Source organism: Mustela lutreola, chromosome 1 (genome assembly GCF_030435805.1).
Source record: "Mustela lutreola isolate mMusLut2 chromosome 1, mMusLut2.pri, whole genome shotgun sequence".
Lineage (NCBI taxonomy): Eukaryota > Metazoa > Chordata > Mammalia > Carnivora > Mustelidae > Mustela > Mustela lutreola.
Window position 1 is genome coordinate 68,284,312 of NC_081290.1, and position 140,797 is coordinate 68,425,108.

The 140,797-nt window shown below is 52.7% G+C and overlaps 4 protein-coding genes and 2 long non-coding RNA genes across 12 annotated transcripts in view; 3 read left to right on the forward strand and 3 right to left on the reverse strand.

Moving 5' to 3' along the window:
- The first annotated feature begins 7,072 nt into the window (after positions 1 to 7,072).
- On the forward strand, positions 7,073 to 10,543 carry NKX1-1 (NK1 homeobox 1). The gene is made up of 2 exons (XM_059154478.1): positions 7,073 to 7,556; positions 9,672 to 10,543. Exons 1-2 carry the CDS (start codon positions 7,073 to 7,075, stop codon positions 10,541 to 10,543), a joined length of 1,356 nt encoding a protein of 451 aa, XP_059010461.1.
- A 10,197-nt stretch (positions 10,544 to 20,740) lies between these two features.
- Positions 20,741 to 50,847, reverse strand: UVSSA (UV stimulated scaffold protein A). 3 transcript variants are annotated; one of them, XM_059167308.1, is made up of 14 exons: positions 50,776 to 50,847; positions 49,087 to 49,186; positions 47,828 to 48,158; positions 47,075 to 47,195; positions 45,817 to 46,212; positions 44,800 to 44,912; positions 44,413 to 44,541; positions 36,339 to 36,450; positions 30,302 to 30,440; positions 29,773 to 29,892; positions 28,972 to 29,155; positions 28,516 to 28,624; positions 25,825 to 25,999; positions 20,741 to 24,641 (listed from the first exon to the last, which is right to left on the reverse strand). In XM_059167308.1, exons 2-14 carry the CDS (start codon positions 49,182 to 49,184, stop codon positions 24,548 to 24,550), a joined length of 2,121 nt encoding a protein of 706 aa, XP_059023291.1. In that variant the 5' UTR covers positions 49,185 to 49,186; positions 50,776 to 50,847; the 3' UTR covers positions 20,741 to 24,547. The 3 variants fall into 3 exon arrangements, with proteins under 3 accessions (XP_059023291.1, XP_059023273.1, XP_059023282.1); XM_059167290.1 differs by having other exon boundaries at positions 49,087 to 49,327; positions 50,776 to 50,813; XM_059167299.1 differs by having other exon boundaries at positions 49,087 to 49,323; positions 50,776 to 50,792.
- Positions 50,848 to 51,070: 223 nt separating this feature from the next.
- LOC131827220 (uncharacterized) lies at positions 51,071 to 54,423 on the forward strand. The gene is made up of 2 exons (XR_009351949.1): positions 51,071 to 51,847; positions 51,927 to 54,423. It is a non-coding gene; the product is annotated as an uncharacterized LOC131827220 (long non-coding RNA).
- A 4,640-nt stretch (positions 54,424 to 59,063) lies between these two features.
- MAEA (macrophage erythroblast attacher, E3 ubiquitin ligase) lies at positions 59,064 to 91,383 on the reverse strand. Of its 2 annotated transcripts, XM_059167324.1 has the most exons (10): positions 91,233 to 91,383; positions 72,791 to 72,973; positions 70,666 to 70,869; positions 68,127 to 68,249; positions 67,340 to 67,453; positions 64,609 to 64,685; positions 63,782 to 63,890; positions 61,135 to 61,268; positions 60,164 to 60,359; positions 59,064 to 59,812 (listed from the first exon to the last, which is right to left on the reverse strand). In XM_059167324.1, the coding sequence occupies exons 1-10, from the start codon at positions 91,299 to 91,301 to the stop codon at positions 59,717 to 59,719; spliced, it is 1,305 nt and encodes a 434-aa protein (XP_059023307.1). In that variant the 5' UTR covers positions 91,302 to 91,383; the 3' UTR covers positions 59,064 to 59,716. The 2 variants fall into 2 exon arrangements, with proteins under 2 accessions (XP_059023307.1, XP_059023317.1); XM_059167334.1 differs by lacking the exon at positions 67,340 to 67,453.
- Positions 61,755 to 63,771, reverse strand: LOC131827216 (uncharacterized). The gene is made up of 2 exons (XR_009351948.1): positions 62,397 to 63,771; positions 61,755 to 62,290 (listed from the first exon to the last, which is right to left on the reverse strand). It is a non-coding gene; the product is annotated as an uncharacterized LOC131827216 (long non-coding RNA).
- Positions 91,384 to 133,391: 42,008 nt separating the features above from the next.
- CTBP1 (C-terminal binding protein 1) overlaps positions 133,392 to 140,797 on the forward strand; it is a 24,931-nt gene continuing 17,525 nt past the window's right edge. For 2 of the 4 annotated variants that reach the window (XM_059167365.1, XM_059167375.1), the window contains exon 1: positions 133,392 to 133,809. In XM_059167365.1, the coding sequence (XP_059023348.1) occupies positions 133,407 to 133,809 (403 nt within the window). In that variant the 5' untranslated portion in view covers positions 133,392 to 133,406. Of the gene's footprint in view, positions 133,810 to 134,026; positions 134,076 to 140,797 lie in introns of those variants that run through there. The other 2 variants (XM_059167391.1, XM_059167383.1) reach the window with 2 other exon arrangements.

A 140,797-nucleotide genomic window follows, 5' to 3' on the forward strand; every position in this document is an offset into this window, starting at 1 on the left:
TCCACATGTCCGCAGACACATCGTCACTTCCGAATCAAGCTGTGCACAGAGACACATAGCATGCAGGGCTAATTAAGTCCTCCCTTGGGCAGGGACCTCCTGTGTCTGTCTCCACCCCATCCCATCCTGTCACCCCTGCTGAGACCCAAGCAGAGTAAGAGGCACAGATTTGGGCCCCTGGGACTTACTGAGGGAGGAGAAATCCAGGAGGCAGTGCAGGAGAGGCAGGGGGAGGACAGAGCCAGGTTGCCTTCGGCTGAAGTCCTCTTGGCCTGATCTTCGGGGAGTTCTAGAGTAAAAATCCTGACAGCTGTCCATTCGTGGAGGGCTGGGGTCCCCCCAGGTGTCTCTGGGAATGGGTCTCCTCTCAACTAAAGACAGTTCTCCTGAGTAGTTCCTGGGTGTGAGCTTGAGCCCCTCCACTCTTAGCAGCAGCAGCTGGGGTATAGACAAGGATCTGGGAGGGGGTCTTGGAAAGGATCCAAGCAGGGATCTGAGTGGGGATCTGGGAAGGGTTCTGGGTGGGACACCATCTGACTCCACTACACCAAGGAGAAAATTGATCAGTGCCAGACCCCCTGTTGGTGAGAGACAGAGCCAAGGTGGCCAAAGTCCTTACTCCCCAGCAAGAGCCATTTCCCTATTTAGAGGGGCCAGAGATCTAGAGCAGGAAGTCAGACCATTACTGGGGTGACTGAGAGTGAGTGGGCGAAATGTTTGCCCTACCCCTCAGCACTTGGTCTTCCAATTTCCCCTGTCAGTGTAAACATGGGTGTTTTTTTTTGTTTGTTTGTTTGTTTTTTTTTTTTTTTTGCATTTTACATTCTGCCCTTACTCTGCTGGGGAACACAGAGCTAAGTGAGACACACACAACACCCAGGAGCCCACATTCTGAAGACGGAGCCACAAGTGAACAGATAAGTGTCCCATGATGTGCTAAAACAGGACAGAGTGAAGCTCAGGGTTTGGAGGGACACTCAGGATGGCACCTCCCTTTTCACTGGGAAAATCAGATGTCTTCCAGGTGGTTTTGCCTCTAAAGTAAGAAGAAATGATGCATGTGGATGAGTGGCTAAGGACACGGTTGAATGAGGAAACAGGTGCAGGCACATGGCAGGTTGACCAATGGGCTCAGAAGCCCTGGGTACAGGGTGCAGGTTTAGGGACTATGTAGGACAGCCTACAGGATCCAGTCAGGAAGTCCTTGATGCCAGGCTGCAGAGCCCAGCTTCAGCCCTGGATCATGGCAACCTTCAGATGTTTCTGGAAGAGGAGTGTGATCTGATTTGTGCTTTCGAATGATGGAGGATGGACCAGAGGGCTAGGCTGTGGCAAGGGCAGCGAGAAGAGGAGGAGACCATCAGCAGAAACCTGACACCCTATGCTCCAGGCATCCCCAGATGCCCCACTCACAAGGAGTCTTTGAGCCATTCACTTCCAAACAGAGGGCATTCCACTGGGTAAAAAAATCCATAGAAAGCCCAGACTACTATGGTGATTACTGATGGTGAGAATGACTGCCCTTGAAACCCTGGGGACTTTGGGGGGACAGGGACGGAAGGTGGCTATCCTGGACATGACGGAACCTGGACATCCTTGCTGTCCCATAAGATGGACCAGTGGCAGGCAAAGCAGCTGGAAAGACCAAGGGCAACAAGGGACATCCTGAAGAGAGAGAGCCTGCAGCAGCCAGGACCCCTCTGGACACCCCACCTGGACTGCCTTCCCTTTGGCACCTGGTTGTTGATAATCTGTCACTTTGCACATTAAGGATGTTGGCATCAGGGGTGCCTGAGTGGCTCAGTGGGTTAAGCCTCTGTCTTCGGCTCAGATCATGATCTTAGGGTCCTGAGATCAAGCCCCGCATCGGGCTCTCTGCTCAGCAGGGAGCCTGCTTCCCCCTCTCCTTCTGCCTGCCTCTCTGCCTACTTGTGATTTCTGTCAAATAAATAAATAAATAAATAAATCTTAAAAAAAAAAAAAAAGAATGCTGGTCAGTAGGATCCAGCATTCACATACTGTTCTATCACATACTGGCTGGATGACCTTGAGCATGTGATCAATCCTCTTCACCCTCAGTTCACCCATCTGTGAGATGGTCATCCTCACCCTGCCCTACGCTCTGGTCAGAAAACCTTTTGGAACTAGGATGTCCTCTGAGGCCAAGAGAGGAAGCTGGCCACCACCTCACAGTGCTGAGTTGGGTGTCCTACCCTCCACACACAGCCCGAGAGCCACTCCCTGTTTTGATGATCTGCAATTTTGTTTTTGCCTTAAATTTAAAGGGTTTAAACCTCACCTTTGCACTCGACTGACCCCTTGCTATGAACTGGCCCAGGGCTATGTGCTCTTCATCTTTGAACTCACACAGCTTACAAAGAGAACCATTCAAACCCAGGCAGTGAAAACCTTGTAAAAATCCCTGGCGCTTTGGTTAGTTCTGGCTTAGCCATGGTGACTGAGCTGGGCGCAGCATATGCGGTGCCAGGACGCCACACCATACACACCCTGCCGCCCTTTCCCTTTTCCGGAGGTAGGGGAGAGAGCCAAGGGCGGGGCGCAGAAGTCAGCGGGTTGATGAACCGGGAGAGCAAAGACGCCTGTAAGTTGTTTGCGCTGTCCGCGGTACTGACCGCGGGAGCAGGCTCAGTCCTGGGCGGAACAGGGCGGGGGCGCTGTCGATGGTACTGACGTGCAACGGCGCTGTCCATGGATCCGAAGGTGCCCGTGGTGCTGAGGTTGTGCAGTCGGCAAACGCAGCCCGCTGCCCATATTTCCTCTCTTCTCTGGTGTTCTGAGGGTGGGATATCCTTGCTCGAGAAGTCAGGAGACCTCAGGAGAGGCATATTTTAAAAAATGAATAAAAAAGCCAAAAATCGGAAAGTTCCCCTCTTGTTTTCCAAACTCTGGATGAGCAAAAGGGTTCACCATGGAGTGGAGCTGCTGGAGAGGCAGAAGGAAGGAGAGTAGAAGCCTTCTGTTCTCCATCTCCGCCTCTACCTCCTGCATCCTTCCCAAAGGTGGGCAGGAGGATGGCCCAGGCAGAGAAAGCACCATGTCATCAGCAGGACCCAGTAAGAACTCAAGGAGTCAGAACACTAACTTGTAGATGGGGGTAATAATCTCTTCCCTGCATATCTCATGGCGATATTGGGGGGTGCTGGACCGTCTGGGATGGGGTGTGCTTTGCATGAAGCCAACATTATACAAAGTGGAGGTTATCCATCCATATGCCCTGTAGACCCCAGAACATTGCTGCCCCTCCATTCTGTCCAATAAAGCTCTCCAGGTGCAAGAGAAGGGAAGCCCCTACCCCTATGTACAATTAAGGCTGTGATAGTGTTGTCATTCAACTCACAAGGGGAAGGTATAGGGACCTTAAAGATCACATAGAATCCGACCTCCATAATTGACAGAAGAAGACATGGAAGAGGGAGTTCATAAACACATGACAAGTTAGTGGCAGTAGGGGAATGCCTCTCCCGCTCTTGTACACCCCAAACTTGCAAAAACCCCGATGTGGGGAGAGGAAATGGCCATGGATTGAAAGGGCTGGATGCTCCACTCTCCCCAGCCCCTCTCCCTCAAAAACCTCCCCTTCCTCTTCCTTCCCTTCCTCTTCTGCATAATCTCAGCCCTCACCCACTACTTTTCCCTGGGTCACTTCACCACCAGTCCCTCTCCCAGATTTCTTCACTTGTTCCATGTTGCTTCCTGCTTTGGTGCAGCCCCTCCCCCAGCTTCCCAGTGACCCCATCTGGTCCTCCTGATGTGCAGGGGGTGGAGGCTTAGCAATGAAGTGGTGTCTCCTGTCCACCATGTAGGCAGAGGCATCCCTATCTCAGGCACTGATTTCACCTGTCAGTGCCCACCTGGGGCCCCGCAAGTGAAGCTCGTGGCTTGGAGATAACCCGATATGGCAGATGGGCAAAGATTGCACAAATGAGGGTCTAATTGACAATCAATTGTGATTAGGAGCGAAAGGACGTCTTTATAGCCCTGGAAGCTCTGAGTTAAAGTTGGGGGGAGGGGAGGGTTGTTCCCGGGTATCTGAGAGAGTAGGATGGGGGCTGTGCAACGCCATGACTTACTTGGGTTGTTTTTTAGACATGGGGGAGGCATGGGGCAGGAGCATATGTCATGATCTCCCTGACCCTTGTCCTCATATAGTACCTCCTCTTTTCATAGGAACATGACCCAAGGTCCTCTATGTAGCACTGGAGGCCTCCCCTCACACCCCATTGCCCTGCCCCTATTCCCCTGGGTCAGACTCTGCAGCTCATTACTCTGATGGCTGCAGCTCCCATTAGACAGTTCACAGCGAAGAGAGGGGAGAGGAGAGCCAAGGAGGAGAATATTGGTGACTCCAAACTCCAGGACAATCACAGCACTTTTTGTCCAAGCAGCACTAAACCTTGAACCAATCCCCACCTCTTAGCAGGGAGAACAGCCTGCTGTGCTGAGTGTGTGAATATATGGTTGTGTATTAAAACATGTTATTTCATTATGCTTAGCATGTATCATATTTAATATACTGTATTCTGTTTACTATGCTTTAGTACTATTTACCATACATTACACTATATTGACATTATATAAAACGTCATTTTATGTGGGTTTGTGTTGAATAAAAGTTATACCAAGAGGCATCCCATTTCTCTTCCTCACCTGCAGGTGTCTGGTGTGTAAAACGGGGGCAAAAGCAGACCCAAACCCTGCCCCTGCCCACCCAGCCGGGTGTGGGGGTAGTGACTGCCATGTTTGTGCCCCCCCTTGTCACCGATGGTAGATAGGGACAGACTGTGTGTGGCATGGAGTGTGAGCACGCACAGGAGGAGGTCGTGATGCTCTAGGTCACACTGAAACTCAACCACCCAGAGCCAAGTCAAAGGTCTGCACTGAAGATCTGCCCTAGCGCACCTCACCCTGTGCCTCAGAGGGCAGAGTGGCAGCTCAGGGACTCTGCAGGTAGGGGCCCTGTGTGCCATCCTCCTGGAAAGACTTAAAGAGAGGACTGATACCATCGAGAAGCTGGCAGGTGCAGGTGAGGCTGGCTGCAGGGCACTGAGAGCCTCTGTGGCTCCTGCGCCTCAGACCAGGTGGCTAGGTGCTCGTGAATGAATCTGGGATTGGATGTGGCGCATCCTCCTGAATGAGTGTATGTGTATGTGTGTGTGTGTGTGTGTGTGTGAATGGGGTGTGCACATCTATATTCAAACTTAGCTGGGGGAGGGGTAGAGAGAGCCTAAGAGTACCGCCAGGAAGGTGGGGGAGGGAAGGAGATAATTACCTCCCTGTGATGAGAGATTATCCACCCTCCTTCCCCCAGAGGTGATTTATAATTTAAAGATAAAGAATAATCAAGTCCTGGCAAGGAAGGACACAGTGTTGTGGGTCTGATTAGAATCTCAGGATGGACCAGCATGCGGGGGAGGGGATGGGCTGGGAGAGGGGAGGCCTTGCCTCCCCGCCTCCCCCCCACTCCCCCAGTCCCAGCCTCCCTGAGGCTCAGCATGTCCGAGCTTGGCCCAAATTACAGCCGATTGGTCCCCCATTATTTCTCCCAACTTTTAATTTCTGCTTCCAAAGGATCATTGCCCGCGGTAATTGCAAAGGACCCGTCCTTGTGTGCGGAGCAGGCTCCGGGGACCGCAGTGAGAGGTGGCGCGCACACCGCTCGTGCACACGCCCGCGCACACACCCGCGCCCATCGCAAACAGCCTCACACCCTGAAGACCCTCGCACGCGCGCTCCCACCGCCGGTTCCCACCTGGGTCCCACCAGCGGCCCAAGCGCTCGCCTGCTCTGCTGTGGGAAGGGGGAAGGGCGCTGCCCAGGAGCAGCGGTGGTCTTACCCTCGGACGCCGGACGCTGGCCGGTCCTTCCGAGGGCCGCAGGGCCCTGTGGTGCGAACATCGCTTCTGTGGAGAAATATGTACAAATAAAGACCCGGACCGAGGGCCTTCTTCTTTCTCCGGGCGTGGGGCTGGAAGAGTTTGCCGTAATGTGTCCCTTTACTTGCATATCGATTTTTATGTAGGCCGCCTGCTGTGTGTAGGATTCTTCGGTCCCCATTTTGGGGGGCGGGGGTGGGAGGGCCGTCCAGCCTCCCTCATTTTCGATCCCACTTCTAATGAGCGACCCAGGGGCCGCCGGCCCCGCCCCTCGCGGGGACACTAGGCCGGGCCCTAGTTTGACGACGCAAAAGGGGCGGGAGCGGGAGGGGCTGGAGGGACAGCGACCCGGAGCCACGAGAAGAGACCCCGGCAGGAGCGACCGGGAGAGGCGGGACCGACGTCCACTGAACCCGTGGGAGGGGGCTGAAGAAGCGAGGAAGACACCCCGAGTCTGTCCCCAGGACCCACCCCGCCCCAGCCGCTGAGGGACGCCGGAGCCTTGGGGACCGCCGGAGTGGCGGGACCGCGCGCCCTGAGCCCGCAGAGAGGCCGCCTGGGCGCCGCGTCCCGCGCCGGGATGTCCCAGCCAAGTCTTAGCGCTCGCCCGCCCGTGCGCCCCGGGGCCTCCGCAGCCCCTCCAACGATTGATCCCGCAATTATTTAAAAGCCAGGGCTGTCTCCTCCCCTTCGCCCAGGAGGCAGGCGCACCGTTTCCGGACGAGCAGAGGCGCAGCGACGCGCCGCTGACCGCGACAGCCGCTCGCGGCCCGCACCCGGGCTCCGGGCGGCGCGTCTGTCGGTCGGGTCCGGGGCTCCGTCCGTGCGTCCCGCGCGGGGCCCGCCTCCTCCGCCCGGGACCGTTCGCAGCCAATTAGGCGCGCGCGCTAACGAGGGCGGCGGAGCCCCGCGGCCGCCTGCGGGCGCACGTGTGTGCGGCGTGTGGGCGCGTGGGCGCCGCCGGCCGGGCCGCCATAAATGCGCGGGCCGGGCGCGGCGGGCGCCTGAGGCGGCGGCGGAGGCAGCGCCGGGCAGCAGTGGCGGAGTGCGGGGCACGGTGCCGAGAGCCAGGCGAGCCGCGGCCGCCGGCGCGAGATCGTGCGGCGGCGCCAGGGCCGCCGGGGATGGGAGCCCAGTAGCCGGCGGGGCCCGAGCGGCCGGAGCGGCGGGAGGCCGGCATGAGCGCGAGCGGCCCGGCGGCTCCCGGGGACGGCCCGGCGCTGCCGCCGCCTCCCGGGCCCGGCCCGGGGCCCGCACCGCCCACTCCCGCCGCTGCCACCGCCCGGGACGCCATGGACGGGCGCGCCGAGCTGCCCGCCTTTCCCCGGGCCGGACCCCCGCCGCTCGCCGCCAGCGACACGGTGCCCGCGGCGCCCGAAGGGCCCGGGGCGGTTCGCCCTGGCCCGCCACCGCGCCCCACCTCCTTCTCGGTGCTGGACATTCTGGACCCCCACAAGTTTAACAGCAGAAGACGCCGCTGTGTGCTTCTGGGCCCGGTGGCGCCCTCCGCATGCGCCCCGTGCGCCTCGGCCCCGTGCGCTCCGGCCCCATGCGCCCCGGTCCCTGCCGCTCCGGGACGCCCGCCGCGCGCGGAGGAGCTGGAGCGCCGCGCCCTCGCCGCCGCCGGAGGAGCTGGAGCCGCCACCGGAGCTGAGCCGCCGCGTGAGTAGGACGCGGCCCGCTCTGGTAGCGGGAGCCGGGGGACGGGCCGCATCTCTACGTTTACGCTCCCGGGCCCCTCGATCAGCCGGGCCAGCCGGGCCAGCCGTGTGCCAAGGCTCAGTGCAAAGTTCGCAGCGCGCGGGGCTCCGTCCGACCCGGACTCCGGGGCCGGGGCCGCCCGGCGCCTCCCGGGATGGCTCCGCCGGGCCGGTCCCAGGGCTGCGGGGCTGCAGGGCGGGCCTTGGAAGGTAGTTGGTGCCAGAGGAGGAGGGGACCTGCGAGGCGGAGGGCTCGTGACCTCCCCGCCCCCACCGCGGCCGCCGGAGGCCTCCCTCCCCATTTCCTCCTTCTCCTTCTCTCTCTCTCTCTCTTTTTTTTTTTTTTTTTGGACAAATCAGACTAATTGTGACAAAACGCTGGTTATCTCTGGAAAAACAATTAAATCCCTTCGATTACAGTTAAGGGGAAATGTGCTTAGCGGCGGAAAGCGGCCGGTAATGGGGCGGCCCGCGCCCCCGGCCGGGTCGATATCCCATTACGGCAGCATGCATATCTCTTTCAAGCACCTTGCAAACTCCCCCCGAACATCTAAATTATAGGGTCAAAATTCGGATAATTACTCGATTAAAACCTATTACACTTATTAGGGGCCGCTATTGATCGAGAATTGCATTCGACCGGCTCCTGATTGCTTTTGGTGCCCCCTCCTCCGGCCCTTCCTCCCTCCAACTTCCCAGGCCCTCCGCTGAGCAGGGACGGGAGTGCGGGGTGGACAGGGCTGGGGTCGCTGCCTTGGGGCATAGGGCCCTCCCGGTACATGGGCTGGTGGGTTCCATGTGGGGTGGAGATGAAGGAGGAGCAAACCCAGCTTGGCTGGAGGGGAACCTATCAGGCTATTGGCCTAGCCAGGGTTCTGGGAGCCTCCACCCAGAGCCTCCACCCGCATGGGGAGCCCATCCCAGCGGAAGGCCGTCTCTTGGTTCCAGGGGTAGCCTGGTCAGGCTGTCTTCCTCCAACGACTACCTCCAACAAGGCAAAGCTAGATGGCCAGGTGCTCTCAGGATCCCCTAGGGGACAGCCTGCTCCTGCTAGGGGGTGTGGGTGCCCCCCACCCCCACACACCTGCCCTGCTGATTCCCATGCAAGCTCTCCGGTTGCCCTGGGGAAGGCTGCTGGCCCACGATTCCACATTTATTGCCTGGGTTTTTGATGCCAACCTGACACAACAGCGGGGTCTTGGTGCCTGACTGGGTTGCTGCGTGACCACCACGTGCCCAGGAACCACCACCACCTGTGGGGTGCGGTCTGCAGAGATGGCCTCCCAGGCCCTCCCTAGGACAGACTCTGTCTTCCAAATTTTCCACACTGGAAATGCAGCCTTTCAGGGGCCTCTGCTTGGAGGATCGGGGCTGCCCCTCAGACTGGGCCTAGTGGGGACGCGGATCCCCCCCACCCCCGCAAGTTAGCTCTGTTCAGGACCCACCGCGGGGCCAGGACCTTCTGGTCAGGACCCAGGCCTGCGGGCTTTCAGCGGAAGGGCGGAGGGGCCGCGGCTTGAGGTGGAAGTGGGGCCAGGGAGGCCGGGTTTGGTTGGTCCCCAAAAGTCCCCTCCCGACAGGCAGCTCCAGTCCCACCCCTGGCTTCTGGCCCGCTGGCTCTGCAATGCCCGGTAATTGGCTGGCCCACGCCTTTCTGTAATTGGAGGGTAATATACGCCGAAATAAATTAAATGGCCGTTAACTAGTTTGTACATTACACAAAATGAGTTTAATTAAGTTTGTATCTGCCCCGTGGATCGATCGGAGCTTTCACTCCGCCGTGAACCCCGCGCGCGGCACCGGCCGGCCCGGCTCGGGCAGACGCCGCGAAGGGAAGCATCGAGAGGAGGGAACGAGCCAGGGATGGAGAGCAGACGCGGGCGGGCGGGCGCCGAGGGAAAAGGGAAGGAGAACGAAAGCGCAGGGCAGAAAAAGAGGAGGAGGGCATTAAGACAGAGAAACGACGACCCTGGAGGAGGGAACCTTTCCCGAGTCGGGACAGCCCGAGGGGACGAGCGCGCGGAAGGGAGGGCGCCGCGTCCTAACTGTCCTATCCTCTCCGCCCGCCCGCCCGCAGACGCCGGCGACCCCTGCAAGGCGGACGAGGCCGAGGCCAGCGGCTACAGCAGCGGCGGCGGCGGCCGCAGCCCGAGCGCGGACAGCGGGGACGAGGCGCCCGACGACGACGACGACGACGACGAGGCGCCCGACGCGGAGACTGCGCGCGGCGCAGAGGAGGCGCGGGGAGGCGGCGGCGGCCTCGCGGCCCGCGGGTCGGGCTGCCCGGGCGCGGCCGAGACGGAGGCGCCCCCCGGCGCGGTGGACGAGGCTGCAGCGCCCGGCCCCCGCGGGAACTCGCCCGGAGCCCCTGTCCCGCCTGGGGCCTCGGCGGCAGCGCCAGGGAGCGCGGGCACGACCCCGCAGGGCGCGGCCGCGGCGACGAAGCCAAAGCGGAAGCGCACGGGCTCGGACTCCAAGTCCGGGAAGCCGCGGCGCGCGCGCACCGCCTTCACCTACGAGCAGCTCGTGGCTCTGGAGAACAAGTTCAAGGCGACGCGCTACCTGTCGGTGTGCGAGCGCCTCAACCTGGCGCTGTCGCTAAGCCTCACCGAGACGCAGGTGAAGATCTGGTTCCAGAACCGCCGCACCAAGTGGAAGAAGCAGAACCCTGGCGCCGACACGAGCGCGCCAACCGGCGGCGGCGGGGCGGCAGGGCCGGGCGCGGGGCCCGGAGCGGGGCTTCCCGGCGGCCTCAGCCCGCTCAGCCCGTCGCCGCCCATGGGCGCGCCGCTCGCCATGCATGGCCCCGCCGGGTACCCGGCGCACGGCCCCGGCGGCCTGGTGTGCGCCGCGCAGCTGCCCTTCCTGTCGAGCCCGGCGGTGCTGTCGCCCTTCGTGCTGGGCTCGCAGACCTACGGCGCGCCTGCCTTCTACGCGCCGCACCTCTGAGCGCGGCCGCGGACGGGGACCCACGGGCGCCCGCCAACGGGCTTGTACGGCCGCAGTCGTGGACTCGGTACACAGCCGGCTGCTACAGAAGAGTTTTACGTTTATTATGGACTGTACGCGTCGGGGCCGGGCTCGGCCCGCTGGGAAGCACTTTGCTGAACTTCGCTCAATCAATAAACCGCAGGAGGCTGCACCGCGTTCCTCAGGCTCCCACCTGCCCGCGCGCGTCCGTGGGGACTTCGTCGCGTCGGAGGTGCCTCGGGCCGTTGGACCAGGCACTGCGTTCAGGCCCCGGTGTTCCCTGGCCAAACTCTGCCCTCCCTTGGCGCCGCCCCCCTCCCCACACACAGACATACACACAGGGACACACAGGGACGCACAAACACACACAGGGACACAGACACAAACACACAGGAACACACACACAGACACAGGCTTCGGGTTGGGTGACTAAGTTTGTCCTCTGAGAGGCCCTGGTCCCCGCGTCTTCCTTCCTCCTACCCTGGGGCCCATGGCTTCAGGGACATCCCCTTCCTCCTCTGTGTAGCCTTAGGGGGCTCTTCGGGGTGGTGGACGCCTCGCGGGACGGAGCCGGGCGCAGGGTCTGGTCTGGAGCAACACTGTCTTCTGGGCACCTACCGCAGGCCCGGCCGGGACGGGCACTTGCACCCCCAGGCCCAGCAGGGACCAACCAGCTCCTGTGGCTTCCCAGGAGAGGGAAGGTGGGGCTCCCCAAGCTCGAGCGACTTGCCCAAGGTCTCCCGAGCTGGACCGCAAGCCCGGCAGCAGGTAGCGCTCCAGGCCGGCGCATCGACCTGCGGGTCCCGTTCTGGGTGCGGGCCGCACACGGTTCCTGGAGCCCTGGGGACGCGGGGAAGGGAGATGTGGCGGCGCCTGAGCTGGCGGCTGCCCGCCGCGAGAGCCAAAGCTGCGGGGATGCAGGCACTGGGGCGCGGTGAGGAGGGGTCCCTCGGGCAGCACCGCCGGGACTTGAGAAGAACTCGGGAGGGGCAGCAGGGTGCCGGGGCGCGGTGACTGCTCCGCGCCGAGGCCTGCGCGGCAGAGGGAGCTGGCTGCGCTCGGGGATGTGTCTTCTCTAGGCGGCGTCCCCTCCGCGGGAGGAGCCGCGGAGCTCTCAGAACTTGCTCCCGCGCCTGGTAGCCGCCCCACTTCGCACCCAGCTGCATCCACTTCGGGGAGAGCGGAGGCTGAGTTGGGGAGCGAGAGGGCGCGGCAAGGGTGGGTGGCAGCGACTCCCACACCTGCCGGAGCAGCAGCAGAGAGAGCGACCCTCTTGGCTTCACCATCACTAGTGGGTAAAGGACCACCGAGGGGCAGTGTCCAGCCGGTGGGGCTGGGGGTAGAGGCGGCTGGGACCACCTTGCCCACCACTGGGGCTGGCCTCCTGAAGGCTGTTGCTCTGCTTCAGAATCCCCCCCCCCCCCAAACACACCTGCCACCCCTTCTCTGCGCTCCACCTGCTCAGCACTGGCAGCAGGAAATTTTCTAAGTAACCGTGCTGCCTTGTCTGCCCAAGAGCAGGGCTCTCCAGCTGGCAGAGCTCAGCAGACCCGATGTGTCTGTGCAATCCAACAGCAGAGGGTGGAGGGGGTGGGGACACCCCTTGTCTCACCACTGAGGCCTGTGCACCCAGGGTACAGGCAGCTGACAGAGGAGACCCAGAGCTCCAGAAAGTTCCAGATGGATCTTGGCCTAAACTCAAATCAACATTATTGTGCACTTAGCCTGGCTGGGCTTGAGGGCTGCCAAGCAAGAAGCCATAGCCTCCACCTCCTGGGCGCAGGGAGGACAACAGCAAAGGTGCAGGGGTTTTCCCAAAGTCCCCCTTGCTTGAGCTCAGTGGGGCCTGCTCCACCATAGCCCTGGAGGGAGAAGAGGTGGTAGGACAGGTACAGTCACCCTGCGAGTCCGCCCCGCGGCCCACGGTGCTCAGGCCTCCGTGAGCCGGCATCCCCAACTTGAGCTAGAGGCGGAGGTGAATGGTGGTTTTCCTAGCCCCTCGTTGCTGTCCCCCCACCATAGGGGTCCCACTTTGGTGTTAGTGCTACGAAGGGCTGTCTCAGCTTCGAGATCTGGGTGCACTCTGGGATGGTCCCTCCTCAAGCTCTTAGGACCAGTCCTGGCTGTGTCAGCATCCACCCGCATCCCAGATTACTCCCCTTTCATCTCTGCCTCCTGTCAAGCAAGGCACAGGCCCTGCAGGTGTGCACCTGGACAAATCCAGGCGTGTCCGAAGGCCGCGCTGTCTCCTGCCTGGGCACTGCTGAGCCCAGACAGAGGCAGAGCCCCCTCCCCCATGAGGCCACTGCCCACACCACTCAGCCAGCCCATGGCTGGCACTCTGGTGCGTTGCTATTAGGATTGGTTTTGGCTGCATGAAAGAGAATATCCAAATGAACACAAGTTGAGAGATTATTCATTTTTTTCTTACGTGATGGAAATCTGGCCACTGGCAGCCCAGGCAACGATGACACCTACACAGAGTTCTTGGAAATCCTCTTCCATCCCACTGTGTGCTACAGCATTCCTGGGCTGGGAGCTCATCCTCAGGGACCCAGATGAAGGGCAACGCTCTGACCATCACATCCCCATTCCAGGCAGCAGATAGGAAGGAGAGGAGAGAAGGGGTTACACCCCTTTTCCTTTTAAGGTGCTTTCCCAGAAGCCCATGTAAAACAGCTGCTCATAACATTGGTCTGAGCTTGGTCACATGACCACTCCTCACACAGGGAGGCTGGGAAATGTAGTTTTTAAAGCTGGTGGTGACTTCCCCCTTTTAAGGAGGGAAGAATAGGTATGGGGGCTGCTAGCTGACCTGCCACCTTCAAAGTTTTGCCCGCTCTCCTGCCTAGACCAGCTCTGCCTCTCCTCCCTGGCAGCTGGGCCTCACCCTGGAGAGGGCACTCACCTAGCCAGCAGCCCGCTGCCCCACCATGTCCACGTTCTTCTCTCCATGGCCCCCCACCGTCCCTCCTACGGCCTGCTCAGGCCACCTGCCTATTCCCAGTGTGCCCTCCCTCCTCACCCACTCTTCCCCACTGGGCCACATGTCCACACCCTCCTTCTGCTCCACCCTGGGTAGCCCAGCTGCCCCCTTCCAAACCAGAGTTACCTCAAGAGCTGTGTACACTCACTGTCTACATTGGCCTCTTCACCAGCTTCTCCACTTGAGCCCCCATGACCCCCACCCTGCTGCCTGGCTAGAACTGGCTGCTATTCCTCTGATCTGCTGCCCCCGCTGGACCCTGGGCTCAGCAGACCCCTCAGGCCCCACCTGCAGTCCCATAGAGATGAGCTCAGCTCGGCCACTGTTGGGGAGTGTGGCCCCCAGACTCTCACTCCCCATCTCCAGGACTTGCTTCTGTCCTCGCTTTCCTGCCAGCACTTGCCCAGCTCTTGCCCTCATCCACGTGGTCCCCTCCCCAACGAGGCAACAGAGGGTGCTTCTGTGGCTGCCTCTTCAGTCCCATAATCCTCTGCTGGGCCAGTCACTGCCTCTGCCCTCACGCTCCTCCTCCCTTACCTGCGGAGTCACTTCTGACTGCTCGCTCCCTGCTTCCAGCAAGCCAGACTTATCAGTGACATCCACAAACCCCCAAAGTGGTACCCAGGACCCATTGTGGCGTCCCCAGGTCTCTGCCCTGGGCCACTTGAGATTCATATGGCTCTGGAGTGTCACTCAACTCAGAGGGACCTTCCTAGGCTAATCAGGGGAAGGGGTGAAGCTTCCTGAAGGGGGTGACATTTCTATGGGGAGGGTAAGTCTGGACATAGAGCCAGGGGCACCCAGGACAGCAGGTGGTAACAACTGGGGAGGAAGAGGAGGTCAAATAGGTCATTCACAGAGGTCTGTAGTCTGTAGGGACTGTCACATGTAGACACTGTTGCATACAGGTCCATGGGGAAAGGAGGTTCTCTTCCATCCCAGGGCTCCATCCCCCACAGGCAGGTGACAACTCCAGGATGCCACGTCCCACTCCATCCTGTGTGATGGCCCTTTCAGAGCAGCCAGCTGATGGCTGATCTCTTCACCCTCTTGCCTGGACACAGGAGTTGCTGGTAGCTGGATGCCTATCCCCTGCATAAAGGACTGTGTTTTCTGCTTGCTGGGCAGCTGGACACTGCCAGGTGACTAAGACTGGCAGAAGCAGCAGGGCACCTGAAAAGGTTCTCCACAGGAAACAGAGGTACACCCCCTCTGCTCCTTCTGTCCCCATACCCTGGGAAGGCTGGAGCCCCAGCAGCCAACTTGGGCCAAGAGGTAGCCTTAGGGATGGAGGCCCCATGCACTGATGCCAGCAAGCAAAATGCCCCAGTGGCACCATGGTGTCACCAGGTTGGGGCACCCCACCTTAGGGCTTTTCATGACAGAAGCACACATAAATCCTGTGTTGGAGTCCACTAATTCTGTGACACCCTGTTTCTGTAATGGTCCGTCCAACCCCAGTGCTGAGGCCACGACTCTGCAGTGATGCTCCCTGTGCCCTGCCTTTCCTCCCTCCTATAGTCTACTCTGGATGGGGACAGCAGGGCCCCTCCTGTATGCTCCACCTGTGTCCCGTGCTGTTAAGTTTCACAAAACGTCCTCTTCCACCACACCTCTTGTTGCCTCAAAGTGAACAGAAAGAAGTCTCTGACATGAAAACATAGCACAAAGCTATAGTAACCTCAACAGTGTGGTAACACACACAGAGGCAAGTTGATGGGTGGGGGGGGGGGAGAGAAAGCTCCTGCGCAGAACCGCTGTCTGCGGGTACCACATGAGACAGCAAGGCTCCACATCAGCTCAAGAAACACGGATTCATCATGAAGTGGATGACACAGCTGAGCAGCTGTCTGAAATAGAAAACTGGATTTCCTGGTCACGTTTTAAATAAGAGTAAGTGATAAACAAATCAGTGATTTAAATGTGGAAATGAAACACATAGAAGTACCAGAGGAAACACAGAAAAAAATTTTTACTTGATTTTTAAAAAATAAATTTTAAAGATTTTATTTATTTATTTATTTGACAGAGAGAGAGAGAGAGAGAGATCACAAGTAGGCAGAGATGGAGGCAGGGGGAGAGGGAGAAGCAGACCTCCTGCTGAGCAGAGAGCCTGATGCAGGGCTTGATACCAGGACCCTAAGATCATGACCTGAGCCAAAGGCAGAGGCTTAACCCACTGAGTCACCCAGGTGCCCCCCAAAAAAGTTTTTAATAGAATCTTTGAGGGGGGAAGGGACACAGATACACGAACTTCCACATGGCAAAATATTAGCAAAGTCAGCAGATGGGAAATATTTGCAACTTGTCACACAGAGCTCATTTTTTAAAAAGATTTCATTTATTTATTTGACACACAGAGATAGATATCACAAGTAGGCAGAGAGGCAGGCAGAGGGGAAGCGGGAAGCAGGCTCCCTGCCGAGCAGAGAGCCCAATGAGGGGCTCAATCCCAGGAACCTGGGATCATAACCTGAGCTGAAGGCAGAGACTTAACCCACTGAGCCACTCAGGTGCCTCCAGAGCTCATTTTCTTAATGAACAAAGAGCTCCTACAACTTATGTAAGCTAATAAGCCAACAGGAAAATGACCAAAGGATATGGACATACAATTCACAGAAAAGGAGCCAGGAAGAGCGCTTTACCATACGAAAAAATGCTCAACAGTTGCCTCTTAAAAGACAAGTGAATAATAGCCCCGAGATGCCAGTGTTCCATGGGGCTTGGTAAAGATCACGATGCTTGCCACCACGCCGAGGAAGGGAGGATTCCAAAGTCAGTGCTCTTGCAAGGTCACTTCTGGGAAAGCAAGCTGAAGTCCCAGGGCCTCAGCCCTGTCCGTGAAGACGGGCGTGTCCAAGCACACCTGCGGCAGGACGGCGCAGTACAGTATAGGGCAGGGAAGGGCCTTCCTGCCCAGCACTCGGGACAGCTCGAAATGCCACAGAACCCGGGGAAAAACTGAAAAAATAAACTTTTTCAAAACTCTGGAAATTAAAAAAAAAAAAAAAAAAAAACTCTGGAAATTAACCAAAGACCCATAACAATCCAGGGAGGGTTCATCCTAGAAAAATGGCTCAGTCTTGGTGGGAAGGCAAACCCTGTGGCATTTTCAGTTGGTTATGCCCACACCCTCTCTCCAGCTATGCAGTGGCCTCCACACCCAGCAGCCTCAGAGCCGTAGCAGCCTCTGGGAGGGGAAGACGGGGTCTAGGGCACCCCAAAACCCCACCCTTACTCCTCTCAACTCCACCTGTCACTCCTGGACTTGTCTGGCTACTACCTGGAAAAAAATCCACTCATCAGACTCGTCTTTTTCCTGGCCTGACTCAACTGGCTCAGTGTGGGTCTGCAGAAAATAATCAGGGCTACTGTTGAACAATGTAGTGGCCTGTAATGGCGACATCCGATTGGCCAGGGACGCTGGTGAAAAATCTCAGAAGACTTGAAGAGTACTTAGCTCTTAACCACTGGTTGATCTTGAAGCCCTGAACAAGCAGGAAGTGTGAGCTAAAACGGAGTCGGCAACTGCCTGGCTGAGTGTTCAAGGTGTGCCCGACACACACACGTGGCTTTCTGCCAAGACCACAACACTTCTTGGATCGAAGCATTTAAGGAAGTCTCTAATCATTAGTGATCACTAAGCTGACCAGATACTTCAGTGGCCAAGCATGACAAAGAATACAAATTTTTACATAATTAGTCCAGAAAAGATGCTAAATAAACAGCAACAAGAAGTTGTGGGGTGAGGGATCTGATTTCCAGAGTTGCCACGTTATGTTACCTAAAATGTCTAATTTCAACAAAAAAATTAAGACACACAAGGAAACAGGTAACTACGGCCCATACATAAGGAGCAGAGCAGTCAATGGAAATGGTCCCTGAATAAGGCCAGATGTTGAACTTATTAGACCAACACTGTAAACCAATTCTTATAAATATTTTCAAAGAAGAAAAGGAAGCCATGTCTAAAGGATTAAAATATGAGATAATGTTTCACCAAACAGAGAACATTGGTAAAAAGAAATTATAGAAGAGAACCAAACAGAAAATTCTGGACTTGGAAAGTACAACTGAAATGAAAAAATCATGGGGCACCTGGGTGGCTCAGTTGGTTAAGCCTCTTTCTTCAGCTCAGGTCATGATCTCAGGGTCCTGGGATCGAGTCCCACAACAGGCTCTCTGCTCAGCAGGGAGCCTGCTTCTCCATACCCTCCCCCCGCCTGCCTCTCTGCCTACTTGTGATCTCTGTCAAGTAAATAAATAAAATCTTTCAAAAAAATGAAAAAAATCATTAAAGCAAGTAAATATTAGATTTTACTTAGTAAAAGAAAGAATCTGTGATCCAGAAGATAGACCAATTAGGTTCATTCTGAGGAACAGAAAAAAGGAAGAAAAATGAACAAGGCTTCAGGGACCAGAGAGACACCACCAGCCCTCTGATACACATAAAGAGAGTCCAATGACATGAGGGACACACACACCCACACATACACAGAGGGAGAAAGAACCTTTGAAGAAATAATGTCCCCAAACCTCCCAAAATTGATGACTGACAACCTCTATACCCAAGAAGCTCAATGAATTCTAAGGAAGACACACACAAAGAGATCCATAACTAGACACATTTTTAAAACTGTCAAAAGTCAAAGACAGGGGTGCCTGGGTGGCTCAGTGGGTTAAAGCCTCTGCCTTCGGCTCAAGTCATGATCCCGGAGTCCTGGGATCAAGCCCCACATCGGGCTCTCTGCTTAGCCCCTTTTCTCTCTCTCTGCCTGCCTCTCTACCTACTTGTGATCTCTGTCAAATAAATAAATAAAATCTTAAAAAAAAAAAAAAAGTCAAAGACAAAGAGCATGTTGAAAGTAGCAAGGAAAAAAATCCAACTTACTGTGTACAAGGCACCTTCCAAAAACCCAGCTTATTAACACTGGCTTCTAGTCAGTGGACACCAGAAGGCAGTGGGATTACACATTCAAAGTGTTAGAACAGAAAAACTATTAACAACATATCAAAATCCAGTGAAGCTATTCTTCAAAAGGGAACAAGTTAAGGCATTCCAGATAAATGAGCATCGGGATAATTCACTGCCAGCAGACCTACCCCTCAAGAAACACTGAAGGGCACCCTGCAGACCAAAGTGAAAGACAAAAGCCAAATCCACAAGAAATGGAGAGTGCTGGTCAAGGCGGCCACACAGCCCAAGAGCAGACAGTATAATGTAAGTCTATTCTTTTTCTATCTGACTTTAAAGAGCTGCAAAAAGCAGTAATCACAAAACCATGTTGACAGGCTCACAATCTATCAAGATTTAATTAGTATGGCAAAAATGGCACAAAGGTGCTAGTGGAGAACATACCTATATTTGAACAGAGCTTTTGTATGCCTCCCCAAACTAAGCTGATACGAAGCCATACTGGATTGTATTTACTTGTTCACTGGAATCTTCAGAGCAACCACTGAAAAATTCCCCCAAAACCCCCAAACTCAGTGAAAGATACAGGGGAATCCAGTGAACATCCATGCAACACACACACATACACACACACACACACAGAGCAATGGGAAAAAGAAGAAAAAAGATGTGTAGAAAAACTGGGAAATGGTAGACATAAATCTTCCCTTCTCAGTAATTACATTAAAGGTAAATGAACTAAATATCACACTTGGAGGCAGAGATCAGCTGCATGGAAGTACAAGGATGGAAGAAGATATAGTGTGCAGACACTGCAAGGCGTGAGGACACCATACAAAAGAGAGTTTAAGACAAAAGCTGTTATAGAGACAGAAAAGACCCCATGACAAAAGGGTTAATCCATCAGGAAGAGTACGGACTTAATCAATCGAGCCTGAAAGCACATGAAGTAAACTGACAGAAAAGGAGAAACAGACAATCAAGAATAACAGAGGCAGCAACACCCCACTTTCAAGAATGGACAGAACAACTGGATTAAAGATCAACAGGTCTCAAGTGTACACAGAACATTCTTCCAGGAGAGCACATATATGAAATAAGTCTTAAATTTCAAAGGACTGAAATTATACACAATGTATTCTTTGGCCACATGGAATGAAATTAGAAATCAAATGACAAAAGAAAATTTAGGAAATTAACAAGTATGTGGAAATTAAATCAACTCCCGAATAATCAGTATGTAAAAGAAATTCAAGAGAAATTAGAAAATACTTGGAGATATAGATGAAACACAACATACCAAAACTCATGCAATGAAGCTAAAATGGTGCTTAAACGAAAACTTAGTTATAAACACCTACATGGAAAAGTAACTACACCTCAAATCAAGAAGCTAATCTTCTATCTTAAGAAACTAGAAAGAGGGGTGTCTGGGTAGCTCAGATGATTAAGCGTCTGCCGTTGGCTCAGGTCATGATCCCAGGGTCATGGGATCAAGCCCTGCATCGGGCTCCCTGCCTGCTTCTCCTACTACTGCTCCCCCTGCTGTGTTCTCTCGCTCTGTCAAATAAATAAATAAAATATTTAAAAAAAAAAAAAAGAAAGAAAGAAAGAAAGAAACTAGAGAGTAAACCCAAAGCAACCCAAAATTTTTCAATTATTTTTTATTACTTTTTTGAATTTATAAACTTTTATTATTATAAAGATCAGTGTAGGGGCACCTGGGTGGCTCAGTGGGTTAAAGCCTCTGCTTTCAGCTCAGGTCATGGTCCCAGGGTCCTGGGATCGAGCCCCACATGGGGCTCTCTGCTCAGCGGGGAGCCTGCTTCCTCCTCTCTCTCTGCCTGCCTCTCTGCCTACTTGTGATCTCTCTCTGTCAAATAAATAAATAAAATCTTTAAAAAAAAAAAAAAGATCAGTGTAAATTAACAAACAATAAAAAACATGAGAGAAAAATCAATAAAACCAAAAGTTGGGTTTCAAATCGATCAATAAAATTGATAAGCCATTAGCTAGACTGGCCAAGAACATTTTAAAAAGTGAGAAAACACTCACATTTCTAAAATCAGGAATGAAAGAAGAGACACTGCCAGCAAGCTTCCAGAAGTAAAAAAAATTACAAAGGAATACTGTAAACAACACTATGTCAACAAATTACAACCAAAAACCCATATGCAATAGATATTTTAGATTCCTAAAAATATAGAAACTACTGAGACTGACTCAAGGAAGAACAGGAAATCTAAACAGATCTACAATAAATAAAGACAATAAATTAATTTTTAAAAAGATTTTATTTATTTGTCAAGGAGAAAAAGAGCACAAGCAGGGGGAATAGGAGCAGAGGGAGAAGCAGACTCTCCACCGAGCAGGGAGCCCGAGGTGGGACTCAATCCCAGGATCCTGGGATCATTACCTGAGCCGAAGGCAGACGCTTCACCAACTGAGCCACCCAGGCACCCATGAAAATAAATTAATTTTTTAAAAAAGTCTCGCAAGGAAAAGCCCAGGACAAAACTTCACTGGTAAATTCCACCAAATGTTTAAAGAATTAATACAAATCCTTCACAAACTCTTCCAAAAAACAGAAGAGGAAGGAACACTTCCCAGCTCAATCTGTGAGGCCCATACTACTCTGATACCAAAGCCAGACAGACGTCATAAGAAGAAAAGTCTGTGGTAATCTCTTTTATGAACACAGACACAAAAATCCTTAACAAAATACTAGCAAACTAGGTCAGTGGAATTGTAGAATATTAGCAAACCAGGTGCAATAACATATACAAAGAATTATATACCATGACCAACTGGGATTTATCCCGTGAATGCAAGGGTGGTTCAGCATGTGAAAAACAATTCATGTAATATACCATATCAAAAGAATAAAGGATAAGAAATACATGATCATTTTAATAGATACAGAAAGACATATGATAGAATTCAACATCCTTTCAAGACAAAAACATTCAACAAACTAGAATTAGAAGGGAACTTTCTCATCCTGGCAAAAAGCACCTACAAAAACCCATGGCCTACACCATTCTCAATGGTGAAAGACTGAAAGCTTTCTCCCCAAGACCAGGAACAAGATGAAGATGTCTGCTCTCACCACTGCTATTTGACACTGGACTGGAGGTTCTTAATTTACCAAGGCAATTAGGCAAAAGAAAGACAGGCATCCAAATCAGAAAGAAAGCATTCTATTTGCAGATGACATGATTATGCATAGAGAAAATCCCAAGGGATCTACACACACACACACACACACACACACACACACACAGAGTTAGTACTGAGCTCAGCACAGTTTCAGGCTACAAGACCAACATACAAAAATCAATTATATTTACAATAACATCAAAAAGAATAAAATACATAGGGATAAGTTTAACAAAATAAGTGTAAAACTTGTACACTGAAAACTACACAAAACTATTGAAATAAGCTAAAGAAGAGTCAAATAATAAGAATATCCCAAGTTCATGAATCATAAAACTTAATATGAAGATGACTGTGCTTTCCAAAGTAATCCCTAGATTCAACAAAATCTCTATCAAAATCTCAGCTGCCCTTTTTTGGTAGAAATCAACAAGCCGATCCTAAAATTCATTTGGAATTGCAAGGAACCCAGAATACCCAAAATAATCTTGAAAAAGCCAAAGTGGGAGGACTTACTTTCAGGAATCAAAATCACAAAGCTATAATGACCAAGACACGGCAGCACTGGCACAAGGATATGTAGGTCAGTGGGACAGAATGCAGACTCCTGAAATAAACTCTTACGTTTATGGCCAGCGGATGATCAGCAAGGTGTGATGGTATTTCAGTGGGGGGAAAGAATAATTTTACAACAGATGATGCTGGGACAACTGGAATCCACACACAAAAGAATGAAGGTGGACCCCTATCTCACACCATATACAAAAATTAACTCAAAATGGATCAAATACCTAAATAGCTAAAACTATAAAACTTTCAGAAGAAAACATAGGGAGTAAATCATGATCTTGGACCAGGCAATCTTGGACCAGAAACACACAAAACAAAAGAAAAAACAGATACAGGGTGTCATCAAAATGAACAACTCAGTGCTTCAAAGGGCACCATCAAGAAAGTGAGAAGAGAATGGGAGAAAATATTTGCAAACAATGTAAGGGTCTAGAATATATAAAGAATTCTTTTTTAAAAAGGTTTTTTAGGGGCGCCTGGGTGGCTCAGTGGATTGGGCCGCTGCCTTCGGCTCAGGTCATGATCTCAGTGTCCTGGGATCGAGCCCCGCATCGGGCTCTTTGCTCAGCGGGAGCCTGCTTCTCTCTCTCTCTCTCTGCCTGACTCTCTGCCGACCTGTGATCTCTCTCTCTGTCAAATAAATAAATAAAATCTTTAAAAAAAAAAAAAAGGTTTTTTATTTCAGAGAGAGTGAGCGAGCGAGCGTGTGAGCACAAGAAGGGGGAAAGGCAGAGGCAGAGGGAGAAGCAAACCTCACACTGAGCAGGGAGCCTAATGTGAGACTGGCTTCCAGCACCCTGAGATCATGACCTGAGCCTAAGAGAGAAGTTTAACTGACGAGCCACTCAGGTGCCCCCTAGAATATATAAAGAATTCTAACAACTCAAACAATGCAATTAAAAATGGATAAAGAATCTGAATAGATATTTCTCCAAAAAAATACACAAATGGCCAATAAGTACATGAAAAGATCATTACCATCACTAGTCATTAGGAAAATACAAATTAAAATGCAAATCAAGATATCACTTCAGGGATACCTGGGTGTCTCAGTTGGTTAAACATCTGTTTTGGGCTCAGGTCATGTTCCCAGAATCCTGGGATTGAGCCCCACATGGAGCTCCACGCTCAGGGAGGAACTTGTTTCTCCCCCTACTTCTGCCCCTCCCCCCTCTCATGCTCTCTTTTTCTCAAATAAAATCTTAAAAAAAAAACCACTTCACACCCAGGTGGCTAAGATTAAGGAGATATCATGTGTTGGCAAGAACACAGAGAAACTGGACCCCTTGCGCTGTGGCAGGAATGAAAGTAAAACAGGGTAGCTGCTTTTGAACAATCTGGCGGTTCATCAACAAGTAAACACAGAGTGGCCAAATGAACTAGCAGTTCCACTTCTAGGCATAAACCTAAGAGAAATGAAAATATATGTCCACACAAAACTTGGACACACATGTTCACAGAAGCATTACTCATCACAGCCAAATGGTGTGAGAACTCCCCAAATGTCCGTGATACAGAGGTGTCATCGTGGGGCCATATTCCACAACACGCAAGACCCCTGGAGCCGCTGTGCTAAGTGAATGGAGAAAGCAGACACAAAAAGCCACATGTTGCTAAGACGCGTCCACCCAGAAAGGACAGTGTCACGAACAAATCAGGAGGGGCCAGGGGCTAGAAGAAGGACAAGGGGAGTGACCGCAAATGGGGATAGGCTTTCTTCTGGGGTGACAGAAAGTTCTGGAACCTGGTGTAGAGGTTCTGGTCTAGGTTACACAGTGCACTTCATGCCACTAAGTGGTATACTTTGAAAGGGTGAATTCTAGGGTGTGAGAGTATGAGGCTGTTTTTTAAAAACATGAAAACCGTGAGGTAGTTGCTGGCATTCTGATGCATAACCATCACCAAAGTGCTCCGTGAGCTGGAAACGTGAGCGGTGCCGCCAAGTGGCTCATGATCCTGCTTGTTTTAAAAACAGTGTTTATGTGAAAGTGTGAGGTTTCCTAGAGTCCGAGTGACCACTGCCCAGGGAGAAGGCTGGGAAGTGGAGTTGGGGCTCTGCAAGGACACGCTGCCTGTGTCACCTCCAGGCTCTCAGGCAGGCCAGACCCATATCACCCAGATGGCAGTGGCTCCTCAGGGCAGGGCTGGGGCTCCCCAGGGCAGGGGAGCGTCAGTATCTCTGGGGCACTGTGATTAGAATGCACACTATTTCCTCTCAAGAAATCCATGCAACAAATGGTGGCTGTGGTTCTAGCCCAGTCCCGTGTCTGCGTTCCCATCCTGGCACCCTGGCTGCGGGAGGCTGGAAGAGGGGCCGACAGCCAAGGGGACTGTACACACCACGTCTGGCCCTCTAATTCAGCGCATAGTTAAACTGGTTTGCAAACTTCTCGTGCTTCTTCCGGTCCATCTGATTCATGACTGTGACCACTCTTTGCACAGCAGCCCTGTGGGGAAAGCAGAGCGAGAGGAGATCAGAGAAGCCTGGCCAGGGCTCTGGGCTCCGAGTGTGGTCTGGCTGGGATTAGGCCCTAGTCCTCAGTGGCTGCTTCATGCAGACCGCTCAGACTGTGCAGATGGGCAACACAGCCCAGAAATGGCTGCAGCTTACCTGTCCGGAGCCTAAAGCAACCCCATGGGAGCTCCAAGCCCCGAGCCCCCAGGATCCCAACCTCACCAGCACCAGGCTGCACCACAGACTGACAGCAGAGCCTGCCCAGCAGGCTGGAGGGAGAGCAGACTGAGGGCGCAGGCCCCATGCACAGCACCCCAGGACAGAGCCGTGGGGCAACACCGCAGGCCTGCCAGCAAAGACTCGAATGGGCCATCAAGCGTGTCTGCTGCCTGTTCAGCAGGGCCCTGGGCCCAGGAGGAAGCCTCCGAGGTCACCAAGCAGTGATGCCCTGCTGCCCCCAAGTGCCCAGGTGACCACCAGGTGCAACTCCGGGGCTCAGTCACCTTTGGTCCTCCAACAGGATGAGCTCATGGGGCTCCCTCCTGTCCAACCCTGCATAGGCCAAGTATGTGGTGATGCTGGCCAGGATGGACATGCCTCCTACAGCCGCTGCATGGAGCAGAATGCCTTCCAGGTATCATCTGCTTGAGAAGGTCGCCCCACGAGGATGGCCTGATGGCACCCATGACGTGTGCATAGATCCAACCAAGGAGCCCACGGCCTCACAGGGCTTCCTACAGGAGCACCCTGAGTGTGCTCATCTGGCCAGCCCCGGTGGTGGGCAGGCAGTGAGAGCACTGGCTGGCAGCCTTCCTGCCTGAGCCCTGCCAAGTCCCCAGCCACCAGGCATGTCCAGCTGGGCTCTGGAGATGCCCTGTCACAGAGCCCCCTCCCCGGCAGCACTGGCTAAGGTCTGCTAAAGCAGAGACCCATGTGGTGTCTCCCATCTCCCCAGTCTCGGCCGGCCTCCCCTGCCCGCTGTCCCCACGCAGACACCTCCGAGCACGATCACAAGACAGCCCCCCAGGGCCAGCTGGCCCCCCACCACCAGAAAAGGAGGGAGTGCTGGCTGATCAGCGAAGCTCATCCACCACCTTTGGGGTGACCAGCTTCAGGCCCCTCTAGGGTCCCCAAATCCAGGGGCAGGGGGCAGACATGGGGCGAGTAGCTCTTACTTGGCAAACACCTTCTTGGCAATACGTGCGCGGGCAGTGTTGGCCCGCCGCTTCAGGTCGGTGAGGCCAGGATGCTTCCTCCTCTTGCCCTTGCTGCTCCTGCTTGACCCAGACGAGCCAAGGTCCACTCCAGTGGCAGCCTCCACATCTCTCATAAGCTCGGGGTCCTGCCAATCTGCAAAGAGATCCCAAGATTCCAAGACACTCCTGACACTGACCAGAGAGCCTCTCTCCCAAGCCCTGACCCGTCTTGGCCCACTGCTGGCCAGCAACAAAAGGGGCGGACGGCAAGGCAGAGCTGCCCACCCATCCTGGGCCCACAGGCCCCTCTGCCACCAGATGCCAGAAAAGAGCTGGGAGGGGACCCAGAAGCTTCATCTGGTGTACCCACTAGCCCCCCCAGGCAGGAAGGTAGCTGAGATGGGCGCCAGTGGCAGGCTACTTCCCAGCCTCCAGCAGGACTGGTCCACCTGGCCCCCAGTGACAGCGGCCAGACCCATCTGACAACTGGTGTTTGGGTGCAGCAGGGGAGCAAGGGCCCAGCGCTCAGGACAGGCTGAGCTTTCTTTTTCACTTGTCCATAGAGGACTTGGCAATGGGCTTCAATGAGGGAGTCAGTTTACCAGGGCAGTTCTGTTCTTCCTGCTACGGCCCAGGTCAGGCAACGCAGCAGGGGACGCTGTTCCACGTACCACAGAGCCTGGCCTCGCCAGCCTGGGGCTGCACCCCAGCCAGGCCAGCATGCTCATTTGCCAGGACCAAGGAATGCTTTCACTGTCTCATGCCGGGGTCCCCACGGCCCCACTCATGCCCTGGCTTCTCCTTCCCATCCTGGCCTCAGCTTTCTGGTCCCAGTAGGAGCGGGTCTGCGTCTGGTGGTGGGGTTGGGCTCTGTGATATCAGGCGCATCCTGGTCAGGAGGGTGACAGCACAGCCCCCCTCATGTGCCCAGACCTTGGGCCACTGAGCCCAGCTCACAGGAGGGTGCCAAGCACCCCACATGCCATTGGTGACAACCATGCCCACTGGAACCCCATGGAACATGCGCCCCAAACAGATGGCTGAGCCTCCCCAAGTTGATTTTTTGAAGTGAAGGAGTACAGGGCCGCACAATTCAGATCCAGGAACGATTAATCCGAGATTAAGGAAAACTGTCTAAACAGTTTATCTCCCATAATAAGAAGGCGCCACAGTTTAGGGGCCCAGTGAATGGAGCAATTGTTTAAACACCACGGAAAAATACCGGCGGCCGGGAGAGATGGAATGAGCATCTCAGTAAAATGAAGGAGCAATTTAAAAGCCTTTGAGGAAAATCAATAGCTGCCGGGGCCGCACGGCCTTCCTGTGCGCTGGCGGGCCTGGAGCTTGGTGCATTGTCACCAAGGTTAGCGCCGGGGAAAGAAAATTGCTGCGCGTGCGAGGGAGGCGGGGATCAATACTGTAGTTAGTAAAGAGATGCTATTTCACATCTGACTGGCCAGCGCCGGCCCGCGGCCGCAGCCCGATACCTGTTGTTAACAAGTCACCGAGGCCTGGAGAACCAGATACTCTTCAGGGTTGACACAAAAAATACGCACTTAATTTGCTACTGAGTGTGAGCCACCAGGGAAGGCCTCGCCCCACGGATTAGTAGGTCAGGGGCCCCTCCCTGCTGCTGTCTCCGGCCTGGGGGCTCAGACACAGCATCAGCCTGAAATCTCAAATCTGTCAAAGGGAAAGACCCCACTAATGACGATAAACTCCACCTGGCTGGGACCCTCACATGCAGGCCAGCACTGTCCCCACACACATGGGGGCTCCAGGTTCCACAACGTGGCTTTCTTGGGACAGCGAAAGCCCCAGGTGGCCAGGACCTCCAGACCCTAGCCCAGGCTTGACAAACCACAGAGACTCCGAGACGGGTCAGAGGTCTGATGGGTAACCCCCACATTCTGAACATACCCACATGCTTCCCAGAGAGTGACAGCCACTTCTAGGGGACACCATGTGACCCTGCTATTCAGGGGTCCTCAGGAGTCACAGGGTGGCCAACCTGTGGCATGTGCCCAGCACAGGGCACCAACACACATATTGTGTTGAGACAAGTTCCCCAAGTTGTCCTGAGAACACTTTTGCGGTTCAGGGCCTGAAGCTAATCTATCAGCCAGAACCTGAAATGGCCTCTGTGTGGAACTGGCTGCCGAGACCTGGGGCTCAGGGCCTACCTGAGACCTTCTTATGTCTGCCTGGGCATGCACACATGCATGCACATCCTACTTGGACACCCGTGTGCACACACCCATGCACACCCCATTTGCACACCTATCCCACTCACACACCTGTGCACACGAGCACATGCACTCACAGCTGTGTGTACACACACATGCCCCAAACCTCCCATGCTACAGAGAACCTGCCGCTCTCCTCTCTGGAGCATGGGCTTCAGCCAATAGCCTTCTTACCTTCATTCTCCAATTTCCTTAAAAACGTGATTCAGAACCCAGACCCGAGCCACCAAACAACATGATGCTTTCTGGCCGTGAGTCCGTTTCTCCCGGGGGGGAGCGATATGAAAACCAGGCCCAACCAGAAGCCCATGTCCCCCGGGGTGCTGCCATGAGTTACGAACACACTGGAGGCAGCAGGTAGCCGCTGGGTCCCAGGCTATCCCCCCACACAGCACCCAGCCATCTGCTCTGGCCCCTGACCTACCTGCATGCCCCGCCCCCTTCTGCAGCCGCCTCTGCTCCCAGGCCCTGTCCTCTGGCTGGAGGGGCCGGCCCATGTCATCTCTGGGGATGATCTTCCCGTGGAATGGACACTGGGACAAAGAGAAGAGAAGTTCTGGCCACAGCCACCTCCCTCACTCTGGCTACCTGGTGCTCAGCGCAGCACGGGCACAGGAGGGGTTGTGTGGGGCAGGCATACAGGAACCAGCGTAGAGCACTGAGGTCCTGGACATCAGACCCCCAACCCCAGGCACGAGGTGGTGGCAAGCAACGCGGGCCAGCCATGGACAAGCCCTCTCTGAGGAGGGGCCCCATCAAGGGCCACAGCTGACTTCACAGGGGCCGGCGAGAGCCCAGCACTCCATACAGCCACCCCATTCCAGCGGCAACCATGCCCATGTGTGCCTGTGGTCCTTGCCAGCCTTGGCTGCCACCTCACCTTTAGCCGGTCCTGGCGTTCACAGAGCCGGCCGTCAGGCCTCGGGGCACGGCACCGGTGCTGGACGGGCTCGAACCTTCCTGCGAAGGTAATGGAGCGGCTCTGCAGCATCTCCGAGACAGCGGCACTGTCCACTTCTGTGTCCACCTCGCTGGGCTTCCAAAAGCGGTGCTCAGAGTCACACCTGCAACACCAGATTCTCAGAGCCACCATGGGGAGGTTGCCTGGCACTGTGGCCGCAAGGCTGGGCCAGGCAGGGCAGTCTGAGGATAGCGGACCCAGACTTCTGGACCCTGTCACAGGTGCCACAAGCCCAAACTCAGAAAGGGTCCTCCCCTATCCAGCCTCCATCGCTGCCCCCAGCCTGCCAGGACTGCAAGCTCCCCAGCAGGTTAACCAGTGGATCCACCTGTGCCCCCTTCTTGTCTGTGGCCCCCAGAGGACAGCGCCAGCTGGCACAGCACAGGGAGTCCTCGCAGAGCCCCAGGCCTGGCCCACGTGCAGGGTTAAGTCAGAGCACTGGAGGGGCAAGGATGGGTCATGAAGGGCCCTGGGCCCAGGCAGCCAATCCTTCACACCCCATGATGCCAGACTGTAGGAGGATGGTGCAGGATGTCTCCCTAGGGAGTCACAGGAAGGCTCAGAAGAGGTCTAAAAGGCGCCCCCTGGCACAGTTCTGTGGTCCTACTAGAGCCTGCATGTGGTGATCACCCCCACAGGGAAGGTGAGGCAGAGCTAGGCCCTGGGCCCAGTGGTGTTTGTGGGCCGGGGAAAGGTGGGACCAGACACACCCACACTCACTTGAGGATCTTTCCTGGCTGCTCCTGGCCCCAGTAGCACAGGTCCACCCCAAAGGGTACAACAGGTGCCCGGGCCCGCTCTGCTGCCAGCTTCCCAGCCTCCTCGTGTCCCATAGGCATCCTAGCGAGGTCACAAGAACAGGACATGCTGACTGTGCATGCAGGAGCTGCCACAGGCCCCGTCTCTCCCTCTTGTCCTCTGCTCTCAAGACAAAGACCCCGGGTCAACACGTCCAAGCAGTGACCTCTGCCACCTTGGGCTCGGGGTCCAGGGCTGCCGCTGAGTCCTGGCACCAAGCCCAGAGGTCTTCAGGGAGCTCTGCAGGGAGCTGGTCTCAGATCTTTGGACTTCTTCCTGGGTCTGACACCTGTCCCCACCAGCTCTCCGAGGACCCCTCTCTCCCATGCAAGCCAGAGGCACAGACAGTGGCAGGTGCTCATCTAGCCCGGGGCACACTCACAGTCACCCCCACACAGCCAGAGGGGTCTGGGAAGCCTGCGCCAGGCAGAGGTAGGCATCTGGAGGTCACCTGGGGCTCGGGGCAGGGAGCGAGCGTCCACGTAGGTGGTGACGCTGGGCAGCAGCAGAGGTGGGGTCATGCGCCTCCTCGTCCTGCCTTGTTGTCCTCCTGGCCTGCACGCCCCGGGTAGAAGGGTCCTTCTCCAGCCCTGGAACACAGAGGAGCTGTTCCTAGCCACTGCTCCCATGACCCCAGACCGACCCCCAGGGGCACTATGCTCTATCTCGACCCTCTGCTGGTGGCCCAGCAGTGATGACCCATGTCAGCCTGCAGCCAGGCTCCAGCTAGAAGAGGCCACCATGCTGGCGCCTCTGTACACCTCCACCAGAGATGGCCAGAGACGAGGCTACCAGGCTGCAGAGCTTTTAGGCCAGCGTCCATCCCAAATCCTCAGAGCAGGGTGAAGGGCAGATTCCTAGCACCATAAGGGCCCTCCCTGGCCCCCTCTGGCCCCTCTTGCAGGGCCTATGGCCACACTGCCCCCGCGCAGGCCAGGGTCCCAGGGCAGCACACAGTGTGGGTGGCTTCAGCAGAGGCGTGCCACCCAGAGCTGAGGTTCTGTGGGCTGAGCGCAGTCACATGTGAGGACTGTGACATGCCAGGAAGGAAGCTGAGCAGCATGTTCCAGACAGAGGGCGAGATGTCCAGCAGGTCAGGTGTGTTGCATGCTCCCCAAGGGCTGTGGGGCCCGGAGCACACTGGAGCTTCGGAAGAGGAGGAGAGAGCAGAGACCTCCCCACAATGGACAGCGGTAATGACTCATGGACTGTAGCGGGCGCCCCAGGCGGTGGGCACCCCAGGCAGCGGGCGTGGGATGAAGCCAGATGGCAGCTTTCACAGCTCAGGTGCGGACACTGGATGTGCTGCATACCAATGTCAGCATCTTCGCTACTGGCCCCCAAAGCACAGAAAAAATACCTGGAGTTGGGAAGCAGTTGAAGAAATGAGACACTCAATTTTGCTGGAATTTGGGAACTACCCAAATGGCCCACTGAGTGTCAAGAAAAAGAGAGAGAAAACATGGCTAGTAGACTTACAAGGAAACTTAAGGACGATAAGATGAAGATCCAAAAAGCTTCTAGAGAGGAACAGCAGAAAGGGCAAAGGACAAGCATCCCACCGACACCAGTGTTTTTAACAGTGACCGTGAACGTGAAGTCTCTGGAGCTCCTCCTGAGAAGCTTGAAAGAGAAGACGAGCTAGAACTTTCTATCTAGCTCACTAGCACCCTGTGGTGCCTGTGAGGGAGAGCCTCACACACATGAGACCCTTTCCGGAGCCACAGGAAGGCCTGCTTTGAAAACACTCTCTGAGCGAGTCATCAATCCATCCGTCAGGGAGGAAAGGGAGTTTGGGGCAAGGCTTGCAAGCGGGAGCACAAAGTGATATCTCTGCCTCTCACTGCACACCTGGCACCAGAGCTGAGCTGGAGTGAGCAGGGTGCTGGGCTGGGAGGGTCGCAGAGGGGAGGGCGGTGCAGACAGTGTTATGGGACCAGGACCGTGCACAGGAAACATGAAGATGAACCTTTCAAAAATAAGGGATAACTCTCAGAAAAATCAACGCTCTTATAATTTTATCAATATTGATGGAATGTTTTAAAAACTAGCAGAGGGGCGCCTGGGTGGCTCAGTGGGTTAAGCCGCTGCCTTTGGCTTAGGTCATGATCTCGGGGTCCTGGGATCGAGTCCCGCATCAGGCTCTCTGCTCAGCAGGGAGCCTGCTTCCTCCTCTCTCTCTCTCTGCCTGCCTCTCTGCCTACTTGTGATCTCTCTCTCTGTCAAATAAAAAAATAATAAAAAAATAAATCTTTAAAAACTAGCAGAAAAAATATTAACCTACCAAATAAAAGGTGGGGAAAGAAAACCCAGTGGGTAATAAAGTATCTGGAACATCGAACAACCAGAAACAATTCATTAAACAGATTAAAATCAGCTAAAAGGCAGATTAGTTCTAAAACTTTTAGCAACTTGTGGTCCACACAAGACCCACTTAAACAGTCAACAAGACGATGAAGCTAAAGACAGCCACGCAGGCTCACCCTGTAGAGTGGAACAGAGAAAGCAAGGACAACCGTGTCTCCAGAAAGACCAGGTTTCAGGCTCTAGACACACAAGGAGAAACACAGTACACGTGGTAAGTGGCTCAGGGGCTCGCCATGGCCGGCTCTGTAGACCCTCACACAATAGACCAAAAAGGCCAAATCCACAGCCACATGGGACTCAGCATCCAGGAAGCCCTTCAGAACACACGCATGCCTGACAGGACCACATGCAGGACCACCAAGGGGACCTCAGCGCCCCCAGACCATGTTCCTGGGTCACGGAGCAGCCAGGAGCTGAGCAAAGGGCAGTGAAGACCCAGACGTCAGAAACCTACACACACACTCTGACACTCCTTTCCTGAGCACACAGACTTGCGGTGTAGATGGCCCTGATGAACACAGATCCACCCAGCACCCTCCAACACCAACTCACGAACACTGGATTTAGAGAGAACAGGAAGGAACGTGGCAGCACCGAGGACTAAAGCGTGTGCTTTAGGTGTGGGCTCTCTGCAGCAGGGGCAGTCTGACCCGACTCGGGGACGTCCAGCCCAGTCCCCCGCAGCGTCACGGGCAGCAGCGGACGGGCCCCTTTCTGTGCATGGTCTCCCTGGCATGTGGCCCACACAGCTTTGCAGGGGCTCCAGAAGCCCATAGGCCCTGTGCAGGAAACATGTGCCCGCACCTACTGCAGATGCCTGGCAAGCCCGCCCGCTGCCCTTTCCCAGGTTCCAACAGCTGAGAGCGGAGGACAGAGCTGCTCGGGCATGACAAGTCCACCAGGGTTGGGACCCCAGCCCAGATTCCATCATCACCATGCCGCCTTGGCCCCAGCTCCCCAAAAGTCCCCAACACCCCCACTTGGGATGTTGACAAGACGTATCACTGACTATGCAGAGCCTGTCGCAGATAGCCAACCCCACGAGTGTGCACAAGCCACACACACGCGCCCGGGGTGCTGGGGGAGGCTGATAAGTGGGCATTGTGGCATTTAGATGGATACAATCACAGCCAAAGGATCAATATGTGAATTCCTAGGAGTTACAAGAATGAAATATATTTTTCATTGATTTGTTGTTTTAAACCATTAAAAAGATGGGTAAGCGTGTTAAAGCAGAGTAAATACTCAGGGCGCTAAAAAAACACGACCATTTTCACATTGTTGTAGAAAATCAATCTCGTTGACACACACTTTCAAAGTAAAACCCCAAAAAGCAGCTGGTATGCCTCAGCCCGGGAGAGAGCATTCTCCGGCAGAGCCGGCCACTCGGCCATCAGACGGGTACGGGCCCCAGTACAGGAGCTGGGATCAGATTTACTCCCACCTTTGCTTTTAGAAAGAATCCTACAAATGCCCAAATCCCCTTTTTTGTTTAAATTGACCAAGTGGCACCCATTTGCCTGGAGCGCTAAGGCAGACAGGGCGGGAGCGATGAATCGATAGCGGGAAATGGAGAGGCTGCGGCTTCCGCACGGAGTTAGGCCGCCGAGCTTGACATTATTGATTTTACCTAGTTCAGCTGGCCTTGTAATTAAAATGTAAATTTGAGAAAGAGATTATGTCCTGACAGAAATGGTAGGATTAAGGGGAAGATAAAAGCCCCTCGCTGAAAATTCACAGAAAGAAACGAGAAAGAAAAAGCACCAGCTTCCGCAGCCGTGTGGATTTAGACCAATCTACTTGCGGGTTCACCTGCATTTAATTGAAAAAACAGAGGCAGAATATAAACCAGCATTATGAACTGCTTCGGCTGCCACACTTCTGTGTCTGGAAGCCTCCAGAGCCCTGGGGCCTGCCGGGGCTCCCAGTGGGATTTAGGGTGGTGGCAAGGGTGGGCCCACCGGGGGCACAGCTGTCTCTGGGGTCCTCCGGACCCTCGAGACCCTGCGGCCCTAGTCCAGCTGGGTCCATCACCACCAGGCCCCCACAGCCCACCTGTCTGCAAACACAGACCCACGTCAGCCATGAGCATGACCTTCTGGCGCACAGGATATCATGAGCAAAGGGAGGGGGGCTAGCAGCAGTCTTGCCTCTTTTCCTGGGCTCCTGAGGTACCCTCCATGGGCCAGGTGTGGCTATGGGCACCAGGGACTTAGGCCCTCCTGGCCTCACGAGGAGGTGGCGGTCAGGTGCCCTGGGAGCCCAGAGCGGGAGGCAGCCTGCACACTGTCAGGCTTGCAGACTATCGGGATTGGCAATGTCTCCATGGGGACAGCTCATCTTTGCTCCCTCGTGGCTGGGGCCACAGCTGGCAGGTCCCCTTGCCACGGTGCCAGGGCTGTGCTGAGTCCAGGTGCATGTCCTGTGAGCATGGTTGGCCCACCCAGCCTGTCGCCCAGTCCCCTCGGCCACTCCTGCTCAACACCTCGCCAGTGGGAGTGGCAGCAGCCCCACCGCGCCTGCTGGAGGCCATGGCCTCCATGGCACAGTGGATGTGGAACAGATGAAGCACTCTGCGGACTGTAGCCATGCTCCCTGCTTCGACCAGAGCTGGCTACCAACACAGCTCCAGGCCGAGCTCTCTCTTCTGTGGAAAAGGCTCCATGCCCTCCAAGCAGGATGTGCCAAGGACCAGGCCAAGCGCCTGTGGCTGGATAGGGCGGAGAGGACCAGCTGAGGGTCAGTGCAGGGGTCCCAGGCCCAAGGGGCAGGACCCGGGGTCTCTGAGCCCAACCTTTGCTGGATGCGCTGCTAGCCACAGGAGGTGCTCAGGCTGGGGCTGCCCATCACCAGACTCCTCCAGTGCAGAAACCTGGAGAAGCGACCACACTGCACCGTGTGCGAGCTGCTCCCTGGCAGTCCTGGCCCCACTGCCCACTGCCCACTGTCCCAGCCTGGGCACAGGCAGCCTCGGGTGTGGCTGGGCTTCTGCTGGGCTCTGGCCTAGGCACAGGAGGGCGCTCACTGCTCCTAACAGATGCCTTGGGCAGCCCCAGGTCCGTCGTGGGGGCAGGTGAGGCCTCTGGCCACAGGGAGCCCCTGATCCAGGGCGGTGGGGAGGGACGGCAGCATAACTGAAGCCATTTCAGGCACAGAACACAGAGGAACGAAGGGCAGGAGGGGTGCCTAGTGGTTAGAAGAAGACCTGAAAACTAAAACGTGAAGGCCTGCATGGCTGGGGCAGAGGGCAGGATGGGTGGCCGCTGCTTCCACATCCAAGCTGGTGCTTAGGGAGAGAACACCAGGTTGGCGGCCAGCCAGCAGGAGAGGAACCATGGCTCTGGATGTGCTGCTTTGCGTGCTGCCCCTAACAGGTCCCAGTTGAGCTTCCTACCATCTACACCCTGTGGAAAAGTTCACATTTCATCTTATAGATTCAGAGACAAATCGACTAGTCTGTTTCTCCACAAAAGCCACGGGTCTTGTTTTTATCGGCCTCCTGTGTGTGTGCTGGGTGGATTCCACGGGTCCACACCCACTCTCACCAGACGGCCACCATGTTGGGGTGGAGACGTCCGAAAGAAGGAAACCCCAGACAGGAAAGAGAAGTCACAGCTGCTCAGTCTACACTGAGTAGTCTGAGCAGTCACAGCTACACAGTCTGCACTTCCCAAGGCACAACCCTCCACTGCCAAGAGCTACACAGGAGCCCTGGGCCAGCGGCACAGTCCGTGACTCCACAGGTGGTAAGTGGGGACACCAGGGCCAATGAGGCCTGAGGACTAAGGAGCTGGTGAACGGCCAGCAGTCTCGGCCAGCAGTCTCCTGGCACCTCGAGAGTCAAACTGCATACCCACAGTGAATGAGTGCTGGGGCCTGCCCACCATGGACAGTGGGAGCCCACGGTGGGGCAGGCCTCAGGGAGGAGCCTGGCCCGAAAGGACCTGGAGCACAAATGGGGAGAATCCCATGATTTTCAGTGACAGCTCTGCAGTGTTAGCAGGTGGGGTGGCCACCATGGCTGGCTCCCTGCTCAGTGGGCCCCAGACCCCAGATATGACGTCACGCCCTGAGGGTCAGCATCCTTAGCAGGACCCCCCTCCCGCTCCCACTGCACTCACCGTACTCAGGCTGCAGGTGGTCAGGGATGCAGGCCTCATACCCCTCCTTCTCTGGAACCTCGACAAAGTCCCCATCATCCTCATCCTCTTCCTCGTCCCCTGGGGCTGCCACCTGTGGAAACCACCCCCCAGACCTGCCTATGAACAGAGCACAGAGGCCCGGACATTCCCAGTCCTGCCTCTGCAGGTCAGGTGTGGGCTGCACCACAGCCCAGAGACCAAGGATTGTCTCCAGGCCTGGTCCCACTCCTGAGCTCATGCCAGATCCACAGCTCCGAGTCTAAACCATGCTCAACCTGCTCCACCACCTGGTGCCCTTTGAAATGCTGGGAGAGGCACGGAGTGAGTGTGTTTCCAGAGCCCCAGGACAGGCAAGGCCACCCTTCCCTGCAGGTCGAAACACAGCATCTGGCCGTTCTTGGGGCAGCTCTGGGGATGCTGGTGTGACTACAGCATTTCTGAAATAGTCTGTCCTTAAGAGTAACTTGTTAAAAAGCCAAAAAGAAACAGTTTCCTTTCAATGATGCCTCTTTCCCCACCCAGGTCAGTGTGGTGAGGGGTCCAGAGCTACCAGAGGAGCTGGGGGCAACCTCCACCCTAGCCTGCCCAGAGGGCCTGAAGAACTATAGGGAGCTGGCTTCCTTCCACGAGACCTGGACCCCTGCCCCAAACCCACTGGCTAAGTAGCACCTGGCCTCTTCATGGAGGTCCCCACGGAGGAGTTTGGGCCACCACACACTGGGGGAGTCAGGCTGCTGCAACTGGCCCCACATTCTCAGTGACCTCTGAGGGGTCAAGCCCCAGGATGGGACTTGGGGGACAGCAAACCGCAGGGATCGCTCCTTCCTGAGAGGGTCACGGCAGGAAGGAAGCAGGAGCACCTGTCCCACTGCCAACCCACCCAGAGCACTCGGGGGCCAGCTCAGCCTGACCAGGACGTAAATCCCGCATCACTGTTTCAATCCCCCATAAGGAAACACTCAGGATGGGGAGCCCTGTTGGATAAACGCCAATCACGGAGGCAAACTCTGGAGAACCTCGTGACACGCCTTCTCTTCTGAAGTCTTTCTCCACAGCACAGCTCACAGGCACCAGTGAGGCCCAAACGGAGAATGGACAGCCTGGGCGACACCGGGGGCAGGAGGCCACCCCAGGCTCGGCTGAGTCACAGACGCCGGCAGCTCCCTCCCACAGCTGCCTGTGGCCACAGAGCCAGGCCTGGTGGCAGCCACCAGCAACCACATCTGTCTGTCTGCCGTACCTGCAGCCCAGGACGCCTGCCCCTGGGAGGCATAATCAGATGCAAATGCACTATGTTTGGGCACAACCCACGGCAGTGCATCTGGGAAGCTTGGCAGACATTAATCATCGGAAACTGTAATTTTTTGTTATCAGTCTAACACTGATCAAAAGGGAAGCCTGTCTCCACCACTGACCTGTGAAACGTCCCAATTATACTCTTTGGAAATGACAGGGGCACTTAACTCCCGAGCTGGGCAAATGACGGCGATCAATCACGTTTGAATAACAATGAGCCACGGACCTGAAAATTATTTTTGTATAGAATCTACCCAGGAATTTATGAAAGGTGGAAAGCAGCCCAAGGTTTTAGGGCATTACGGTTCTCGGCTAGTGCAGTGCGTATCAAACACTAAACAGAATTTATGTGTTTTAATTTTCTAAAAGGTAGATGTGGACGGGGTGCTACAATGCATAACAGAGCGCGGTGGGTTTTAAATATGGGGGTCATTTTCATAAAATATTACGTTCACCACTCACACCCTTCAATTTCACCAGGGACTTTTACTAAATTTTCATTTCCTAAAAAATATTCAGCTGCTTAGCTAACTATTAGGAATTACACCTTTTTTCTCCCCAACGAAAACTGTTTATTCCCGTGATGAAATACGGAGCCCAGTTGGCTCTTTGTTCTTAAATTAGCACCGACAACGTCTGCCAGGTCGTACCCACCTCCAGGAGGACCCATGGGGTAAGAGCTGCCCCCTCAGGGTCCCCGCAGCCGGGCCGCTGGTCTCTGCAACAACCCACCTGTGCACATGAGCAGGGAGCTCTCCGGCCACGGGTAACCCCTGGACCCGTAGTGACCCCCGGCCAGAGACCGACTTTGCTGCTAACACCAGATCTGCAAATCCGCACTCCAGAGCCTCCGAGTTCAACGTGGAGTTCCTGGGGCTGCGACAGTGCTCTGAAACCCCCCAGGCCATGGGGGAAGGGCAGTGACATCTGCTGTCCAGATGCAGAGGAAGCCCCTCGACGAGGCACAGTGGTCGTTGCTGTGACACCTGTATGCCCTGCTCCAGGGCCTCACACCAAATGCTAGCTCAGAGAACAGAACACTGCCACCAGCCAGGCCAGAAAGCCCTCTCTAGGACCCCAGCCAAACAGCAAAGCCTGGGGAAACTGAGGCCAGCAGGCCCCGGGGTGGGACAAGGAGGTGGCCAGAATCCAGAACTGAGGGAGGCAAGGCCCTGGGGCAGGGGTGTGTGGACACCCTGAGAACCCTGGGAAGGAAGAAGATCATGCCACAAGGAGGCAAATGGTCCTCAAAATGGGGTCCACTTACGAACTGTTCTCATTCTGCAGCTCCCCACCCCATCCCTGCGGCGTCTGGGCTGTGCACCCACCTCCAACAAGTGGAGTCCCTGGGAAGGCGGTCAGAACCCTGTGGCCCACCAGATGCCTCCCACACCGGGAGACGCCAGCTGGCTGCAACAGGGAGGCACCAAGGAGGCCTGTGGGCCTTCCGCTGGTATCCTAAAAATGGATTTGCATCCACAGTTAAAAGGATTTAGAAAAATGAGCTTCTAGGATCATAATTAAACAAGCAATAAAACGTCTAAAATATACAACACAATCAGCTTACAGCAGTGGGGGTATCAGGGTTCCTGATTATTGGAGGAGGAACAGGAAGAGTGACCTGGTCTGGGAGCGGGTCTGCCCGCCAAACGCACGAGATGCAGCTGGGACTGTTGAATAAATTTTGTACGATCTAATTAACTCGGTGCGCAATCTCAATTACTTTTCACCCAAGAAATCACTTTTGTTCAGTTTTATGTGTGTCTGTTTCCCTTTTTAAAAAAAAAAAAAAAATGATGTAAGGCCTCGTCAGACAAGTGAGCTCCAAACTGCATTTGTCTTTCAGCGGCTTGATGGCCATGCATTTAAAACCCCATTCTATCTTATAAACTAAAAATTAAACGTGCTCAGCTGTGATGGTCGTCATTGCATCTGCTATTTATATGCTAATGCCCTCCCTGGAAGGCCGTGCAAATTGCCCAGCCCAGCCAATATCTCATGTGCATCTCCAGTGGCTGGGGACGCGCCTTCAGAGGGCAGAGGACAGTGGGGCTGCGGGGCTGACTGGGGCAAGTGCAAGGGAACAGGGACCCCAGGCCAGCACCACCCAGGCCACACAGAGGCCTCTCAGACGCAGACCAGGCTACTGCACATGGCCTCCCGCTCAGGAACGAGCTGATGCACAAGCACCACCGTGTCCAGAGTGACTGGTGCCCCCTTTCTTGTCTGATCCAAATGGGCTCGGGATGCAGTTCCCCAGGGCTTTGCCTTGGCGACAGGCTGCCAGCGGCACATGCTATGGGGCCATGGGATGCCTGGAGGTCCATTTCCAAGGCGAGGTGGGGTCCGGGCACATCCGTCCCCCAGCACAGGTAGTGACCCGGGAGCCGCAGGCGGGTAGCCTCTCCCCTGCAGCCACTGCCCTGGGGAGGCCCGTGGGAGCGGACGAGCCGTGGGACAGGATGCCAATAGCATGACCACGGAGCACACAGTGCTTCCTGGTTAGAGCCAGCCACTTGCCCGGTTCTCACCACCCATGGAAGTGGCACCCACACAAGAACAGGGAAACCTGCTCCCTCAGCCAAACCTGCACAGGCAAAATGCAGGTGACCAGTGGCCTCGGAGACTGAGACTCACGTGACATCCCCCAGACTCAGTTTTCCCACCTGTGTAATGGGGAGGTGACATCACCCACCTCCCAGGGCTGCTTGTGGGAAGGTGTTCAGGGGCAAGAGGTGCACAGCAGCATAGGGCGAGCCTGGGCGCAGTGGGGCTGTGCTCCAGGGCCCTAGGGCACAGGGGAGAGGGCTGGCCCTGAGCAGTGGGGAGCCTATGTGTGCTCTCCCAGCACCGAGGCGTGCGGACCCCTCCCCCAGCTCCAAGCCCTCAGCCACAGAGTGGCCTTCAGCGTGATGGAGGGAGCCTCGTCTCCAGGAAGGTTGTTTACTGGCCCTGCCGAGCACAAGGTCCCCACTGCCGGCTGATTTAGTTTCCCTGCCTCCCTGGGGTGCCTGACTCATTCAACATTTCATTCCCCAGCTTCCCGCTCTGTCCTTTTCACCTACAGGGAGCTGACACTCACATGGTTCCCACCGTACAGAAAACTTGTGGGACACGATGACAGCAAGAGCGTCCTGGGCCCCTGCCCGAGGCGGGAGGAAGTTCCTCCGCCAGAAGGCCCATCCGCTGGGAAGACCGCTCAGGCAGGCAGGGGTGGCTGGCATGAGAGAAAGCCTCCCAGTGCCCTGCAGGGTGATGTCTGCTTTTGGAATGAGGATGTGCTGGCTGTCTAAACCTTGTGGCCACTGTGTCAGATGGCTGGTCGGTGAGAACAGAGACACCCACACAAGCATCTTACCCACTTAAACCTACAACCCAGCCATTTAAAAAAACCCATCTTCCTGAGAGTTTACATAAACTGATGCTTGAAGTTAATTTTTTCAGACATATTAGTTGGCAGGAAATTAATATTTTGTTAATTACACAATACAAAATAATTGGTGATCTTGACTACATAATTAAACCGCAGGCAATTTCAAAGTTTACAAAGGATTTTTATCAGTGTAATGAATGTAGCAGGCGCGGATTATTACACTCCCCACAGCAGCAGGCTGGAGACTAAATCTACCCAATGATGCTCCACATCGATCTATCTGAGATTTATCCCCAGCTGCTCCCAAACACAACAGAGACACACTCTATAAAACAAACAGTTAAACGTATTTAAACTGGCTTAAATACTTCTCAAAGTCGGAACCTCTGTGTCAAAGGGAAAACAGTATGTACAAACCAACAGCAACCCCAAACCAGAAAGGGCCACCTTCCAACACCCCCACCCCAAGGGCTTGCTCCCCATGGGCTGACTGCAGCAGCATACCAGCCAGAAGCCCTGTGTCTCATCTCCGGCCCATCCATCTGAAGTTCTCCAATACTGAATCCCTCGTTCCCAAGTCAGCACCCCCAGCTCGGCCTATTGTGCACAGTTAGGACGCTGAACCCCTGTGGGAGGAGAAACGCTAAGGCAAACCATGTAGGGCAGCTCGCTCATGATTTCTAGGGACCGCAGTTGTTCCCGCAGCCACAGGCCCTTCGTGGAGCAGGAGCTGATGGGCAGATACACAGCGGCTATTCTGGGAAGCGACGCTCACCTGAGCGGGGCGCTGCCACTCAGCCATTCGTGCCCCAATCGCTTCATCTCCAGGTGCCGCAGCCCGCCAGTGCGGCGAGCACAATCTCCAAGGATTTCAGAGCAGTTCCTTTTTTCAATCAGTTTGTGGAGAAGCGTCTGGAAACCATCAGCGTGCTGACAGAGGCGGGAACGCTCCCTTCCCACTGTGCCACCTTCCCCCAGGCAACCCAGTGACTGGCTCAGTTGGCCCTGCTGTCCCTGCGCAGGAGGGGCTGGGCCCCTTTTCCCACAGTGCTCCTCTGGGTTGGCCTCCCACCCTTGCCAGCGCCCCCAGGATCCCCGACGCCCCTAGTACCCCCGATGCTCCGTGGAGCAGCATGGAGCTGCCCCCACCGGCTTGGTTGTCTGGGGGCAGTGCAGGAGCTGCCCAACAGTCCCAGCACAGTTAAGGCCCTGTGGGGGCCCTAGGGGTCCATGTGGGGACAACAGCAGCCACAGCAGAGCTCGAAGCCCAACCCCGACAGTCCCAGGGCACCCAGAGCCCACTCTGTCTCCTCCAGACCTGGGGTATCTGGAAAGAGGGCTCCCAGTTGCTGCTCACTGGCCGCCGCAGGCTGGAACCCACCACACAGAGCACCTTGTGCCTCCCACTGGGAGACTGCAGCTTCCAGGGACACGCAGACCCCTGCCTCACTGGGTCCATTAGGAGATGGGCCCTTCCCCTGGGGGCTCTACAGCCACAAGGCAAGATGGTTCTTCTGCCAGCTCTAGGCTCGGGGCCCTGTGGGCCCCAGTGGTGCTGTGGCCCCAGGCCCAGCAGGACAAGGTCATGCTGCCCAACCAGCCCTCATGGCTGCCAGGGCTCTCTCCAAAGCCCCTGCTGCTCTGAGGGTGCCTCACCAGCTCCTTCCCAGTGCAAGCCCCTACTGGGGAGGGGGGGCTGGTCATCAGGGCATCATAAAGGGGGCACCCAGAGGAGCCAGCCTGATTCCCTACCCCTCCCTGCTCTCAGGCCAGCCTCTGCTCTGACGCCATGATCCTGGCTTGTCTAATGTTCAGAGCTAAATCCTGACATGCTGGGAAGAGCTGACCAGATTACCTCCCTCTTGAGACCAGAAAATAACCTTCCTTTGCTGTAAAAAAAAAAACAACAAAAAACCACCTTGGTCCAAATTCACACAACTAACTTCTTAATGAGGTCACATCCCCAAAACAAGGCTCTTCAAGGAATCTTGTGCCCACAGAAACCCCTCTAGGACATCGACCAGCAAATACCAGGCAGCATGCAGGCTGGGCTCCCTGCCCAGAACGTTCCTCTGATGCCACAGCTTTGTGGAAGAAAGGCAAGACCGCCCTCTGCCGGTCTCCGGGGACCCCCACACCTGCACCTGGAGGACAGCGGGGCAGATGCTCAGAAACACACGAGGGCAACGGCCCTGCAACAGGTGTCCAGTGGCCCTGGAGAGATCAAGGTCACTAAGGTCCAAGACCCAGCCTGTCACCTACTGTCTATCCTAGATCTGAGTGGTTCCAAATCTGCTCTCTTCCCCACTGGGGAATGCTGTTCCTCCCACCACAGAGCTCCTGTTGGAAACAGTTACATCCACCGAGAGCCAGGGCCCTGCTCAGTGGGCCAGGTCCGGGGTCCCAGCACCCTGGCAGAGAGGGGCACTCTGGGATCTGCCTTCTCACTTCTGAGAGGCCAGCAGCTGTGCTGACACCCCGGCAGCCCCGCAGTCCAGCTCTGGCTGTTCCACCCTGCTGGCAGGCCCTGAGAACAAAGGACACAGCTCTCAGGTCCATCCCAGACATCAAGGTCTAGGTCCTGGCACAGGCCACGGGAGGTATCTCAGGAACTGATGGACTTCACCTGTGCCCCATCAACAAGTGTGGGCCTGTCCCAGCTCTACAACCTTGCCCCGGGACCCAGCACTCAAGGTGACCAGCCACTCCCGACCAAACCACATGGGACCCATGAGGTGCCACCTGACCAGCAGACACCTGGCCTGGACTGGCTTCCCCAAATGGGGCACCAGGCCACATGTTCACCCCACCTCGCCGCCCAGGAGCTCCTCTGTGGGGTCCTGCTTGGGAGGGCCTCCCAACTCCCCAAGCCAGGGACATGGCTCTCTGCATAAAGCCGAGGCCAAGTCCTGATTCTCGGTCTGTCACAAGTACCCTGACACCAAGCGCCCTCAGCTGCAATGTAGGTGGAAGGGATGAGGCCCTGAAGCCTGGAAGGCCCTTACCAGCTCACAGGAGGCTCTGCTGGGGTGCTCGGGGGGCTCAGGGTGCAGCTGTGCAGTGGGGCTAAACTAGGTCTCAAGTCAGCTCATGGCCAGCTACCAGATCTCCTCCAGGGCCCTGGGATCTCCCTCCAGACTAGCTCACTCCCCACCACACCCCAGCTCTGCCACTCCCTCCTGCCGTAGACCCTGTTCCAACCCTTCATCCATAGGGAACCTGTTGCTCTCTGGCCCCCAGGGCCAAAGCCTCCATTTCAGGAGAGGAGCTCCCACTATTAAGAACCAGAATATTCCCAAAGTCCAGTGATGCTTGCTGACTCAGAAAAGAGCTCAAAGAGATCTCCCTGCTGTCACCCCTCCCCAGCCCAGTGGTGGCACTCACCTCCCTCCGACGTCCCTCCTCAGGCTTAATGTCCAGCTCTTCCGACCGCCGCAGGGTGGTTTCCAATTCTGCCTTCAGGTCGATGGCAGCTTCTAAGTGCCCACCGTGGATCCCCGCGCGGGTGAACAGCTGCCAATGAGGGGGCGCATCACTTGGGCGGACCAGGGCACCCTCCCCAACCCCCCAACTCACCCCTGCACACCCCGTGGAGCACACAGTCCTTCCCCACCAACCTCCCCACCCTGCATCATCCCTGCACACCCCGGCACGTGCGACCTCACCTGGACCCAGGATGGCACAGCCCTCCCCACCCCCTTGCAGCGTCACCCCTGCACACCCCATGGGCCCCTGACTCTGCCCCAGGACACCGGCACACACGGACCTCACCTGGACCCAGGAGCGCACAGCTGGCAGGAACTTGTTCTGGATAAGCTTGAGCGCGTCCCGGGCTGACTGGATGACGGCATGGTTGTCCTCGTCCTCATGCACCCTCAGGCTGTCTGGAACAAAGCATGAGGGTCACTGAAGGAGCCAGGGTGGGTCACCCAGCACCGCGGAGGGACCACCCACACTGCTGCCCACCCTGCCCCAGCCATGTTCTGCCCGGGACCCTGCACCTCATGCCTGAGAAACAGACGCGCTACTTAAAGATCTGGCTTTGGTGGGGACCATCTCCCCCCGCACACACTAATGCCTCCCCCCACACCACACCCCAAGGCCCCACACGGCTTTCACACAGATACACAAGCCCCAGGCCATCCAGCAAGCCCGGGGAGCTGTCAAGCCCCCTCCCCCATACAGCCCATACCACAGCTCAGTCCCAAGGGCCCCCCTCTGCATCCTGTCACCTGATCTGTCTCTAGCCAGGCAACCCACCTCCTGCACATGGCCTGCTCCCTGGCCCCCAACAGCTCTTAGCTCCCTGGGGCTGCTGATACCCAAGAGGTCCAGGGGCAGCAGGTCTTCACACAACTAGGCTGACCAGCCTTCCTCTGTGAACACCCCTAACGGGCCCCCAACCACCCACACCCCACACACTGCCGGGCCATACGGGGCCCTGCCTCTCACATGGCATCCTTGCAAACGTGATGGAAAACCACAATCCAACTACGAGTGGGGGGCACCTGATCCCTTACAGTCACCCTCTGATCCCGATAGGCCAGGGACCAGGCACTGCAGCCTCCCCAAGGGCTCTCCAGTGCCCCAGAAAATGAGGCCAGCCCATCACAAGGAGGATCTCAGGGTAGAGCCACGGACACTGAGCCTTAAGTCACCCCTCACCCCAACCTTGGGAGTCTCTTCCCTGCTCACCGTCTGGGGAAGTCTGGGCTCTCACCAGCATCCCTAAGGCCCGTGGCTGAGGGGAGAGAGAGCCCTGGCCGGCCAGCAGGAGCTACCAGTTACCTGAGGAGAGCTCCACATTCAGCATGTACTTGTGGGAACCCAGCCCATGGCACCGCACGAATTCTTCCTCGTCACTGTCTCTGTCGCTGTCCTCCTCCTCCTCGTCCTCGTCCTCCTCCTCCTCTTCATCCTTGGCCCCTGAGGTGGTCTGAGGGGGCCCCGCCCCACTGCTGGCTCCTGGACAGCTGGCAGAGGCAAGCAGGGTCTTGCTACAGCAGGGCTGCTCCTCGTCTCCGTGATTTCCTGCACTGGCCCAGCTAGAGGCACTCTCCACAGACACATCGAAGGCCACTGTGGGCAATGAGGCGCCCAGGCCTGTGGCAAAGTCCAGTGGCACCAGCAGCCGAAAGCAGCTCTCCACCTCTGTGAGGCAGCACCGGATCTCCTCGGCCATTTCTGTAAACACATGTATGGCCTGTTGGGGCCACCAGCACAGGGCACTGCCTCCCCTGGTGCAGGGCCCAGGATCAAGGGTAGGGTGATGTTCTGGGAGCAGGTGGGCCCAGGGGCAGGTGGGCTGGGGGGTGACATGTCACATGTAAGTATAGGTCTCCTCCTGCCCCCCAGCAGAGGCCAGTGCCCTGGGCGTGCAGAAGCTTGGTGACTACTGGGAAACCACCAGCTCAGCAGCACGAGGCTGCCCTCTGGGACGTCCTCAGAGACACCCTCAGGTCTGGACTTTGGCCATGAGGGTCACGGTGCCCCGGACACTGAGTGGGATGTGCCACCACGGACAGAGCTTTCGGACAAGGGAGGCCTGTGGGGAGCCATCAGGACACACACCATTTCCCAATCCTCCCTTTGGAGCACATCTCGACCATTCCATTCCTGCCAGCCACTTGCCGATGGGATCTGCCTGGGGCCAGCCAGCACCCTCCTCAAGTGACAGAGGCCTGCTTCCAGGCTCCCCCTAGGCCAGGCAAGCCAGAAATGCCTTAAGCTGGGGCCTGCCCGTCATGGAAAGGGCCGAGTGCTCAGAGGGATCAGGTTTTGGAAGTGGGGGGTGCTGGCAAGAGGAAACAAGGGCCATGAGATGAACAAACACATATTCCCTGCTTCCTCCAGCAGAGACTTTCCAGGAGTCGTGAAGGAGAACTTCCATTCTGCACCACCAGGGGGCGCGGGAGAGACGCGGCCACCCAGAGATTCCTGAGAACAGGGCTCAGGTCTGCCCTAACCTGGGCACCGAGGGTGGGCTGCACAAAGCCCTGGTGCAGCGCAGCAGGCCCAGCGCCCTCAGGCCTGGTAAGTCACTCACCCTCCATCTCCCTGATGGCCCGCTCAGACTTCTCCCGGTAGATTCTATCCAAGCGCTTCTGCTTCTCCTCCTCCCGCTTTCTCTCTGCCACAGTCCGTGCACTCACATCCTGAAAATCCACCTGGGAAATTGAAGGGGATGTGAGACCTGACTGCACAGAACACAAAGAAATAAGTCAAACAGACCTAGGAGACGTGCCAGCACAGAGCCAGATCCTCCGGGTCCCTGGGGTCCAGCACTTCCAAACGCAAGGAAACACATTTGACAGCAATGATCGATCCCCAGCCAAGCACAGCCAGCCCACAGTCCAGAAAGCAGCATGCCTCCGAGAAGAGTGTGTGCGCCAGGGAGTGGAAGGAGCCACTCGCCCCACCCCGGGACCTAGAAACACCCCAGGAGGGGACCTGGACATGCAGTGTCAGGCAGCATGCTCAGGCTGTAGAGGGGACCAGCCAGCTGCCCAGACAGGAGGGCAGGGGTGGTGGCAGCCAATCCTGGTGGGTCTCATGCACCCAGGACCACCAGAGCCCACAGCAGACCTAGGAGGGATTCAACTCCAGGACACAGAACAGGGTTGCATCTGAGAAGCTAACCCCTTTCTCCCATTTGGCTTTCTGTGAAGTCGGGACCAGAGTCCCAGCTCTCTCCACCCAGACCTGCTGCCCTGCTCCCAGGAGCCCTGCCCCCAACACTGGCTGGCCCTGAGAGGCAAGTCTGTCCACTAATGCAGCACAGAGCTTGTGGCCTGCCCACCTGTTTGCTGTGTTTTAGAAAGTGGTAGCCAAGAGCCAGCTTCTTGTAGGCCGCGCCGTACTTCTCATTCCACCCTTGGATGGCCCGGGTGGCAGCCTGTCGCAGCCTCTGGGCCACCTCCCTGGGGGGCGGCAGGGGCTGCTCATGGTCAGTGCCCAGTGTGAGTTCCAGAAACTCCTGGAAGTTGGAAACAACCAGCATCCTGAACTGGTGGGACCGGGCGAAGAGCTCATCTATGGCCTGGAATGCGGAGAGGCGGATCTCGGCATGGTCCTGGCTCAGCTGGGCCATGAGCAGGTGGTAAGCACGGCTGAGTTGCTCCTCCGAAGACCTAGGGACACCAGTCATCCTTGCCAGGGCCTGATCCTGTGTGTGTGCACAGTGTGCAAAGCAGCAGGGACGCACCCTCTCCCACTCCCCTCCCCTCGGTCCAGAGCAGGCTGGACCAACGACTGCCTTCAGGTTCCCGCATGTTTCTGTATGACCCACAAGCAAGAATGGCTTTTACGTTTTTTAATGAAAGAATAATACTTCATGACATGTGGAAACCACGAGAGCCAGCGTCAGTGCCCATCAAGTTTTATTGGGACACAGCACAACCACCCCGTCACATTGTGCCTGCTACTGTCCATGGCTGAGAGGCCATCGCAGAGATTTTATGGTCTGCAAAGCCTCAAGGAGTTACAGTCCGACCCGAGCAGAGACCCCTGGTCCCCAGCCTCCCCTGCAGGCCCGGGAGGGCACTGAAGCAAGGAGGAAGGGACCTGCTGCCCCTCCCCCCGCAGAAGCCGGCATATACCCTGCCCCCTCCTGCCGCCCCTCCCAGCTACCTTCCCTGCAAAAGAAGCCACCACTGTTCTGGGTCTCCAGGGAAACCTGATCTGGGCTGCAATTTTTTTGTCAAAAGCTAAAAACTTCATTACTTAAAATCACTTATGCTTTCCTGTTTTGTAAATACAGGATAAGGACAAATCAGTGAATCTCAAAATTTGTTCCAGCTGAAGCCACCTTTGAAGTGTTAAAGCCCCAAACGCCCTCCCCCTCAACCTTGGGACCACTGCCCCACAAGGTGACTGCCCACCAGAGCTGGGACCTGCAGGGTCCTGGGGGAAACATCCTGGGCCTTTCCTTCCCCGTACAGAGGCCATGGTGGGGGCAGACGGGCAGGGCTGACAGACAAGGTGGTGAGAGGCCTGCCCCCAGGAGTGTCTGGACCTGCACAGCCAGCCAGTGTTGAAACGCTGAACCTTAAGACATACTTGCAAATTTTCTTCAGTTCCTTCATTTTCTCAGGACTCAGCTGGGGTTCTCCCGAAGTCGTGAGCTCTTCAACCAGGTTGGACAGTTTCTGATCCATATCTAGAAATACGCGTGGCAGAGACACGGAAGGACCACCTAGCCTTCGCGGTCTGTTACACGTTTCCTGAGCTCACTGTGTCCTGGGCATTCCGGGGGTCTGCAAGGCTTGCCCCTCCAGCCCTAGCCTCTGATGTGACCTGGCTGCGGAAATACAACGCAGATGGTATTCTGGGCACAGCATTTTGGGTGGTAAATCAGGAAAAGCACAACAGAAGAGTAACTCTAGAGTCCACATGTGGGAGGTACCTCAGCAACCCAAGAATTCAACTGCCTAGATAAAATTTAAATGAGCTTTTCCCAAAGGTGCCTGTGGCTCTTTCTCCCTTCAGCAGCACAGAGCTCATTCACAACCCACAGGAAGCCTCTGCAGACGGGAGAGCGAGTGGCTACCGGCCAGAATCACTTGCACTCAGAACTCTAGGGCTGAGCAATGCAGCAGGTTTGCAGGAAGGGAAACGAAGAGCGAGGCTGATGGCCCAGGAAGTCAGTCATTCAGCAGGAACTGAAACTGGGGGCAGCACGGGGGTCAGGCTGACTGGGGGACTGCTTTATTTGGTAGAAGGAGGGGCCGGGCCCAGCACTGTACACGCACCCCTCCAGGAGCCACTCTCAAGCAATAACGTTTGTCACCGACACTAACTCAGTACCCGCTTGGCAGGTGTAGGGAGCTGCTCATCTCCTCTGAGCACCCTCCCGGTATCCCCCACTGACCATGGGTCCCTCCCATGGACTCTGCCAGAGTTCCTAAGCCCAGGGCACCATGGCCACACAAGACAGAAGAAGGGGTATCCCAGAGAGGAGGAGAAAGCAGTGACCAGGGAGGAGGAAGCGTCCAGAAAGCGGAAAGGGTCAGGGTCAATGTCCTAGCGAGGAGAAGAAGGGGACCGTGGGGTGAGGGGAAGGAGAGGACCCTGTGAGGGGAAGAGGAGGAGGGGGAGGGGCGGCAGATGAGGATGGATAGGTGTCCCAGGGAGGGGGAGGAGGGATGGTGTCCTGGGTGGGGAGAAGAAGGGACAATGTCCTGAGGGGCAGGGGGAAGAGAGATGGTGTGGTGGGGAGAGGAGGAGGAGGTGGTGGTGGTGGTGTGGGAGGGGGAGGAGGAGGAGGAGGAGGGATAGTGTCCCAGGGAGAAGGAGGAGGTCGTGGTGGTGGTGGTGGAGGGATGGTGTCCCAGGGAGGAGGAGGAGGAGATGGTGTGGTGGGAGGAGAAGGGGAGGGAGGTGAGGGAGGGGGAGGAGGAACAGTTTCCCAAGGGAAGGCAGAGAGGAGTGGGGGGGGGGGGGGTTGGGGGGGGGGGTCGGGGGTAGGGGGGAGGGGGAGGAGGCGGAGGAGGATGAAGACGAAGGGGAGTGGGAGGAGGAGGGGTGGTGTCCCAGAGAGGAGAAGGATGGAGAGTTGGAAGGGGAGGAGGACGGCGAGGAAGGAGGAGGAGGGGTTGGTGTTCCAGGAAGAAAGCGGGGCTGAGGGGCGCGTCCTGGGGAGAAGGACAGAAACAGTCCTGGCACGAGGACGGCCCTCAGGACCCCAGCCCTCAGGACCCCAGCCCGGCCGCAGCCCCTGCCCGGTATCGCGACGACCGCGACACCTACCGCGTACCAGGCCGCTCGCCTCGCCCCTCCCCTTCCGGCAGGAACCCCGCCCCTATCACGTGCCCCAATTCGCCACAGTCATTGGCTCGCCCTGGCACGAAGGGCGCGGTGACGAAGGTCAGTGCGGCGACGACCGCGCCTAGGCGCGACGCGACCGCTGTCACCTTAGCCCGCCCTTTCCGGCGAGGACCCTGCCCACCTTCGGTCACGTGACCGCAAGCTCGGCAGTCAGTGGCTGGCCCTGAGGCGCGAGCGCCGGGCGGGGCCGAGATCTGCGCGGTGACTCAGGCGCGCTCCCGGAGGGTCAGGATGGCCGAGGCGGCCGCGAGAAAGGAAGCGGGCGGGCGCAGCAAGTCCTTAAAGGGGCAGGGTACTCTGATGCCGGGCGAGGCAAGGCGGGGCTGGCCCGAGGGGTGCGAGCGTGGTCTCCACGCCGCGGTCGCCCAGGAGTGTGCGATTCCCAGGCCTGACACCGCGATAGGCAGGCCGGGATGGCCCGGGTGGGAGCCGGTGCGCGCTTCTCCCGGGGGTGCCGGACACCCCGCGGCCCCGTGCTGCCTGCTGCCCGGCACGGACGGCACGCTAGGCCCTGGCCCTCCCTGCCCCGCTGTCCGACCCGCGCTGGTGACCGCTTCCGGAGGCGGTGAGCTCGAGGAGCCCTCGCCGTGCAGGCAGGGACCCCCTCCGGGCTCTGGCCAGGGTGCTTGCCAGGCTTTGTCCTTCAGGACGCCCCTCGCCCCTGCCCACTGAGCACTGCAGGCCAGGCTCTCCTCGTCCGGGCCCCGCGCTGGTGCGGCCCTGGTGCAGCCCAAGCCCCGATCCGTGCCGTCCAGCCGCGCGTGTGCGCCCGTGGGTTCCCTGGGCACCCCCACCTGTGGAGGAGGACCTGGGGGTGATCCGCCCAGCTCTCCAGTTTCTTGCACCAGGGGGTCCCCTCGGGGCCAGGCGGTGGCCTCACCCAGCGCCTTCTTGGAGCCTGTGCCTGTGTGCCCCCAACCCACAGGCTGAGTGCTACCATCTCCTCGGACTTTTGTCTTTGCCTTTGCCTCAAGAACACCTGCCTCACCCCCAGGTACTGAGGCCCCCGGTGCTTGGGGCTCTTTGAGGGGGTCTCCACAGGGACTCAGAAAGTAGGTTTGCATGTTTTCTAGGATCTTGGGGGGATGCAGAATGGAGTGGAAACACCACGGACCTCTGCACATGGGACCAGTACCAGATGGATCTGAACGCCCTCAGTAGTATCCTTCTTAGCAGCAAAAGTGATACCAGCCCATACTACCATCAGTCGGTGGTAGATGAATGTCTGTCCTTCAGCCAAAAAGGAGGAAAACACAGACACCCTCGATAACACGGATGAACCTTAAAAGGCCCTGATATTGCGGGGTTCCATTGACACAAAATGTCTGGGGAAGGCAGATGCCTGGGGATAGATTAATGGCTGCTGGTGGGGAGTGTGGCAGTCAGCACGCTAAAGCATCAACCTGGATGTGTCCAGAGAGGCAGTCATGGTATGGCAGCTGTCGCTCAATAATGCAGTTATGGAAAGAGAAGAGGAAAGTGGGAAGCATGCCGACTCGTCCTTTCTGTGCGCCTGATCCCACGCCTGGAGGTTGCTCTGAGCAGCCTCCAGCTTGGCAGCCTCCCTGCATCTCCTGAGGTGTGGGTTGGCCTTTCTGGTCTCCCAGCTGTTCCCATCAGCACATAAGCATGCAATTTCTCTTCGTCCCAACAGAACCCTGCTCTGCATCCACCTTACCCCCCTAAGCCTGTTAGGATTGTGGTGCTTTGTGCAGCAGGACTCCCCAAAAGAGCTGTGCATTTGCCCTGCACCTCTTTCTCCTCTGACCCCTGTGTCCACCCAGTGGCCTGTGATGTTTGTGTGGCTCAGTCACATCTGCCTGCTTGCCTCAGCTCAAGTGATGGGATGTTTGTACTTCCACGTGCTCAGGCCAGTGACCTGGGGGCTGCTGGCACCCCATGTACAACCCACTGGGGGACCCTTGCAGGCCAGCAGCTGGCCTCACACCTGTAGAGTCCACTTATCTCACAGCAGCCAGGAAGAAACTGTCAGTGCCACCCACTGCCCACATCTCCAGCTCTGCTGCCTCCCTCCAGCAGTCAGGCCTCCACAGAGCCCACTCTCCTACCTGGAAGGCTGCTCCCAGCCCACCCTCGCCAGCCTTGTAATCAGCCTCTTCATGCCCTCTCCTTAGGCAGCTCCACTTCATTCTGCAGTGCTCAGACTCCATCACACAAGGCTCATAATTTTTTTTTTCTTTTTGCCCTTAAAACATACAGTCCATGAGAACTGGGGTCTTTATTTTGTTTCATGAGGTCAGGCACAGAGTACCTGCTCAATATTGAATGCTGAATAAATAGAATTAGCCCAAATGAATGTGTTGAGATCTAAAGGATATTGTAGAGGAACCAACCAGGACTTTAGAGATGAGGAAACCCAGCAGGACACACACAAACCCATCCAAGGCACGGCAGGACCACAACATGGAAAGGCAGTGATGAAAAGCAGTGGAAGAGAAAACTCATTATACAAATAGTTACAAAGATAAGAAAGGGAACAGCAGACTTCTTGGTCACAACACCATAAGCTTGAAGACAATGGCACGAAATTTTTATTTTATTTTATTATTTATTTATTTGACAGACACAGCATGAGAGAGAACACAAGCAAGGGGAGTGGGAGAGGGAGAAGGAGATTTCCCACTGAGCAGGGAGCCGGATGCAGGGCTTAATCCCAAGACCCTGGGATCATGACCTGAGCCAAAGGGAGATGCTTAATGACTGAACCACTCAGGCACCCTTGGCATAAAATCTTTAACATACTAAAAGAAAAAACTAAAAAAATTGTCAACCTGGATTGTATATGCCTTGAATTATCCTTCCCAACCTGAATTAGATTGAAATAGAACACTTTCAGACCAAGAAAAGCTGAGTGAATTCATTGCCAGCAGGTCTGCATGGAAGCATACAGTAAATTCTTTAAATGAGGAAAATGCTAGCAGATGCAAACTTAGATCTATAGAAGCAGTGAAGAGTGCTGTAATTGGCAAACATGGGTAAATATATCTATTTTGTTTTAAATTTCTTTTCTAAATCATTGGTTGCTGAAAGCATAAAAAGGTATTGCAAGGTACGGAATACAGAATGTCTGTAGAAGTAAATACGTGGCCACAGTGGGGTACAAAGGGCAGGAGAGAGGCAGTAAGTTTCTGATTCTTATCATATTTGAAGGCACTTGTGGTCAGTTAAAGAGGTATACTGAACTAGAGCAACTACAGACATACAGCTAAGAAGTCAATGGAGACAAAATAACTTTTAGTCTAAATTTAGATAGAAGGTAAAGACAGAAAAAATAACAGAAGACAAGCCGGACAAATGGAAAAAGAGTAACAAATCCAGCAATAATAATCACGTTAAATATCAGTAGTCTAGACACTTGCTCAATTGAAAGGCAGTGATTGTCCAGTTGGATTAAAAAGACCCACATGTATGCTCTCTACAAGAAACAGACTTCAAATTTAAGACTTGGGTTGGAAGCAAAAGGATCAAGAAAGAACTAACATACAAACACTCAACGGGAGGGCCAGAGTGGCTGGGCCAGGACAAGGTGGACTTTATTTGACAGACAGAGATCACAAGTAGGCAGAGAGACAGGCAGAGAGAGAGAAGGAAGCAGGCTCTCCGCTAAGCAGAGATCCTGATGTGGGACTCGATCCCAGGACCCTGGGATCATGACCCGAGCCGAAGGCAGAGGCTTTAACCCACGGAGCCACCCAGACACCCCACCAGGTGGACTTTATAACAAGAGCTGTTACCAGGGAGGGTGTTTGTGCTTAGTAACAGATTCCAGATACATGAAGCAAAAGCCCATAGATGTAAAGAGGACATAGACAAATTCACTTGTAAACTTTTAAGTACAAGTAGGGAGATCAGTAAGGATAGCAGAGACTGGCTGCCCGTCACAAATTTGACTTGGCTTGCACTTGCAGGACACGCCCCCGACAGCAGGCAGATGTTCTCTTTAAGTGCACATGGAACACTTACCAAGGCAGACATAAAACAAACCTCTATAAATTTAAAAGGATTGAAACCATCTGGACGAGATTTTCTAACAATTACATGAAAACTTAATAACAAAAAATATCTGGGGACGCCTGAGTGGCTCAGTTGGTTAAGCAGCTGCCTTCGGCTCAGGTCATGATCCCAGCGTCCTGGGATCGAGTCCCACATCGGGCTCCTTGCTCGGCAGGGAGCCTGCTTCTCCCTCTGCCTCTGCCTGCCATTCTGTCTGCCTGTGCTTGCTCTCTCCTCTTCTCTCTCTCTGATAAATAAAATCTTAAAAAAAAAAAATATCTGGAAAGTCTGCAAGTATTTGAAAATTATCTAACAGGCTTCTGTAACCTGTGGGTCAAAGAGAAAAAAAATCATAATGGAAATTATAAAATAGTTTGAACTGCATGAAAATGAAAACAACATTAAAATGTATGGGATGTTTATATTAGAAAGGAAAGGCCCCAAAGCAGTAATCTAATATTCCCCTTAAGAAGCTAGAAAAAGGACAATTAAACCTAAAATAAGCAGGAAGAGGAAAACACTAAAGAACAGAAATCAGGTACACAGAGAACAGGCAAACAATAGGGGAAAAAATCAAAGACCAAAAGGTGGTTCTTTGAAATGATCCATAAAATTGATAAGCCTCTAAGTAGACTTCAAGAGAAAAGAAACAAATGACCAGTTTCAGGAATGAGAGGGGCCATCACTACAGAACCTACAGATGTTAAAACAAAACAAACAATAGAGTATGTTGCTCAGCCAAGTACTAGCAAGTCAGATCCAGCACCACATTAAGACCCACACCATGAGCACCAGAGGTTTATCTCAGGAACTGAAATTCAACTGCTCAAAGCTAATCTAGTTCTCTGTGTCACCCTTATCAGAACAAAGGAGAAGAGCCTTATGGTAATTTCATTAGATGAAGAAAAGAACATTTGACAAAATTCAACATGCCCTCATAATGGTAACTCAGGAAGGAGGAGTGAACTTCCTCAACCTGATAATTGCATCTTGTGAAAACCTAGAGCAGACGTGGTTCTTCATGATGGGAGAGGATGCTTTCCTGAGATCAGAACAAGACCAGGACTCTGTTCTTACCCTCCTAGTTCACACTGTCCTGGAGGATTTACCCATACAATAAGGGGAGAAAAAGAAATGCCAGGCATAGAGATTGCACAAGAACAGGCAAATGGTCTTTATTTGTAGAGATTACAATGGGTACACAGAAAATGCTTCATAACATATCAAAAAACTACCAGAACAAATGAGCTTAGGAGGGTCACAGGATACAAGATCAATATACGAAATCAGTGACATGTCTGTATGTTACCACTCTAGAATGGTTGGGAAGTCAAATTTAAAAATCTCACCGACAATAGCAGTAAAATGATGAGAACTGTAATGCAGGTGAGGTCTGGATACAGAGAACACCGTATTCACAGGCTGGTGGCCTCAATATAGTCATGATTTTTAAGTCCCTGCTGTGGGCTGAACTGCCCTCCTCACCCAAACTCATGTTGAAGCCCTGCCCCCCCCCCGTGCTGACTATATTTGGAGGCAAAAGTTCACAGAAGTTATGAGATGGGTCCTCATCCAACAGGACCAGTGTCCTCACAGTAGGCAGGGCTGTCTTTCCATGCACACAAAGGGAAGGCCGTCTGTGAGCCAGGAAGATTGACTCTGGCAACTGGATTGACTGTGGTGTTCAAAACTGTAAGAAAATGTTTTTCTGTTGTTCAAGCACCCCAGTCTGTGGTGTTGTTAGGGCAACCTGAACAGACTAAGGCAGTTCCCAGACTGATCTAAAGATTCAACGCTATTCTAGTTAAAATCCCAGCAGGCTTTGTTTAGAGTACTCTTATAAGCTGATTCCAAGACTTAGGTGGAAATGCAGTCAAAACAATTTTGAAAAAGTAGAAACTATATAGAACAAAAGGGGCTCATTTGTACTTTAAAGCTGCAGTGATCCAGATGCTGGGTGTTGGGGTGAGGACAACCCTAAGGCAACTACGCAGAGGAGAACATCCAGAAATAAACCGAGAGAACAACAGCCTGGGGACTTCGCATTATCTTATGGAGACAAAAAAGCCTTCAACATATGATGTTCAATATATGATGTTGTAACGACTGGATGAACACATGGGGGTAAATGGTCCTTAGCCTCTTCCTCACTCCATACACAAGTTCATTGCAATGGGTTACAAACCTAAAAAGCTAAAACAATCTTCTAGAATACAGGGGAGAATATGGTTGGGACCTAAGAATGGGCAAATTTTGGGCACCTGGGTGGCTCAGTGGGTTAAGCCACTGCCTTCGGCTCAGGTCATGATCTCAGGGTCCTGGATCGAGTCCCGCATCGGGCTCTCTGCTCAGCGGGGAACCTGCTTCCCTCTCTCTCTCTCTGCCTGCCTCTCTGTCTACTTGTGATTTCTCTCTGTCAAATAAATAAATAAAATCTTTAAAAAAAAAAATGGGCAAATTTTCTCAGAACAGAAGTTATGAGCCACAAAAGAAAAAGTTAACTGAACTTTACTAAACGTAAAACCTCTGGTGGTCAAATAACAGGCAACCAAGTGCAAATACATGTATCAGACAAAGGATCTGTGCCCCCAATATGGAATGCATTCCTACAAAGAAAAAAAAAAGGGTTATCCAATAAAGAATGGGCAGAAGACTTAAACAGATACAGGACTAACAGCCACTCACCACATCGGCAGGAGCTCAGCATCTGCAGCCATCAGGGAAATAAATGCACATAAGCCCACAGGGATTACCCACTTGAGCCACTAACGGGAAGAATGACGCCACCAAACACTGCCAAACTTGATGCGGACAAACTTGAACGCCCCCATACTGCCAACAGACATGTACAACCGTTACTGGCACTTTGGGAAAAGCCTTGGCAGTTGTGAAATTAAAGGTACAGCACTGGCATGACTCCTTCTACTTCCAGACATTGACTTAAGGGAAATGAAAACAATGTCCACGAAGAACTGTTCCTGCCATATTCACGGCAGCTTGACTTATAGTAACTAGAAGCTGGACACAATGTCCACCGAGAGAACACGCAGCTTGTGGTGCACGTGGAGTGGACTACTGCTCAGCGGTGGAGGAGGGCCACAGACACACTCAGCCATGTGGATGCACCTGAGGCATCTGCTGAACCAAGTCAGGCACAAAGGACCACATGGCCTGTGTTCTGATGTATCCGAGGGCAAGACTAACAGCAGCTGTGCTGATCAAGTCCCAGTGGTGACTGTGCAGCGGTGTGTGGCTGTCTGGGAAGACTCCCGGGCTTGCAGCTTATACCTGGTCCATTTATCAAAACTCATCACACTGTTTATGGAGAACCCGTGTGTTCCAATGGCTACGACTACTATGCTGGTTAAAGCCTACCATGAGCGAAGAGCTGTCAGCCACTGGCATGTCCTGGATCTAAGATGCGCAGGGCTGAGGCTGGCAAGAATGCAGAGCAGGCGGGGGTGGAGGAGGCGGGAAACGGGAGGCTTTAAGTGCTCTGGCCAGCTGACCGTCACTGTCATTGTCTATTGACCTCCACTCACAACGTGGGCGTCCAGCAAGTCACACGTGAATGCATTTGTGGCAGCTTCATCTGCAAACAGCTCAAACTTCTCCAGTGTAGCTAGGACCAATTGCTGTGTTCCACTCACCCTGTGGCTGCCCCCACCACTCTCCTGGCCGAGTAGCTCTCCCCATGTGTGTGGTCACCAGAATGGACCAGAAGGGACCCGGAGGGCAGGCGTGGGGTGTGTGGCTACACGCACATGCACACATACCAATGTCCTCACGACTTTGGGAAGGAAATGGGGGGGTGGCTCAGGTGATGACCAGAGGGAGGCCAGGGGGCCAGGGCGGCAGGGCTGAAGGGCATGGTGGGAAGGAGCTGCTGCTTCCCTGCATCCACCCTGTGCTCTGCGTGGGGGCTCAGCCACAGGTGCACCAGGTGCCCATGGGCAGCAAGAGGCCAACAGGTGCTGGCGAGTTGGGAAAACCCCACTCAGAGGGTCCAGCTGCACTCACTTCCACCAAAGCAGAGCACAGCATCCTCCAGCAGCTGCAGCAGGACTCTGGGATGGGGCCCGTGTGGGGACCCCAGGAGCCACCCTGTTGCGTGGCTGCAGACAAGGGGAGGCCTGGGGCAAGCAGACACAAGCGAGGGTGTCAGAACGCACAGCAGCTTCCACCTCACACAGACATAAGAAATAGAAAACCCTTTTATTAACAGGTTTTACATTTACAGTTTATTAGCTAATCAACATTGACATGCAAAAATAAGCGCTAAATACAACCCTCTACAGTGTGGTTTCGTGTAAACTACAATGGGTCGTTTGATTTGAAAAGTCATCGGTGGTTACTCGGACTGACTGCTAGTTTCTGTAACAACAGCATTAGATCTACAGTTACGGAGCCATCAGCAAGGCCTCTGCAGAACTCGGTCCAGTGGATTTCCACGTGAATACATTCTCAAGCAGGAAATAAGGCGGCACGAATGACGTGACATTGAACCTAGCACACCGTAAGACTGCCCCCACGGCAGCACAGGTGCAGCCCCTTGGGCCCCCTTGCCGAGGATGGCCGTGGGGGCAGGGTGGCGGGAGGGGCGGGGGCGGGGGCGCGGGAGAACCGACTCCTGTTTCCCAAGCGGCCGAAGGCGGCGGGTAGGTCTCTCTGAAAGGGGAGGGCATCAGGTGCCTCAGGTGCACTCCGGAGTCCTACCAGCAGAAGGCTGTCCCCCAGCACGGATGTGCGGACCCAAATCCACCCTTCTAGGAGTGCCCAGCTTCGCTCACTGATCTTTGGTCGCAAGAAACAGAAACGCAGGTGGGCGGGGGCGCACGGGGCGCCCGGCCTACATGATGTACACCTTCTCGGCTTGGGAGAAGTGGAACACTTCTTTGGTCCTCGGACAAACGACTTTGTCATCTTGACGGATGGACAGCAGAGACTGAAACACAACAGGGGCAGGGGGCACATGAACGTGCGGACATAAAGGCCAAACCTCTCCAGGGCACCCACCCACCCGCCCACCGCTGCAGGAGGGCTCGGCTTCTCTCCGCACGCTGCCTCCGGGAGGCCTGCCTGTCTGTGAACCCTGATCCTGCAGCTTCTTGACCACCAGTCTGGCTCTCCAGGGGCAGCGTGGGGCCAAGCCGCCTGCACACGGGGACCCATACCCAGGGACTGCACCCAGCGCAGACAGCAGGCAGCTGGCAGAGACCGTTAGGTCTGCCAGATCCACCACCGCCCCCGTATGTCCCGCCCCGCTCCGCTGTCCCTGCATGTTGTTGCCCCTCACGTTGTAGCCGTAGACATAGCCATTGGGCAGCATCATGGGTGGGTTGTTCTCATTCATCACGTCACCAGAGATCTTGCAGACCAGGCGGGAGTTGGCGCAATGGGCCATGGGCAGGGGCTGTGCCAGCTTGTTCAGGGAACGGCTGCACACGGGGCAGTCGGGGCTCTTGGAGCTGCCGTCCTCCTTGTAGCACTGTCTGCGCAATGGTTAAGGAAGGGTCGTGGGGTGGGGGGCACTGGGCATGCTGAGGCCACCCCAGCTGCCAGGCAGGAATCAAGCCTGGAGCTCTCAAGACAGAGCAAACACTGCATCAAGCAGGAAAATGGCCTCACTAAGGCTGCACCAGCCCAGCCCAAGAACCCTACTGCCCCACACCCCTGTGCACCTGCCCCTTCTCAGGCACCAGAGCCCGTGGCCAGTGCCCACAACACTCACTGTGGTCCCATCACACAGATGGCCACGAAAGCCAACAGCCCCGGGTCCCAAGGGGCCCACATGCCACATTCGAGAGGGACACTTGGGCACTGGGGTCACAATCCCACTGCTCTCTGGTGGCAGGGGAATGACCGCTATGGCAAACATGTTTTCAAACAAGACACTGGGCCAGGGATGGCCAGGGCTCAGACCAAGAGAAGCTCGAGGAGATTCTCAGGAATCACACGGGAGCCTTCAGAATGGCAGCCAGACCCAGCTGCCAGAAGGTACACCAACACCAGCCTTGCAGCCTGTGAGCAGCGCCGGATGGTGTCTGGGAATGAGTGAACACTGAAGAGGCTGGGGGCAGAGTTGCCCCACGACCACCACCCCTGACCGCCCGGGACCAAGCACCCACCACACAAACCACAAGCAAAGGCCTCATGTTGGGAAGGGCGTGGTGCCTGCCTGCTCACTGGAGGACAGAAAGCCCCAGATGTGGAGCCCAGGCTAAGGAGGGCCAAGCCTGCGGGTTCCCTCGCCCGCCAGAAGGATACGGTGTCTTTATGGCCGAGAGGCCGGCCTGCAGCGTCAGGGTGAACACAGAGTTGTTGCCCAGCTGGTGCAGCCGGTAGTTGTCGTAGCGGAACTGCTGGATCAGCATGCGCCACCGGGCCGGGTCCAGCAGGTCCTGCAAGAGATGGAGCAGAGCCGCGCTGGGGACGGCACAGGGCCATCAACCCCAACAGCGAGTGACAAAGCCTTCCTGGCCTGCCCTTATCAACCCGCGCCCGCCAGCTTGGACTCCCAAGTCTGCATGGACACGAATGATAGGGGGGGGGGGGGCTGTGGCCTCGTGGCAGGAAGGGGATACAGTGGGCCGAAGGACAGCACTGAGGTTTCAGGGGCAAAATCTCACTCCAGAAAGAAACTTCCTGGGCCAGGAGTCACCCCCATGTCACAGATGGAGTCATACAACAGAACAGGAAGCCTGGTTAATGTGTGTCCCCAGAGCTTCCCAGGTTCTGAGTCACCAAGAACAGCAAGGGAGGGCATATGCCAGCAAGACTGAAACCCTGCATGTCATGCACAGGGGTCAGGCCCCACGATGAGGGAGGAGATGCGGGCACCCATTCAGCAGGGGCTCTACGGGCAGACAGTACGCTCAACTCCAATGTTATAAAAACACGTCTTTAATGTCATTATTATTGTAACAAAGTCCACAGTGGACCAAGGTCATAGTCCAGAGGCTTTGCAACCCCCACTCCGAGACCCTTGGCCTTGGGCCTCTGGTGTGGCCACCTCTCCCTAACTAGAGCACATCGCCCTGCTCCTCGTGGGAACCCGAGACACACCTGTGACTGCCTGCCACAGGGGGCAAGGCCTCTGTGCCCTCAGCATGGCAGGGCATGGCCCTGCCCCAGCACTGCCCTCTGGAGTCCCGTGCCCCCCAGGCCATCCCCTCTGTGTGCACACTGGTCTTCCTCAGGCATGCCGTCCGTGTCCAGTTACGAGGCCATGCATCAGTGGGCTGTGTCTGCCTGTCCCCCGCCGGCCTGGACTCTGCAGCGACTGTGTGGCTTCTCTTCACACTGCCCTGATGCCTCCCTGAGGGTCAGCCCTCCAGCCCGCAGGCGGGTATGGCACCTGCCTCATGCTCCCAGAGTGGACATCTCACCCTCCAGGGCAGGCCCTCTCTGCCTTCTCTCAAAGCTTCTCCAGGGCAGGGGAGAGAGACAGAAGAGACTGTAAGTTAAAGCTCAGTCTCATTCCTGCAGAGCCCGTGACCTGAGGCTTGATTATGGGAAACTCCCCATACCTCCGAGCCACGTGAGTCCAGTCGTGGGGGAGATGCTGCCACTGCCTTGTGGATGGCCGAGCACTCCAGCCACCGGGGGCTGTCTGCCCATGAAACTGCATGGGGCAGCCAGGGCCTTGGAAAGAGCCCATCATCAGGGCTCAGGGAACAAGCCTGGTCCAGCCCACAGGGAAGGCAGTTTATTTCATTCCCCAGGAACAGGCTGGCAGTCAGGGGACAGCACATGGCTGAGCGTCTGCTGAGGGTGTCGGCAGGTGGACTTCCAGGCCCACAGAGTGCTGAGGGAGGCATATTCAGAAACTAGTTTCCTTCTAAGAACATACAGGAGGAAGAGCCACCCCCCAATCAGGCCAGTACCCTGATCTCAGGCTTTCCGACCCGAGACTCTGGAATTCTGTCACGGAGCCCAGACAGACGAAGACAGAAAACTGTGGGAGGAACTGAGCAACAAACACCTATACATGTGGGCACAGCTGGGAGAGCCCCGGTCTCCATGGGCAGCAGCAACAGGGTCCCAAGCAGGGCTGGCACAGGTGGCAGAGAGCACAGTGGCTTCTGGAAAGGCAGTGCTTGTGTGCAAGGGACCTGGGAACGTGATGGCCACGCCTCCAAGCAAAGTGCAGGGTCAGGGGAGGGGGGTGGGGAGCCAACGGGGTTGCGGGGAGCCTGGCTTCTCTGGAAACATTTACCTTTAAAACGTGTGGACAGAAAACTGACACAGGGATAAACTCATCTAAAGAAATCAGAACTTGATGATTTGGAAACTTCCATCCATGTTGCAAAAAATGAGAAAGCTGCTCCAGAGAGAACACAAAGGGCATATCCAAGCAAGCCTAAGGACACCCATGGGGGTGTGACCAAGGGCTGATGGCCAAGGGGCCAGCATGGGGAGGAGCCAGAAGGAAAGTGGGAAGGCTGTCTGAATTCCTAGGTTCTCCAGGACACCACTGTGAGCAGTTCAGCTGCAAACACGTAACATCTCTCAAGACAAGAGGACCCTAAAGGCAGATCAGAGATTCCCAGGGCTGTCCTGAGGGTTCCAGATGGGCATCACCTGGTTTCAAGAGGCCAGACACGCTACCCTTGCAATGCTGAGCAAGCTGGCTAGTAATGCTATGTGACCACACCGGCCCAGACCCCACGTGGACCTCCAAGGCCAAGAGGAGCAGTGGAAAGACAATGGAGATGAGGCAGAACACGGGGCAAATGGGGAAGGCGACAGGTGAGGCACCCAGACGTGAAACATCTCCAGGCTGAGACCCCTCATGTGTGGTTCTGACCCAAGCCTCCCACTGGCAAGGCAGGAGCGAGGGGGAAAGTGCGTGTGGTGTGCGGTCCCATGCCCAGGCCCTCCCCAACCCTGAGAGCCCACAGGCACGGCTTACCTTGTAGGGTGAGATGTGTGTGTCTGGGGGGAAGGCCAGCATGCCCATCACCTGGCGGACCTCGTCAAGCTGGCTCCCTTCAGCCTGACTGAAGTGCTTCCTAGCGTGTCTATGAAACATTCCAGATTTGTCTGAGTTTGCCTTTCTATCTTAAAGAATCAGAGCTCCCCATCTGCCAGAGCCTCAGTACCAAGTAAGCCCCACCTCATGTGACCTGGGCCAGGGTCTGCCACAGCGAGGTGAGGCGAGGGTCCCTCTCCTGAAGTGGACAGGGAGGGGGATGAGGCTTGAGGTACCAAGCACAGAATCCCATTCAGAAAACACCAAGAGGCAGTGACCCAAGCCCTTCCAAGTGACCCTGGTGTACGTGAACCCAAACCCTGACGACACAATCCTGGGAGGACCCAGAGGCATCCCAGCTCTCGCAGTGCCTCAACAACTCCCCTTCTGACTCTGAGAGCCCACCTGCCACCCCAAAGGAACAGCCCCTCCCTGCCCGGGCTGCACAGATTGGGCTTGACCCAGGCCTCCCTGCACTGCCTGCCCCTGGTGGAGCCCAGGCTCCCATACCTGCAGACCAGCCTCCTGCCCAAAGGCTCCCTTGTGCCCACCCAATGGCCAGCACTATTCTGGGGCGGGTGGAAACAGCCTCAGAACCAAGGACCCTGAGCCCACGTGCTAAGTCGGCCTCATGCTGCCTGGACAGAACAGAGTCTGGGTGCCAGTCATTAGCACCCTACTGTTCACAGGCAGGGCCCAGCCGGTCAGGGCAGACCTGACCCTCCACACTTCATTCCCCAGAGCCCAGGAGGCCCCTCTCTACATACCTCACGGCGTCGAGTCTCTTATTCTGCCGGATGAGCTCAATGAACTCCTGAATCCTTAGGCTGAACTCCAGGCAACTCTGGGAGTAAAGACAAGACCAGGCTTGGGGAGGGTTGCCACAGAGCCACACTCACAGGCTGACCCTGCCAGACCTGCTGGACACTGCACACCCCGCCAAGCAAGCTCAAAGCCCCCGGGGAGGTGGGTCTGGTACCAAGACTGTAATTTCCGCCTGCTGTCGAAACTTTCCTGGCTCTGACAGCACGTGGGCCCAGCGCTCCTGGCACAGTGGGAGCAGCACTGAACGCACGGACCGCTGGCCCTGAGTGGTTACCCACTGGCCAGGCTTCGGGACAACAGGACAGGCAGGCACAAGTGCAGGCAGGCTGCCAGGCTTCACCCCACGTCCCTGTGAGGAGGCCGCAGACCCTCAGCAGTTCGGAGGGTGTGAGACAGGACTTCCAGTGGGAAGCACGTGAGCCCTAGAACACAAGTTTCCACCCCCTTTCCAAGGACAAAGCAGCTGTATGGATTTGGTCTCGCGGTGATAAAGTAAAAGCATGGGGACGTGCCCCCAGAACCCTGTGTGGCATTGTCCACCCTGACCTGCTCTGGGAGAGGGAGGCCAGTTCCGGTTCAGAGGCTCTGATGCCTGGTGGGAGAAGAGGAGGAGAGACTGGGAGGTGGCGCCTCACAGAAGAGAGCAAAGCAATGTGCACAGAGCCAGTGAGAGAAGCCCGGTCCCAGAGCAGGGACACCAGGCTGAGGTGGGGACAGTCTGTAGGGACTCCTGGGGGGAACCTTCTAGGCAGAGGAAGATCCAGTCCAAAGGCCCTGGGGAGGGCAGGTGGGACCAGGAGGAGCACAGGGCTGGTGGGGGCTGTCAGAGCAAAAGATGGAAGGTGCAGGGTTTGCAGAGGGCACGAAGTCTGGGACGTCAACTGCTAGAAGCAGCACTGCCACGCCCCTCAGTCGCGTGTCTGATAGGCGTCAGTACAAACATAGCACGTGTGGTTCTGAGGGGACGCTACCAGGGGGCACCACCAGCAGAAGCCCGAGGGCTAACTCTGCAATGTCCCTCCGGTTGGCTGGGGTCGGGGGAAGGCAGGAGAAATTAACTTTTATAACCTAAGATGAAAAACTGGATTATTTAACAAAGATGCTAATTTAAACTCACATATCTTCAATATGGTTTTAGGAAAACACTCAGTATTTCCAACCAGAAGCAAAATACATGGAATTAACAGAACAAGAGAAAAATCTCTGCGTTCTCCGCTCATTTACCATTTTGCCTTCCACGGCACCTGGGTCATGAGATGACATGGATGGTCTATGAGGAAAGTCCGTCAGTCAACCCCAAATGTCCAGCGCTTACCAAGTTTACCAATCATGTGGACTGCTCCCACCCGAGCCTCCAAGCATGCGCTCTGGCATTCTGATGAAGCCTCTTAGCCAGGCCCCAGGGATGGAGTCCTCCAAGCCCCCACCCCAGTTCCACGGACACCAGGGTGGAGCACTGGCTGGTGTGACTTCCTTGGGGGCCCACCAGGCCGTCAGAGGCAAAGGTGCAGAGAGCTACCTACGTGGTGCCCAACACATCCACACCACAGGAGCTTGGGGCCTGAGTGTGTTCCCTGGCCCCCTCCTCTCCTGCCCTCTGCACCAACGTGGCAATCTGTCCTGACCCCCAACTGGATGGAGCCGATGCTATGTGCTGGGTGGCAGCACAAACCAGCCCCAGCTATGACCAGCAGAGGCCGAGGGGTGAAGACAACGAGAGGGGCCCTGCCTGCCTCCACAGGGCACCTGACAGTTACCACTGCTGTGCTCGAGGATGCCAGCAGCTCTACCGGCAGGAGGGGGCCACCAGGTGGGCATCCCAGACAGACAAGGTCATGGTCAACTCTCTGCGACTCACACGTTTAAACATGTTCTACTACCGTACAGCTCTTTTCTGGTAGGTCACCTTCCAAACAGTCCGCTAACGGACAAACACATGTGTACCGAAACCCAGGTGCTCAGACTCGAATGTGAAATACCACGATTCCAGGTCATCACACCAAGCACGGGGGGCTGAACAGGTCCTTCCCATGCGAGCCAGGAGGGCCTGGCGCATGCACATTTATGACTCCGTCGGCTTCCTAGACGCAGCACCCATGTTGTGGCTTCCGCTGTCCTTAGGTGTCTGGAGATGGGAGTCAACTCAACAGACAGGCGCCCACCACTTTAGAAGTATTTTCCAGCTATGTGAAACTTGGGTCTCAAAGTTCCTTTTCTTGCCTAGAGTCTCACAACTGATGTGAGGGATCCATGGTCGTCAGGCATGGCCCCCCCCCACGCATCTGTCCCCTCCCCCGCCTGCGTGTGCGCTCACACGTGTACACACACATGCGCACACTGTCTGGGCCTACTCTGCTCAGCTGACACTGCAGAAGAAGCCTGTTTTCGGGTCATTAGCTGGTCTTCCCGGAGCACTTGGGAACGGCTGTTTACGCTCTCTGCAGTTAAATGTTCCAGTGACGGGAGCCCGCCGTCGCGGATACGGCCGCCCGCCCTCCCCGCTGGGACCCGGCTATGCGGCAGTGCCCTCGCCAAGCAGCAGCGTTGACTGGACGTAGCAGGGCTTGCAGAAACCACCTGTCAGGATGGGGAGCTACGTCCCTTCGGACCTGGTTCCCACCGTGCGGCACAGCTTGGGGGCTGGAGCAGGAGAGCAGGGCAAGTGTTACATACCAATTCTGGCTTTCCTTTTATGGTTTCCATACCAAGATCCTCACTCTCTTTAGGGGGACCACTGGCCACTCTACTTTTCCGTCCCGTCTTCGCGTCGTGCTCGCTTTGGCGGCCCTGAGTGGCAGAGAGCGTCACCCTTGGCTGGTGACTATGTGCACATGACAAGCTCAACCGGGGAGAGGTTAAAGGCGCTCAGTTTAGAAAACAGAAAACAAACAGTTTTTCTAACGGAGGCAGGGGAAGGTTAATAGAAGTTAAACATTTCTGCAAGCTCCGGGGACAACACCTGTCAGTAAGCATGTTTTGGGTCTCTAAGTTATGATTAAGGGTCCACTCTGGAAGCTGCTTGTGGGTCTCAAGAAAAGCTGTACCAGAGAGGAGCCCAGCCTGGAACGCTGCACCCCTGCAGGCGGACCGGGCTTTCCTGCCTCGGTGACTAAGGGGTCGGGGGTGGGAAGGACCTGCAGCCGCTAACAAGCTGAGCACACGCAGGCAGGCGGCACCTTGCTCCTTCAGAACCCCATGCTCAGAACACTTGTCCAAACCATAATGCAGAACGGGGTACACTTTTTAGGGATTTTACCTAAAACCCAAACATCACAACCAAAAATAACCCCAAAGCTACACCAAACCCCACAAACCACCCCCCCAAACCAGAAGCACAGAACTCTGAGTCAACAGGTGCAGGCCAGTGGGCTGCAGGCAGGTGTCTGCCCCGCCCCCGTGCCATGCCCCCAGCCCCATCCTGAGTGGTCCCTCCCACAGCCGCACCCGGGCTCCTGCACACCTTCATCTTGCGCAGCCGGGATTTGTTGTCGTGACACCAGGCCAGACAGGTGGCCGTCTCCCGCCTCTCCAGGGACTCTTCCACTTCTTTGGCCGTCAGGAACATCTCGATGTTCACTAAGTCCTTAGGGGAAGGAAGCAGTGCGCACTCAGAACACCGGACGTCAGGACCCCAGGCCCAAGTCTGCAGATGCTCCCCCATCCCCCAGCACACCCCACCCAGCCAGCTCCTGAGCTCCCACCCTGTGTCCAAGCACAGCCCACCGGCCAGCTCAGCCAGCTTCTCCAGCTTCCCTGGGCCAGGATGAGGGGCAGGCCCGCAAATCATTTGGATACAGTCTCCCAAACCAAAGGCCCAATCCACAACCTCGCCCCCGACCCTAGCAGCGGCCTGACCCTGTTACACACCTTCACAATCAGCCCTGGGAACCCTGGCAACCCATACCCTCATCTTGTTTTGTTTTTTCCCTCTGAAGATGTATTTGAGATTCTGAGAAGGAGCAGTGAGGGCCGAGGGCCGGTGGGTGGCGTCAGGGCCAGCACAGGCACTGCCCGGGCATCTCGCTGGGGAAAAGACATAGCCAGTCCAGGGCAGAAGAGCCCCCAACCTGAAGGGCAAGCGGTGTGCCGCCATCAGGGTCAGCGCCCTGCAGATGACCTAGGGGCTCGCCAGCTCAGTACAGCAGCCCAGCCGTGGGCAGTCTGGGCCAGGTCGCCCAAGTCTTCCGGAACCAACAGATGGATCCCCAGCCTCACTCGGCCTCAGGCCCCACACCCTGACTGCAGGCCTGTCGAGGCAGCAAGGTCAGACAGGGGCAGATCCAGAGAGACACTGCTCTGCCCTGCTTCCTTGCCCCCTGACCCCTAACCCTCCTGACATGAGCTCTGACAATAAGCGCTGAGCACCGCAGCCTCACATCATCTCAGAGCTCAGCTGTTCTCATGAACCATTGCTTTGGCCATCTCTCTGGCATCTTCTTCTCTTTTCTAAAGCCTCCCTGCAGGAAAACACTGGGCCACCTACATGAGGGTCATCTTTCCTATTTCCCATCTCTGGTTTTCAGTTTTCCTCTAAATTCTGAGAGATGGCCTCTCCTGCCCGCACCTCAGGGTCCACCTGTGTCTTTGGTCCACACGGCCTCAGGGTTTGGGTCTTTGCCATCTTTCTCTTCTGCTGATGGCTGTCCTGGATGTCCATGGACCCTGGGGTGTGGGACCCACACCAGAAGTGTTAAACCGGGTGACTGGAGGCAAGCTAGAAATCATGCCAGACAATCAGGGTCGCCCCCATGAGGTGCCACCACTGATTTCAAATGCAGACAGACACACCAGGACACCAGCAGGGTAGGACTCTCTTCTAAGACCACGGCTCCGTGTGCGACACACAGCCCCTATCTGGGCTGACCTGATAAGCTCTCCCTCCATGGCATCTTTTGACAAACAGAAGTTTTAAATGTGAATGAACCCTGGTACATCAACCTCTTGGTTGGTGACAGCACCCCATCTTGTCAGAAGACCTCCCCCCAAGGGCCTAAGCTTGCTTCTGGAAGCAACCTTAATTCTACCTATAGCTGTGGAGCTGGGCATTCCACATGTAAATCTCACAGGGATCCTTTAGCGAATGTCCAAGGTCGTACCACCGCCATCATCGTGACTCACAGAGGAACCAGAGAGAGCCTATTAGAGCAGTGCTTCCAACTCAACACCCCCAACCCACACCCATCTCAGTTGAGGGGAAGCCTCACTCTACGAGTTCTGCATGTGCTCAGACCCCCCACACTCCAGTACCGGAAAGCTCCCAGGCCTGTCCCAGGACCCTCCCTTCATCTCTGCAAGTCGACCCCAACCAGCCTTCTGAAAATCACCAGCCATCCTGCCCCTTTGCCCTGTGCACCCCTGTAAACAATCCTGTTGGACCACCTGCCTCTCTCCCCTTCAAAGCCCATGTTCCTGAGGCTAGGAGCACCTGGCCACTCTCTGCCCACAGGGGCAGGGAAAGGAGTGCAGGCTATCTGCGAGCACCCACGTGACCATGCAGAGGCACCGGTGGTGCCAGACAAACACAAGGACCACAGAGCCCGTCCATCAGGTATACAATGGCCATGCTGGGCAGGGAAGGAAAAGGGTAGGAGGAGCAGGACCAAGGGACTACTGGGTGCAGAGTGGAGACCGGTGGGCCAGGGAGATGCAATGGCCCGATGACAGAAGGGCAGCACACAGGCTAGACAACAGACAGAGGTGCACAGGAGTCTGAGAAGTGCTGGCATGGGGTGAGGGCACTGGACGCCTTTGCCACTGCTGAGCAGCCTTGCTCCCGAAGCTCCACAGAGCCTGGCCTGCATGGGCACTGACAGCCAGAGCATCGCCTGTCTCTATGCCTGAACTGTGGAAACCGCTGCAGACAGGTGGGTGGGACGCCGCGAACAGTACCAAAGGACGGGTACAGAGTGGGGATGACCCCCTGCCGCAGGCTGCTGCCGGAGCGTGCAACACTGGCCCTGGTGCCCAGACTGGGATGGCGGGGGCCCGTGCATGCCCACCTCAATGCCGCTCTGGCGTGCCAGCTTCACGGCGGTGTTGTAGTAGCCGCAGCGCAGCAGGTGCTCCACCATCATGCGGTCCATGCGCTTCCTCTTCCACATGCTGGCGGCCGCTGGCTGGTCGCTGCTGTGCTCCTTGAGGTGCTCGATCCGCCGTTTGCACAGCTTGGCGCTCTCGTCCTCTGCCTGGATAGACTCCACTGCCTGTGCCGTGGGCAGAAGGCACGTCAGCACAGGGCCCTTGCCACCATAGGGCAGACATCAGAGGGGGGCGGGGGGTGTCCCTGGGGCTGGGGGACAGAAGCAGCAAAGGGGAGCACCTCCCTGTCCCGTCACCACCCAGAGGCAAGTCAACACCTGCCCCTCAGAGCCGCACCTTCTTGCCCTCTGTGGTCTGGGGCTGAGCTACCACCAAAGCCTGACTGCACGTTTGTTGCCACTTCCTGACTACCTCAGCCATCTGTTAGCATTTTGCGGCTTTCTATCCTTGCTAATACTTTTCTCCTCAACGTCAAGTCTGTTCAAAATGAATACAGCTCCGCAGACACGTTCCCTATCAGCTCTGGCTGGGAGGGCAGCTGACCGCCAAGTAGGTGACACATGATCAGGGCCACCAAGGAGCCAGACACGCAAATGCACCCAGGGCCCCAGTCGGCCTGCGTTTCCCTCAAGCGCTCGCCATGCTCTCCAGCAGCCCCCTGCTGCTAGAATACTTGCTGCTTCTTTGGAAGTGGTTTTCTTCCTTCAGCTGCTTTTAAGATTTTTCTCTCTTTTCAGTTTCATGATGCGAAATTCTAGGTTTATCTTTTTTTATCCATTTAGGACTCTGAACTGGTAACTTCCATCAATTCTGAGAATCGTGGCTACTCTTCCTGTGCCCTCTCTTGACTTTGGTCAAACATGGTCTCCAATCTAGTCTCTGTGGCTTCCCACCCTCTTACACAGCTCTGTGTTTTTGGTTCTGTGTGCTGCTAGAATTTCTCGGTAATTTCCTCACACCTACCTTCCAGCTCACAAATCCTCTCTAGCTTTGTCTGACTGTTAAATGTTAAAAAGTGTGTTATAAGCAAACACTTGAGTTTTTCATTTCAGTTATACTTTTAATTTACGTTTTATTTGGTTTATTTTAAACTCTCAATTATGCTTTATGCTTTATATGCCCTTGCAAATATCCTCAGCTGTTTCATCTTTGGCTATAGTCAAGTTTGGTCCCTGATAATCTCTACATCTGAAATCTGAGTGAAGTCTCCTGTTCGTGCCACACTTTAACAAACCTCAACCACAGCTTCCCATGCACCTTGTGGTCCTCTGTGACCCCTGATGCTCTGGCGGACAGTGTCCTGCCCCTGGGAAATGCATTTAGTGTGCCTAGCGCCTGGAGGCTCCATCAGCTGGGACCCCTTACCTCAGGCTGAAGAGAAGGGTCTTGGCTCCCCTAGTGTTCTGAAACAGGCTGTGATGCTCTGCCATAGGAGGCCACCCTTGGGGCACCCCCACCTGACATACACGGCCACCAGATCTCACTACCAGCCCTGGCCTCCCCCCACCCCCAAGCTGGCCCCAGACACTGGCCAGCAAGGCAGCCATGGGTCCTGCCCTTCTCTCCTCTTGGCCCCTGCCCTCCAATTCTGATCACCTTTCTGTCCCATGAGCCCTTTGACATGTTCAGTAGGATGTTATGAAGCATCTTGCTGTGTTCTTTGGGTGGTTCCCCAGGCACGGTAGTGTACCCTACCTCCCTCTCCCAGAAATGAGAAACCCTATATGAAGCTTTGAGGGGAAAGCCTAAAAATAATAAATCATCTGCCTCCTGTCTGTGCTTGAGACACTCCTGAGCTGGGACAACCCAGCGACACAGGAGCAGGAACACAGGACTAGAAGCCGGACGCCAGCCCCGAAGAGGCTGCAGAGCACAGAGAGCATGGAGGGGCTCGCCTCTCTCACACTCTGGCTGTGAGAGCCTACCTCCCCAAGGCACGGCTGTCTGGTTTCTGCTGCATCCTGGCTCCCGCAGAGGACAGCCCTTTTGGGGACAGCCTGAGTCCATCAGAATGCTGGGCTGTAGGACCTACACTATAGCTCACACGTAGGCAGGTGGGCAGGATGGTCCAGAAGCCGCACTGACCTTCCTCTTGAGGACACTGAGCTTCTCCACCACACCATCCAGAAGGCTGACCACAGAGTCCACGGCAGGGCAGCTGCTCAAAGTCTTCTCCAGCTCGGCCACCACCATGGTGACGTGGCTCGTTTCTCGATCAATGTTTTTCTGAGCAGCCCGAAAGCGTTTATTTAGTGTTTCGTAGGGCACCTGGGGAAGAACGGTAATTGATGTGTGAGCACCAGCAGTCCTACATGTGCGACGCCCAGACCCCCTTCACAGTGTTTTGGCAGGCACAAGTCCTAGGCTACTTGCACTCTACAGACACATCTACTCTAACCCTGACCGAGGCCCACAAAAAGCCTGTGTGAACGGAGGCTCATTTGTGTTCCTGGATGAGGACACTAATGAGAAGACACATACCCTCCCCGCCCCACAAATCCAGAGGCAGCTCCTTTCTTTCCAGAAAACTGTTAAAGGCACACTAACAAAATAATCCCAAAGTTCATCCAGGAGGCCAAACAGCTGAAGGAGATGACCACCACGAGATCCATCAGATGGAAAACCCGCAGTGGCCTGTGATGGGGCCGGCAGGTGCCGCAGACTCGGGACACCGGGAAGGCCACGCAGGACAAGGTGGAAGCGCACAGACGGTCGGGGTGTCAGCATGTCGCCACAGGTATGCATCTAAGTCATCTCAGTCAGACCACATTTATTCAGCCCCCAGGGACAAAACCACCTCTCCCTATAGAACAGCCAACAAAAGACCCAGGAAGGATGGCGTGTCACTGAGAGACAGTGGCTGCCAACACTGCTCCCAGACCTTCTCGGGCTCCAGGTCCAGTACTTCTCACTCGTCAAATGCAGCTCATGTGGCATGGACGCCCTGGCAGTCAGCAGTTCACCACAGAAGTCTGCACTGCCACTCCACCAGGTGCCAGGTGCCATGCATGGCAGGGAGGAACCTGGGATTGACAGGAGCAGGGACACCTAAGGGACCTAGACACTAACCTAGACACCAGGGGCCCCAGCAGCAGGACCTCCCCAAGACCTGGCCAGGGGTCCAGTACTGCCCTTGCCCCAGCTGCCACCCCCCAAGCTGCCCTGCAGACACGGTGGCAGTGGGTAAACATTCCTGTCCACCACACCTTGGGTCTTCCCGGCTCAAGAGGCAAAATGCTGTTAGACAAACCACGTCCACCACTTGAGGAGGGCTCATCCTCAGCAGCTGGGTCTAGCAGGCTTTTCTGCAACTGCGCCATGGTCTCACACAAGCAAGACAGGAGAGTCTCTAGACAAAGTAAAAGGACCGTCCCTAACATGGAGTGGTGCAGAGTGCCCGCAACACCCATGCACCATCACCTGCACTGAGGTCCCCAACCTAACCAGGCCTGTTCTGATTTCAGTCCCTGAAGAGCCTTCCACTGTGGTGCATGGACAAAAGTAAAGCCATGAGCAGGTGCCAGGCGCAGACACAGGTCCCGTCTTCCATGTCCAAAGGGAAGGGCTCCCTGCCTTGAGTCTCAGTTTAGGCAAAGGTCCCTCCTAATAGCACAGCACAGAGACCCAGGTGCGTGCATGTGCTTGACCCTCCTCACCAAGAGCAGAGCAGCTCTCGGCGGAGGCCCTGAGGCTGGCGGACTGTGGGATGCTGATGCATGCATCCTTCCTTTCAGAATCTTGGACTGTTCTCAGAGCCCCACCCACCCCAGGGCCTGCAAACCGTGCCAGACGGTTTGTGTGTTTCCAATATGACCTGGCTGATATTTCCATAAAACACAATCAAGAGAATTACTGAAAAGTGAACTGAAACAAATCCCGTGATGCCCGATAACAAAAGCTTCAAAGTTTTATCCTAAATTCAAATGTTAAAACTATGTTTCAATAAATACAAACAAAACAATCACAACACAGGAAAAGAGAAAAAGCCATACACCTGCACACACTGTTGGCCCAAGCACAAGCCAGGGGACGGGAACACCTCCAGCTCCAGGCAACTGAAAAGCCATGGGAGCAGCCGGTAAGCGCCGTCACACCGGCTAGACACTGCCGTGCCCCTAAGATCCAGCAGGTCTCCCTGTGGTCAACGTACCCAAGCTCAGGGGACACCAGCACGGGAATCCCAGGAGTCTCAGGTCCTGCCTTCTGCTCACGACACCTGGCATGACGCTCATCCCTCAGAGCCAAGGGGAGAAAAGGAGACTCTGAAGGAGGCGCTACAGGCCTGGATCTCCATTTTTAACTTTTGTTCAAAAAGAAGCAGACAACACTCTAACACTCATCTTTAGTCCATCATCGATACTTAGGCCCAACTTATAAGGTTATAGTCAACATTAATTCTTCTATCTTTCGATAAAAGAAACTAAGTCAGGACTTCGTACACTTCTGGGGGGCTGTGAGCCCCACTTTGCTCTCCCACCATGTGGCCTGCATCTTCCCTGGGCCTGAGTAAGCCCCTCAGCCTCCACTCCTGAGTCTGACCTCCAAATGGCCTGGACAGGAGCTTTCCGGGGCCACTCCTTCCACCCAAGAACCCCTGAGCTGTCCCTGGTGCTCCCGCCCCACATCTGGTCACAAGCTCCACAGGGCTGAGCTCTCAGGACCTCATCTTCTGCTGCCCACACCCTGATGTGTCCTGTGCCCCTCACCGGTCTGGCCCATCCCCCACCAGGAGCTCTCAGAATTTATGTCCCAGGAGCACTGAGCAGTCTCCCGTGCCAGCTTCTGTCCTGAGGACACCGGGCAGCTGGCCCTGGAAAGCTGCTCAGCGTTCTGCCCACAGGGCACCCAGCCTGGGGTCCGGGCCTCCCCTGCCTTTCCCCAAATGTCCCCTGCTGCTCAGTCACCAACAGTTCCTTCACAGCCTCCTTCAAGAAGGGCTTTGGCCAAATGAAGGAATGGAATTTCTGAAATGCTGAAGATACTGAAAGCAGCCAAACTATCATTCCAGAAGGGCAAGATTAAGATACTTCTAGATATGCGGCACTGCCAAGTTTAGCGCCCACATCCCTTTTCTGAGAGGAAAATTACTCAGAGAGCCCTCAGTGAGACAAACAACAAAATCAATGAAAGGAAACAAGATACAGCAAAAAGCAGCGAGGAAAGAAACCAGCAAATAACAGAGTCGAATGAGAAGGAAAGAAACCAATCCATTGCCTAAGGAAAGTGGACAAGGTGACTCTAAGTCCAAGAGAAACGTAGTCTTAAATGCACAGGCAACAGGCAAAACTAAAAGCAGACAAATGGGATTAGCCAAATTTAAAACTCGTGCGAAGCAAAGGAAGTGATCTATAGTGAGGCCGTAACCCCAGAAGAGGAGGGCACCCAGGCAGAGTGCGAGGCTGAAAAGGGTCTGCACCCGGGGCAGGTGGAGAGCTCCAGCTCCAGAGGAAAGGCACGAACCCCCAACCCCTGCCAACCCCAAGGTGGGCAGAGGAGCTGAGAGGACAGCTCTCCAGAGGACCTGTGCAGTGGCCGAGCCACACAGGACAGGCCCGAGTGTCACCAGGGATCAGGGAAATGTGGGTCAGAACCACGGGTGACCCCACGTCACAGCCCGCAGGACGGTGGCTCTCAGAGAAGCAGACACCGATGAACCATGGCAAGGCCATGGACCGACGGGAGCCCCGTGCACTGTGGGCTGCGGCCACTGTGGAAAACAGTGTGGAGGATCCAGGATGAGCTCATGGCCCAGTGTTCCATGTCTGGGCATGTTCCCTGGGGAACGGAGAGCAGGGTCTCCATGAGATGCTGGCACACCCATGATCATGGCAGCAGTAGGCCCTGCAGCTGAGATAGGGAGGCACCCAAGTGTCTGCGGGCGGATGGACAGACGGAGGGACCGACTACCAAAATGGCGTGTATATACCCAATGGAATATGATTCAGCCTCAGAAAGAAGGAAACCCTCCCACATGCCGCACCATGGAGGAGCTGCAGAACATCACGCCAAGTGAAATGGCCAGTCACCAAACACTGAAGGGTAGGGCTCTTTTCCCAGGAGACACCGAGAGTAGCCAAATGATCAGAAACAGAATAAAGGAGGGCGGCTGCGGGGGGCTGGAGAAAAGGAGAGGGATTTAATGGTGCAACAGACGGATGTGTCCCCATCCCCATAATGCACCCACCTACCCCCAACCAAATGGTATGGTTTGGAGCTTTGGGAGGGGACTGGGTTACAAAGTGCGGCCCTCATGACTGGGATCAGCATCCTTCTGAATGAACTGCCCACTGTCTTCACCACATGTGACACAGGAGAAGGCAGCCGTCAGCAACATGGAAGAGGCCTCATCAGAACCAGACCATCCTGGCACTCTCGTCTTGGACTTCCAGCCTCCAGGACCCGGGAGAACTTTCTGTAGTTTACAAGAACCCAGTCAACCGCATTTTGAATTGATCAAGACAAACAGATACAAAGTTTCAGTTGTGCAAGCGAAAAAGCTCAAGAGACCTTATATGCATATGGCTAATACTGCTGCACGCTTAAAAATGGAGACGACTAGGGGCGCCTGGGTGGCTCAGTGGGTTAAAGCCTCTGCCTTCCGCTCAGGTTATGATCCCAGGGTCCTGGGATCGAGTCCCACATCTGGCTCTCTGCTCAGCAGGGAGCCTGCTTCCTCCTTTCTCTCTCTGCCTGCCTCTCTGCCTACTTGTAAGCTGTCAAATAAATTAATAAAATCTTTTTTTTTTTTAAGATTTTATTTATTTGTCAGAAAGAGAGAGAGAGAAAGCACACAAGCAGACAGAGAGGCAGGCAGAGGTGAAGAGAGAGGCAGGCTCCCTGCCAAGCAAGGAGCCCGATGCGGGACTCGATCCCAGGACCCTGGGATCATGACCTGAGCCGAAGGCAGCGGCTTAACCCACTGAGCCACCCAGGCGTCCCATATTAATAAAATCTTTAAAAAAAATGGAGATGACTAGTTCATGCTATGCTTTACCATGATAAAAAATATTCCTATGGTGCTGATAACACACAGCAATGGTATCTGATTTCCACAACTCCCATGAAGTTACAATGAACACACCAGGACTGGAGGAGGGTGGAGAACCCAGATCAGGATCCCAACAAGGGGCCCAGCGACTCGGGGCAGAGAGGACCCGCTCTGCAACAGCGGAGCATAACTAGACAGCCACATGGGAGAGGGAGGACAGCAACCTGGACTTCATGTGGGCCGCAAAAATTCTTAAATGACCATGGATCCAAATATCAAAGCTAAAACTACAGAATTCTAGACGGAACACAGGAGAAAACCTTCACAATCTTAAGAGAAGCAAAGATTTCTCACAGGGATATAGAAGGTACTAGCTATAAGAGAAAGATTAATTAAACTAAAACTTTTCTTTGAAAGAAATTATTAAAGGCAAGGCAAAGAGTAAGAGAAAACATTCAGTGTATGTAAATCTGACAAAGGACTTACATCTAGAACATATTTAAAACTCTTACAACTCAGGGCGCCTGGGTGGCTCAGGTCATGATCTCAGGGTCCTGAGATCGAGCCCCGCATCGGGCTCTCTGCTCAGCAGGGGAGCCTGCTTCCTCCTCTCTCTCTGCCTGCCTCTCTGCCTACTTGTGATCTCTGTAGGTCAAAAAAATAAAAAAATAAAAACAAACCACAAAAATCTCTTACAACTCAAGACCAAGAAGACAATCCCATTTTAAAAACAGGCAAAAAGTTTTAACAAAAAGTCCCAAAAGCAGATATACAAAGGGCTAATAATAAAGACACATAACATCATTAGTCAGAAATATCCAAGTTCAAGCCACAAGGGGACATGTGAGAGTTAGTGGTATGTGTTGTCAAGCTGACCAGGCCACAAGGTATAGACACAGGGTGAGAGGTGGCTCTGGGTATGTCTGGAGAATCGCGTTTGCACACTGGGTTGGGTAAAGCAGACTTCTGTCAGCTCTCCTGGGGCTCCACCTTGCCCACTGCAGATCTTTTCAGCCCCTATAATCCCATAAACCAATTCTGCGTAGTCAGTCTCCACCTCTCTCCCCCTCCTCCTTCCCTCTCTGTTTTCCACCCGTACAAGATGATTCTGTGTCTCTGGAGAGCCAAGACAGGACACTAGGGCATGCTAGCAGGACTTCCCCAGCACCTGCCGGTCAGGCTGAGGACACCTGGATGCTACTGCGGGCAGTGGTGTGTATGACCCTCAGGAACAGAATCTGGCTGCTTATGGTGGTAAACATACATGTAACACATCACTCAGCAATTCCAATTCCAAGAGAAACAAATAGAGAAACCACAGAGAGACTTGTACACAAATGCTTGTAGTAGTTTTATTTGTAAGCCCAAGATGGGAACCATCTCAAACATGCATCCATGGGGATGGTAAACTGCCCACTGATGTGGGTGCCGCCACTGAAGTTCAGTCACGGGCAGGGGAAAAGCGAGACATACAGTGCAGCTGTGAGGTCCCTTTATGTGACATTCCAACACCAGCACACCAGGGGGAGGAGTGGTTTGCCACTAGGGAGACCGTCTGGAGACCTTTCAGATCTGTCACAACCCGGGTGTGGCTGTGAGCTTGTCAAACCAAAAGAGGAAATTAAATGGAACAAAGAAAACCTTATCAATCTACCAAGAAGGAAAGGAAAAAAGACACAAAAAAAGCACAGGAGACAGAGAACAAATATGGGGAGGGAAAGTCCACAATATTGGTACTCACTACAAATCTGGATGGCTACGGAAAGAGAACTAGAGCATAAATGGACAAGAGAAACGGAAAGGATAAAGCCACAGCAGGATTGTCTGTGGAATGGTGAGCTGTGTGTGCACACCATTTCAAATATTTTCTCTCCACCACATTAAAGAGAATGCAATGAAGCTGATTTTAGTGTATTTTATATACACAATACACCCCAAATATTGCATTTATTAGACATGTTGCATTATTTTTTCTCTTTGTGTTAAATCTTTAAAAGCCAGTACACATTTTGTTTTACACGTTGAACACATATTTGGACGAACAACATTTCAAGCACTCAATAGTCACACGGGGCTTGGGGCTGCTGTGCAGCTACAGAAAACCTATGGTGAAGTTTGGGGGTAACTTGGACCCCATACATGGCTGGCAGGGAGCATGGGGAAGGGAGGGGAATTTGACAGCAGTTATCAAAACTGTGTCTCATCTCTGACCTGCCTACTGGAATTCTGTGGATCAATCTTAAAGTTAACTCATGTGTGCAGAGTAGCAGGTCATGGATACCCTCCCAAGGTTGGCCAGCACCATGCAGGATGTTTTTTTTTTTTTTTAAATTTCTGTAGTTTCCACGCGGGGCTTGAACTCATGACCCTGAGATCAAGACCTGAGCTGACATCAAGAATCAGACACTTAATCAACTGAGCCACCAAGGCACCCCTACATGAGTGCTCTGTAACTCTATTACGTTGAAGCGTACAAAAATGCTGACAGGCCATCATTATTTTACCAATTTTAATTAAGATATAATTCAGATGCCATAAAGCTCCCCACAGGCAGACAACCATCCACAACCTGTCTGGGTCTGCTCATCGCAGACACTTCACACACTTGGATGCAGATAGCCTTTGGGCCTTTGGGCTGGCTTCAGTGTAATGTTTTCACAGTTCAGCCATAATGTAACGTGTATTTCATGCCTTTTTACTGCTGAAGAATGGCATTCCATCACACAAACATACTGCATTTGTTTACGTATTCATATGTTGATGGACATTTTGACTGTTTCCAAATTTGGGGCTATTATAGGTAATAAGGCTACAGAGACTCCTGCATGGTTTTCATGTGGACACCTTTCGCTTCTTTGGGAGCTCTACTGAGGAATGAAATGGCAGGCCACTCTATGTTGAGCTTTTTTGAGAAACACCAGACTGCTCTGCATAGTGTCTTTGCCATTTTACATGCCCTGCACTGCAGGAAAGCTTTGCTTCCTCCATACCCTCTCCCAACACCTGCTACCAGCCATCTTTCTGATTCATGGCTCTAGGGGGCAGAAAGTGGTATCTCATTGTGGTTTTCAACTTGAATCTCATAAATGAGTAATATTGTTGAGAATCTTCTCAATGCTTATTAGCCATTTTATATCTTCTCTGGAAAAGTCGATTTGAATCATTTGTTCATTTGAAAATTGGGTTGTCTTTACATTATTGAACCTTAGGAACTCTTCCCTTAAATTCTGGATACTACTAGATTCCTACCAGGTGTGACATGCAAACATTTTGCTCCATTCTGTCCTTGGAAGCACAGGCTTTTTACTTTTGAAGTCCAACCTATAACTTTGTTTTGGTTTCCTGTGCTTTAGGTGTGATATCTAAGAATCTTAGCTCTTACATTTAACTCTTTGATCCATTTTGACTTAATGCTTGTATACGGTGTGAGCGAAGGATTCAACTTCTTTCTTTTCTATGTGGATAGCCAGTTGTCTTGGAACCATTTGATGAAAAGCCTCTCCCTTCCCTATTAACTGTCCTGGCACCCTTACTGAGAGTTACTATGTATGGGCTTATATCTGGAATCTTAAGTTCTAGCTCACTGATCTATCTTTAGCTTTTTTTTTTTTTTTAAGATTTTATTTATTTATTTGACAGACAGAGATCACAAGTAGGCAGAGAGGCAGGCAGAGAGAGAGGGGGAAGCGGGAACCCTACTGAGCAGAGCCCAATGTGGGGGCTAGATCCCAGGACCCTGGGATCATGACCTGAGACAAAGACAGAGGCTTTAACCCACTGAGCCACCCAGGTGCCCCTTGTTGAGTGTTTTTATCATGAGAAAAAGTGTTGGATTCTGTCAAGTGCTTTTTTTTCTCTGTCTATGGAAATGCTCATGTGGGTTTTGTCCTTTATACTGTTGTGGTGTGTGTTATACTGCTTTTTCCACCTTGAACCAACCTTGCATTCCTGGGGCATATCCCATTTACTCATGGCACATAACTCTTTTCCTATGTTGTCAAACACAATTTGCTAGTGTGTTGTTGAGGATTTTAACACCGATATTCACTCTTGGGAAATACTGGTCTATAGTCTTCTTGGATATCTGTGTCTGGTTTTGGTATCAGGGTAATACTGATCACAGAGTAAGCTGGGAAATGTTCCTTTCTATTTGGGGGAAGAGTTTGTTAAGAATCAGTGTTAATTCTTCTTTAAACATTTACCAGAATACACTAGTGAAGCCACTTGATCCTGGGCTTTTCTTAATGGAAAGTTTTCTTTTCTTTTTTAAAAATCTCTTTACGTGTTATAAGCCTATTCAGCTATTGTCTTTTAATCCACAAAACAGCAATTTTACATGGTTCAATCCAACATATTTTCCCTTTGTGTTCCCTGTCTAACACTCAAGGAGGAAAAGAGGTCTTGGATCTTTCTCATCAATGTGAATCAGCTCTTTATGGGTCACATTTGGTGAATTTTTAAAATCGTTATTTGTTTTAAATTCTGGCTCTATTTTATTTGAGTATACCAGAGATTTAAATTTGTATTAATTAGGGCGCCTGGGTGGCTCAGTGGGTTAAGCCGCTGCCTTCGGCTCAGGTCATGATCTCAGGGTCCTGGGATCCAGTCCCACATCCGCATCGGGCTCTCTGCTCAGCAGGGAGTCTGCTTCCTCCTCTCTCTCTCTCTGCCTGCCTCTCTGCCTACTTGTGATCTCTCTCTGTCAAATAAATAAATAAAATCTTAAAAAAAAAAAACCTTTTAAATTTGTATTAATTAAATCCACTTAATTTTTCCTTGGTAATTTGTTGCACTGTAGCTTTTAAGATCTTGGGATTTCTGTTTAGTTTGCTGATGTTAAATTATATTTCCTTCAGTACATTTTTCCCCTTCAGTGACTCACAAAAAGTAATCCTTCCTGTTTTCATAATTGAAACAGAATCTGGCAAACACCGTAAGATTTCTATGAAACATCTGTACTTTCACCAGCGCTATAGCAATCCTCCTACACTGTGTCATTTGCTTTAGTATGTGTTTCTTCAAACCTTCTCCAATGTTTGCTGTGGGTTTTCTGACAGTATTTGCAGACAAAGAAATGCATTTTAGTTTGTCATCACAATGTTTTCAGCCATTTTTACCAGCACAGGAAGGATTTCCCCAATGTCATGGGACTTTTTCTTTCACAATGAAGAAACCTCAGAAGAGGTTTCTATTTCTCACAAAGCTAAGAACATCTTCTAAAGTGTAAGACTGAAGGGGCGTGTGGGTTGGTCAGTTGGTTAAGTATCTGCCTTTGGCTCAGGTCAGGATTCCAGGGTCCTGGGGTCGAGCTCCACATCAGGCTCTCTGCTCCATGGGAAGCCTGCTTCTCCCTCTGCCTCTGCCTGTGTTCCCTCTCTTGCTGTGTGTCTGTCACATAAATAAGATCTTTATCAAAAAGTAAAGTGTTAGATTGAGCCCTGAGCGGCAGCAGACATCTACATCCTGAAGAGTCCCCCTCGTGTTCGGATGTGTGGCATGGGACAGTTTCCCAAATCACAAAGGCGTCCTCCTTCCTGGAACCTATCTCCCAAGCACAGCACACACCCCAAGGGAGGCTCATGAAGTTTCAAATGGCTTCTCAAAACAGTGACATTTCTGGCCAGCTTCAAGGTGCAAGGATGACACAGCCCATTCACAGCACAGGGCAGCAGACAGAGCTCGCCGCGGGAATAGCACCAGCAGCACCTCCATGCCCTCCTCCCTCAGCGCAGGATGGTCTGCTGGGTACCTGCAGACATCTGTCCATGCCACTGGTCCATCTTAGAAAGGAAGGTCTGAGCAAAGCAACAGCCAGCACGCACACAGTACAGCGTCACATGGGCGGTGGACCTCCATGTGGGGGGAGCACCACAGCCGTGCCTCCCCGTGGTCAAGTGCCGTTCACCCTCGGGATGGGCTCACTGACCAAACACGACACAGCAACCCACAGATGGGCACCAGGGTCGACCTCTGTACGTAACACCAGCAGAGCAGGCTTCCTCATTGCTGAGCAGCAAGTGACGGGAAGTGGCAGCTGTCGGCAAGGGGGACGCCAGCCACTGGCCTTGGCATGTCCCCGCCCTTCCCTGTGTTTCCCTGATTACACATAAGAAGTCTGGGCTCCAGCACAAGCAAGTCAGATGGCATCTTCAGCCATCAGTATGTTTAGACACAACACTCCCTGCTGGTGCTGGTCCTCCTCTAGGCCTTTCCTGAGACCCCCTGTGTGTCTCCCGCAGTGCCCATCATATTAGCTGCTAAAGCTTCCCTTGGTATTTTCTGATGCTGTTAGGTTATTGTGAACAGGTATTTTCCCATGAGGTGCTTTAGCTGGTTGTTGCTGACCCAGAAAAGTGACCGATTTTTGTATATTTTTTATGTGCCCAGTTATCGTGTTGAACTTTCTCATTAAGTCTAGTAATTTTCCAATTTGTTTTTGTTCTCTGGATACACAGACATATTTAATATGTCTCATCCATTTGAAGCTACATTTAATTCTGTTTCAACTTTTACTTGTTCGGACAAAATTGCCAAAGTAATATTTAACTAACAGTTCATTCCTTAACTGAAGAAATATTTCTCTGCCCTCCACAAAGCCTACAATCTCAGGGGTTAGAACCAAAGAAGCAAAATGCAGTATGACAGTAACAGCTAAGAGGAAAGAGTGAGAGGAGGGAGATGGTAGGGCTCCCAGTTGAAACAAAGTGACCTCACTGAGGTTACAGCAGAGCCAAGATCCAAGAAGGTAATGGAATAAGAGGAACACCTGAAGGAAGAGAATTCCGGGAGAAGGAAAGATGTGCAAAGGCTCTGAACTCCCCCACCCCCACTGCCAGCACCACAGCAGCAGGAAGAAGGAAGGTAAGCCAGTCCAATTCTGAACACATGCTGGAGCTAGAGCGGAAAGACACACGGATGTAAGCTGTGAGGACAGACAGCTCAAGGCTCTAAACTGATGGGGAAGGAAGGAAGATGGGGAGGTGGTCTGGGGAGGAGGCATGTAAGGTAGGGATTTCAGACCTGTATGTGCTGAGCGACCTTGCAGAGATTCCAACGAGGCTACTGGATCCTAGGCCCTGGGACTGGGGAGCTAACCATCTGGGAGTCACCAGTTTGCACAGAGAGTCCTCAGACTCATGAGACCGCACAAGATTACAAACACTGCACGCGGTCACACTGGGGGAGGGCGGCTGTGAGCCGGGGACAAACCTGGGAGCCAAACAGGGCCCTGTTGCAAGGAGGAGGGGCTGTAAGTGGGTGCTCACTGCCAGACACCGTGAGGATCACTGAGAACCTGGCCAGAGCCTGGGAGTGAGGAAGCAGAACGTAGCTTCTTGCCCTGAGAAGTGGGAGTTGTATGTAATGAGGGCTCTGACAGAAAAGCAAGGAGAGAGACTGGGAACAATTTCATCAGACTTTGACTAAAGCTGTAAAGAACATAAAGTAGAGGAAGGGACAGAGCACAGCAGGGGCCACAAACCCCAGCTGCACTCAGGGCCAGGGCAGCAATAAGCCCCCCACCAGGCTTTCCTAAGGTCCCCCCAAAGCTGGGTAGAGCCAATCATAAGCTCTGGCCTCTGAGCAGAAGCAAAATGATGAATGGCATTTCCGGGAGGCCCCTGGGAAGGAGCAGGCACCTTCCCCCTTCCCCTCCCTCCTGCCTGCCACCCACAAGCAGACTGGAGCCCTGCAGCCCATGGAGACCAAGGGGATCACGGATCACAGAAAGATTGCAGGAAACACAGGCCTCAGGAACACCCCAAGGCCTTTGAACAAACCCTGCACAAAGGGCAGGAGGACAGTCTTCACATAAGATGGGCTGGCTGGGTGCCAAGAAGCACGAATTCTGGGGCAGGGAGCCTTGCTCAGTCGTGTAAGGGGGCCTGGCAGGTGGCCCACCATCCAGGCGGGAGTTCAGGGTCAGGCCTGCCTGGAGGCAGGACTTGAGACCTCTCCAGGGCTGGTTGCTGCCACGGAGACTCAAGAACCCCAGGCTGGAGGTAACCTGAAGGCAGAAGACTAGCCGGGAGAAGCAAGAGAATGGCAGCAGGGGGGCCTAGTGAAGAAGGCAACCGCCTGGCAACTGGCCACTTAGGAGCGTCAAATGGACTGTGACCTTGACAAACACATTTTCAAGGAATGTCAGGGGCCAGACTTCTGACTTGAACCAGGGAGACACACGGGAGGGGGCAGGAATAGGAGACAGTGGCTGGAGAAGGACCTGGGGCCATCAGAGCCAGGTACTGATGGAACCCATTGAAAGGGGGAAACTGAGTTGGGAGGGAAGAGATACGTGTGCTGGAGCCACAGGCAAGAAGGGGCAGGCTCCAGGCACAGCTGACCACTGCAGGGGCAGCCCCCCACAAGGGAGGGCAGACCCAAGGAGGGCAGCAGCGGTCACGAGTGGAAAGTGGGTGAGGAGGCTGGGGCCATGTGGGCTAGGAGGAGCAGGAAGCAGAGCTGTGCAATACTCTTGTTCATAGATGGGGGTGGGGGAGGATGGGTCAGTGAGGCCATTAGCACAGCTGGAGGGTTTTCTCCAGCCACATTCAGCTCAATAGCTGGGTTGCTAAACTAATAATACCTCTTTTCTATCACTTAGTTATTACTGAAACAGTGAATAAATCTTTTTTCAGAAAGCTTTCAAACAAATAGCCCCCAGGGATACAGATTCTAAAACAACATACACCTAGAAAGACCAGAGGCGCTCTGAGCTCTGCTGTGTCTTGGTCCGCACCAAGCAGGGCACACGCACGCACGCACACAGTGGCCGGCCTCCTCCCAGCTTGCCCCTCCCACCCCTGGCCCTCAAGGCCCCACTGTCAAGACCTGTGTGCGGCTCCCGGAACACCGGAACCCTACGGCTCTGACAGGTCTGTGTGCCAGTGGTGCTAGGGTCAGCCAAGACCTTGACACAGCCCCAAAGCGCAAGTGCCCTGGCGGCCCACTGAAAACCACCCCCCCAAACCCCTAGGGGCCCCCACCGACCCCGCCCCACACAAGCCTGACTCCACCTGTTCAAGGTTGGAGATGTTTGAGATTACTTGTTTAATGCCTCCCCCTTGCCAAGCCCTATCTTTTTCTCTGTGACACCCCAGTGTCCCCTGCTGTGCCCACTGAGCACACAGAGGTTCTTCAAGCAAGGAGCACAAGCCAAAGGAGCATGAGGCCTTTGGAGTCTGGAACCTCAGCTCTGGGGTGCCTCGCAGTGGCTCTGGGAGGGAGAAGAACCAGCGAGCCCCACCTGCAGACTTCACGCTAGCATCTGTCGCATGGCTGTCCCTTGGCCAATGCTGAAGCTGCTTGCCTGGGCGAGGGCTCAAACTGGCTCCAGCCTACTCCACTGCTACAGAGAGTGGGGCGCTGGAAGCCCTTCCTTTCCTGGCGTGAAGCTTGTTTAGACTACCACAAACAGCCTGCACTCACTCGGGCACCCACCCTGACATGGAGCAGCCCCTGTCCCCAAAGGCCCACCCACCCCAACGGCTTGTCTGTGGCCCAGGATCTGAGCAGCAGCACAAGAGACAAGAGTAGAAGGTCAGGAGAATGCAAAGGGGAAGAGGAAAGCATTTCAACTGTGCTCTGGCTTTGGTAGGGTCCTGGAAGACAAAGGCAGTTTGAGGTCCCTCGGGGTAGGAGCAGACTGAGCTCTGGAGGTCTGACAAAGTTGGAGCCTGAGAAGAGGAAGGGCATCACACTCAGAAGCCTGGAGCCAGAGAGAAAAGTGGTGTCATTCACGGAATACAACCACCTCTGAGAGGGAACAGCTCACTCTGTAAACCACAAGATCTAAAGTAAAAAAGAATCAGGACCTAGACTACTGCCTCCCTCCTGGACTCAGCATATTTAGGATTTTGTCCCCTCAGACCACATGCTCATGCTTACCACTGTTTCTCAAACTTGAGAACATATGATCCCCTACATCCAGCCAAGACCAAGCTGGAAAAGCTGTAACTTTAGGCATATAATTGGCATCCAGACTTTCTACAACAGGCACAAACCCCGGCTTTGAAACTGCAGACCAGTATTTGGTCAAAAAGACTTCACCAAATTAAAAGCAGAAGATTTCAACAGTCCAGTAGAGAATTGAGAGACACAGGAGAATTCACCCACAGACACTGCTGGGAACAACGCCCCACGCTCCCCCTCCCCCAGACTGTCACGTGTGAAGAGAGGGCAGCTGGGAGGGCTACATAGCTGGGTCAGGCTGGGAGGACCAAGAAGAAGAGGCCCCGGGAGAGCACGGAGAGAGGCACAGGTGAGACTCAAGGTGAGGAGTTGGGGGAGGGAAGGTCCAGAGCCAGGTCTCCCAGGGACCAACGCCAGACCCTCTCTCCTGGGCTGTGAAGACCCCCACCTGATTTGGGCGCTGGCAAAGAAGGTCTCTAAGATACTATTTTACTTCAACTCTCTGAGAGGGAAAAAACAGAAGTCAAGACTCCAAAATATAAACAGGATGGTTAGCAAAATAATTTGAAAAATAAACATGTTACTTTGATAAGATACTTTTTTTTAAGATTCTATTTATTTATTTGAGAAAGAGAGAGAGTGAGAGAACACGAGAGGGGAGCAGGAGAGGGAAAAGCAGACTCCTAGAGTCTGCTTCTGGGAGCAGGGAGCCCAACATGGGGCTCGATCCTAGGACCCCCAGATCACTGAAGGCAGATGCTTCATCAACTGAGCCACCCAGGCGCACCCAGAGAACACTTTTAAAAGCTAATTAAAAGAGGGCCTCCAGTTCCAGGTGCTCACAGGTAAAGACTCACAGCTAGGCCCAAAACACAAACGTGTTTTCCAGAAATCCCATTCTCCCTGCTGTTCTAAAAACATAAAAAACAAGTTCCCCAAAGCAAAATCCAGTCCAGTGGTTCTTATCAGGGCGATTCTGTCCTCCAGGGGACATGTGGCAACGTCTGGAGACACTCTGTGGATGGGCAGAAACCAGGGGTGCTGCTACACATCCTACAATGCACATCCCCCACTACAAAGACTCATGTGGCCCAAAAGCCCACACCAGCCCATCCCACCCCAAGACTGTGGGCTCAGTGAACAGAAGGCATCCAGCTCAACCCAGGCAGGGCGGTTATGTCACGACGGTGCCATTCTCTTCCCACTGTGCCAGGAGGTAAGACCCGTGCCACAGGCACCCAGGAGCCTGCCACCAGCCCTGGGGCTATGAGGAACCTGCCTGGATTTGCCTCCATCGTGTCCAAGGAGGCACTGCCTGTCAGGAAAGCAATGAGAACTTGGCTCCCATTACCCTGCAGGAGAGCGTGCCCTTGAAGCCCAGAAGCATAGTACACACCCTGTAGAACTCCAGCCCTCGGCCCTCACTCCCCTCTTTATGCTGTCTGCACAGAGCTCCACGCCGAGGCTCATGTATCTGGACCGCGCTCAAGACTGTGACCGGCATAGCTCCCAAGTGTCCTGGGGATTCCGTATTAACTTATGCTCCTATATCAAGGGACCCTTGTTTCCCAGGGAAACTTCCTCCTTATCCACTAGAAATCACTCCTGAAAATATCTAGAAAAAAATGTCAACTCTCAACAATGATGATTACAGGTGATCCAGACAAACTATGAGGGAAAATGGTGGAAGTAGCTTCCCCGATTTCAAAAATTCATTTAAATCATTCTAAAGCAGAAGTAAAACTCCTTTTAACCACGCAAGCTCACTTGACACTGTAGTATCTCTTTTACCTGTATAAGTAACTGCAGGATTATTTTTAATCAAAGTCTATTTAATAACTCTAGAAATCAACCACAGTCAGGATTATGAAACCACGGGAGAGAACTTGGAGGGGAAATCCCTTCCTGTCTGGTGTTGCCTACACTCACCAGCTAGTCCCAAACTGCCACAGTTCTGTCAGTTCCAGTGCCAGGCCTGGGGGTAGGCTGAATGAGACAATAGGCCAGAAATGAGTGGCTCCCACAAAAGCCTCATTTATTCATGTGGTGTATGTGTGTGGGGGGAAATCAACCCAAATGATGTCTGCTTGGGGGCCTTGGGTGGCAGATGTCATGGCTTCTCCGAGCCACAGGGTCTTTAAGGAGTTGAATACAAGAACACCTACCACCTAATTCTGAAAGGGCCTAGACAACAGGCGTCTTGTGCAGTAGCCAAAGTTCCCCTGTGCTTCCTGATCAAACAAGGTGCAGACAAACAGCACTGCTCTACCACTAGTCAATGAAAAGCAACAAAGCCTCACTTCTGCTTTCCAGCGAGGACTGCATACGGCAGTCTGACTTTCCTAATGACGACTGGCAGCAGAGTCCCCTGATTCACCTGGGGTGGCTCTGGTGCCATCATTACCTACGTGTGATAGGAGTCAGCAAACTCAGAGCAGGTGCGTCCCCTACCTGGGGTCTCCTCGACAGTGATGAACACAGTGGGGCAGTATTCAAACCCGCCACAGCGCACCCACCACCACCTGCCACCGCTGAGGTGGATGGCGACGCGGGCGTCTCCCAGGAGGAGAGAAAAGCTACCTGGCCTCTCAGGGAACGAGTCCAGAATCACAGATGCCCAACCACGGTTCTCCTGGAATGTTATGACCTTGATCTCCTAAGAAATTCGTTTCCAGGTGCTTTGTTCTCATCGCCATCAAATACTCTGCTAACTAGGTAGGCAGCAAGTGTGGCCCCTCCTACTAGAGACACAGACTTCATGCTCAGGGAAGGCGACTTGGGTAAATGGCCATCCAAGGTCACCCAACTGGGAACCTAATGGCAAGGGCTGTATTTCAGGTTTGATGACGCCCCACAAGATGGGTTCCCATTAGGTCGATAGGTCTCTCTTTACAGGTTCCCTAATCAGAGACTGGAAGTCAATACACCAACACCTCCTGATATCAGGACAGCTGAATACCAACCGTCAGGCACTCTTGCCGGGCGCCCGCGACCCCACACCCTGCAGACCCCGGTCTCCATCCCAGCCCCCAGTACCACAAGCCTGCCTACCGCAAAATGTCACTGGGGCAGTTCACGTTTGTTTTTTCCCCTTTTTTTTTTCTTTTCTTTTGGACGAAGGGGCCACAATCGGGCTCCGGAGGGCGAAACGGGGCGCCAGACAGACGCGCTCCACGCCCTGCCACGAAGTCGAAGGTAGAGCCGGCAATGGACGGCCCCACACCACGACTCGCCCGGCCTGAAGGACCCCAAATCCCGGAAAGCCTGGCCCCCAGACCCCGCCGCCGCCGGGAAGCCCAGGGGATCGGCCTCGCAGACCCCCAGGCCCCGGGGAGGCCGGCCCTACACACCCCCAGATCTCGGAGAACCCGGCGCTGTAGACCCCCGGACCCTGGGAAGCGCGGACCTCGCGGGCCTCCCGACTCCCAGACCCCAGGGCACCCGGGAGCCCGCTGCACAGAGCCCCCCGGATCCCGGAAGCTCGGCCCCGCAGAAACCCCCCCCCGACCCCGCCCGGTGCCCCAGGCCGCGCCCCGGCCCCCACCCTGCCCCTCCACCTTCCCCTCCGACCCCCCCGCGGTCCGCGGGCACCAGCCAAGCGCGGTCGCTAGCCCGGACCGCAGACCCCACCTTGAGGGTCGGGTACTCCTGCACCTTCAGGGTCATGGAGAGCTGAGCAGCTGACTCCTGCACCGCCATCTTGAATCGGCCAAAACATTAGCGGGTGGGGGAAGCGCCGCGCGCGGCTCGCCGGGTAGTGACGTAGCGCCCTCCGGCGGGGCGGGGCGGGCTGGGGCGGGCGGACGCGTCTGTCCCAATAGCGTCTGCCCACCAGACAGTGGCGGCGGAAGAAGGCGCGGCCGCGGCGTGTGCGCGGAGAGGCATCCGGAAGGACCAATCATCTCTGGCCGTCCTCTTGTTCAGCCAATCAGCGGGAAGCCCGGCTCGGCGGCTCCCCCTGGAACCAGCGGCGGGGGAAGGACCGGCCCTGCGCCGGGCTGCTCCGGCCAGTTCCGGCGTTTATGTGCGGAAGGTCCCCAGCATCCGCCGGAGCGGGGAGGCTGAGCACGGAGAGGCACGGAGCTACGGGCCGCATGGATTTCCCCTCTCACGGACGGGGTGGCCGCTGCCCCGCCGGGAAGGAAAGGCAGACTTGGTATTACTGAATGACCGGAAAGCGCCCCAAGTGTGCCCTCCCCACCAGGGGCACGTGGCCCGGTATCCACCGCGGCGCTCCAGTTCCTTGCCAACCACTTCACGATCCAGCCTTTCCAAATAACCCTCTTACAACCCCCTTTTATTTTTTTTTTTTTTTTTTAAGATTTTATTAATTTATTTGACAGAGAGAAAGATCACAAGTAGGTGGAGAGTCAGGCAGAGAGAGAGGAGGAAGCAGGCTCCCGCTGAGCAAAGAGCCCGATGCGGGGCTCGATCCCAGGACACTGAGATCATGACCTGAGCCGAAGGCAGCGGCTTAATCCACTGAGCCACCCAGGCGCCCCTACAACCCCCTTTTAAAGCAGAAATGAAATTAGGTTTCATATCAATTAGGAGAAGACTTTCAAGTTAAACCGTTTCTCATCTTTTTCACTCATTCCCGAAACAAATTACTTAAAACTGAAGCTTAGTATGAAACAACTAAGACTATACAAGGCGGGACCGCTATTGTGGGAGGGGGAACCGCCACGACCCTCTGCCCCCATCTCTGCCCAGCCCATATGCCATGCAGGTGAGGAGAGAAGCACATCGGGGTGAGAGGCAGCTTCCTGTCCTGGATCCGGCCGAAGTCCTTGTACTGGTTGCAACAGCATGGGTGAATTCATCAGGATCATCAGAAAGTGCTTACAGCTCAGTACTAATCACGCTTTCTCCCAGTGGGTGAATAGATGCGACAGGTCCACCCCTATGAAGTGTGAAAGTGAGAAGGAGGAAGACAGATTCCTGTGTGGGGTGTATGCCTCTAAGGAGACATTGGGAATGAAATTGATGTAAGACTAGGGGCGCCTGGCTGGCTCAGTCCCTTAAATGTGGTACTCTAGGTTTTGGGCTCAGGTCCTGATCTCAGGATTGTTAGATGGCGCTCCGCCTAAGGCTCAATCAGGGAGTTTTAATGGGATTTTCTTTCTCCCTCTGCCTCTGCCCCAACTTGCACAAAAGTGCACACACACTCTCTCTCTGAAATAAATCCTTAAAAAAAAAAATTTGTGTAAGACTAGAAAAATGCAGTATTCTGTGGAAGAAGATATTTGCAAATGTCTTATCAGATAAAGGGCTAGTATCCAAAATCTATAAAGAACTTATCAAACTCAACACCAAAGAACAAATAATCCAGTTAAGAAATGGGCAGAAGACATAAACAAACATTTCTCCAAAGAAGACACAGAAATGGCCAATAGACACATGAAAATATGCTCAACATCGATTGGCATCAGGGAGATACAAATCAAAAGCACAGTGAGCACACTTCACACCAGTCAGAATGGCTAAATTAATAAGTCAAGAAATAACAAATGTTGGCAAAGATGTGGAGAAAGGGGAACCCTCTTACAGTGCTGGTGGGAATGCAAACTGATACAGCCACTCTGGAAAATAGTGTGGAGGTTCCTTAAAAAGTTAAAAATAGAGGTATCCTATGACCCAGCAATCGCACTACTGGGTATTTGCCCCAAAGATACAAATGTAGTGATCTGAAGGAGCACGTGCACCCAAAAAAAACCAAATGTTTATAGCAGCAATGTCCACAATAGCCAAACTATGGAAAGTGCCCAGATGTCCACTGACAGATGAACAGATAAAAAGATGTGGTATATAAATATACATAAAGACAATGGAATATGACTCAGCCATCAAAAATGAAATCTTGCCATTTGCAATGACATGGATGGAACTAGAGAGTATTATGCTAAGTGATATAAGACAATTATCACATGATTTCATTCATATGTGGAATTTAAGAAACAAAACAGAGGTGGATGGAGAAGAGAGGCAAAAATGAAATGATGAAATCAAAGAGGGAGAACCATAAGAGACTCTTAATCATAGGGAACAAACTGAGGGTTGCTGGAGGGGAGGGGGCTAGGGAAATGAGGTGACAGAGTGATGCACATTAAAGAGGGCACGTGATATAATGAGCACTGGGTGTTACATGCAACTGATGAATCACTGAACTCTACCTTTGACACTAGTAATACACTATATGTTAATTAATTGGATTAAAATAAAATCAAATTTTTAAAAAGACTTCAGAAAATACTAAACAGTAGTGAGCTTATTGGGAAATACAAAGGCAGTAATTTGAAGCAAAAAAGAAAAAAGAAAATAAAAGTGCACCATCTTAGCATTTTTTAAACCCTTAGCAAGAATAAAAAGGGATGCTACCAACTATGATTAATCCCAAATCTAATCACAGTTCATCAGAATAGTGGTAGTCCTGTCTAGTTTAGCAAATTGTTTCTGTATTTCAAGGAGAAAAACTGAACTTGAAAAGAGCACATGCAGCTTTGGAGAACTGTATTATTTAACCTAGATTGTCTTGTTTTCAATTTGCAGGAGTTTAAAAACTAAAGTACTGTGGAAATCGAAACCAAGTGTGGTTTAGAACGGAGTCTGGAGGCGGGCAGGGGAAACTCCTGCCCTACACTCCAAGTCAATCGGGGACCCAACAGGAAGACATGCACCTTACACCCGCTGTTAGCTACCACTTTACTATCCCAGCAGGAGGAAGGAAGATTTCCTCCTCCCCCAGTGACAGCCCAGCCAATGAGGGACTACACAGTCCAGCCAAGGAGAGAGAGTCACAGCCCAGCCAATGAGAGACTGCCACTACCCTTAAACTCCCTGTATACCCCAGTGGACTTACTGTTTACAACAGCCCTCCCAGCTCCTCTTTCTTCTGTAAATGGACCTCCTCTGCCTTATTGTCTTGACTTGCTTATGGTTTTGCCCTGGGTTGTTGGCTCTGCACTGCAGTTCTCTGCTATTCCTGAGAAAACCCAGTTTTATAGGGAAAATAGCAAGAAAAATTGTCCTTTTTGGAAAAAAAAAGATTTTTATCTATTTATTTGACAGACAGAGATCAAGGTAGGCAGAGAGCCAGGCAAGGGGTGGGGGAGCAGGCTCCCTGCTGAGCAGGAAGCCCAACGCAGGGCTCCATCCCAGCACTCTGGGATCATGACTATAAGGGCCTATTCAGCCAGAGTGGCCCCACCCGGTTGAACCGCCATTTTGTTGTTTATGCAATAAAACTTAAATTGACCCTCCCCCCCCTCACCCCCCCCCCCCCCAGCCCCTGAGGAACTTACTTAAAAGGAAGTCCAGAAAACCAGTCCCAGGTAACAAAGCCCAACTACAAGGGTGGGTCAGGTCAGGTAGAGATAACAGCCTGAATGCAGGGATGAGTTGGGTCAGGTGGAGACATCCAATCAGTAAAGCACGCATAATGTCTCCCTAGCTACCAAGAAGTGGGGGCCCGGCCTTTTGGGCCCCAATTCTGACTAAGGTGATAGGCTAGTTCAAATAGCTACTATGGGGTGAATTGTAATTCAATTGGCCACCTGTGTGGAACCTAGCATGACTATGCAGCTTTCTCTGTGTGTTACAATCTCATTGGCCACCTGTGTGTGTGGCCAGGCCCAAACACATGGCCTTTGCTCTATAAATGTTAGTCTGTAAGGCAGGGAGGGGTTGCCCTCTCTGCAAGAGATGGCCCTGGCTGGTCAGTTTTATTCTTTTGGCGTGAAATAAAGCTTTGCTTGACCTTCACTTTCTATCAGTCTTGCTCCTTTCACCATGGACCCAGCAATGACTTGAGCCGAAGGCAGAGGCTTCTACCCACTGAGCCACCCAGGCACTCCAAAATTGTTCTATTTTTAAGGTTAATACATTGCCTTCTAAGTTGTTGATAAATCATTATCTCTATGTTCTTTCCCAAAAGGAAATGCCATTTGATCATTCCAAGAGACAGTAAGTCTTCTCTAGGGTAACAGAACCCGCCAAGTTTTTAAAAAATTGAGATATATTCCACAAACAACACTATGTGTAAATTTAAGGTATACAATGTATTGATTTGATACATTTACATTACAACATAATTGCTGTCATAGAGTTGGGCATGCAGCCATGGATCACAAACTGTCACTTCTTCTAGTGTTGAGAACAATTCAGTTCTGATCACTGAGCAAGTTTAATGCTCAATACATTTTTGTTGTTTATAATCGCTGTACTGTGTACTAGGTCTCTGGGACTAAGTGGCTTACTAGTTCCAGTAAGTACCTTTAAACTATATCTCTCGGGTTCCTGGGTGGCTCAGTGGGTTAAGCCTCTGCCTTTGGCTCAGGTCATGATCTCAGGGTCCTGGGATCGAGTCCCGCATCGGGCTCTCTGCTCAGCAGGGAGCCTGCTTCCTCCTCTCTCTCTCTCTGCCTGCCTCTCTGCCTACTTGTGATCTCTCTGTGTCAAATAAATAAATAAAATCTTTAAAAATAAATAAATAAACTATATCTCTCCCATTCTCCCACCCTGCAAGCCCTGGTAACCATCATTTTACTTGCCACTTATGATTTCAGCTCATTTAGGTTCCACATGCAGGATATATGAATCATGAAGTATTTCTCTTTGTCTGACTTACATTACTCAGCTTAATGTCCTCAAGGTCCATCCATTGTTGCAAATGGCAGAATTTCCTCTTTTCTCATTGCTGAATAGTTATCCATTGTGTATATGTGTATATACACACCACATCTTCTTTATCTATCCATTGAAAGACACAGGTTATTTCAAAACTTGACTATCGTGAATAATGCTGCCTTAAACACAGGAGTATATATGCTTCATTGGTATCCTGTTTTCATTTCTTTTGGATACATATCCACAAGTGGGACTGCTGAATCATATAGTAGTTCTACTTTTAACTTTTTGAGGAACCTCCATATTGTTCTCAGTGGTGGTTGAACCAGTTTACAATCCCACCAACTGTGCAAAAGGGCACCCTTTTCCCACATCCTTACCAACACTTGTTATCTCTTGTCTTTTTTCTTTTTAAATATTTTACTTATTTATTTGACAGGCAGAGATTGCAAGTCGGCAGAGAGGCAGGCAGAGAGAGGGGGGGAAGAAGGATCCGTGCTGAGCAGAGAGCCCAATGTGGGGCTCGATCCCAGGACCCTGAGATCATGAACTGAGCTAAAGACAGAGGCTTTAACCCACTGAGCCACGCAGGGACCCCATCTCTTGTCTTTCTGATACTTAGCTATTCTTACAGGTGTAAGGCAATATCTCATCATGCTTTTGATTTGCATTTCCCTGGTGATTAGTGATATTGAGCACCCACTCATGGACCTGTTGGTTATTTGGGTGTCTTCTTTGGGAAAATTCAGTTCTGGTCTATTTAGGTTCTCTGCCCATTTTTAAGCTGGATAGTTCGAGGGTTTTGCTGTTGTTCTTGTTGAGTTTATGAGTTCTTGACAGATTTTAGATATTAACCACAAATATTTGGTTTACAATTTTTTTTTCCATTTTATAGATTGTCTTCATTTTGTTGATGGCTTATTTTGCTGTGCAGAAGCTTTTAAGATTGATGTAGTCTCACTTGTTGATTTTTTTCTTTTGTTGTTTGTTCTCTTGGTGTCATAAAAAAAAATCATTGCCAAGACCAATATGGAGCAGTTTCTTCCCTGTGTCCTTTTAGGAACTTTAGGGTTTCAGTTTTAAGCTTAAGACTGATGCATTTTGAGTTAATTTTTGTGAGTGGTGAGAAGGGGGTCCAATTTCATTCTTCTGTGTGTGTTTATCTTGTTTTCCCAGCACCACCTGTTGAAGAGACTATCCTTTCCCTGCTAGATGTTCTTGGCTCCTTTATCAAATATTAGTTGACCATATGTGTGAGGTTTATTTCTAGGCTCTCTATTCTGTTCCATTGACCGATGTGTCTGTTTTTATGTCAGTAATACACTTTTTAAAATTACTATAACTTTGTAGTATAGCTTCAAGTCACAGACAGCTTTACAGAAGGATCTCTACTCAGCTAGAGAGCTCTCTTAAAAGGGGTCATTAAGCCTCAGTTGTCAAGCATGGCCCCCCAAATGCACTTGCCATAATAGCTGGCAAAAGACAGGGCAAACAGGGGTGTATAAGAGAACTCCAAAATGCTATTCAAGGCTCCCAATTTCTAATAGAAGTGTACCAAGTTAATGCTCTCATAGTAATAAGGAATTCTTCTTTGGTTTGTTTTCTAAACAATTACACACAGAAAAACCACCACTGCTTAATAGGAATTTTGAATGATTTATAATTTGATTTGGTTCCTAAAAGGCCTGGAGAAAAAAGAGTGACATTTTTTCTGTTATGGATTTTCTTTGATCTAAATGTTCCAACTAGTGTCTTCTTTGGTAAAGAAACAAACAGTTAAATCAGTTACATGTCTTAGGGCAGTGCTGGAAGCTACCAAATACTGAAACTGAAAGCATTAAAATTCAGATGTGCTCCATCTACCTTCTGTGTTAAAGCTATCGATTATCTATGTTCCATGTTAACTGTGTGACTAAACTGTGTTATTAAAGTTATTGTGTTTTTTTATTTATTAGAGAGAGAGAGAGAGCACTATCAGAGGGAGAAGCAGACTCTCTGCTGAGCACAGAGACTGATGTGGGACTCGATCCTGGAACCTTGAGATCATGACTTGAGCCAAAACCAAGAGTCAGATGATAAACTGACTGAGCTACCCAGGCACTCCAGAAATACTGCTTTACAACAAAAATACCACACTGAAAGTGGTAATATATCCCACATTTTAGGGAGTCATCATTTTATATACAGGATCTTCAAAAGAAATAGCCCCAAATAAAAAGAAACTTTTTAAGGAGAGGATTCAGGGAAGACAGCAGAGTAGGAAGTGCATGTAAGTGAGAAACTGCCTCCCCACCTGGACCACAGCTGCAGTCACAGAAACAATCTGATGCAATGACCATCTTGGACTCAGGAGTCTCTTGGAGGCATGAAACTTCCAGACTTGGAAGGTAAATTACAGCTACTTTAGGTCAACTTCAGCTCTTAGCACAGTAGCAGCTACCCATACCCATCTTTCAGCCCCAGTCACACCACAGGCAATTGTCCAACTGTTTCTCGAACAGTGTGCAGAAGCCAGTGTGGGCAAAAAGACCCTGTCTTGCAAAGAGTAGGGATCTGGGCTTTGACTGCTGATTGCTCCTTCTAATAACACAGGTTCAGACAAATAGGCAGCCATGCTTGTTGCCCCTACCCACATTGTAGTAAGACCCTCTCCCTCTGGCTGAACGTACTTCTAGGGGAATTCACTGCCAGCTCCCTTCCCACTACTTTACTTTTTCTTTTTCATTTTTTAGGAGCCAGATATTTAGAACAACTGCATGTGAGGAGAAAATTAGAAAGTGGGCCATGCATGTCCAGGAAAGGGCTCAAAAAAGACTTGAGAAGACCTTAAGTTATACCTCAGACTGATCCTCAGCACAACAATCAAAGCAAAATAAAAACAAGAACAAAAAACAGCAAACCTTAAGGTAGGGGGAGAATTTGATTTCCAGAGAAACCACATTATTAAATCCAAATGTTCAGGGTTCAATGTTCAATGGAAAATCTCAAGGCAGGGGCACCTGGGTGGCTCAGTGGGTTAAGCTGCTGCCTTCGGCTCAGGTCATGATCTCAGGGTCCTGGGATCGAGTTCCACATTGGGCTCTCTGCTCAGCGTGGAGCCTGCTTCCCCCTCTCTCTCTCTCTGCCTGCCTCTCCACCTACTTGTGATCTCTCTCTGTCAAATAAATAAATAAAATCTTAATCTTAAAAAAAAAAGATGAAAATCTCAAGGCATACAAAGAAACTGGAAAGTATGGCCCATTTAGAGGGGAAAAAAATGTATCAACAGAAACTTTATGAAAAACACCAAGAGAGCCCAAGGGACCTATGGGACATAGCAAGCAGATCAGGCTACCCATTGTGGGCATTGCAGACAAAGACAAAGAGAATCTCAAAGGCAGCAAAAGACAAGCAACTCATCACATAAAACAGCTCTTGAGGGTCCCAGGTGGCTCAGTGGGTTAAAGCCTCTGCCTTTGGCTCAGGTCATGATCCCGGAGTCATGGGATCAAGCCCACTTTGGGCTCTCTGCTGAGCAGAGAGCCTGCTTCCCCTGCTCTCTCTGCCTGCCTCTCTGTCTACTTGTGATTTCTGTCTGTCAAATAAATAAATAAAATCTTTAAAAAAACCACAGCTCTTGAATAAGATGATAAGCAGATTTTTCATTAGAAATTTTGGAAGCCAGGAGATATTGGGTCAACATATTCAAAGTGTTAAGAGGTGGGGCGGGAGGGGGGAACAACCCTGTCAATCAAGAATCCTATATCCAACAAAACATTCCCAGATAAACAAAAGCTAAGAGTTTTCATGGCCACCTAGACCTGCCCTGGAAGAAAATGTTCAAGGGAGTCCTGCAGGGTGAAAAGAAAGGACACTAAACAGTAACTTGAAGCCATATGGAGAAATAAAAAATCTCCAATAAAAGTAAATACATGAACAATTTTAAAAGTATTGTAACATTGGTTTGTAATTGTACTTTTTTTTAAAAGATTTTATTTATTTATTTGACAGAGAGAAATCACAAGTAGATGGAGAGGCAGGCAGAGAGAGAGAGAGAGAGGGAAGCAGGCTCCCTGCTGAGCAGAGAGCCTGATGCAGGACTCGATCCCAGGACCCTGAGATCATGACCTGAGCTGAAGGCAGTGGCTTAACCCACTGAGCCACCCAGGCGCCCTGTAATTGTACTTTGTTTCCTACACGATTTAAGAGACTAATACATTTTAAGAAATTATTAGTTTAAAAGCTAGTATTGTAACTTTGTTTATAATTCCAATTCTTGTTTTCTGCATAATTTAAGAGAATAATTCATTTAAAAGAAATTTTAATTTATGTTTCTGTGCACACAGTGTACAAGGGTATAATGTTGTGACATTGATAATTGAAGGGGAAGGGGACAGAGCTATAAAGGAACAGACGTCTTATTGTTCTTCAAGTTAATCTGATATAAATTATATAAATTCAAATTAGACTATTGTATCTTTGGTAATTATTTTTCTAAAGATTTTTATTTATTTATTTGACAGAAAGAAAGGGAACACAAGCAGGGAGAGTGGGAGAAGGAGAAGCAGACTCGCCACTGAACAGGGAGCTCAACACAGGGCTCAATTCTAGGATCCTGGGACCATGACCCAAGCCAAAGGCAGATGCCCAATGACTGAGCCATCCAGGTGCCCCAAATTTTGGTATTTAAAATATAAGTCCCACAAATAAAACAGCTATGGAATATACACAAAAGGAAAGGGGAAAGGAATTTAAATATTTCACTATAAAAAATCAACTAAGCACAAAAGACAGTAACGCAGGAACAAATGACCAAAAACTATAACGCACATAGAAAACAGTATAGTGACAGAACTAAATATTTCCTTTTCAGCAAAATCATAAATATAAATGAACCAAACTCTCTAATCAAAAACAGAGATTGGCAGAATGGGAAAAATACGTAATCTAACCATAGGTTGTCTATAAGAGACTCACTTGAGATACAAAAACACAAACAGATTGAAAGTGAAGGGATGTAAAAACATACTCCATGAAAATACTGACCAAAGGAGAAATAGGGGTGGTTACACTAATATCAGACAAAATAGACTTTAAATTAATACAGCAAGAACTTAGAAGAAATATAAACATTTACATAGTTAACAACGACCATCAAAATACATAAGGCAAAAACTGACAAAATTGAAGGGAGAAATAGCCAGTTTTACAATAACATTTAGAGATTTGATTACCTCACTTACAATAATACGTAGAACTAGAAAAAAAGATAAATAAGGAAACAGGACTTAAGACAATAAACCAACCAGATCCAAAAGACATACAGAACACCCATCCACCAACAACCATGCACACATTCTTCACAAGTGCACACCAGGTATTTCCCAGGATGAACCATCTTTGAGGCTACTAGTTAAGTCTCAGGGGATTTTATTTTATTTATTTATTTTTTAAAAGATTTTATTTATTTATTTATTTGACAGAGAGAAATCACAAGTAGATGGAGAGGCAGGCAGAGAGAGAGAGAGAGAGGGAAGCAGGCTCCCTGCTGAGCAGAGAGCCCGATGCGGGACTCGATCCCAGGACCCTGAGATCATGACCTGAGCCGAAGGCAGCGGCTTAACCCACTGAGCCACCCAGGCGCCCCAAGTCTCAGGGGATTTTAAAAGATAGATATTGGGATACCTGGATAGTTCAGTCAGTTGGGTGCCCAACTTTTGATCTTCGCTCAGGTCTTGGTCTTAGGGTCATAAGTTCAGACCCCTCATTGGGCCTCACACTAGGCATGAAGCCAAGTTAAAAAAAAGATATCATACAAAAGGTCTTCTCTGATCACAATGGGATATGGCTAGAAATCAATAATGGAAGGAAAAGTAGAAAACTGACAAAATTGTGGAAATCAAACAATGCACTTTTATTTTTTATTGAAATATATATTTAATTTTAATACAAACTCAGATTTTAGAAGCTGTACAAAGAAAGCTAAAAACACTTCACATATTCATGTAGCTTTAATATTTAATCTTTGCTTTTACTGTACTGACCTAGAAGGTTCACATTTAGTGAGGAGGACCAAGCATGACCATCACCATCTGAGCAGCTTGCTGGGGGCTTGTGATTTCTTCCATGTTCTCTCTTCTCAAAAATCAACTGTTTTAAGTCTTGAAGCTGCTCTGCTTCTCACAGGTGTTTCCAGAATAAAGGGAATGCTTATAAAAGAATTCTTCTGTTTATATTTTCAATATTCATTTTATGTTTAGAAGCTATAAGTTTGTAGAGACTATAATTATGGTCAACAACTTTGGACCTACTTTGAATATCAGAAGCTCAATCTGTTGTCCAAACAGCACACTTTTACACAACCAATGAATCAAATATGAATCTATGTTAAAAATCATGAAGAAAATTAGAAAATAATTAGAGATGAATGAAAAAGAAAGCACAACTTACTAAAACTAATGAATTCATTGACAGTGGTCTTAGAGGAAATTTATAGCAATAAACATTTAAAAACAAGAGTGATTTCAAGTCAATGACCTAAATTTACAACTTAAGGAATCAGAGAAACAAGAACAGACTTAAACCCAAAGCTAGCAGTAGGAAGAAAATAATAAAGATGAGAGCAGACAAAAACAAAATAGAGGAGAGAAAAACAACAGAGAAATCAGTGAAACCAAAAGTTGGTTCTTTGGATAAATCAACGTAATTGACAAAACTTTAGCTAGATGGGCTAGGAAAAAAAAAACAGGTTACTAAAATTAGAAATTAAAGTGGAAATGTTCAAACAAATGTGACAGAAATAAAAAGGATTATAAGACAGTACTATGAATAAATGTACATCAAAAAATTGGGTAACCTAGATGAAATGGGCAGATTCTTAGAAACACAAAACCCACCAAGACTAAATCATGAAGAAATAGAAAATCTTAGTAGACATAGAACTAGTAAATAAATTGAATGAATAATAAAAAATCTCTTGACTGGGGCACCTGGGTGGCTCAGTTGGTTAAGCAACTGCCTTCAGTTCAGGACATTATCCCAGGGCCCTGGGATCGAGCCCCACATTGGGCTCCCTGCTTGGTGGGGAGCCTGCTTCTCCCTCTCCCTCTGCTGCTCTACCTGCTTGTGTCTCTCGCTCTGTCTGTCAAATAAATAAGTAAAATCCATAATAAAATAAAAAAGTAAAACAATCTCTTCACAAAGAAAAGCCCCACACCTGATGGTTTCACCTACAACTGTAGGAAACTACAAAAATGTTCTCCCAACATCGAAAGTACTAATACTAATCACTTTCAAACTTTTTCAAAAAATTGAAAATGAGGGAACAATTATTAACTCATTTTTATGAGGTCAGCATTTCCTTGAGCAAAAGCCAGGCAAAGACTACAAGAAAAGAAACTATAGAGTAGTATCACTTATGAACGTTGATGCCAAAATCCTCAACAAAACACAAGCAAACAGAATTCAGCAGCATATTTAAAAGGATTCTACCCCCATGACCAAGTGGGATTTATCTCTGGCATGCAAGAATGGTTCAACATATGAAAATCAGGGGCACCTGGGTGGCTCAGTGGGTTAAGAAACTGCCTTCAGCTCAGGTCATGATCCCAGGGTCCTGGGATCAAGCCCTGCATCGGGCTCTCTGCTCAGCAGGGAGCCTGCTTCCCTTCCTCTCTCTCTGCCTGACTCTCTGCCTACTTGTGATCTCTGTCTGTCAAATAAATAAATAAAATCTTTTAAAAAATTTAGGAAGAACTAAAGCTGTCTCTGTTTGAAGATGATGTAATCTTACATTAGAAAACCTGAAAGAATGCAGAAAATATCCATTAGAATTAATAGATCATTTCAGCAAAGTGGCAGGATACAAAGTCAACAAAATGTCAGTTGCATTTCTGTACTTGAACAATGCACAATATTAAAAGGGAATTGTAAAAAAAAAAAAAATTCCAGTTACAATAACATAAAGAAGAATCAAGTACTTAGGGATTAACTTAACCAAGGAAGTGAAATACTTGTACAATGAAAACTACATAGTGTTGCTGAAAAAATTAAAGAAGTCATAAATAAATGGAAACACATGCTGTGTTTGTGGATTTGAAGTTTCAATATTGTGAAAATGTCCAGGTTCCCAAAGTAATCTATAGTTTCAGTACAATCCCTATAAAAATCCAAATTTCATTTTTGGCAGAAACTGGAAATCCAATTCTAAATTTCACATGAAATCTCAAGGGACCCTGAATAGCCAAAATAATCTTGAAAAAGGAGACCAAAACAAGAGGAATAACAGTTTCTGGTTTTGAAACTTACTACAAAGCTACAATAATCAAAACAGTGTTGTGTTGGCAAAAAGACAGTCATATAAACAATAGAAGGGAATAGACAGCTCAGAAACACACCCTCACAAACATGGTCAAGTGATTTTCAACAAGGGTGCCAAGACCACTCAATAGGGAAAGGGCACTCTTTTCAACAAATGGTACTGGGAAAACTGGATATCCCCAAGTAAAAAAATGACTTTGGAGGCTTACCTTATATGAAAAAATTAACTCACAATGGATCAAAGACCTAAAACTATAAATCTTTTAGGGGAAAACACAAACAAAAGCTTCACAACATTTGACATGGTTTCTTGGATAGGACAGCAAAGCAGAGGAAACAAAAGAAAAGATAGACAAATTATACTTCATGAAAATTTTAAAATTTTGTGCATCCAAAGACTCTCAACAGAATAAAAAGGCAGTCCACAGGATGGGAGAAAATATTTGCAAATGATGTGTCTCAGAAGGTATTATTATGCAGACTATGTAGAGAACCTCTAAAACTCAAGAACAAAAAAACAACAAAAAAAAAAACAACCCGAGTCAAAAATGGGCAAAGAACTTGAACAGGCATTCCTCTACAGAAGTTATGCAAAGGGCCAAAAAGCCATGAAAAGATACTTAACATCACTAACCATAAGGAAAATGCAAGTCAAAACCACAACGTGATCCCACCTCACACCCAGTGGGATGACCACGACACAACAACGGTAAATGATGGTTGTTAACAGGGATGTGGGGGAACTGGAGTGCTGAATGCTACTGGTGGGGAAAACAGGATGGAGGTTACTCAAAGCATTAAAATAGAATTATCATATGATCCCACCATTCTACCTGCAGGTATGTTCCCAAAAGAATCAAGGGCAGGGTCTTGAAGAGATATTTGCACAACCATGTTCACTGCAGCACTAGTCACAGCAGCTAAAGAAGTTGAAGCAACCTGAGTGTCCATGGACAGATGAATGATTACCAAAATGTGGTCCATCCATACAATGGCACATTATTCGGCCTTAAAAATGAAGAAAGTTCTGACACCTGCTACAGCATCGATGAACCTTGAGGACATGATGCTCACTGAAATAAGCCAGACACAACAGGACAGACCATGTGTAATTCCACCCATATGAGAGGCCATTAGAGGAGTCAGAGTACAGAAACAGAGCAGAATAGTGGGTGTCAGGGGCTGGGAGGGGGGAGTCAGTGCTTGATGGGAACCAAGTGTCAGTTTTACAAGATGAAAAGAGTTCTGGAGATGGAGGGTGGGGCTGGTTTCAGAATATTATGAATGTATTAAATACCCCTGAGCTATATAAAAATGATTAAGATGGGGATGCCTCAGTGGGTCAGTGGGTTAAGCCTATGCCTTCAGCTCAGGTCATGATCTCAGGATCCTGGGATCGAGCCCCGAGTCAGGCTCCCTGCTCAGTGAGGAGCCTGCTTCTCCCTCTCCTCTCTGCTGCTTCCCCTGCTTGTGCTCTCTCTCTCTCTCTCTCTCTCTCTCTCTCTGTGTCAAAATCTTTTTTAAAATGGTTAAGATGGTAAGTTTCAAGTGATTTGTAATATATATTACAATTTAAAAATTGGGGGAGAAGAAGAGGCAGGCAAAATGGATGAAAGGGAGTGGGAGGTCCAGACTTCCAGCTATGGAATGAATAAGTCAAGGGGATGAAAGGTACAACACACAGAATACAATGTTGTAAAATGACAGTCGCTACCCTCATAAGCAGAGTGGAACAGAGAGTGGTTCAACCACTATGCTGTACACCTGAAACTAACGCCCCATTGTGTGTCAACTATGCTTCTATTTTAAATAAATGAGGGATGAAAAGGGAGGCTCTGGCTTCCTGGGATCTGAGCTCTGGTGAGACTTTGCAGGGCCCTGGGATCCTGACCTGGGAGACCTCTTTCTCTGCCTGAGAGCCCAGCTGTCTACTGTTGCTCTCCATGTCAGGATGTCCTTCTCTGTCCTGTGTGCTGTCCCCAACTTCACAGGCTGCTCCGGCACATAGCAAGGGTCCATGTCTGGGAGGGTGCCCCCAGGGCCTCCACTCTGCCCACCCACTCAGCGAGCTCTGAGGGCGAGCAGGCAGGGGTGAGACCCCACTTGTGGGGGGGGGGCATGCTCCCTCCATGCTAGTCACCACACCGGCCACATGCTGTCCTGGCCTGTCCGCTGGAGGTTTGGCCAGTGTATTCCTGCCCTGACCATGCATGGAATTCTCCTCACCACTCACAGAGGGGAACGCAGAGGTGGCTCTCTCCCCTCTCAGGATAGGTGTACAACTCTGGAATCTGCCTTATCCAGACATCCTTAGCTTTCTTGTGAAGTTCAAAATGAACAGGGAACCTGTAAAGGCAAGCGGAGAATGATGGGGGTGACTATGTCTACCTTATGTGGAGACAGACGTCTTCTCTGAAGGTTTGTTTCAGTGCCCAGGAGAGATGGGCTAATGTGGCCCAAACTGTGATCTCATCTTCCGGGTGCTGTGAGGGCATATCTGGCCCTGTCCAACACATTTAGTAAGAAGAATATTCTGCCAATTCTCCAGCTCGTTGGGATTTGCTAACTTTTACTAGAATAAAAGTGGACTTGTCATCATCACCAGCTGAGAGCCCCTTTGCTTTCTAAGTGTAATGACTCATTCTAGATGTTCCACATTCTACATGGCTGCTCTCTGAATTCTTTTTTTCTTTTCATTTTAGAGAAGGGGGAGGGGTACTGGGAGAGGGAGAGAGAAAATCTTGAGCTGATTACATGCCCAAAGCAGAACCAAAAGCAGGGCTCGATCCCACGACCCTGAGACCATGACCTAAGCCAAAATCAAGAGTCGGATACTTAACTGACTGAGCCGCCCAGGCGTCCCCACTCTTGAATTCTGACTTTATTTTCATATGAATTGGGTGATGCACCTTGACAGGTGTATGTTATTCATTTAAGCTCACAGGCAGAATTTTAATTAGGTAACCCATTTAGAGCACTAGTAGTAATTTTTAAAAAATATTTTTATTTATTTATTTGTCAGAGAGAGAGAGAGCGCGCGAACACAAGGGCACAAGCAGGCAGAGGCAGAGAGAGAGAAGCAGGCTTCTGCTGAGCAGAGAGCCCGATGCGGGACTGGATCCCAGGACAATGGGATCGTGACCTGAGCCAAAGGCAGTGGCTTAACCAACTGAGCCACCCAGGTGTCCTTTGTAGAAAATACACTGAAACAAAGAAAGGAGTCAGGTTTACAAGACAGCCTCCCAGGATCCTCCCTGTGGTGGTATGAACACTTATACATCTATGGTTAACATTTTTGTTTATGGAGCCCTTTTCCTTATGGGGGATTAAAACTGCGTGGTGCTGCTTTCCAGTGCAGCATCCAACCATCTGCAGCACCAAAAGGAGGTGTACCGGAGGCAGGACCTTCCTGGGGATCTGTCTCTGGTCACGCTCGTCCCCATAGATGGGTCTTTTGGGCCAAGGGGCCATGTGCATCCACACACCCTCACCCCTTCTAGAATCTGCCTATGCTTGCAGCCTCAGAATCCCACCGACCAGTCTGGAGCCTGCTCCTGGGCCGCCATAGGCAGACCCCGACCAGCTCCCTGGGGTTGGACAGCACAGTGAGTGTGCATACTCGAGTTCAAGAGGTGGCCAAGGGTCAGGGTTTGTAGAAGTGCAGGGGTGGCCAAGGTAAGCAGGACTGAGGGACAGGACACACAGGACCTGGACGTCAGTGTGGACAGCACCATGTGGGCAGAACACGTAGAGACCAAGGTGCAGCGTCAGACCAGTGACAGCTGAGGATAGGGAGGCCAGAGCAAACCACACTCCAGGGAGCCAAGCCTCAGTTTGGTAACAGATTCCCAGATGTGACACTGAAGTCACAGGTAACAGAAGAAAAAGAAAAAAAAATAGAAGGATCATACTTCATCAAAATTTAAAAACTTTTGTGCATCAAAGGACATAACTGAGAAAGTGAAAAGACAACCTACAGAAGGGGAAAGAATATTTGCAAACCATCTATCCGACATGGGTACAGAAAGAATTCTGACAACTGAATGACAAAAGGAGAGACAACCCCTTTCAGATGAGGACAAAGCACTTGCACAGACATTTCCCCAAAGAAGGTCCACAAATGGCCGGTAAGTCCACAGGAAGACTCTCGACGACCAGCGAAGAGGTTGGGGACGTGTAGCTCGAGTCTGTCAGGCTAGACTCGCTGCTCCGGAGTCCATCAGGCTGTCCTGTTCCTTGCTTGAAAGACAGCAGGTGCAAGAAAGGCCCTGACTTCCCAGCACTAGCATTTCTTCCTGAACACAGAAGCTAGACCTCCCACGTGGAAGACAGTCCCCCCCCAACCCCCAGCACCAAAAGGAAAGTAACGCTCTTGTCACCGGAGACAAGGAGTCAGGCCTAGGTGATTTTGTGCAGACAGAGCTTGTTAAGATAGCTTTCCTCTGCCTTCGCCCTCCCTGGGTGTTTTAGTCATGTTTCCTGGTTACCTTTCCTTGTTCACCTGCTCTAGGAACAACAGATCTCATCACTCCTTCGGGTGTTTTTTTCCACAAGGACTCACAATGCCAGTCCTAGCCAGAAACCCTAAGAGGGTCAAGGTAAGTTTTAGCTCCCATACCTTATCATGGGGGAAATGCAAATCAAAACCACAGTAAGATATCACTTCACAGAGTGCTTGGGGGGCTCAGATGGTGAAGTGTCTGCCTTCCGCTCAGGTCATATTCTCCAGGTCCTGAGATCAATCACCTCAGGGGGCTGCCTGCTCAGCAGGGAGCCTACTTCTTTCTCTTCCTCCACCTCTCCCCCTGCTTGTTCTTTCTCTGTCTCTGTCTCTGCATCTCTCTCAAATGAATAAATTTTTAAAAATCTTAAAAAAAAGATACCGCTTCACATACCCACTCGGACAGCCACAATCCCAACGGGCAAATAACAAAATAATTCAAAACCAGAAAACAACAAGTTAGTTAGGGATGGAGTGGGAAGTGGGACTCTCCTACTTTGCTGGTGGGAATGAAAAATGGTGCAGCTGTCATGGAAAAGAGTCTGGAAGTCCCTCAAAGTTTCGAACATAGAATTACTGTATGATCCCGCAGCTCCACACTTAAGTATAAACCCAAGAGAATGGAAAGAGACGTTCATACAAAAAAAAAAAAAAAATTTACCCATCTGTTCAAAACAGTACTACTGACAATAGCCAAAAAGTGGAAACAATCCAAATATCAGCTGATGGGTAAACAAAATATGGTCCATCCCTACAACGGGAAATTTTTCAGCCATGAGAAGGAACTAAGGACCGACATACAGCATGGATGAACCCTGAAAACACGTGGAGTGGAAGGGGCTGGACACAGAAGGTCACATACAGTATGGCTCCATTTATATGAAATGCCCCAAACAGGCAAATCCATAGAGACAGAAAGTAGATTACGGGAAAGTACACATTTAGGTTCCTGACATAGACATTTATAGAACACTCCACACAACAGCTGCAAAGTTCAAGTTGTTTTTACGTCCCCATGGAACATGTAACAAGATGGCCTGTATCTTGGGTCACAAAACAAATCTCAACAAATGTAAAACAATTGAAATCATGTAGACTATGTTCTCCAACCACAATGGAATCATACTAAGAAATGATAGATTATAAGAAAATCTTCAAGCACTTGGAAATAGAACAACACACTTCTGACAATCCACAGGTCAAAAAAGCAAGTCTCCAGGGAATTTAAAATTGATGAATTAAGTTATAATAAAATACAAGATATTAAGATTTGTGGTACATAACTAAAGAGGTACCATGGGGAAAGTTTACAGCATTAAATGCTTATCTTAAAAAAAAGGAAAACTCTTAAACCAATCATCTAAACTTATACCTTAAGAAACTAGGAAAAAGAACAAAATAAACCCAAGACATACAGAAGGAAACAATAAAAATGTGTAGAAATCAATGAAATTGGAAAAAGAAACAGAAAATCAATTAAATAGTGGGCCATAAAATTGATAGACTTCTAGTAAAATTGATAAAGAAAAAGAGAAGACACAGAGAATCAATATCGGGAATGACCCAGGGGCCTCAGCTCAGACACTGCACACAGGGAAGAATGAGGAGGAAATACTCCCCCTACACAAATTTGACACCTTAGGTGAAATGGACCAAGTTCTCAAGAGAGCACCAAAAAAAGGTATCTCCAGGCCTAGGTTGTTTCACTGGAGAATTCTTCCAAACATTTAAAGAAGAATTAACATCAATTTTACATAATATTTCCCAGGAAATTGAGAGAAAACAAGGGAGCACCTCCTGATTTATTTGATGAAATCAGTATTACCCTGATACTCAACTTGAGAAAGATAGTATAGAAAAAGAAAACTGCAGACTAATATCCCTCATTAACTGAGGTGCCAAAATCCACATCAGAACATTACCAAAGAGAACTCATCCCTGTATAAAAACAATTGCACACCACAACCATATGGGGCATATTCCCCAGACATCTGAGACAGTCCGATACTTGCAAATCAATCAATACTAATCCATCCTATCAACAGGCTGAAAAAGAGAAGTCACATGAGCACATCAGGTGGTGCAGAAAGAACATTTCTTTTGATTCATAATTCAACACCCATTTATGGTAAAAAAAAAAAAAACTCAGAAAACATCGAAATAGAAGGAATTCTCTATCTTGATGAAGAACCTCAATAAAAACCTCTAGCTACAGAATATAGAATAGTGAAAAACTATTGCTTCTCTCCTACGATCAGAACAAGGCAAGGAAGTCTTCCCTCACCACTCTTATTCAACCCTAGTGCTCCAAGTTCCAGCCAGTGCAGGAAGGCAAGGCAAGGAATTGGGGAGGCGTATGGTTTGAAAAGGGAAAATTAAACTGTCTCCATTTGTAGACAGCACGACTGTCTATGCAGAAAATTCCAATGAATCTAACAAACAAACAAAAATCTAACAAACAAACAAACAAATCCTCTACCTGTTGGATCTCAAACCAAAAATCGCTTTAGAATGAATATGTGAGTTCGGCACAGTTTCTGGATATAAGATAAACATCAACTTTATTTCTATATGTTAGCAGTGAACACATGGAAACAAAAACTTAAAAAATACATAATCACAATTTTTGAAATTTTATAATCATTAAACAGCTAGATACAAATCTAAAAAAACATGTACAAGACCTGTTTGCTGAAATTTACACAGCAGTGAGGAAAGAACTCAAACCTCCAAATGAATGGCAGACACGTGGTCATAGCAATGTCAAGTCTCTCCAGATTGATGTATTGGCCTCACATATTCCCTAAAGACATTGCAGCAGCATTTATTTTGTACATATAGATGAGATTACTCCAAAGTATGTACAGAAATCCAAAGGAACTAGGAGAGCTAAAACACTTCTGAAAAGGAATAAAATGGGGGAATCTGTGCTCAGTCTCAAGACCGTCAAGTGTTGGTGGAGGGAAAGACATGGATTCAGTTGAGGAGAGGACTCTGGAGCAGACCTACGCCAGTATGAGTCACTGAGTTTGTTTGTTTGTTTTGAGAGAGAGAAAGAGCCTGAGAGTGAGCAGGCGCTGTGGGGGACAGAGGGAGAGAGAGAATCTCAAGCAGACTCTATGCCCAGCACAGAGCCCAGCGAGGAGCTCTATCTCACAGCCCTGAGATCAGGACCTGAGCTGAAACCAAGAGTTTGATGTTCAACTAACTGAGCCACCCAGGTGCCCTTGACTCCTTGATTTTTGACAAAAGTGAAGAATCCACTTCATCAGAAGCACAGACTTCTCCACAAAAGGTAGTAGAGCCATTGGACGTCCATTGGATGAGAAACAAAAACAAAACAAATAGAAAGACCTTGTCCTAAACTTCACTCCTTATACAAATTTGAGCTCAAACTGACCGCAGCATGAATTCAACGAAAACTGTGAAAGGGCCACCCTTTCAGAAGGAGGCACGGGAGACAATCCTCAGCACCTCGGTATTGCTGGGTTCTAAACATGGCACCAGAAGCACCATCCATACAAGAAAACACTTGAAAAACTGGCCTTAAACTTGCTCTAGTAAAGACCCTGTCGGGAGGATGAAGGACAACGTACCCCCTGGGAGAACATTGTTTGCAAACTGCATAGTTGACAAAGGACTTGTATCTAGAATGTATATAGTATGCTCAAAAGTCAACAGGAAAAAAAACCCAAACTAGCCAAACAGAAAATGGGCAAAAGACATAGACATTTCAGCAAAGAGAATGGACAGATGGCAAATAAGCGAATGGAAGGTATTCAGCGTCCTTAGGCATTAGGGAAATCCAAACAAGGACCCGAATGTACATCCCCGCCCCCTGCAGCACGTGGGTAAGCTAAGGGACACCCCGACGCTGGGAGGACGGGGCTCTGTCCCAGGTCGCTGGTGGGACTGTCGCGGGCACGGCCTTCTGGGAAGACGGCTTGATGGGTTCTCTAGAAGCTGGGTCAGGGGCTCCGGCCGGCGGGTGGTCTCTGGGCGCCTGTTACCAGCTCGTTTGCTGGGCTTGTGGGCACCTGTCCCCCCCAAGCCGCTTGGTGGGAGGCCCGGCCAGCCCCGTGGCCGCAGCACCGGTTTGAGCTGAGCTGGTCAGTGGGCTCCGGCCGGCAGACCCGTCTGCTTCGGGCTGGAAGGCAGACACCCCCTGACTGGTTGGAGGTCTGGGAGGCTCCCTGTGTGCGTCTGCGTAGGGGGTACCCGCACCCAGGGGGCAGGTACTGTGCTGACCCGGCTGCAGCCCTGCAGGTCCGGGAGGGGCTCTCCTGGCAGGTGAGGACCCCTCCCCTGCCTGCTGGATGGGAACATGCCCTGGATGGTCAGGCCGGCCCTGGGGGTGCGGGTCTGTCAAGCGCCCGGTGCCAGGTGTTGGCGTGCGGGACAGCGCGGCATGAAGGTGGTGCCAGTCTGCAGGTAGGGTGGCGGGACTGGGAGGGCCGCAGGGGCCGTGGGTGGGGGTCTGCCTTCTGCTGGGACAGGCCACACAGTGCGGAGGAGGTGCGGGGCTGCAGCGGAAGCGTGTCTCCCTGTACGGGGGTGCCTCGCCGGGATCCGTGTCCACGACAGCTGGGCCATCACCAGCCTCCTCCGGATGTCACCCCTGCTCCCCTCCCCAGCCACGGACCTCTGGACCTCATTACCGGGACCCCTTCCTGGAGGCCCCCCCAGCCCGACCAGTGCCCATGCGGACCCTTCCCCTAGCCCCTTGCTCACCTCCCCCGAGGGGACTTCTGTTCCACAGGCCAGCGATGGGGGTGCTGTAGGGATGCCACCACGTGAACATTAGTAAGAAGATGCGTTTAGAAAGGAGTCTGGAGGTGGGCGGGGAAGCTCCCGCTCTACACTCCGGGTCAACCGCACACCCAACAGGAAGACATACACCTTACACCTGCTATTACCTTAGCTACCACTTTACTATCCCAGCAGGAGCAAGGAAGGTTTCCTCCTCCCCAAGCAACAGTCCAGTCAAGGAGAGACTGTCACAGCCCAGCCAATGAGAGAGAGTCACAATCCAGCCAATGAGACACTGGCACAACCTAGCTTATGAGAAATTGCCGTAGCCCAGTCAGTGAGAGTCCCAGCCTAGCCAACGAGTGACAGGCTCAGCACAGCCAATGACAGTCCCAGCCCCGCTAATGACAGACAGTCATAGCCCAGCCAATGAGAGACAGTCCCAGCCCAGCCTGTGAGATGCTGGAACAGCCCTGTCGGTAAGAAGCCACTGCCCTTCCGGCTCTCAGTCTGTCCAGCGGGTTGTGTGGAAGCGGTGTCACCGAAGCGCGTCCTCCGTTGGGTTCTCTCGCCTCCGCAGTGCGTCAAGTGCCGGTTTGTCCTGTGCCGCCCGCCCCGGTCTTCGCGCGGACACGCGGTGTCGCCCGGAGAACTGCTGGCGGTGCGAGTTCAGGGTCCCGCCACGTGGGGCGGCACTAGGCCGCGCGGGCTCCGGCTCCGGCCGCCAGCGCCTGGTGACCCGGAGACTCCGGGGCCGCCCTGCGTCCTGGCAGGTGAGCCTGGGGCCCGGAATCTGTCTGGAGGGCACGGGCACCTGCCCCGGATGGAAATCGGTCCCTGGAGCTAGAGGCTCCGCAGCGGGCGCTCGTCGTCCTTGTGTGTCCTGAGAAGGGCCGCCTGGGTCTCCGGAGGGATCGGGAAGCCCTTTCCCGATGCTCTTCTGCTGCAGGTGCAGCTCCAGGACGGAAGCCTCTGGAGGCGACGAGCAGGCAGATGGACACGAAGCTAATCCGCGCGTGGGGAGGGAAGGTCGCTTCCTTTCTCTGAGTCATCACCCGCTAACCCTCGGCTGATTGCAGCCCCACCCGCGCTGCTTGGCTGCCCGGCTTAGGGACCGCCCCACCAGCCGCTGGCGCAGGATAGGCCTCCCACCTGCCCTCGCCGACACACCTGCAGCTCCAGCTCCTTGGGGGCACCGACCTTTCCCGGGTTCCCAAACCAATGGGTCGGCTCCCTGCCCCGCACCCCGCGGTACGTCCTTTCCTCCGGGTGCCCTCTCGGTTCCCTGCTCGAGGCCCCTGACTTCCTCACTGTTGCCAGCACGTGTAGCGGATGTCGCCCTGCCCGTGGTCCTGCTCCCCTCTGTCCGCACAGCCTGTGCCAAGCCGGCGGGCGCTGTAGCCGAAAAGCCCGACCCTTTCCCGTGGCATCATTTTAGGCAGGTGGCGCTGCAACCAGAAAGCAGTTGTGATGGGAGACCAGGTCGCGGAGCCGCAGGGAGAGGCGCGTGAGGAGCGCAAGAGGTGCTCCGTCCCGGCCTGCCTGATCCCAGAGGAAGCCCAGACTCCATTCCCCGGGTCTGGCCAGCTCCGGGGCATTCTTCCATATTGTGTTCTTGGAGATGTCTGAGGAAACAAGTTGCAGGGCTGTCCAGGGTCCAGCATCGGCTCCAGGGGCTGCATACAGGACAGTCCACCTTCCCCCTGGAGAAGACGCAGGTGGAGCTCTTGGGGGCTGGAGCCTGTTGTGGGGAGGCTGTTGGGGGGCAGTGAAGGGCAGAGGTGATAGGAGGCCGCTTTTGGGCGGGGTAGACTGAGGAACAAGTTCCCAAGGGAGACAAACAGTGCACACAGTCTGAGGAGGTGCATATCTGCACACCTGGAGGGTCTGAGCTCTGGCCGGTTGGCTCAACCACAGCAGAGCAGATGGGGGAATGGACACCAGGGCCCTATAGGTGGTTCCTAGATGGTGCTGGGTAGACCCAAGGGGAGAGAGAGACACACACACGGGGTGGGGAGGGGTCATTGGGAAGACGAGAGGTAAGCTGGAGCCCTGGGTGCAGTGGGGACTGAGGCAAAAGAGGGGCAGCCTGGGGGCCCAATCATTGGAGGGGCGGGTGGGGTTCTCCGTGTTATCACAGGTCTGTCTGTGTCCCGCCTGAAGGACTCTGGCTGATCTCTGAAGCCCCCCCCCCCCCCCCCCCCCCCCCCGCTGATGGCCCTCCCAGCATCAGCTGGTCCAATTCAGCCTGTCAGCCACACAGGGTACACTCACCACATTTCCTCCACTCTGCCACTGTTGCTCCCTGGCTACATGGGAAAACATGTGGTCATCCTGCCCATTTCCCTCAACCCCTCACCTCCCAGCCCACAGTCCCGAGTCCAGACCTCCAGCGGGTGCTGTCACAGCCTACACTTATCACCCTCCCACCAGCTCCAGGAGGAGCTGGTCAGGGAGCTTGCCACCTTCCTTGCCGGCCACCCATGAGGAAGGAGCTGACAAGTATCCCTGTCCTCTTGTCCTCTTCCCCCTAGCAACTCCTAGAGGTAATCTGCACTTCCCATCCATGGGCTCCCAGGGGACAGCACACCCACCTGGTTCCGCTGGCCAGCCACATGCGGGTGGACATCCCATGAGCTCAACTGCTTTTGCCCAAGCGTTCTCATGAAGGCGTCTCCGGATCTCAGAGTCCCAGAAGCTTGATTCACAGCCCATCTCCTCCGCATCAATCTCCCTCAGTCTGCCAGGAATCGGGGGGGGGGGAGAGGTCGTCATATTCTCCACTTCCCATCAATTGATTTAAGCCCCCCAGTCACCCCAAGGGACATCGTACTAACCCTGCTCTCAGAACACATGGGGGATGCAGGGCATGGTCCCCATTTCTCGTCAATCCTCTTAGGCTCCAGTGACCAGTACAGAGGGCACCATGCCCTCCCAGGTTCCAACCCCGGGTGAGGACCGGCAGGTGCAGAGACAGGCACCTGGCCTCCAGCACCCGGCTGGTAAACACAGGCTTGTGGGTTCCCAGCCCCAGGCTCGGGGGTCTGTGCTCCCCAGCCTCCTGGGAAATCTGCATGGGACCCTCAAGAACACAGGTGTACATGTGCTGCCAGAAATGCCTGATAATCACTTGGAAAAAAAAAGTGGGAAATCATCTCAGCAGATCTCAGAGCTGGGGGTGGGAGCGGAAATGGGAGGTGACTGCTTCAAGGAACTCCTGGTAGCATGAGGACAGAGCTCTGAGGAGGTCATCTGGGCAGGACATGAGGACACGGGCTCCATGATGAGGCCAGGGCTGGCTGCATCCCTCCCTACCCCACCGTTGTCCTGGGGGAGAAAGGACCTCTTGAGTGTGCAGGACAAAGGGAAATATAGTAGCAGGAGCACGGACAGATCGCACTAACAACGGGGTGCCGAGAGCCGTCCCCTGGGCTCCAGCCACTTGTGCAGGCCCACTGTTCCTGCCATGCAGGGCTGTCCTCGGAGGACCCTTCCTGTGTCATCTGGGTCTGCTCCTGGTATCTCCCACACGTCTTTCTCCGTGGCAGCTGTCACCTCCTGGCACTGCATGGTAGCTTAGTGTGGCTCCCTCATGCCGGTGGTGTGTCAGGTCCGTGAGCAGGGCTCTGTCCGTCTTATCCGTGGCTGCATGAGATCTGTACAGCAGCCACCAAAAATACACACTTTTTTTAGGTGCTGGGGCCCCAAAGCAGGGCTGGAGCACATGACCCTGAAATCAAGAGTCAGGCACTTAACCGACTGAGCCACCCAGGAACCTCCAAAATATTTTTTAATGAGTAAATTGTTGCTATATATTCAACCGAAAAAGCTGGATGTCAGAGTTCCACGGCCCACAGCTGAAGAGTAGTTGCACCAAATGATCCTTCAAGACCGGAGATAAGCAGTTCCCCGCATGCCCAGATTCTGGGAGTTCATACTCATTCTCTGAAAAGATCGTGAAAGTATGCATGCAGAAAGGAGACAACTGAATCCATGCAAAGCAGTGGAGAGCAAAGAAATCCCTCAAGTTCAAGGCCATGGTAGCAACTTGGAAGGTTTTTAAACAAACATCTGTAACTTTAACGGTAATGATTTTGATTTTCATAGTAATGATTTTAAATTGTATCAGCACAGAAGGGGCCTGTGAGCAAACATCGGTAGCGTCTCGTGCAGAAGGAGCCTCATGGTGGTGACGTAGCCCCTCTCATGACCAGAGGGGCGTGGTCAGTGTCTGCCCACTAGGGGCCTCTGGCCCTCTCCACCAGCTCTGATGGAGAGCTCTGGAGGGAGACTGGCAAGCTGTGGAAGCAAGCGGGCTATTGGGCATATCTGACCCTGGACCTGGTGCCGGGGACTGGATTGTGTCCCACAATAAGTCACATCGACACTGTAACTCCCAGGATCTCAAAGTGACCAGAATCAGAGATAGGGTCATTGCAGGTGTAATCGGTTAAGACGGGGCCCTGTTGGTGCGGGGTTCTCAGTGCACCATGACTCGTGTGCTTGTAAGATGAGCCACAGGAGGAGAGGAGGCCACGTGGGGACGGGTGCAGAGGCCAGAGGCCCACGTGCCCAGGAGCACCTGGTCCCCAGAGGAAGCACCACTCTGTGGACAGCTTGGTCTCAGGCTCTTGACTCGTAACATTGAGACAATCCATTCCTGCTATCCAAAGCCACCTGGCTTGTTATGGAAACGCTAGGAAACCAATAACACCAGGTAACAGTGGTTTTCTCTCAAGATTCTTGACTCAAAGAAATGTTACAAAATACATGGCCCCATTTGCAGGCCATGCTCCATAGCCACAACCCCCGGGAGTCCCACTCAAGTTTTTCAGATCTGTTAAAATAGCATTGTGGTTTTTGTTTTGTTTTTTAAGATATTATTTATTTGAGAGAGAGAGGGAGCACAAGAGCGGGGAAGGTCAGAGGGAGAAGCTGACTCCCCGCTGAGCAGGGGACCCCATCGGGACTTGATCCCAGGACCCTGGGATCATGACCAGAGCTAAAGGCAGATGCTTAACCAACTGAGCTACCCAGGCGCCCCAAACAGCACTGTTTTTATAAAAATGTGCAATCTTAGGATAACAACCCAAGAAATATAGAGGAGCACAAACTGTAAAAGCAGGAGAGTGTTCACTGTCTCATCTGTCCCCAGCCGAGCTGGTGACCATCCCGTAGGAAGCCACTGGAGGCACCCACTCAGGGAGAGAGCAGTGCTGGGAGAGGTGGAGGGGTGAAGAGCTGAGCGGTGGGCATGTAAAATTACTTTCCCGTAATTTGAATAGAAGCAGCAGGGATGAGTGAACTAGGAAGGACGGAAGGCAGGCATCTGGTCGTTTGCGCCGTGAGAGCTCCTTGCTCCTGAGAAGAAGGTTCTGACAGCCAGTGAGCGGTCACAGTCCGTATTTGCTTGGCTGCAGCAGCCCTGGGCCAGCTTCAAACCCCAGAAACTTACCCTCTCAGTTTTGGAGGCCAGAAGTCTGAGGTTCAGGTGTCCAGGGCACTGTTCCCACCCAGGCTCCTGGGGATGGTCCTCCCAGCCTCTTGCAGCTGCTGGAGTCATGGTAGGTGCATGGCGGCCCTGGGCTCAGCCATCCCTCCTCTCTCTGTGTCTGTGCCGGAATGTCCCTCCTCTGTGCCAGATTTGGGTTCACCCCAACACCAACAAGGTCACATTCACTGGCTCTGGGAGTTAGGCAAGTCTCCCAGTGCAGACTGGTTCTGGGGTTCTCCAGGTTTCTGCGAGTAAGTACCCTCCTCGTCCTTGCAGACTATGCTCCGTCTTATCTGCCCGCTTCTGTGGCATCTGCACTCTGCCAGCAGCCACGACTCTGTGGCTCTTGGGCTCAGGCTCTGACCTGGAGCCTGGTTTGTACCACACTCTTTCCTTCATGACTCCCAGGCCCTGGAGACCCTGTGCCGGCTGGGGCCTCAGATCCAGGCCCGGGGCGGGTACTCTGCTTTCTGCGGGTCTGAGGGATTTTTGGGTGCATGCAGTGGGGAGAGGACTTTTGGGGGTGCCCCAGGAAAGGTTGAGCACCTGAGCACCCAGACTCCGGCAGCTCCGAGAAGGGGAGCCGTGGCCCCATTTCCTGCCTGTGCAGTTTTCCTTTCAGAGATTCCCCAAAATATCTCTGCTGAGCTTCTTTGATTTTTCCCCTGGCAGAGGGAGTAAATTGTTGCCATTGGGATGGTTCTCTCTCCCTCCATGGTTCGTCCGACCCCAAGGGTTTGCTGCACTTTGACCCCCACCCTGCAGGCCAAGCTGGAGGGAAGTTGGCTAAATTATGGAGGCAGGTCCTGGGGACTCTCACACCCCAAACTCCTGCCACAGGAGGAGTAGGGAGGAGGTAGGAGGGGTTGGGGGATTTAGTGGCCAGTAGGGTCTTCAGCCCTTGGGGCTTGGCTCTGGCTTCCATCCATTTTCTTTTTGGTGCTGGACTGTTTGCCCTGGACTTGAGTGACCCTTCATGGGTCAAGCCCTGACATCAAATGAGGAGGTGCACCAGATGTCCCCCTTTCTCCCCTTCCCCAACTGCTGTGGCCCCAGAGGACCTCTGGCAGGCAGGGGGTGAGGTGGTCCTGCTGGGTTCCCTCGTGCTGGCTGTTCCTCATCCTCCAACGAGGGCCCGAGCCTCTGCTCTGTCCAGCAGCTCCCCCGTGGGTTGCAGGAACTGCCCCCTGCTTCCCCTACCCCCTCACGGGCCTCACACATTGCTCTTGGGCTGAAGGTCATTTTCCAACAATGAATGATAATCATCAGATCAGGTTCTGTGTGGTCACTAAGGCCCCAGACAGCAATGACTCCAAACCAAAGCCTGACTTTCCTTATACTGTGGGGCACTGTGGCCAGCACCACCCTCCATCACCACGGCAGGTAGCTGCAGCTGTGTGACCACATTGCCACAGACTCAGTGACTTAAAACAACACACATTTTGGCATATGATTCTGACTGTTTCTGGGGGTCAGGAATCAACCCAGCCACGCTCTCCTCTGAGGCCAGCCCAGAAAGGACCCACCTCCGAGTTCAATGGCCATGGCTGCATTCTGCTTCTTGCAGGGGGCGGCACTGAGGACCTCAGTTTCTGACTACCAGCTGGAGGTCGCTCTTAGCGACTCCCTCCATGGATCTTCCCCAGGCCACCAAAGGGGGCGTCGCTTGGCCATGTGGGCACTAAAATCTCATCACAGTGATGATCATGGAAGTGACATTGCATCACAGTTGCACGTTCTACTGGCTAAAACATATTGCAAGGTCCCCCTCGGGCTCAGAGGGGACCCCCCACAGTCCATGAGCATGGGGACAGGAGGTGGTTTCACAAGGTAGCATGGCCACAGTTAGTGGTCCAATGGCTGACCTGGCAGAAGAGAGTGCTGGAAGGTTTTGGCTCAGGACTAACACGTGCCTCCCACCAGTTCTCTGGCCTGGGCTGATCTCTGGGGCTGACGCCAGTGCAGGGGCTCTCGACATGTGCTTCTTGGTGCAACAGAAAGGGGAGCAGACCAGACACATGTCGCTCTACAGGTCCAGGCTGCTGTATCTCTTGTCAAAGGATTCCTTTTTCTAACTGTTTCTGTTGTCTTATATTTTGATGTTTAAAGATGTTTTATTAGTGCTAATATTAGTCTGCAGACCCCTGATTTTCTGTGTAGGTTTCCATATGCCCTCCAGTCAGCTATAAGTGTACTTGGGCTACTGGGGCACAAAAACCCAGCACAGGGTTGTGGTAAGGCAGGCACGTTATTGTTCCCAACAGTAAGGGCTTAGGACGCTTCACTTTTTTTTTTTTTTTAAATGGCTACTGGATACAGAATGTTACAAATAGTAAAATACAGCATAAGGTGACCATTTCAGTCATTTTAGGTACCCAGCATTACGTGACCACCACCACGCCCTTCTTTATGATGCTCACTGCCCACTTTTGGCTGATATCAACTCAAGGAATTCTCCTTCAACTTACAGTTTTCTGACAGGGTTTCATCAAAAATGCTTTTTAGGCAGTGATGTCTATGAAAAGGGTGGAGTAAGAAACTTAAAAAACCAGCAAGTAAACTGGCAAAAAAATTATATCAGAATCAACTTTATTGAAACTCTGGAAAATGACCAAAGATTTATACCAAAAGGTTAATGCTTGATTGAGAAAAAGCAGTTCAATCATGGTCTGAGGACTCTGGGCATTTGTTCCTGCCCTTGGCCTGCCCCTCGTGCTCTGCTTGGTTGGCAGCCATGAAAACCAGGTGTGGGTGCCTGGAGCCAGAGGGGCAGTAAGAACTGTCACTCTTTGTTCTGATCTTCTGGGCGCTCCCTGAAGGACTCTTGCAAAAAAAGTCTTGCCTCTGTTTCACTCAACTAGGAAGTCTCTAGGATGGAGAAGTAGCTATTGGGGGGGGGGGAGTGACAATTCCTGTTAAAACTTCTAAAGACACATGTATTTATTAGCTGCTGATGGCTGGGGGGCAAACAACAGACACATTGAAAAGCTTGGCAGGAGAGGCTGGGCTAGGAGCTTCTGTGGGTCTAAGCTGCATGAACATTCCCTGGGCAGAGGGCAGCCTAAGTGGCCTCATCTGTCATTCCTGGGTGGCCTTCAGGCTCCATGCAAATTGCAGTGAGGGAGGAGGCAGAGTATTAAACTGCTTGGATGAGTGTCAAAAGTGTGCCCCAATCCATATACATGTCCATCTGCAAAGACTAGGAGATTTTGTGGTCTGGGAAGGTACTGCTGTTCTAGACTTCTAAAGAAGTCTTCATAAAATCACTAACTGACCACTAAGCCAGTTCAACAAAAACGTCAGTGGCCACATGACAAACAATGCAGAGCTCACAAAATTAGTTCAGGAAAGTCATTAAACAACAGCAACCATGAGAAGTGATAACAAATCGTGAGGAAGGAGGAGAATCTGATTTCCAAGGATGCCACACTATAATGTGCAAAATTTGCAGTTTTCAACAACAATAAAGATTATGAGGCATACAAATAAATGAGAGCATATGGTCCACACACAGAACAAAAAGAAGTGTCTAGAAACTGTCCCTGAAAAAGCTTAGACACTAGATTAATCATACAAGGGCCTTAAATAAACTAATCAAACATGCTCAAAGAGCTAAAGAAACCATGTAGAAATAACCAAAGGAAACCATGGAAACATTGCCTAATGAAATGGAGAATGTCAATGAAAATATAGAAATTATTAAAAGGAACCAAATGGGAATTCTCAAGTTGAAAAGTACAATAACTGAAAAGAAAAAATTCAGTTGTGTTTCAACAGGAGATTTGAGCGGACATAAGAAGGACTCAGTGAACTCAAATATAGATCAACAGACATTAGAAAGTCTGAAAAGAAGAAAGAAAAATAAGCCAACCTAAGGGACTTATGGAATAGCACCAGGTGAACCAACATATGCATATTAGGAGGAGGGAACAGGGAAGAAAGAATATTTGAAGAAATAATGACCAAAACCTTCTCAAATTTGATGAATACCATGAATGTACCCATCCAAGAAGCTTAACAAAATTCAAGTTTGAAAACTCCTCCAACGGATCCACACCAAGACATGTGACAATCAAGCTGCTGGAAACCAAATACACCGTAAACATCTATAAGGGGTTTTCTCTAAGAATTACAGCTGATTTCTCATCGGAGATCATGGGCACCAGAGAGCATTGGTGTGATGCTTAGAAAACACTGAACAAAGAAATGCCAACCAAGAATTCAGTACCCTGCAGAACTATCCTTCCAAATTTAAGTAGAAATTAAGACATCCTCAGATAAACAAAAATTGAGAGAATCTGTCACTAGGAGACCTGCCATGCAAGAAATGCTAAAGAGAATCCTTTCAGGTTGAAATGAAAGGACACTAGATGGCAATTCAAATCCATACGAAGAAATACAGAATAACAATAAACATGAAAGCCAGTATTATTGTGCTTTTGGTTTCTAAATCCTCTTTCATTTCCTGTTGCTTTAAAAGACAGTTACATAAAACAATAATTATAAACCCCGTCGATGGGCATGCAATGTATAAAAATGTGATTTGCAACAAAAGCAACATGGAGGAATGAAACTATGTAGGAGCAAAGTTTGTATACTATGGAAACCAAGTTTGTATTAATCAGACTAGATCATCATAAATTAAGATGTTACTTGTAAGCCACATGGCAGGCCCTAATAACAAATATACAGAGAGTTAAAGAAATGAGAAGAAAATCAAAATGTTACACCAGAAGATATCTACCTAGCCAAAAGTTGCAGAAATGGAGGAATCTAGGTAAAATAAAAAAGATGTAAGACAAATAGAAAACAAGTAGCAAGATGGAAGAAGTCCTTCCGTATCAATAATTACACTAAATATAAGTTGATTAGACTCTCCAATCAACAGTCAACCAAGAGTGTCTACATGTCTATCATTTGATGAATGAACTAAAAAAATGTATATCTATATAATGGTATTTTGTTCAGCCATAAAAATGATGCACTGATACATGCTTGAAACATTGTATCAAGTGAAAGAAATCAGACACAAAAAGCTACGAGTTGTATGATTTAATTTATATGAAATATCCAGTATAGACAAGTTCACAGAGACAGAAAGCAAATTAATGGCTGTCAGCGTCTGAGGGGAGGGGAAATGGGGAGTGGCAGCTAAATGGGTATGGGGTTCTTTTTGGGGTGATGAAATTGTCTAGAATTATTTAGTGATGTTGGTTGGATGACACTGTGAACATACACTGGAAGCCACTGAATTATACACTTCAAAATGGTTAAATTTGATGTTATGTCAGGTGTTTTTTTTTAATCATGAAAAAACTGTATTTAGATTTAGCCAGCTGGACTCCGTTTAGATGATCCCAATTTTGTTGGCAACATCCAAAGCATCATAGTCAGGGGCCAGCCGAACGTATGCCTTCTTCTTTCCATCAGGCCTGATTAAGGTGTTGACCTTGGCTACATCAATGTCATAGAGCTTCTTCACGGCCTGTTTGATCTGGTGCTTGTTGGCCTTAACATCCACAATGAACACAAGTGTGTTGTTGTCTTCTATTTTCTTCATGGCTAACTCAGTAGTCAGAGGGAACTTGATGATGGCATAGTGGTCAAGCTTGTTTCTCCTGGGGGCGCTCTTTCGAGGGTATTTGGGCTGCCTTGGGAGATGCAGAGTCTTGGGTCGTCAGAACGTAGGTGATGTGTGGATCTTCTTTTTTTTTGTGACTGTGGACGCCTTTCAGCACTGCTTTCTTGGCTTTCAAAGCCTTTGCTTTGGCTTCGGCTTTGGGAGGGGCAGGGGCTTCCTTCTTAGCTTTCAGCACCATCTTCGTAAAAGGGCTGTTATGTCAGTTTTACCTCAATGAGAGAGTAGTTTGTGCTAGATTTTATCAGTTTTTCTCATATGTGTTGTGATGATTCAGTAGAAAATTCCATTGATTTGTTAATGTGTTTAATGTTCATTTATTTTCTAATGGTAAGTCCTTCCTTCTTCCATTCCTGGAATAAACCTGATTTGGCATAATTATTATTTTTGTGTATCTTGATAGATTCCATTTGTTCATATGTCATTTTATAAATTTGTATTTCTGTTTCTAAATATTATTAGTCTACATCTTATTTTAAATTTTATTTTAACACTATCTGGTTTTCATCTCTCAAGATTACTTGGGTAGCCTTCCAACTTCTTAATCATCCAAAACACTTTGTATAAGATTTGGATGGCCTATTCTTTATTTTTGTTTTAAAGATTTTATTTATTTATTTGACAGAGACAGAGACAGTTAGAGAGGGGGAAAAAAAGCAGGGGGAGTGGGAGGGGGAGAAACGGGCTTCCCACTGAGCAGGGAGCCTGATTCGGGCCTTGATCCTATGACCCGGGGACCATTACCTAAGCCAAAGGCAGACACTTAACGACGAGCCACCCAGGCACCTGGGGATAGCTTTTTTTTTTTTTTTTTTTTTTTGGCCTATTCTTTAAATGCTTGATAGAATTTTTCTTTAAACCATCTGCATCTCTTTCTTTGGGTGGGGTACTTCTATAAACCACTGACTCATTTTCTTTATGGTTATCGAGCTGTTGGGGTATTGTATTTTTTCCTCGAGTGATTTTGTTATGTTCAATTTTTTATAGAATATTGTTTATCTTATTTAAGCTTTGAATTTATTGACAAAATTGGTTATAATCTTTCCTTTTGATTTTCAGGTCTCTGTTCTTTCTGTGGCTGTGTGTCCTTGTTCGTTCTTAATACTGTTCAGGGATGTGCTCTTTCCTCCTTTCTTCTTCTGTCTTGCCTCATTATGACCCTTCTAGTTTATGTTGACCAATCTATTGCCGGGCAACACATGGCATCAGAATTTAGTGGCTAAAAACAGCAAACATGGATTCTCTCATAGTTTCTGTGTTTGAGGAGCCAGCTGTGGCCGAATTTGGTGGCTCTCTCTCGGGCCTGACAGGCTGCAAGGCATTGGCTGGGGCTGCAGCCATTGGAGGGCTCAGCTGGGAGGATCCACTTCCAAGTTCACTCCTGTGGCCTTCAGCTGGAGGCATCAGTTCTTCCCTTGGCAGCTGCTTTCTCCAGACTAGGGGATCTGGGGAGCACAGAAGCCACAAACTTCTTGTGGCCTAGTCTTGGAGGGTATGTCCCATCACTTCTGCTGTATCCTATTCCCTGGAACGGTTGGCCAGCCTCGCCCTGGCTCAGGCAGGGACTTGGCTGCAAGTGAGCACCAGGAGGTAGGGTCACTGGAGGCCATCTTAGAGGCTTCTTACCACAAAGAGCCAGTTTGGAGTTTTGTCCATTCTGCCTAATGTTTGCTTTTCTTTCCAATTTTTGATCTCACAAATCACTTCTTTAGTCTTCATTGTTTTCTTTGCATCTCCAATGAGACAGCTGCTTTTCCACCTTTCCTGCTCACTTGTGCGTGAACCTTCAGGATAGAAATTCCTTCCCAAGGTCCAGCTTGGCTACACCCTCAGAAGTTTTGCACGTGGTGTTTGTTTGTGGTTGGGTTCTACCTGTTTTCGGGTCCCCTCCTGATTCATTCCTTGAACCATTAGTCAAATATTATTTTACGGTTTTACAGTTCCAAATGTTTGGTGATTGTTTGTCCTGTTGTCACTGCATGTGGTCAGAGAACATGATCAAAATAACATAGATTCTCAGAAATTTTGTTTAGATTTGGTTTGGTGGCCGTGCAGTGTGTCCCTTGCTGGTAAACATCCCACGTGTGCTTGAAAATGGGGAATTCTTCAATTCTGTGTGCAGGGTTTAAGTCTACTGAGTCTCACTTGTAACGGTTCCTCGAGTTTTTGTGACCTTATGAATTCAAGGTCTCTCTTGTCTGTCCTGAGACATGTGCATCTCAACTTCCTTCTGACTGCACAGCACATCATTTGTTCTTGGACTTCTGCCAATATCTGCCTTACAGGTTTTCAGGCCACGTGTTTGGCACATACAAGTTCAGTGTGGTTTAGTCTCCCCGGCAAAACTCTCCCGGATTGGAGGCGGCCCCCTCCTCCCGCCCACGCTGTTCCTCTACCCCTGCCTTTTATCTGCATCAAGAATGTCATCATAGCTCTCTGCTGGTGACCAGCTACGTCTCTCCTCTCTTTCCTTATTGCTTTAGCTGTGTCCTGCAAATGAGGACACAGCTACATTTCCTGTTCTCCACCCAAGTCGATTAGTGATTTTTTTAAAAACTGGCTAGTTTAATCCATTGAACTTTATTGTAATCAGAGTCCTGATTGAGCTTTTCCCCATTTTGTGTTTTCCCTTTACCAGACTTCATCTTTGCCTTGTTATCCCCTTTCCTGACCCCTGCGAGATCCCCCGCAGACTTGAAAGCTCTCTGTGTCCTGGTAGCAGCTGACTTCCCTTTTTAAACCCAGTCCTTGACTTAGGAGCAGGGACAGACGCTGCAGGGCCAGCCTCCTCCTGAAAGACACGAGGGCCTGGTGGAGCTGGGCTGGCTCAGCATCGTCCCTTCAGCTCCACTGCTCTGTTCCTCCATGGTTGGGGCACTGTTCATAGTCTCAGTTGCTTTGTGCCACAAACCTCTCCCTCTGTCCCACTCAGCTCCCCCTGAAGCTCCAGGAGAGACTTCTACACGGATTGGGGGCAACACTCAGCTCTGAATCATGTGTGTGTGTGTGCAGGTGACTTTGTTTCAGCCCTCGCTGGACGGCAGTCTGACTGTGCGCTTGGGCACACTGCCCGTTTCGCCTGGGAGCTAGAGTGTTGCCTACCACCATCAGGTTAGCAATGACTGCACCTTCCGTCCCGCTAGCAGACTCCCCATTGCCGTCCTGGCCATCTGCCATCTGGGAAAGGTGCAGGAGGCCTGGAGGTGAGGTGCCTCTGCCTGAGAGCCAGGGGGACTGAGACCATGGGGTGAGCCTGGGAGCGGGCATACCCAGCCATGCCTTTAGATGAGGCCACAGCTCCCAGCCAGTGCCAGGACTGCAGCTGAGCGGAAATCCGTCAGGAAGAGGACCCAGCTAAGGCACACCTAGGTTCTGACCCACAGGAGCTGTGAGGGAAGAACTGTGCAGTTTTGCCATAAATTTTACACCACAATAGAAATCAATGCTATGTGTAAAATCCCAAATTAATAGTTTCCATCTTGAAACTTTGAAAACACAAATACACAATTATTATTAGATTTTTATCATCATTGCTGACAAATCTGCTGTCATAATAACTACTTGTGAGGCAATCTGAGGGGTTTTTTTCCTCTTAAATTTCATGTTTTTTTTATTCTTGGTTTCATTCGCATCCTGGGCGTTGCGAGCCTCTCTGGCAAGTGCAGCGATTGGCTGCATCCAAACCGCCTTTGAACCCCAGGTATTGAGTCATTTTAGCAATTATGGCTGCGCCTCTGCCTTCCATGGTGCCCACGACAGTCCCAACTTCCTTGGGAGCTCAGCTGTAGTGTGAAAGGTAGCTGTTTCCATCCTGTACTTACACATTCTGCAGGGACAGGGTCAGGAGGATCCTGTCCCCTTGGAGGGTCAGGGATACCACACATGGGAGGCTGTGTCTGCCTTCCTTCTGGGATCATGTTCTCGTCTTTTTCCCCTCGGTGTCAGTCTTCTATCGCTATCATAACAGGGTATCAGAGCAGAAACTGACTGCTTCCCAGCTCTTGATGCCAGAAGTCTGAGATCAAGCTGTTGGCAAGGTGTTTCCATCTGAGGGCACCAAGAACAGTCTGTTCCTGCCTCTCCCCTCACACCTGGGGCTTTGTTGGCAATCTCCAGAGCCTTGTCAATGCATCTACCTACACATGACATTCTCTGTGTCTCTGTCCCAGTCATTCAGGTAGGGCCCACCCAAATGACCTCATTTTAACCTGATTGTGTGCAAAGACCCTATTTCTAAGTAAGGTCACATACTAAGATACTGGGGCTCTGACATGTGAGTTTGAGGGGGATACAATTCAACCTATAACATCCTCTCTTACCTAAAACCCTGTGAATGGCTCATAATCTCCATGCTTTTGCTGAACTCAGCTGATGTGACTTGTCTTGGGAGCTTTGTCCCTGAGTATCCGATGTCAGTATTGTGCTAACCAGGGGAGTTGCTGGGAGCAAGGGGCTTGCTGTGGTGAGGGCCTCCATACCTTCCTCAACCCTGCAGGCTGCGGAAAGAGGCCACCTTCTGTTGCTGTGACTTGTCTCACTGAGCCTAGCAAGCCTGCCAAAAGTGATGTTGTGTTCTCATTTGCTGATGGAGGAAACCCGATTTGGGCCGGTAAAGCAGCAGGTCGACCTCTGGGCCCCACGGCCCTCCCTGAGCCTGTGCGGGTGGAGCCTCTTACCCGTCCCATCTTATGGCAGACAACCAAGGCTTACAGGATTTAGGAGTGTGCAGGACAGTCTCAGTCTGTGTGGGACGAATGCTTCAGGAATTTGTCCACTTCTTTCCTTTTTTAAAAGATTAGTTAATTAATTTATTTGCCAGAAAGAGAGGAACACAAGCAGGGGGAGAGGCAGAGGGAGAAGCAAGCTTGCCGCTGACAAAGGAGCCCAATGCAGGGCTCGATTTCAGGACCCTGGGATCATGACCTGGGCTGAAGGCAGACTGTCTCCAGTGCAGCTCATGGTGATTCTGTTTTCCCACTGTTTCTTACTGTAGCTGCTTTGTCACTTCAGAATTTCCAGGGACACAGGATCTAAAGCTCCGGCTTTATTGGCCAATGAGCACAGTCTTGGGTTGCACCCCAGGCCCTGGGTGAAACGTGGCTGCCCCCAGTGTCTGTGCCAGAATGAGAAGTGACGGCAAGGGGAGTGGATGTTCCCATCTTCCCAGTGGCAACCCGTGTGAACGCTTTGAATGGGGTTCTGCCTCCACACGTGACCACAAGAGACTCACAAATACGTGGAATGCAAGGTCACAAACACGGAGCTCCACGAAGAATCATCCACATGTTAGTGGCTCTTTGTCAACATGGTTTCTTCTAGGTCGTCCCCCAGGGGCTGAAGCTGGTGCTACAGGACCAGAGCTCTGGGCCCCAGCTTCTCACTGAGGTGACTCCTCAGCAGCTCCGGGGACAATTGCGTCCATTGCAGGGCAACGGGGACTGGGTCCCTGCCCTGGGCAGGCCCAAACACGCACGCCCAGAAGGGGCGAGTGCGGAGATGGAGGGAAGAGACTCAGGCAGGGCCTGCACAAAGCTGGGCTGCCTCTTTTCTGCGTGGGAATCAGTGCAGATCTAGTAACAGTAACTGAAGAAAGCCCCTGGGGATGGAGGGTTGGGGTCTGGGTCCACATAGGAGCCATGATCAGACACTGACAAGGCCGCAGAGAGTGGTGTTAGGCAAGGTACCAGAACTCTGGGGGCGCCTGGGTGGCTCAGTGGGTTGAGCCTCTGCCTTTAGCTTAGGTCATGATCTCGGTGTCCTGGGAATGAGCCCCATGTCGGGCTCTCTGCTCGGCAGGGAGCCTGCTTCCCCCCTCTCTCTGCCTGCCTCTCTGCCTCCTTGTGATCTCTGTCTATCAAAATAAATAAATAAATAAATAAATAAAATCTTTAAAAAAAAAAAAAAGAAAGAAAGAAAATATTCTGAAATTCCTTAAGGAAAGGAGTCTGACCGCCAGGCAACATCTCCATGGACTGGTGGAGTGGGCCTGGCCTCTTTCCCAAAGAGGAACCCAGGCTAGCCTTTTGGGCTCAGGGCTGTCCTTCGCAGTCACAGCGGAGTCTGTGTTTGGGTTTGCTTCAACAGATGATAGAGCTGAGTAACCAGGTATACTTTGGCTGTTAAACCCAGCCCCAGATCTTCTTGTGAGGAGCAAAGGAGAGGCGTTCCTCCCATCCTGTCCTTCCAGGTGGTGACTTTTCTGGGGGAGGGGGAGCTTTACCTGGAGGAGACAGTTTCCTGGGCCAGGCAGGGTGGGGTGTGTACTGTCCTAAGTGTCAGGGTCCACCCTGTGGGCTGTGTGGGGACACGTAGGGCAGGAATGAATTTCCCTTGGGCCTTCTCATCTGCCCATCTCAGGTCCTTGTGTTCAGGCTAGTTCTCTGAAGGTAATTCATAGTCTTCAGGGTCATATGCAAAGATGGGGAGTGACTGGTGAACGGGGGTGGAAGGCATCAGGGTGGCGGGCTCCCAGAGGTGGCTTTGGTGCCTTTGGCCAGTCCTGAGGACAGGGGAGGCATGCAGCATGGCATGGGCATGTTTGGAAGAGCACGCCACTTCTTTTCACATCTCCATTGAGCAGGGTCCCACCTCAAATACATGGGTGTAGGGGAGCAAAAACCCCTGCCAGGGAGCTGGCAGTATGGCGGGAGAAAGTTCAGACAGAAAGGTAATTTCCATACCAGGCAAGAGGGCAGGGAGGGAAGAGCAGGGGAAGGCAGCGGAAATAGCATGTACAAAGGTCCTGAGGCCAGGGGGAAGAAGGGCCATATGGCTGGAACATAGTAGGCAGGGAGGGACTCCTAACTGAAGGATGAAAGGGAGGTTAGAAGAAGGTTAGGTGGCTCAGACCCTCTGTGATAAGAAGCTGGGACTTCCTGTTTGGTTCATGAGAAGCCACAAAGGGATTTGAGCAAGGGATGACAGCATCGGTTTTACATTCTAGGGCCCCTCTCGGGTAAGAAGCCATGCCCTATGACCCTGGGCTGTGTGAGAGTGAGATGGAGGGGATAGGCATTGAGGGGCACCATGGGTTTTAGCACAGGACAGGAGGAGCTGGAGCTGCTGGTCCAGGCATTGTTGAAGGCTCTGGTCCTGGACTCTGTTAAAGGAGTGACCACAGCCTGAGGAAGTGAGGGAGATGTGGGTAATGCACCCAGGTCTGGAGTTTTGATCTGTCCCCTGTGACTCATTTTGAGCCTGCGTTTAGGAAAGTTCTCGGAGACTTTTGCTAAATGTGCACTTGTACCTTGTTTTTTTCATTTCCCCCGTGTTCTAGTTAATCCGATTTGAGAGGTATTTTCATAGATGAGTACGAAATAAGGTTTTAAACCATTGTTTTGCAAATAGATATCCAGTTCCCTATTACCTTTGATTGAATCCATCCAAGCTTCCTCTTCAATTTTAGAATTTAAAAAATAATAGCAGGATTGATAACAGGATTTCAGGATTGTTCCCCATGTCTTAGTGAGCAGTACAGTAGGTCAGTGCTAGCTACGCGGGGCAGGATTCTGTGTCGCAGTGTCATGTGCTAATGTGTTTTCACCTGAGATGACAGTTATGTTGCCTATGCTCATTGTCAACTGAGAACACCCCAGCTCCCAAGATCAGGGTCTGCCAGGGCTGGCCTCAGTCCCTTTTCCATCTCCCCATCATCTCACCCTAGGGGCCTGGCTAGCTCCCACCCCAGGGCAACTCTCATGACCCTTCCACTGGTGCCTTTCTGGAATGAAGCATAGGTTGCTTGGGCCGGGGGTGGGGGGGCGCTGGGGACCCTGCTTCAGCCACATCTGGCCACCTCTGAGGGACCACTGGAATCAGGAAGTCCCTGCTGAGGCTACTTTATGCTGACTTCTGGCCGCTGTGTTCTCTGCAGGATCAGGTGGCTCACCCTGGGGCCTCCCAACCAGGGGTGCACCTCCTTCTGAGCCCCAGGAATCCAAGTATAAGGCCAGGTTTGCCCAAAGAAACCCTCTGGGATCCCTGCTGCGGCCTCCTGCATGGGCCCAGAGCCCGAAGGCCAACAGCTGTGCACTTGCAGTGTCTTCTCGAGGTGGCCCGGGTACATTAAAATGATCCCTGCCTGGAAGCGCTCCAAGGTATGGGGCAGATGCCGGTCTCATACCACGCCCGGGTTGCCCTGGATGCGGGGGTAAGGCAGGTGCGGCCTGGCGGTTAAGGCTTAGCAGGTGTGGAGCAGATGGGGCCTGGTGAATGTGTATGGTTAGTGTGTAGATGGATGGTTGTGAGGGTATGCGGTTCTGCAGCAGCTATGTGTGTGTGTATATATGTGCGGGCAAGTGGGCCCAGTGCGGGGCAGATGCGTGTGTACGCGGTGCGCGCGCGCACGGGGCAGGTGGGGCTTGGTGGTTGCAGGGCAGGTGCGTGGCAGGTGCACGTGTGTGTATATGTGTGCGGGCAGGTGGGGCCCGGTGGTGGCTGGGCAGGTGCGCGTGTGTGTGCGCGCGCGCGCCCGGGTGCGGGGCAGGGGGCGCCTGGTGGATGCGGGGCAGGATTCTGTGCGGTCGCAGGCAGGTGTGGGCAGGCGCAGCCCGCAGGAGAGCCTCGCTGCCCGGGCGGGGCGGGCGGGGCGGGCGGGCGCGGCCTACAGCCGCCCGCGTCGTGCAGCGCGGCGCCCGCGCCTGGAAACAGGAGACTGCTGGGCCGGAAGCCCCGCCCGCGCGCGCGCCGCCTGTCCCCGCCCGGTGGAGCGGCTGCTGGCGCGGCGCGGCGCGGCTCGGCACGGCGGCGCCCGGGCGCAGGCGAGCGGGCGGAGCAGCGGACGGCGCCCAGGCCGCCCCACGCGCCGGGCTCGCGGCGGAGCGCGCCGAACTCGTCGGGGCCCGCGGCCGCCCGCGCCTTTCAATGGGCAGCTCGCACTTGCTCAACAAGGGCCTGCCGCTCGGTAAGGCCGCGCGCGCGCATTTCCGGCCGCGGGGGCGGGGCGGCGGGCGGGGCGGGCGGGGGCGCGCGGGCCCTGGCTTTGTGTGCGAGTGCGCGTGCGCGCCGGCATCCGCGCGCCGTCGGGGGCGGGGTCAGGGGCGGGGCTGCAGAGGGCCGTGCGCGTGCGCGAGCCGCGCCGTGTGAATGCGCGTGCGCCGGCGCCACCGTCACGCCCGCCCCGCCCGCCTGCTCGCCCGCCCTCCGCCGCCGCCGCAGCCGCCCGCGCAGGTGACACAAAGGGGCGCCGCACTCGGGCCCCTGACCCCTGGTCCAGGCCCCGCCACACCCGCGGTGCGCCCCGGCGTCCGGACCCGGCTGACCCACGGTCCCCTCCCAGGCCCGGCCCCCTGCCTCCAGGCCCGCGCGCACCCTGCGGGGGCCGGGCTCCTGGCAGTCGCGTGGGCTCGCCCCGCCTGGGCCTCGGGGGCCTTTGCCGGCGTCCCTGCTACCCGGGGCCCCGGCGCGCTGGCGTGCGGAGCCACCTCGGGGGCCGGCGTGGGCCGGCGGGGCGCGGGCTGCGTGTGGGCCCCGATCCCCGCGTGTCCCCGGGCGGCCCCGCACCGCGGCATCTCTCGTTTGCCGCCGGTTTACAGTCAGGAGGCCGCGCCGGTGGGGAGGGCGGCCCGGGCGCACGCATCCCAGCTCGGCGCCCTGGTCGCCGCGCGCGCCCTTGGCTCTCCCGTCGCCCCCGCAGTCCCTCGGAGCGGTGGCCCAGCCTCTGCTGCCCCCACGGTAGCTGTCCCCCTCGGTGTCCTGAAGGGTGACCGGGCCCCTGGCGGCCGCTCCGCACCACACGGGGGGCCTGCGACTGGGGGCGGCGGGCCAGCGGGGGACGCGCCGTGTGGGTCCTGGCTTGCTGGCCCGCTCCGTGCCTGGTGCCCCTGTCGAGCCCGAGCGTCGGGGGCCATCTTGCAGTTCCTGGTCCACTTCCAGTAGCCCGGGATGGGGCCTCATCCACAGGGACGCTCCCGGGGGCGGCCGGGGAGGGGCCGGCCTGGGTGGGCCCGTGCCCGCCGCTCCTCTTCCTCCCCTCTGCCGGGCCCGTCGGAGCCTGGGGCTCCCTGCAGCCACACCTGAGCCTCCGCGTTGGAGGTTAGATCTTTCTCTGGCTGGGTGCCCTGCCCAGTCCTCTGCCCGCCTGCTGAGAAATGAGGGCACCACCTCTGGGCATGCCCGGGAGACGGCCTTCACGCTGGCAGCATCTTGGAGAAGCCCGGAACCTGGCCAGCAGCCAGACCCTTTTGTAGCGATCATTTTCCCCGTGGTTTAGGACAGATTAATCTTCTGGATGGGGAAGAGAGGAACCGTTTGCCATCCAGAAGCTGAACACAGACATGAAATCCTCACTCAGCTCCCACTTCTTAGGGTGGCTGGAACATGCACATCCCCTTTTCCAGGATCAACCTCCCCTTCAGGAGCAGTGACGTCGTTTGTATAAAAACATACACGAGAGTTTTTGGGAGTGGCTGGCCTCCAGCAGTGCAGGCCGTGGAGGCACCTGGATCTGTGCACACCCATCCTGGGGTCCTCGCAGGCCATCCGCTCTTGTATGGGGGAGCGCATCCCCAAGGTTCTTGGGGGAGTGATCAGAGACGGTCAAAACACAGACCCAAACCTATCCCAGGGATATCCCAGCTAAGCCGTTGACCAGTGTCTGTAAGGTGGAAATGGCCATGTGAAGCCATCTAGGATCACGAGCATCTGCCAAGTGTTGGGGTCTGGTGTCAGGGCCACGGTGGGGACAGGGTCAGGGTGAGGGGCCCGTGCTTTCCATAGCTCCTGTGTGTGCTCACCATCATTGTTCTGCTGTCCCTAGAAGACATCCTGGCCATACCTGGCATCTATGGTTCGTCTTCTTTCTGCCCTTCAGAGATTTGCCAACGTTGGTCATGGTTCTCTCTGGACCCGGGCTTTGGTCTGTCCCCCCTCCTTGCAGCCCCTGGCCGTGTCTGCTATGTGCTCCGCTCCATTGGCTTTCCAGGTTTTTTCTCACTTGGGTTTTAGCACCATCTTTGAGCACATGGTTTGCTTTGGGCATCTCTATGAGATCTTGGGAGAGACGCATACCTGGGGCATCACTTGTGTCTGCTGTGTGCAGGCATGTCCCGTCCAGCCTCCCTGGGGGTGTCTGTGCGGTTCCAGCCTGTTCTGCCTGGACGGGTTACTGCCTCCTCTCTCTGAGAAATGAACTTGTGCTGGAGTGACTTGTCCCAGCCCTGGACCCCCTCTCCTGGCTGCATTTGGGGTTTCCCTTACAGCCTCTTGAGTTTGAGGACACACGGGTGGGTGCCTGGAAGCGCAGAGCTGCTGAGGTCCTGCTAACTGTTCTGAGAGCCCCAGGCCCTGGGAGGCTGGAGCCGCCCTATTTCTATCCATGTGTACACGTGGCTTGGCCATGGGGTGAGCTGTCAGATGTTCACTGGGGGAATCCTGGGGCCGAGTTGAACACATCCCTGTAGGAGACGGGCCCTTGGGGCTCAGAAGTGGGTCTGGCCTTGGCGCCCCACCAGCCAGGTAGAAGCTGAGATTGGCAGCGACTTCCTGTGGCCATCCAACCATGAGCAGAGGGCTGGGTCCATGACATGGCCTTTCTCTGCTGTGGCCTCTCACCTGCCTTGGAGCACCCTGTGCCAGTGCCGTTGGGGTGTTGCCAGGTCTGAGCAGCTGGAGCACGGCTGGTTGCTGGCTGCCGGCTGCCTGCAGCTCTTGGGTGTGGAGGAGCTACCCAGTCCAAGGCTTGTATACCATGAGGCTTTTTATCCTGTGATAGATGTCTTTCTAGAAGACTCCTGGTTTCCCTGCACTGATGGTGTGAAGGAGGACCCATGGCAGGTTCCGGGGGAGGGGAGGCTGTATCTGGCCCTGGCACGGTCATCTGCATGGGTCGGGGACAGGCCTCAATGCACTTGCCTCCAGGTCCCAAATGGGATTTCACATCCCATGTTACTACTGTCTGTGGAAGCTGAGCTGTGGATTTGCCCCCAGGCTGTGCCCTGGCGTGGGGCCTGTGCTTGTCTGCCCCAACGAGCCCCCAGATATCCTGAGGGGGGCACCAATGTTCTGCCAAGCCAGAGAGCTCACGGACTTCTCGTCATGTGCCAATGCCAAGGGGAGGCCGAGGCACTCCTGTAGCCCCCTGGGAGGGGTCCTTTATGTCCTTGCCAGCCCTGCAGCCTGGCCCTAGACGGGGCTGGGAGGACGGTGACCGCCTGGTAGGACTGGAACTTGGGACAGTTGAGAAGAAATCCTAGTGCGGGTGGGGCCACTTTTTGGACACCCCCAGGCATGGACTCTGGCCTGTCAGACCCCCGCTCCTTAGGGCCCTGGGCCCCTTGTCAGGGGCCCCTTGTCAGGCTGCCTGCTTTGGGCTGCGGAGCTGTTAACTCTGGTCTTCCTGAGTCTGACGTTCGTGTGGTGCAGGGAGGCCTGGCCTTGGGAGACGCGTCCCCATTTGGGGTCTGCTCGCAGCAGCTGTTGAATGTCACACGCAGAGGGCAGGAAGGTGACGGTCCTTCAGCCCCAGATTCTCGGGCGTGGGATTCTGAGGCACCACCAGGCTAGCAGGACACGTGTGCACACACGTAATAGTGTGAGAGAATAGCATGTGGGAGTCTTGGGATGAGAACATGCGTCTGCAGTAGACTTACTCAGGTGTGGGGGAGTGAGTGCTGCCTTGCTGGTTCACGACAGCGCTGTGCCAGTGGCCCTCAGCCCATCACTGGAGGGAGCAGGGAGCGGAGCTCCTGGTCTTCTAGGAAAGGCTCCCACACAGCAGGGAGTGATGTCTCCCTGCCACCGGCTCTTCCAGAGCCCCTTCCTGGGAGGCTGTGAATGATAATGGGAAGCCTGTTGTGGCTGAGGGCCTGGCTTCATGGAGGTGGAGGGAAGGGCTAGCAGGAGCCAGCCATACTAAGGACTTCGTGTTTATGCTGAGGGTGTTACGAGTTCCGGGTCTCCTTTCTGAAGCCTCTGACTTGGTGGGGGGGCGGCGCTGCTCTGGGGTTTGGGAGACCAGAGTCTGGGGCCCGAGCAGGTGGGAGATGGCCTAGTTTCTGAGGTTGGAGAAGCATCAGTGAGCACTCTAGGGGCAAATTCTGGGTGTTGAGTGTGGATGTTTGTCAGAGTTGCAAGGGGGAGGCTTGACCAGCCAGGGATGGGATCCCAAGGTCAGGCGGGGCTGGGTTCTCAGCACCCCCCAGGGGTTCCTGCTGGTGTAGGTGCCAGGGAGCTGCTGTGATTGGTCTGGGGAGGGGGAAACTCCTCGGGTGTCTCCAGAGTGTGCCAGCTGCACCCCCAATCCCTCTGGGGGCGGGGGTGGGTGGTGGAGCAGGAGGGGCACCTTGGAGGTCAGCTGGGTGGGGCTGAGCCGGGGAGAGCTCCGCCCAATTGCCCAATCACCCGTGGGTAGGCCCTGGGGGCTGCGGTCCCTTCCCTTGCCTGTTGTCTTTAAATGTAACTTTGAGACCAGTTGTAGACTGGCAGGAAGATTCTGAAGGCAGCACAGTCGGTCTGCAGTCCCTGCAGGCAGCTGCCCCAGTGGGACCCCTCTCACTGCTGCCAGACCAGCCCTTGCCTGTCTGACCTGAAATTCTATACCCATGTTTGGGGTCCTCCTGCTGTCCCATGCCCTACCTCGCTGCAAGGGCCTCCTGTGTCACCAGCCATGCTGACTGCTGCATTTCCCCCACCACCTTACTGAGTTGTGGGTGCAGGTGTGAGTGCTTGGTCACCTCCCTCCGTGGGTGCCCAGCCCCCCAGGGCCACCACCTCTCAGTGCACAGCTTATCATAAGGGAATAAAGCCCATGCACATGTCAAGGCGGTGGTCAGGATTCAGTCACTCCCTATGAGCTGCGGGTGCGGGAGCTGCTGTGTGTCCCGTGCCTGTGAGGTGTGGAGCTGGTGCCCATGAGCCCCTTTTCCAGTGAAGCTGTGAGCAGCCCAGGTGTCCATCCAGAGTGGGACATCAGAATCGGGCGGAGGTGACCACGGAGGAACCCTGGGGGGAAGGGCTGGGGCAGCAGCAGCCTGCCACGGGCATAAGACACCCACCCTGCATCCCATCCTTCCAGACCCCCTGGCTGGTTTCTGAGCCCCACCCCTGACACTCAGGCCCATCCCTGGTCGAGGGGCTGTCGGGCTGGCTGTTTGGAGCAGGTGGCTCACAGGAGTCTCATGTCAGCGGCTGTGGGACAGGCACCCGGGAGATGTGGAGTGGAGATGAGGGCCACAGGCCAACCCAGGGTCCGCCCATCAGCTGTCCCATTGTAAATGTGAGCCATCCCCTGGTGGCAGAGAGTGAGCAGAGCCCTGGCCTCCCGTAGGTGCAAGGCATGAGTACCGTGTCCCTAACTGCCTGCCAGGCGTTTTGCTCTGGAAGAAAATGACTGCATACGCTGTAGCTGTATCGGCTTCCTTGACTGGGGGGCATTTCTGTTTTGTTTCGGTGGTGGTGGGGGGGACAGGGTGCCCCTTGGATCTTCTGTAATGTGTAGCCCCCTGATGGCCTCCTGGGGTGTGGGTCTGAGCCACCATGGCTGTGCTCCTGGTGAGGTTCAGCATAGGGGCAGCACCTGCCGCCTAGGGGGTGGCTGCAGAATGCAGCCAGTTGTTAGCTGGGACCACCTGAACCTGCCCTCCACAGTTTAAATGTGATCAAATAGCAAGCATTTTACAGTAACATCTCTATGATTTTGTTGTTTTTTTTTGTGTGTTTTATTACATTCATTTTAATGAATGTCCTTTAGTTTTTGTGAGTTTATCTTTTACGGCAAAGCTGTCTTACAGATGGTTAGCCATGCAGTGCAGATGCTTGAGAAAAGATGCTTTCATTGAAAATCTCAGCCCTGTCCTTAGCCCCCACATTGCCCCTCTACATCTGGGTGATGGCCACCCCATGTGTTTCTGTTGTCCTTCTCCGTACCCCCTCTTCCGCCTGTGTCCGTGGTCGTTCTGCACCGTGAGGTCACCTGGCAGGGCTTCTGTTGGGCGTTTTCCAGGAGCGAGGCGGAGTGTGGTGTTTCCATGCCCCCGCACTAGCCCAGATGCTTCTTTCTGTCACTTGGTCTCCCGCTCTCCGGCACAGTCGGGTGGATGGCAGGGTCCCATGTCACTTGCTGTTGCTGGGCTGGGCTCAGCCTCCCTCACCCTAAGATGCGGTCATGCTGTCTGTGGGGCCCCGGGGCCAGGATGGGCAAGAGCCAGGCTCACCTTTGTGTATGTACAACCTGGGCCTGGAATTACCACGCATCTGCACACTGGGTCCTGTGACCTGACCTTGGGGCCCCATGCCTGCCTGCTCTCCCCTGGGTGGGCACATGTCACCACCCCTGGGAAGGCAGCCTGGGACGCAGCCTGGCCTAAGCTTGTGCGCTTCTGAACCTCAGTTAGCTGTTGGCAAAGCAATGCTTTCTTTTGAAATCATTTTCACGCGAAAGGTGAGCCGGCGATAAGGTTGAGCACATATTACTGGTATGTGCTTTCTGCTAGGGCCACGCCGACCATGGAGGACTCAGCGGGGGACTCCGGTAGCTGTCAGGCATGCCTGGTGCTTCCTTCTCTAGGATTTAGAAAGAAAACTGCAGAAAGCCTCGTGACCATGACCGCGTGGTTGGTGTGACCCTTTCCAAACTCTGTGTCGCCTGCACATGCTGAGCATGATTCATGGGGCCCTCCAGGCTGAGGAGGGCTGAGCGCCCTGGGCTCTGTGGAGGGGATGGCTGTGGCCTTGCCCAGTGTGAGGACACTGCTGTCTTGTGGCTGCTGTTGGAGTAGGTGTGGGGACCATGCCAGAAAGTTGAGGAGCGCGGAGACCTGGCGAGATGGAATAGACTTGGCTTGCAGGGCCTGGGGTTCTGTGGCTCTCTCTCCTGCCTCTGCCTTGTCGCAGCCCCAGTCTGTCTGCAGCTCAGTCCACCCTCCCTTACCATCTGCAGGCACCTGGCAGCATGG

Excerpts from the sequence above, each read along its gene's own strand:
- MAEA (XM_059167324.1), bottom strand. The coding sequence starts at position 91,301 with ATGGCGGTGCAGGAGTCAGCTGCTCAGCTCTCCATGACCCTGAAGGTG. Across the intron at positions 70,870-72,790 it reads TCAGTGTCCTCAAGAGGAAG|GCAGTGGAGTCTATCCAGGC; the intron begins GTCAGTGCGGCT and ends CCCACGGCACAG. Across the intron at positions 68,250-70,665 it reads CACGCCAGAGCGGCATTGAG|GACTTAGTGAACATCGAGAT; the intron begins GTGGGCATGCAC and ends CCTTCCCCTAAG.
- NKX1-1 (XM_059154478.1), top strand. The coding sequence starts at position 7,073 with ATGAGCGCGAGCGGCCCGGCGGCTCCCGGGGACGGCCCGGCGCTGCCG. Across the intron at positions 7,557-9,671 it reads CACCGGAGCTGAGCCGCCGC|ACGCCGGCGACCCCTGCAAG; the intron begins GTGAGTAGGACG and ends GCCCGCCCGCAG.
- UVSSA (XM_059167308.1), bottom strand. The coding sequence starts at position 49,184 with ATGGATCAGAAACTGTCCAACCTGGTTGAAGAGCTCACGACTTCGGGA. Across the intron at positions 46,213-47,074 it reads GGCCATCAGGGAGATGGAGG|AAATGGCCGAGGAGATCCGG; the intron begins GTGAGTGACTTA and ends ATGTGTTTACAG. Across the intron at positions 28,625-28,971 it reads AACGCCAGGACCGGCTAAAG|TGTCCATTCCACGGGAAGAT; the intron begins GTGAGGTGGCAG and ends TCTTTGTCCCAG.